Source organism: Cornus florida, unplaced genomic scaffold (assembly GCF_030987335.1).
Source record: "Cornus florida cultivar Cherokee Brave unplaced genomic scaffold, ASM3098733v1 CherokeeBrave_3.0.0_Hap2_Chr01, whole genome shotgun sequence".
In the NCBI taxonomy this organism is placed as follows: Eukaryota; Viridiplantae; Streptophyta; class Magnoliopsida; order Cornales; family Cornaceae; genus Cornus; species Cornus florida.
In genome coordinates, this window is record NW_026775571.1 from 82,890,677 (window position 1) to 83,034,855 (window position 144,179).

The 144,179-nt window shown below is 35.8% G+C and overlaps 11 protein-coding genes and 2 long non-coding RNA genes across 16 annotated transcripts in view; 4 read left to right on the top strand and 9 right to left on the bottom strand.

Annotated features, from left to right (window-relative positions):
* Positions 1–274: 274 nt before the first annotated feature.
* LOC132304022 (uncharacterized) lies at positions 275–1,491 on the top strand. The gene is made up of 4 exons (XM_059801549.1): positions 275–424; positions 528–620; positions 709–882; positions 1,278–1,491. Exons 1-4 carry the CDS (start codon positions 290–292, stop codon positions 1,314–1,316), a joined length of 441 nt encoding a protein of 146 aa, XP_059657532.1. The 5' UTR covers positions 275–289; the 3' UTR covers positions 1,317–1,491.
* Positions 1,492–30,491: 29,000 nt separating this feature from the next.
* On the top strand, positions 30,492–34,547 carry LOC132303262 (uncharacterized). Of its 4 annotated transcripts, none has more exons than XR_009481158.1 (5): positions 30,492–30,863; positions 31,584–31,772; positions 32,102–32,156; positions 33,793–33,865; positions 33,951–34,547. XR_009481158.1 is itself a non-coding variant. In XM_059800453.1 (4 exons), the coding sequence occupies exons 2-4, from the start codon at positions 31,754–31,756 to the stop codon at positions 34,386–34,388; spliced, it is 438 nt and encodes a 145-aa protein (XP_059656436.1). In that variant the 5' UTR covers positions 30,492–30,863; positions 31,584–31,753; the 3' UTR covers positions 34,389–34,547. The 4 variants fall into 4 exon arrangements, 1 of the variants encoding a protein (XP_059656436.1); XR_009481159.1 differs by having other exon boundaries at positions 34,043–34,547; XR_009481160.1 differs by lacking the exon at positions 32,102–32,156.
* Positions 34,548–41,229: 6,682 nt separating this feature from the next.
* On the bottom strand, positions 41,230–53,185 carry LOC132276269 (uncharacterized). The gene is made up of 4 exons (XM_059777625.1): positions 52,825–53,185; positions 52,410–52,665; positions 52,000–52,310; positions 41,230–42,335 (listed from the first exon to the last, which is right to left on the bottom strand). The coding sequence occupies exons 1-4, from the start codon at positions 53,183–53,185 to the stop codon at positions 41,230–41,232; spliced, it is 2,034 nt and encodes a 677-aa protein (XP_059633608.1).
* Positions 53,186–53,689: 504 nt separating this feature from the next.
* On the bottom strand, positions 53,690–54,451 carry LOC132276277 (uncharacterized). The gene has a single exon (XM_059777634.1). It carries the CDS (start codon positions 54,449–54,451, stop codon positions 53,690–53,692), a length of 762 nt encoding a protein of 253 aa, XP_059633617.1.
* Positions 54,452–54,562: 111 nt separating this feature from the next.
* Positions 54,563–55,810, bottom strand: LOC132276286 (uncharacterized). Its single transcript, XM_059777646.1, has one exon. It carries the CDS (start codon positions 55,808–55,810, stop codon positions 54,563–54,565), a length of 1,248 nt encoding a protein of 415 aa, XP_059633629.1.
* A 6,971-nt stretch (positions 55,811–62,781) lies between these two features.
* On the top strand, positions 62,782–73,401 carry LOC132303276 (ycf3-interacting protein 1, chloroplastic). Its single transcript, XM_059800490.1, has 6 exons — positions 62,782–63,269; positions 63,429–63,473; positions 64,134–64,247; positions 70,858–70,938; positions 72,416–72,580; positions 73,188–73,401. Exons 1-6 carry the CDS (start codon positions 62,958–62,960, stop codon positions 73,275–73,277), a joined length of 807 nt encoding a protein of 268 aa, XP_059656473.1. The 5' UTR covers positions 62,782–62,957; the 3' UTR covers positions 73,278–73,401.
* Positions 73,402–73,533: 132 nt separating this feature from the next.
* On the top strand, positions 73,534–75,448 carry LOC132303272 (uncharacterized). The gene is made up of 2 exons (XM_059800480.1): positions 73,534–73,860; positions 73,957–75,448. Exon 2 carries the CDS (start codon positions 74,070–74,072, stop codon positions 75,204–75,206), a length of 1,137 nt encoding a protein of 378 aa, XP_059656463.1. The 5' UTR covers positions 73,534–73,860; positions 73,957–74,069; the 3' UTR covers positions 75,207–75,448.
* Positions 75,449–78,636: 3,188 nt separating this feature from the next.
* LOC132304094 (uncharacterized) lies at positions 78,637–80,250 on the bottom strand. The gene is made up of 2 exons (XR_009481509.1): positions 79,832–80,250; positions 78,637–78,888 (listed from the first exon to the last, which is right to left on the bottom strand). It is a non-coding gene; the product is annotated as an uncharacterized LOC132304094 (long non-coding RNA).
* Positions 80,251–85,520: 5,270 nt separating this feature from the next.
* LOC132304139 (uncharacterized) lies at positions 85,521–87,131 on the bottom strand. The gene is made up of 2 exons (XR_009481518.1): positions 86,716–87,131; positions 85,521–85,772 (listed from the first exon to the last, which is right to left on the bottom strand). It is a non-coding gene; the product is annotated as an uncharacterized LOC132304139 (long non-coding RNA).
* Positions 87,132–88,671: 1,540 nt separating this feature from the next.
* On the bottom strand, positions 88,672–89,785 carry LOC132276298 (F-box/kelch-repeat protein At3g06240-like). Its single transcript, XM_059777670.1, has 2 exons — positions 89,285–89,785; positions 88,672–89,064 (listed from the first exon to the last, which is right to left on the bottom strand). The coding sequence occupies exons 1-2, from the start codon at positions 89,783–89,785 to the stop codon at positions 88,672–88,674; spliced, it is 894 nt and encodes a 297-aa protein (XP_059633653.1).
* Positions 89,786–96,739: 6,954 nt separating this feature from the next.
* On the bottom strand, positions 96,740–112,228 carry LOC132276306 (uncharacterized). The gene is made up of 7 exons (XM_059777680.1): positions 111,912–112,228; positions 107,644–107,752; positions 106,338–106,539; positions 106,025–106,262; positions 105,761–105,843; positions 96,849–96,908; positions 96,740–96,750 (listed from the first exon to the last, which is right to left on the bottom strand). Exons 1-7 carry the CDS (start codon positions 112,226–112,228, stop codon positions 96,740–96,742), a joined length of 1,020 nt encoding a protein of 339 aa, XP_059633663.1.
* Positions 112,229–125,543: 13,315 nt separating this feature from the next.
* On the bottom strand, positions 125,544–128,703 carry LOC132303286 (uncharacterized). Its single transcript, XM_059800499.1, has 5 exons — positions 127,866–128,703; positions 127,712–127,769; positions 127,516–127,599; positions 126,971–127,106; positions 125,544–126,683 (listed from the first exon to the last, which is right to left on the bottom strand). Exons 1-5 carry the CDS (start codon positions 128,533–128,535, stop codon positions 126,396–126,398), a joined length of 1,236 nt encoding a protein of 411 aa, XP_059656482.1. The 5' UTR covers positions 128,536–128,703; the 3' UTR covers positions 125,544–126,395.
* Positions 128,704–140,844: 12,141 nt separating this feature from the next.
* LOC132303293 (uncharacterized) overlaps positions 140,845–144,179 on the bottom strand; it is a 6,990-nt gene continuing 3,655 nt past the window's right edge. The window contains exons 3-7 of the mRNA XM_059800512.1: positions 143,215–144,179; positions 142,170–142,611; positions 141,927–142,080; positions 141,389–141,479; positions 140,845–141,274 (exon numbers count right to left, since the gene is read on the bottom strand). The exon at positions 143,215–144,179 is cut by the window's right edge and continues 565 nt beyond it. Coding sequence (XP_059656495.1) covers positions 141,166–141,274; positions 141,389–141,479; positions 141,927–142,080; positions 142,170–142,611; positions 143,215–144,179 — 1,761 coding nt within the window. The 3' untranslated portion in view covers positions 140,845–141,165. The remainder of the gene's footprint in view (positions 141,275–141,388; positions 141,480–141,926; positions 142,081–142,169; positions 142,612–143,214) is intronic.

Below are 144,179 nucleotides of genomic sequence, written 5' to 3' on the forward strand. Positions count from 1 at the left end.
GAGCTCTTAATTAGAGGCATCAAACATTGAATTTACCCCATGTTTCTAAAATCGCAAAACCCAACCCAATTTATGTACGGCCCGCGCAGAGGAGCCGAGAAGGAGGGTTCTCTTTAATTACCCATGTTTCTAAAAGAGCAAAACCCAACCCAATTATATGTACGGCCCACGCAGAGGAGCCCAGAAGGAGAATATATATATATCGAGAGAGAGGATCCATATCCATATTACAAGTATATCTCATTCTCATCTAATCGTAAGGTAAGGGTTTTTTCTATTGTGCAATCGTATGGCTTCTTCCGTCTCCCATGTCACTTCTGAACAACCACAAAAGTCTTATGGACAACCAGGAAAGGGGCTGAACATCCGTGACGTGTTGACCGATGAACAGATAGCCTTGTACCGTGAAGCGGTTCTCGTAAGAGTGTGTCTCTTCTCCTCAACCCCATTGTTATATTTAAACATAACATAGTGTCTATATATATCTATATAGTGCTAATTAATTTAATATGGTGTTTTTATTATAGGGGTTTGATTTTCCAAAATTTCAACTCCACAAGAATTCAGATTCGGTCATTGGTTATTGTCGTTCATCAATTCAGGAGTACAATAAAATGAATGTATGCAAGTTTTTTTCTTTCTTTTAATTAATATATGTTAAATTCACATTACCCTTCTTTTCATGTTGGAAAATTTCTTTGGTACTAGGGGACAAATTACAAGTTTGTGAGAACTATTGGGGCAAACGTTAAGGGTGTTAATTTCATCTTGTGCCTTGCTTTTGAGGCCAAGGATAAGGATGATGCTGATGGTCAGTCTACTTTTTTTTCTGCTAATGTGTTCGAGGGAAACCGACCAATCAACGTGATGAAGACTCATGAGGTAAAATTAATTTATTAGTTACATAGCAGTTTTGAGATTTAATTATCTCAGGAAAATAAATAAATAAATAAATAGAAGAAGAAGAAGAAGTTTGTGGGTCTAACAGTTTCGCTATATGCCCCTATCTTAGGTGGACTCAGTACTTGTATCAGATGTTGTATGTGACTTAGAGTGTAAGATATCCAGTCTTCCAACTTAAGAAAACTGCAACAAGGCTAAAAATTCACCCATATTGAATTATCTTCTTCATTGTAGAATCAGGACAAAATGAAGTTTTTGTTATTGATATACTTGTGTTGGACAAATGTCTCATATTTCCATGTTGGATTATCGTGTCTGATCTTCATGTATTTTTGTGAATCTCACATTCATATATTTTTGGGTGTTATTCACAGTATTATTCGGAAGCGATGCTTGAAGATATATACAAGTAGTAGTGCGAGGTGGTATTTATTTCCGCTTGGATGAAGGGGCGGTAAACTTCATAATTGTGGATTTAGAACATTGGATACTTGTTTGGCCATGTACCAGAGGTGGTTTGTAAATTTACTGAAAACTATGTGTTGACAACGAATAATGGTACTTATGTCTCCCTTGTGAGATTATGCATATTACTTGGAATTTGTATTTTTTTTGTAACAATGTGGCAGAAGTTACGGGTGCATGTAAATTGAATATGATCAAGTGCTGGACATTAAGTGAATTCACAGCTTGGTTCTTGTGCTTTTGTGCCTGAAATCTTTGGAGATTCACAGCAATTGGTAATTCTTCTGACCAACTTAACAAAGTCGATCAAACCTAATTTTCTTGATATATATTCACACAAGATTGTGACTTTGTAAGAAAATAATAATAATAATAAAATTGTTTGATTTGAGCCCTATCAGGATATGTTTTGAAAGAATAATTAACATAATTAGTAGTAAAGACCTTCTTCATTCAGTTTATTCCACTGCCAGTGTTGATGACCTTCATTCAGTTTATTAGACACAAACAATCATTGGAAGATGACTTTATTTATTTTATTCTTTTTGGGTAATATGATCCTTGTTGATATACGTGTCACGATGTTTGCTTGAGTGGCACCATCTCTGAAAATAAGCACACCTAGCCAGTACTTATCTGACATGCTCCTGAAAGGACAGTATCCTCGAGCTACTTATCTGGCATGCTCCTGAAAGGACAGTATCCTCGAGCTACTCGTCCTATAACTGAATTACTGTCTGAGAAAGGGGTCGCTACCCTTCCTCTTCTGTGGACGTGCCCCGCTCCAGTCGGATGGGCCCCTCCTTCCCTTTTTTCCGAGGTTGCTTCCTGCAGGCGTAACCTCAGGCATTTTTCTCTCGAGCTCCCTTTAACTGTAAGGATCTCGAAACACAGAGTTAGGATAGAGTCCGCGGGGCCGAGAAGGCAGAACCCTGAGGAAGGCTCTTTCCCTATCTTCAGTTGCAGGAATCTGAATATCATTGGTTAGGTGGCTGAGTTCTAAGGAATCATCTCACTTTGAGATCTGCACAAGGGGGAGAGAATGTTTAACACCCAATAGCTGAGCTCGAGTAATAAAGACCACATAATACATTAAATATATATCTCATAGAATGACCATTGGATAAAGAGAAAGTTAGCTCTCATAACCAAGGGTCCTTACCTAAGTAAAACGACCATTGGATAAAGAGAAAGTTAGCTCTCATGACCAATGGTCCTTACCCAAATGAAGTAGTATAAATAGGGTTTAACCTTCACCATTTAAGGGGGCTGAAAATATATATACACCACCCTAACTATAACCATAAGTAATGGTCTCTTAGGACTTGCGCTACCATGGGTGTTAAGCAAATCTGTCTTCTCTCTCTTAATCTCTTTTATGGAGAATCCCTGTGCTAGTTTGGAGTTCCACTCAGTCTTTGATCTCAGCATCCCCGACAGATGTGGAATGATCTCTTCATCATATTCACAAACTACCATCAATATTTTGGCGACTCTGCTGGGGAGGAGCATTCCATTAATGTTGAGTTTGCAAGAGAATCTACTACTTCAAAACGGTGATTTCGTTCCCAACTCAATTTCTTATTGCTTGCTCTAGTTTCAAACTGACATGTTCATCTTTAGATTTTTGTCTTATCTCTGTTGATAGAGCATGCCATGTTATTTAGTCATGAATCTTATACTCTGTCTATCTGAAAATCATTATCTTCTTCGCTATTTTTGGTCGATCCCTCGTGGGTCTCATGTGTGCTAGTTCAGAAAAAAAAATGGTCAATTCTCTCAAGGCAGCATCTCTTCCCTTCAAAGCATGACACCTCAAGCAACCCACTACCCTTAGTCCGGCCTCGACTTAAAACGGGTTTTGACACCTCGAGGGCCCCAGTATATATACCAATGTTCCTTTACCCATAATGATGATAAAGAAAGGTTATACCTAATCTCTTCACATATAAAAAAATAGAATGCGTATATATATATCTCTATTGTTCATATATATATATATATATATATATATATATATACTGTATATTTTATTTGATTAATCTTTTCATACACAATTTTTTGATAAAAGATGTATGACACCTGCCACCACCTACTTTGTAACTTTTCACTAGTCTGTCCACTCACCATGGTATTAAAAACAAAGAGGGGGAATCAATAAATCACTACACACATTTGACAGCCCATTCAAGTGTAAAGAGTTCCACAAGAATCTCATTTGTCACTCACCCTGCTAACTTTTATCCGGTGGCTATTTAAATTGTCCTGCAGCACAAAACCTTAAAGGTCTTTATTCATGTAAAGACTCACTCATTTGAGGTCATCGAAGTCCCATTTTCATCTCTCTAATTATAATAAGTATTTTCTCCTATTATTTTAATTGTTACATTACATTACCCATCTGTAACTTCTTTCTTGCACATGTATTAGACATACCTCTGACACATGTTAGACACTTTCTACATTGTAGCTTGTACAACCTTGTTGGTCTACCCATTACCCTATGCACACAGTTTTGCATGTGCTAAAATGACAATTGCTACTTTGGCCAAGTCACGCCATGAACTGACCAAGACAAGCTATTACACCGTATAGTATAAACCTCAGCTTTGCTTCAAAGCTTATGTAATTATAGCCAACTACAACTCCATAAAGCTACAGCAAAAATAATTAAAGAAAAATTAAAACTAATAGTAGGAGTGAAAATTAAATGTCTTTCTTTTATCATTGTTGCATAAGCTTTGGATGGTTGATAAATCACTTATTTTAACTTTCATTATTTATACACTTGACTTTGCTTGTTTTCAATTTAAACATTCTGTTATTGTTAAGTCTAATTAGCTCCTTGAACTGAATTCATTGTTACTAGTAAAATATATAAATACAAGTAAATATAAAAGAGTAAACCTGACTCTATATCTTGCATATGTAGCACAACAGTTGTACGTGCCAGTTTTTGGAAAAGTTAATGTTGACAATTCTTAATTTATTTATTTATTTTTGTGTCATCTTCCCATCAAATCCTCTTTCTCTTTACTGTTTTTACAGTACCATCAATTTTGTCAGCTATTATTATATTATTGAGTTGTCACACATCTTCTCACAGCTTTTTCACTGACATTGTTTAGTCTGAGACTTCATCTTTAAGTCTACCAAAGTGCGATAATATATATATATATATATATATATATATATATTATCCCATTTAAATAATAACTATAACTCAAGTGCTCGCTCTAATACTCGAGCAACTTTTCGGATTAGTGTCCCTCGCAGCTCAAAGTAGCAGTTTTACACGATAGCTCGAGCCTGCTTCGGGCTAGCATTTTGTCATGGCTTAAACACGTCCCGCGCGCCAGACCAGCCCATTCCTTTGTTACGTCCTCGACATAACCAAGTTTTGTTATGCTAAAGTGGGATTGTGTATTTTATTGATGAATATTTTTATCATATATATGTATCTCCCTTTGATGCTTGAGCAAGGCTCTGGGTCCTCTGTAGCTCGAGCATTATTTCGAGGCTGCTACTTGAGATTCACTTTGGTCAGCACTTCCTCACAGTTTGAAACCTTTGAACACATGCTAACAAGCAAAATAAATAAATCGATAATAGTAGTGATGTTTTACAAAATAATCTTGCTAATGATGACAGTAGCTTCGAGGACTCTTCCTCAATTTATTTATTTATTTATGCTTGATTTATAGTTTCGATTTCATACTTTTTGGTCCATGGCTTGGCTTTATGTAAGATCAAGTGACCAAGAAGCGCCTCTAAACCTCAAAATCTGACCACGAGCAACCTTCACGATAGGGAATCTCGAACCTGTTTCTCACTCTTAACTACCACTCGCGCCAAAGCGTTCCTCGTGCTATGCTCTTCCCTATTCTCACGTAGGTCCTCGTGCGATCTCAATCTCTCTTCGAGCACTATTTCGACCTTGCTTCTCTTGCTGCTCGAGTTCCTTTTTTAGCCAACGCTCGCCCAGCAGATTGAGCACAATGCCAACAACTGTTTGAACAAAAATATAGTAGTAATGATGTTTTACACAAAAATAACCTGGTCATCAATTCGAGGACTAGCTCTTTTAGTCTTTCTCACTTTTATCTTTCTTTTCCGCTGAATTTATAACTTTAGTTTCTTTCCCTCCTGGTTCCTTGCTTGGCTCTATGAAACATGATCAAGAAACCCATTTGAACCAACAAAGCAACTTTGTTTTTTTATTTTTATTTTTCTTGCTTGTGTTACAAATAATAGCGAACCTCGCCAAACTCTAACTGTCACCTCGACCACCCTTCAGAAAGTGAGATATTGCACCTCACATCCAACTAAACTCTAGCCTAGAACTTGGCACGTCTTCGAGCACTCGACACGCACCGTCGATTCCCTTTGAACTCAACATTGGTATCTCTTCGAACACTCAAAGAACTCTGGTCAAACTCTTTCAAACACAAACTTCGTACCTCTTCGTACCATCAAACATCACCTATTAGTAACTTCTCTTTTGCACATAAATTACACCATCTTGTCTGTTTCTAGGGTTTATACTTCTGTTAATCTCCAAAGCCTTCAAGTTTGAGTCATTTATTTATTATTATTGTTTTTTTTTTTTTTTTTTTTTTATTGATTTGTGAAATCAAAGTATTAATCTTTTCTATTTCTGAGTATTTTGAAATCTATGATTTTAGTGAAATCCAGCGATTTTCTAGGTTCTCTGTGAAATCTGTGAAAATAGTATAAATTCCTTACAATATCTGATTTTCATAGGTTTGTTGACGTGGGTTGGATCTATTGTAGAGCGAGTTCAATTCCCCTACAGATGTAGTTGTTCTTCGACTTTCCCCATTTCCAGAGCATTTGTAACTCCCCAACTCTCTTTCACACGCACACAATGACTCTCGTAGTCCAACTCCTTTGGATCTCGAGTTTATTACCTCTTTGAATCCTCGAAGAGCACCGCCCGAGTCCTTCCGAACTCGAGCCTGAAGCCTTGATACTTCCCTAACAGGAGCACCATCCTCTTATCTCTCTATCGAACAAGATTTATGTCAATGTATTATTTCATAAATCATACTTCTAAGTACTACTGGAACTCATGCTTTCACCGGTTAACCCCTAGAACCGTTGATTTCTCAAGAATTCTACAACCTCCTCGAGGTCACCTGTCTTTGCCTCTAATGCTCAAGCAATGCTTCGGATTAGCATTTTGTCGCAGCTCGATCGTTGTTTCAGGTCAGCTCCTACTGCTCGAGCACCGCTTTGGCAAACACTTCCTCATGGCTTTAACACAGCACTAGTAGTTTTTTTTTTAAAAAAAATTAATATCTTTCTTTTATCCCGGGGGAGCGTTTAAGACTTTTCTAAAGTGTGTGTGTGTATATATATAAATATAGCAGCCCACTCATTAAGTCCAATCACTTGCCAAAATTTCTCTTGTACAATCTCATCAAAAACAACTTTATTTTATTTATTTTTATTTTTATTTGTTTTGGGTCACTTGAGATATGGATATTCCCTTTGAAATAGCCAGTCCTTTTGCTTCATGGTCCTCTCATCGCGCTTGGGATCTCTCCCTCATTCAAGCTCGTCCATCCCTTGTACCTAGGATTTTATTTTATTTTATTTTATTTTATTTTTGTGGATAGTTCACTTCACTACGATTAGAGCATCCATTAAGGACTCGGAGTCTTCTGCGGCTTAAAACTTTCTTGCGAGATTGGGTTTCTTACTGGCATTCAAGTCCTTTCATGAGCACAACCCTCATCATGCACTCTAAAAGTTCCCTGTAGTACCAACCAAACCTATACTATTTTGGTTTGTTAAAAGGAGGGAGAGATTATTACTTTATTGACACGGGGCCAAGTATTTTTCCTTTCGCATGGGGTGTTTGATTACTCTTATTTTCTTTCCTCTAGATTTTAACTATCTTGCCAAAGTTTTGATCAAGACTAGTGTACATCTCGTAATCTATTTTACGGTCTATTTTACGAGATAGTATTAATTATTATATTCCATTATAACCTGTTTTCTAACAATATGATTTTGTTGTGTGAGGAACATCTCAACTTAGATAAAATGTACTTAATTAGTACATTGACTCGGGGTGCACCTATATAATAAAGGCCAAAGCTCCATGGGATCCCTATGCCATCCAGAGGGAACTTTAAGCACACAGACACTTGCATGTATACATAATAATAATAATTGACAGCTGAGCACTGATAAGTCTTGGTTCTGGCTAAAAGAAAAAAGAATGAGGAGTTCCTCTTTACAGATAAACCTCAATGAGTTAATTGAGATCCTCTCTACAAATATTTTTCGTTTACCTACAGTCTTTTGCTCGAGCTCCCTCTTTGCGACCTCGAGTAGGGGGCAAAATGTTGATATACATGTCACGGCGTCTGCTTAAGTGACATCATCTCTGAAAATAAGCACACCTGGCCAGTACTTATCTGGCGTGCTCCTGAAAGGACAGTATCCTCGAGCTACTCATCCTATAACTGAACTCACTGGTTGAGGAAGGGGTTGCTACCCTTCTTCTTCTGTGGACGCGCCCCGCTCCAGTCGGATGGGCCCCTCCTCCCCTCTTATACGAGGTTGCTTCCTGCAGGCGTAACCTCGGGCATTTTTCTCTCGAGCTTCCTTTAACTGTAAGGACCTCGAGAAGCAGAGCTCGGCTAGCTCACATTTATCAAACTGACTTTTCTATTGAGTTCCCCTTTGATAGTCCACATTTATTAAGCTGATCTTTTTACTGAGCTCCCCTCTGATAGCTTACATTTATGAAGCTGACCTTTTTACCGAACTTCTCTCTGATAGCTCACATTTATCAAACTGACTTTTCTATTGAGCTCCCCTCGGCTAGCTCAAATTTATGAAATTGTCTTTTCTACTGAACTCCCCTCGGTTGACTCATATTTACAAAATTAGCTCTCTGAGGAGCTCCTTTCGATTAACCCATTCTTCATAAAGCTAACCACTCTATCGAGTTCCATTCGTTTTACCTCATTTACAAAAACTGACTTTTTTACGAATTCCTTTCAGTAAGTTCATTTATTCGCAAAGTTGAGTTCTCTAGCAAGCTTATTTTCATAAAGTTAATTTAGAGTGTTTCTCTCGATCAGCTCTCCCTTTGTGTAAATCTCCTCACTTTTATATGACTCGCTTTTGTAAAACGCCCGTCTCTGATGAGCTCTCCTCAAGAAAGCTCATCTCCTCAAATTTGACTTCTTTGGCAAATTCATTTCTGTTAGACAAACTTGTCCCTCTAATGAGCTTTCCTTGAGGAGTTCATTTCCATACTTCTTTAAAGAGTTCATTTAGCTTACCTTTGTAAACTCATCTATTTTATAAGCTTTCCTTGAGGAGTTCATTCTCATACTCTTATAGGGAACTCAGTTAGTTCACTTATATCTTTAAAGAATTCCCTTCTCTACCTCAGTCTTTTGCTCGAGCTCCCTCCTCGCAGCTTTGAGCTCTCTCCTCGAGACCTTGAACAGGGGGGCAAAATGTTGATATACGTGCCACGACGTCTGCTTGAGTGGTACCATCTCTAAAAATAAGCACACCTGGCCAGTACTTATCTGGCATGCTCCTGAAAGGACAGTATCCTCGAGCTACTCGTCCTATAACTGAATTACTGGCCGAGGAAGGGGTCTCTACCCTTCCTCTTCTGTGGACGTGCCCCGCTCCAATCGGATAGGCCCCTCCTCCCCTTTTTTCCGAGGTTGCTTCTTGCAGGCGTAACCTCAGGCATTTTTCTCTCAGGCGGGAATCTGAGTATCAGTGGTTAGGTGGCTGAGTTCCAAGGAATCGCCTCACTTCGAGGTCTACACAAGGGGGAGAGAATGTTTAACACCCAATAGCTGAGCTCGAGTAATAAAGACCACATAATACATTAAATATATATCTCATAGAATGACCATTGGATAAAGAGGAAGTTAGCTCTCATAACCAAGGGTCCTTATCTAGGTAAAACGACCATTGGATAAAAAAGAAGTTAGCTCTCATGACCAATGGTCTTTACCCAAATGAAGTAGTATAAATAAGGCTTAACCCTCTCCATTTAAGGGGGTTGAAAATATATATACACCACCCTAACTATAACCATAAGTAATGGTCTCCTAGGACTCGCGCTACCATGGGTGTTAAGCAAATCTGCCTTCTCTTTCTTAATCTCCTCTATGGAGAATCCCTTGTGCTATCTTGCAGCTCCACTTAGTCTCTGATCTCAACATCATCGACAGACGTGGAATGATCTCCTCATCCTATTCACGAACTACCATCAACAATCCTTTATTGATCTACTAGCAACACTATTTGAATCTACTAATAACATACATGACACAATTAATGAGATGGAGTAGAGAGTTCACCATTTAAATCCTAGTAGTCACTATGTATCTCCCGCTAGAGCCGTACTCTAGCATTCTTACTGTAATAAAAGTACATAAAATCATCATCCAAATCGACAGCATATCAATATAATCAATACTCATATAAAATAATTTTTAGACAAAGCAAAAAAAAGAACCAGATATAAAATAATAGGAATATGTAGGACCTGTAGCAAATAAATAAAACACGACCAATGCAGGAGTGAATGGGTTGTGAATTAACGAACCCTCTCAAGCGTCTCTCAAGTTTCACATACACACACAGTGAAGGTGTGGGAGTGACTGTTTGGGTTGTGAATCAACGAAGCCTCTCAAGCTTCGCATATACACATAGTGAACACATGGGTTGTGTGTGAATCTACTTTGATAAGGTGTGGGTTGGACCAGCTACACCTAGACACATATTATACATGTAACGATTTTGATTAAATCTTTCTTGTATACTACCCTACCCAAGAACATTTATTTTTTTAAATATTCCCCAAGGCAACACTCAAATGAAGAAGTAGGTGTCTCATCATTTGGGAGTGGATGTGTGTGTGTGTGTGTTTATTTATAAATGAAGTAATTAAGAGAGAGAGAGAGAGAGAGAGAGTAGAGTATAAACGGGACTTTTATTGAATGGGTAAAACGTTTAAAATAAATAAATTAATTAACATCGTTTTGACGTGGTATATTAGCAAATCCACGTAGCTCCTAGTGGGGCATTTCAAGCGTTGGTCCACGTGACCGTATATTGGGTATTCATTTGCTTCATTGTGTGAGTTTTTCAAATAACTCACACAATGTTGATTGGAATCGAAGTCCAAACCATTCATTTTAAAAGAAGATGTGATACCACGTGGCTATCTGCCTTATTCAAAATTTAGTATTTAATCTCTAAAATATTTGCTTATATTTTCGTACATGTAAATATTAATTAGTATTGATTTTTTGAAAAGTGCCTTTAATTAAACAAACAAAAGTAACACAATTTATGCTACAAAATAATAATAATAATAATAATAATAATAATAATTAAAAACATTATATTTTTCTCAATCTCTAAAACGAACATGATATCTCAAATTTAATATGATTCCAATATCAAGTTGTGCTATGAGTGAGAATCCTTTGGGCTTATTATTTTCTTAGTTACAATGAATTAATAATTGGCTTGATTCATGGACCCAATTCAATTAATTCATAAATTAATTTCTACTCAACTAAAAGAAATTAATTGAACTCCAATTAAATAATAAATAACCTCTAAGTCAATATTACACTTTAGCCCCTCTATGCATAATTAGTTATCGAATAAATAAAGCCATCAGTCCGACTACTAAATTAATATATTTATTTTGCTACCTTTGATTATTTTCAGTTTGATCAGAATAAAACATTTGTTTGACAAAAATAATAATTGAAATAAATAAATATATAAAAAATCATTTTGTTTAAAAATACACAAAGGCCTTCGAATTTACTTTGTGATCAACCATAATCAATACAAAATAAATACAAGTAGAAATGATACAAATATTGAAAATATAACCTTCTAACTATTAATTATATAATTACCCAAAGTGTCGGTCTATATATGGATTCCGAAGATTTCGCTGAACAAATCAAAGTAATTACTAATTAATAAAAGAGTCTATACTTCTCTCATGCTTAAGAGTCAAATGCCATGACGGTGATAGGGAGTAATTACATACGACGGCTCTCGCAATATATCTCAACCTAACGCAAATCCAGTTCAAGTCTTAGTTAATAATGAGTTCATTCATAATTACCGATTATAAACTATTTATGATTATTATTATATTCATGTATTGTGTAATTAAATAGACACTATTAATTTTATAATGAATCGAAATATAATATATTAAATTCACCAATTATATAAAGTATAAATATTTTATATATGTTAGGAATATATGTCATTTTAATTCAAATAAAAATTTGCTATGCCAAACATATAAATTCTAACAGTGTAGGTGGTCTTGTAGATAGAGAGAGAGAAATGTTTTGTGGGTGTATGTGATTGATAAATGTTTGTGAGAAAAAGTAAAAAATTTGTTCAGTTGGAAGAGAAGGAAGATATAAAAGTGATTGGGGAGAACGGGATCTAATGCTTTAGAGATAGAGAGAGAAGTTTTGTGGGTATCTTAGAGGTTAAGTGACGTCCAGGCAATTTTGGAATTGTTGATATTAATATGTGTACGAAAGGTGACGTGTGAGTGAGATCAAGGTGGGATTGAGTGAGTTGTAGTGTATTGTATGTATATATGTGTGCAGAAGGTGACGTGTAAGTGAGTTTTGTATGCCGGTGCACTAATGGGTTATGTCATTGTGTGTGGGTGCATTTGTTATTTTTTTCGAAGTTAGTACTCATATACACATGTTTTTACTGAGACTTAAACTGTTGACTTTTATTTAAGAAGTAAGGGTCTGATATTGCTCGGCCACCGACCCGTTGGTTGTTACTTTCTTTCTTATTTCTTTTCTCATTGTTTTATTATTTTCTTTTCTTTTAATTAAATTTTTCTTTATTTTTTTTTTTATTCGGGTAAGTAAGAGTGTGATTCTATACTTTATTTTTCTTTGTAGTCATCTTTTATTTGTTTACAACTACAACGATTTGTTAATAAAATCAGTGCTAGAAGTGAGTATCAAGCTTCTATCTTTTACTGGTAAGATTCAGCCTATTATAAATACACTATTGTCAGGGGCGGATCCATGTATATCTGGGGCACACGCCCCCTGACCTGATCCGCCTACTACTATGTATAGTTATTTTATAGTTTTATATATATATATATATATATATATATATATATATATATATATATGAAATTTTCAATATAATGCCACCCCTAAAACTTTTAATTTTTAAAATCATTTCTTCGTTTTTTCTTTCTTTTCAAATTTCTTTGATTTTCTTCAAAAAGGTTAAGTTTCTCGACTTCAATCAAATTCTATTTTTTTTTTTCTTTTTAAAGTTCTCATTTTTCTTCTCTTTTTACTTACTTATTTTTTTTTTTTTTTTTTTTTTTTGTATATAGTATGTAATTTTTTTAATAAAAATATTGCGAAACAATAACTTTAATTAGATTACGATGTTTCACACCTTTTGAGATCATTTTTCTTTTGAAAAATAAAGTAGTCTTCTATTTAAAATGTGTAATCAACACCATGCATATTTTACTTTAATTTACAGTATGTATGATTTTCGTCAAACTTATTCTTAATTAATAACATATCACTAGTCACCTTATCATATTTTTCTTTGATTGCTTTAAAATTGAAGGAAATTCATTTTCATTTTCAATCTCTTATGCTATGTTTGGTTGGAGGGATGGCTTATGCTATGTTTGGTTGGAGGGATGGATTGAGGAGGGATGGACGAGGCATTTCATGTTTGGTTGGAGGGAAGGGAAGAGAGGGAGGAAGCAAGGAGGGATGCTTCATCCCTCCTTTCTTCATGTTTTTCTATCTACCCAATTTTGGGAGAAGGGAGGAGAGAGAAAATGAATAACTACCAACAATATGCAATTTTCAATTTTAACCTTTTCAAAAAAATTCAAATGGATATCTACTTTTTATTATTTTATACAGTGAGGATATATTGGTAAAAAAAGTATAAAAAACCTCTTTCTCTTCCTTCCAACCAAACAAAAAAAAGTATCACCCCATCCATCATTTCTACTATCCATTCCATTCAACCAAACAAAAAATGGAGGAGACACCTTCCGTTCCCTAAGGATGCCTCATCCATCCTTTCCCCTATCTCTTCCATCTATTTTTTCATTTCTCCAACCAAACGAAGCATTACTGATAATAACTTGTTATCAAAAACCTCTTTCATTTCAAAATCAGTTTCAAGAATGAATTTATTCACCAGGCCCAAATGAGAGCCCAGATGGGCCCGTCTAAGCTCGAATTCCATCACCTTTCGTATGTATATATCTATCTCTATTTATAAATTGTTCCAGTTCCAATTTTTCTCATAAGACTTTGTTAGCAAAATCTAGAAGTGGTTAAGGTCAAAAAGGTTAAATTTCTCTTCCTCAATCAATTGTTTGTTTTCTGAACAAAATATCATTGCCGTAAAAGAAAAAGAAAAAAACAACTTATCTCTCCTCCTTTTTTTTCTTTTTTTTTTTTTTTCCAGATAATAATATACAAAAATGTTATTTTATTAGTTTAATTTATTCGTACCTACTTGTGAAGAATTCAATTTGAAATTAATTTCAACATCATTTCATATCTAATCAATCGACTCACTATGAATTTCAAAATGGAATAGAATATCATTCCTACCTCATTTCATATTAAAAAAAGGGCAAGTTTTTGTAAACCCCCAATACTTCCAAAAAGTGATCATAAAACCCCAACCAATTTTTAAAACCCCCAACAATATAATAACGTTATCATTTTACTCCAACTCTGTCAATTGGGGCCGTTAACCCAGCGCATTTTTAACAATTGCTTTGACAATTTGACTTTTGTGACGAAAATACCCCTATTGCCACATGTGCCAAACAAGTGATGTGTATTTTAATATGTTATACCGAAAATACCCACAAGCTTGTAATAATAAAAACTCACCAAAGTTACTTCACGACAATCTTTAAATCTAGAAAGAAAAAAAAAAAAAAAAATGTAAAATTATGATTTAGTCATCACTTTTAAACTCACTATCATCACTAATTGATTTTTCGGGCTGCCACCAATGTAAGTAAACATGTCACTAACAGTCGCCCTCATTCAAAAAAAAAAAAAAGCAGAAAAGTTTTTCTTAAAGCAAAGTTATCCAGCACATAGATTTGCTTGACAATGTGTTAATTGTAGAAGGAGAAAAATGATATCTTCGGGGATAAATTTGGTGATGACAGTGATTGGATTCGTTGTGAGTGCGATGTTCATTGTATTCGTCTGCACCAGGCTCATTTGTGCTCAAATTCAATTGAGTGCGTTCAGACATTCCTTTCCTATGGCCGGCCTCTAGATCTGATCTGAGCACAGTAAGCTCTTGTTCACTTTTGATTTATCAATAAATTTGAGATTCTTTTGTGAATTATTGAACCATTTTCTCTTTCTTTATCTGGGTGTGTTTTTTTTTTTTTTTTGGGTAAATCTTAATCTGGGCATGTTTATTTGGTGCGGACTGAACCAGAGGGAGGAACAGGTCGCCGGTGATGATGCATGACTGGTACGGCGGTGAGGCGGCAGGATTGAACCGGAATTTGGCAGAGAGGACAGGTCACCGGCGACTATGGCAGATTCCGGTGAGTTTGACGGCGAGATGATAACCAAAACGGCAGTCTTCAAGGAACCGCGGTGAAGACGCACCGAGGCCGGTGACCAGGGATTGGCCCAGCGGTGATGGCAACAGCGTCAATGGAAGCGGAGCAGAGAGATAAAGGACCGGTGACTTGGTTCGAGACTTGTGTGGATTGCGGGCGCACCAAGATCCGGAGTGTGTGTAGCCTAACTGCATTTCAAACTGTTAAAGAGAGGCAATTCTAAATTAATAACCCAATGTAATCCAAACTTCATTGAATAAACTTCTAACAGTGCATTGATTACAAGACTCAAGAGAGTGGTACCTGAGGATTGGCCAAGATTTCGAGAAATTTTTGAGACTTCAATGAAGAAGTAACAAGGAAATATTTGTAAAAAGCAACTAAGATTTAACTATGGTAGCTTCAGCTAAGTTAAAATTTGAAGTTATAGTTATTTATATTGAATTAAAATTGTGTGGTGATAGAGATGGTGTGTTAGGCGTGAATAGTATGGTTGAATTGAAACCGTTTAGTGTAAAAACATGTCTGTTATGCTCTGTTATCCACTATCTTTGTGATCTAAATCTATAGCACTCTAATGTGGAAACATGTTTTGAAGAAATTGTGAGTGATCAATGATCATGCTTACGTGACAATGAGTGAGAGTTTATTGTGCGCGCCCTTTGATGTACGTGTATAAAATTTGTAAGATTTTCTGGCCACGCAATCATACCCTATTACTCTTTCTCTCGATATTTCTTCCACTTCCAGCAACAACCACCTAAGAGTTGGATTTGCCCACACATTTCTCTCTCCCTCTATACAAAACAAACTAGTATCTGTCATAGCAGCATCACTAGATCTATGTGTAGAAAAATCATTTGAACAATAATAACGACCATCATATACAGTCTATATATATATATCTTATCTTCACATATAAGATACTAAGAGGGCGAGCAAAAATAACATCAGTTGAGGTTGTTGAAAACGATTTTAAAAAGTTAAAAGACAGTATATTGAAGTGGCTTGTAATAGAAAAGTTTAGAGCAAGAAAATTCATGTGATCGACCCCATTCCATAGTTGTCAGGCGCGCGCCTGAGGCGCAAGGCGCCTCCAGGCGCCATCACATCGCCTCTATTGACTTAAGGCGTTTGGGTTAATGAAGGCGTGCGCCTTTACTTCAAAGGTGCCAGGCAAAAGGCTCTCTAAAGGCGCGCCTAATTGGTTTTGTATTATTTTGTTTGTTTATTCTTTGTTTATTTGTTATATTGTTATTGTTTTTATTATATTATTATTTTATTAGTTAAAACATGATAGTTACAAGTTACAACATAAGAAAAAACAAAAAAGCGAACAAAAAAGAAAACAAAGAAGACAGAGGCAGTCAGCGACGAGGACGACTTGGTCTCGGAAGTCGGATCTGCGTTGGATTTGCCGGATCTGCGTCGGCGACTCTGCCGGTAAGTTCTCCAACTTCTCTCCTCCTCCTCTCCTCCTCCTTCTCTTCTTCTTCTCTCCTCCTAGGCTCCTTTTCTTCTCGGATCTCGGAAGCCGGATCAGTTTTTTTTTTTTTTTTTCCCTCTATTCTTCTTCTTTTCTTCTCTCGGCCGAGTCGAGTTTGGCATATTTTTTTTTTTCTTCTTCTTTTTATTATTTATTTATTTTTATTTATTTATTTTTTCTCGAGTCCGGAGACTCTGGAGCATAGTTGTTGCATTGTTGCTATTTTTTATCTTGATCTTGTGCTATTTTATTTTAATCTTAAAATAACAATTGCTATTTTTTTTTTTTTAGTGAACTTTTATTTTATTTATTTATTTATTTTTATTTTATTTATTGAGTTTATCAGTGAACTTTTCCCTTGAAACTTGCAGCATCAAAGTCTTTTTTTTTTTTTCTTGGGTTTCATAACATGATCAATAGATTTTCTATTATTCAATAGAGGATGAATACTGAAAATTTTAAAGAGCTAAATTTTATACGATGGTGCAAATGGTGAAATTTGCATTAGTGAAGTTACTGTGATTTAAAATCTTACAAAATTTAAAGTGATACATGATTTTCGTCATATTTAAAATACATTATAAAATGCACTGAAGCATGGATTTAAAATACATTATCAAATACACTTTTTTTATTATTCACTGTTGAACTTAAGTACTTGATTTAGTTGGCTTTGACATCTTTGTGTTGAATATTGAACTTAAGTAATTCATTTAGTTGACTTTTGCATCTTTATATATACTATTGCATCTTTAATTCTTTATTAGGTGGGTTTTGTTTTTTTTTTTTTCAACGTGCACCTTGTTTCAGTCGGGCGCGTGCCTCGCCTTGCGCCTTAGGCTCCAGGAGGCATTTGCGCTTTTGTGCGCCTTGAGCCTTTAACAACTATGCCCCATTCATATGGGATTAAGGTAAAAGATGATGATGATGAATCACGTGAAGTGCTTAATGCTTGAGGATGAGGAGGGTAGCAATGCTTTACACATTTATGTTGATTCAGTGACAATCCATACTTTTGATTCGTCTCTTTAATTTTAATCATTGTGTATATTTCTTTTGGATAATATTGGATGTTTATGTATGCCCTTCGTGTTTTTTTTTTTTTTCGCATCTTCTCATACACAAGGAATCCTATAAAATGGAATTCTAGGTATGTTGATAACCAAAAGAAATGTTCTGGATTTAGATTTCCGTCTTGACAAAGTTATCAAAGATACCAAGGGTTAAGCAATCCAATTAAGTTTATGGGTCTAACAATTCTATACGCCCCTATCTTAGGTGGACTCGGTACATGTATCGGATTTGGTATGTGACCGTGTGTAGGATATCAAATATTCCAACCTAAGAAAGCTACATTAAGGCTAAAAATTCACATGTATTGAATTATCTTCTTTATAGTAAAATCAGTTGTTTGAGACAATGATGTAGACAAAAAAGAACACGAGGGAGTTTCATGTACAAATACTTTAAATTTTAATTATTGATATACTTGTTTGGTGCATCTCTGGCAACAAGTGTTGGACAAATGTCCCCTATTTCCATGTTTGATTGTCGTGTCTGATTACTGCATGCATTTTTGTGAATCTCACATACATGTTTTTGGGTGTTATTTGCAGGCCATTGAAGATGTTTGTAAGAAGTAGTGCGAGGTTGTCTTATTTTCCATTTGGATTAAGGGGCTGTAAGCTTCATAATTGTGGCTTTAGAACATTGGATATTTGTTTGGCCATGTACTAGAGGTGGTTTGTAAATTTACTAAAAACTATGTGTTGAGATTGTGCATATTACTTGGAATTTGTCTTTTTTTTTCTTTAAACTTTTTTCCTACAAGGTTGGATTGTGAAATATGAAGGATTAGCGGATTCATACTTATCATTTGATGTGCTATATATATATATTGATTAGTATAATTTGATGTGCTATTTAGGTGAGTCTAGACTTCAGTAATTCCTATTTAAATTAGGACGAGAATGAGGAATGGGTCGATTATTGGATTGAAAGATATTGAGGAAATTCATGTCTACATGTTGACTGTACATTGAAAAAGACAATATCAAACAATCTCAAGTGATAATGGTGGAAAGACGTATGAAATGGAACAATTTTGAAGTGGGGAAAACTCATTACTTTGTTTGCTTGCGTCCAAAAGACGCCCATTATATCTCTATTTCACTTCTCATTCGAATTCAATGTAAACAAATCTCTAGGGGACATTATATCCATTTCATTTCTCATTCGGATCTAATGTGAGCAAACCTCTAGGGGACAGCTATTATATCCATTTCACTTCTCATTTGGATCCAATGTGAAACTAACCTCTAGGCTCTAACACTTAACCACTAAGCTTGCTCGGATTCTTCCCTAGAAGAACTTAGCATGAAAATTTTCAGACTCCCCATCAACATCATTCTTCTCCTTCTCCTTGGACTCAAAAGTAAGGCACAAGAAGAAAACAACACCACCCACAATGTTTGCCGTCAAAACTTTTACACACTCGCAGTTTGTCCCTTACCACAAAAGAAATTTTTCAATATGAAAGAAGGGTAATGTGAATTTAACATATTCTTCTTTTTTTTTTTTGGTAAATAATTTAAGGAAAAATTATAAGCAAGTGGATTTTGGGAGGTTTTATTTTCTAAAGATGGAGTCAAAGTCAACACTTTTCAAATTTATGGACTGATCAAAATCTGATATGGATATGAAAAAACATTGTTCATTTTCCCAAACTATCTTTAATATCTTCGGACATTACTTTTGTACGTGTAATTACTACTTTTACACGAGATGTACTACTTTTGTGCACATAGGTGTCATTTTTGTGCAAACCAAGTAATCAAAATGTTATGCACAAAAAGTGATACCTTTGTGCACAAAAGTGATACTTACATGCACAAATATGGTACTTCTGTTCAAAAATGGTACTTGGCTATGTAAAAGTGATACTTCGCTTGAAGATGTGGCATTGTGAAAGAGGTTTGTAGAGTAAGAGATGTGAGCTGTTTATAGAATGATAATTTTGGTATTACAACTCAAATCCCTTGTTGCATAGAATTTTAGAATTGATTAAAGTAATTTAAAAAATTCAATTAAAATCTTAACCAATTCTAATTCTAATACTCTAATTTCATGCCACTGAATATAGCCTCAAGTCGTATCAACTTATTTTGGACTTGTTAGCGTTACAAAATTTCTAGTGGAATCCCTCCAAATCTCATTATTTTTTAAAATTCCATCATTCCAACAAGTGAAATTCTGTTAAAAATCCAAGTCTTAGTGGTTTTAATGTCCTTAGATTTACAAACCACTTTCTCATCTTTAACCGGTAGAAAATTTATTTTCTTTCAAATTTCATTTTACATATTTTAGTCTAATTCTTTGGATGGCTCGGGTTAACCAAAGTCTCATTATGCAGATAGATGCTGATATTGAAGCTTTGCTTCTTAAGCAAACTTCGTTTCGTCTTACTCATGTAATAGGTAGACATGATCCAAAGTTTTATTAGGCCGATAATTGTCGATTATATTAAAGCTTCAAAAAATTAGTTATGTAGGTATACATGACAATGTGGTTGCCCATGCTGTGAAGAAGCAATGTTATTGAAGATGACATTTTAAAATATATTTTGATTGAGATCCTCAATATTGTTGAGTGTGATATGCGTGCTTTAGTGTGACAAGACCCATCAACCATCACACCAACAACTATTTTTTCTGACAAGACCCATTAACCTGCACGTGAGCTCATTTCAGGTCAGTCAACTCTTGGCACTTCATAGGCAGACCACTGCACCATACCATCCCACCAACAACTATTTTTTCTGATATAACCCATCAACATGCACGCGAGCAACCAAACCAACTATACCCACAATCCCAAACCACTTCCCCAATTACACACCTTCACACCCACACCTACAGCCCCAAACCACTACCCTAATGATACTATCACAGCGCATCCCCCCCTGTGTGAACCATCACATGTGAATAAGAAGAAATCATGGGCTGAGGTTGCCAACAACCCACTGAACAATATGCAATTTGAATACCTCTACCTGCCACAAAATTCCACAGACTTCATTGATAAACTTGAGGACATTTTGAATGAAGGCATCCTTTTTTTTGGGGATAATCACCATCTCATTGGATTCTTGTCCCTCAAGAACTTCCCATGCAAGATGATCAGTTCCATAACAAACAACCTTTGGTCGAAACAGGGCCTTATATATTCCTATTTAACACGAAAGAAAATACTAACTGGGTGCTCTCCAATGGACCATGGTTCATAGCTGGGAAGCCATTAATCTTGAAAAAAATGGGATCCCTCACTAGCAAGTGACACTAAGCGCACATCAGTCATACCTAGATGGGTCAATTTTCACAACATTCCTGTACAGCTCTTGACAGCGAAGGGATTGAGCCTCATTGCAAGCTCTGTTGGGATCCCACTCAACGCTGATCATGCCAATGAGAGTGGCAGAATGATCAAATTTGCTTGTATCTGCATGGATATTGACATGAATAAACCATTAGCGAACATTATCAAAGTTAAAACTGGTCCTGATTCTTATTAGGAAGTCAGAGTGGAATACCTTTAGCTACCTATGTTCTGTAGCAAATGCAAAAGTTTTAGACACGTTACAACCACCTGCCCACAAATCACACCTGTTTCAAATAATGATAGCGCTCATCACTCTGTGGAAGGTTAGAGAAGAGTTTCTAAAAGATGGAAAGGTAATGGGAAACTGATAAATCCCTCTACTCTCAGCATCTCTCAGGATCAACCCACCCCCCACAATCCTCATGCCAACACTTTACTCCCATCCACTTCTTACAAACCACCAACCCAGACCACCTCCTCAAATGAAAAGCAAACAACCCATATTCCTTATATTTCTAACACCTTATCCCCATCCACTTCCCAGACCACTTCCTCAAATGAAATACAAACAGGTCATATCCCCTCCTCGATCTTCACACTTGTAATACCCCTAATTTTCAAAAGGATAGTCTCGGTAATTTTGTTTAATTGTTTTCTGTTCATTAATTATTTTTGGTTCATTAATTGTTTTGAATTATGTTTTAATTGACTTTTTAATGATTTGATTTACTTGACTTATTTGTGTTATTTGAATTAATTAGTTAGTTTATTTGTTTTCTTTGGTTTAATTAATTATTTGAATTATTTACATTAATTGTGATAATTGTGATTATTTAAGTTAATTGTTTTAATTATTTATTTGGCTTTAATTCTCTGTAAATTGTATGTTATTTTCTGTTTTACGGTTAACTTGGAATTTTTATTGTTTCTTTAATTGAATTAGTAGTTAACTTGGATTTTTTATTGTTGAATTAGTAATTACATGTTTTAATTTGTGACTAGGTATAAAAGTGTGGTTAGGGTTTTAGTTCTGTTTAGGTTTAATTTAATGAGCCGACAGGGTTTATAAACTAGGTTGTGTTTATGGGCCGCGTTTCAGACTTTAGATATAATTGGACTTAGGGTTTTGGTTGCCTATAAATATATAAGATAAGTCTGCTTAGGGACAAAATAATACAACCAAAACACGTCTGTGGAATTAGAAACAAGGAACAGAGGAAGTTGCAGTGGGAATCGCCGGAGATTGTAGAAGACAACGTAGAGATTTTAACAAAAATCTCAAAAGGCAAGTTCTAACCTTACTCTCTCCCTTATACTCGTGTTCTTTGCATACTCAATGGTTCCAGGATGAATTACATGTTTAAAAATAAAAACGCTATCTGTTTCATGTTTAGAGTGTAACTGAAACTGAAATTGTTTAAAATTGTAAACTATTTAAACTTTGAACTTTCTTGTTTAAATTCTTGATTTAATCCATATTAGCAGCATAATAAGGACTGAATTAAGGCTTGGAATCTTCTGGGATTAAGTTAAACTCGCTGAAAACCCTTACTGTGAAGTATCGGAGGCGTAAACGGCGACCGGAGAAGAGAACACGAAGAAGAGTAGGGAGAGAGCCGGCTCCTATTGGATTGGAGCCGGCTCTCCTTGGACTGGAGGTGGCTCCAATGGTCTAGGAGCCGGCTCCAGGGCCATTGGAGGCGGCTCCAATATTCTGGAGCTGGCTCCAGGTTGGTTATGCGTGGGTTTTTGATTCTGTTGGTTGTTTTTCCAATTTTTCAGTGATTAGGCTTCCTAGTGATTGTTTTAATATGTTTTAGTGGAGAATGAATACTGTAATGGATAGTTTAGGAGGGGTCTAGGGTAAACGTAAATATGCAAAGACCAGATTAACATAGAATTGGACACAAAGCATTAATCATTAGGATTACATGGAGTTAATTACGAATGTCTTGTAGACTGTGTGGATTTGGAGTTTCTAATTTCTTAATTATATTAGAAATTTTCTGTGAGAGCTTGTCCACTCGAATTATATGTTTATGGAAATAGAAATTTTGCTAAGAATTTATATTTCACTGAAAATTAGTTGATGATTAAATTTAACGGTTAGTGCGGCAAGTTGTTGGACAGGAAACTATAAGTATAATAGATTACTTATATTTATTTTGCATGCTATAGATTTGAGTGGGAAAATATCTATTTAGGCTCTGTTAATTCTATGGAAACTGGGAATAGGTCATCATTATAAATAAAGCCCTGTATGATCAAATTATGGATTCTGAATGGCTTACTTAAGCATGTTTGTTAATCTGTTCTAACATGTTTAGTTTGGAACTGTTGGTATTGACATTTATATGGTCATTATTTTGTCAACTGTGAATGTAAATAAGCAGGTTGATTATCTATGTCAATATGCATAGTAAGGAGTAGTTGACATTGATATTTATATTTTCAATGTGAATCAATTATTGGTATTTTTAAGAATGGTTGCTAATGCATTCTCTTATGTTTAGTATGGAATTGTTGATATTGCTGTTATAATTATCGATGCTTTATCAACTATTGGACGGATTGGATTGTATGTACCGGTATGGGACGGTGACATACTGGGTTTGGATTAGCTCAAATTGCTAAGTCCTACCTATTTTGGAGTAAGGGCACGGGTTATAAAATACAATCCTCCTTATATATATATAAGTCGGTACGGTTGAATACGCCGAGTGACTTACTGGATTTCTTGTGGATGGATAGAAACGGAGTTTAGATTTATTTTTATGTTACCGTGTCATGACCTTGAGTCTCAGTGTCGACGGTTAGGGTGCGTATATGCAGTTGGATGTGTAGCTGGCTGTGAAGGTTGAGGTATACCCTGTTTAGGTTTAGGTACTCATACCCACTCAGGTGCGTATTGTGTGATGCCTTCTATCCAGGTTGAGACCCCCTTCATGGCCTAGCAAGAGTCCAGTAGTGTGGATATATTTATGTACGGATTATTAGTTATTGTTGAACTATTTAGTATGTACATGCGTATCGAGTCTCTACTTGGATTGTAGTAGGTTAGAACTTGTTCGTGGGCCTGACCCACTCCTATTTTTCAGGTGTACGTCAGTTCCAGGCTTGAGCTTGTTCGTGCTGAGTAGAGACGATCTTCCATTCTACCGACGATGTAGGATTTCTTTCCAGATCTTGGATTTGGGTTTTATCTTTTATTTTACTTTCATTTAGTGTGAGATTTTTATTAGGGGTCCACTAGAGATGGATTCCCGAGTTGTTCAAATTATGGATATTTGGTTTATCAAATTTAAGTATTTAATTATTGAAGGATTATCTTTTAGTTTCTTTTCAGCTTTAAACTTTCATTTCTTAATTCATTTTGTATTCTGTGTTCGTTATAAATATTAATTGTTTGATATTCCCTCGGGTTTGGGCCTGGGCCTGATCAACCCGTGTCTCGGATCCGAGGGGTATCACAACACTCATTAACAACAACAAACTGGTGGTAGACTTCTCACATTCCAACCTGCAGATCAACCTAAATAAGGACAGCAATCAAGCACTTACTCACCTTAATCCAACAAGTCCTACTAATTCGACTTTGAGGTACTTGCATAACCTCTTTAGTCCATTTGACATTGATGCTGATCTTGATTCAAGTGACCCTGAATCCCCTCATAGTGATACATTGGATACTAGTTTCTGCTTTGAAACTCCCAAGAGAATTAACAAAGTGAACACAAGGAAATCCAAAATTTTCAGCTCTAAGAAAGTTTTTGGTTTGGTGCATGTTAGCTCCACTAGCTTAAGGTATCTGAAAGGCATTGCCAAACCATCCTCCCAATGTCGTCCATCTTAGTATGGAACATTCGAGGCCTAAATGGCCTTGAAAAGCAAGCAAAAATCAAGAAGATGATTGATGAGCTTAAACCTGCTATATTTGTTATTGTTGAGACCAGGGTCTCGAGTGTTAACATGGAAGCCATATGTAGACATGCTGCTGATACCTGGATGCTAGTTTATAACTACAGCCATTCCCTTATGGGAAGGATATGGATTTTTTGGAATCCCTCAATTCTTCATCTCACTTTCAACGACACTTTTAAGTATGTTATCCATTGTCACATCTCTGTTACTGGTTATGCCTCTCCCTTTATGTTATCAATTGTTTATGGATCGAATGATGCTGAAGAAAGGAGGTTGTTATGGGATGACCTTATCCACGAGTCATCACTTTTTAGCTCACAGCCTTGAATAGTAATGTGATTTTAATGCAATCACAAGCTTCTCAAAGAAGCATGGCGAACTTTTAGAAAAAAAAAAAAGAAGCATGGCGGATCTAATAGATGGGATCCTACTATCACAGATTTCAAAGATTATCTTCATATTGCACATCCTCAAGAGGAGTCCTCCCATTCAGGTATTTTAATTCACGGTGCACTCACCCTCTTTTTTTTTTTTCCAACTATTAACAGAGTTTGGAGGACCCATGTCACATGTTTCAGCTTGTTCAAAAGCTAAAAATGTTAAAGGGCCCTCTCAAGGAGGCATGCAAGAGCTCTTGCTCAGAGCTCATTTCCAAAATTCAGCTTGTCAAGCAAGAATTATTCAAGTGTCAGGAGGATTTTGATCTTTCACCAAATTATACCCTTCTCAGAACAATGGAGAAATCACTCACAGCCAATTACCTTCACTTGCTATCATCTGAGGAAAATATGAAACGACAAAAATCAAGAGTAATGTGGCTCAAATTGTGGACTGCAATTCAGCTTATTTCCATAAAGCCTTCATGGCTAGATCAAACAAGAACAAAACTTTCAGCATCACTTCACCTGAGGGCTTAACTGTTAGTACTGAAGCAGAGGTCAAATATCTTCCTCTCCCACTTTAAATCACTTCTTGGTGAGAACCTCCACCCCCTTGTGGTATTGTAACACTTTAACCATATATTACCAAGTCAATTCCTTCTTCTTTTCTGACTGAACTTGAAGCCATCCCCACTGAGCAAGAAATCTACAATTGCATATTTTCCCTCAAAGATTATTAGGTTCCAGGCCTGGATGGGTACAATGCCCATTTTTTTCATCAATCATGGCCTATATTAGGCAGTGTTATCACTAAGGCAGTCACTGAATTCTTCATGAATGGCAAACTCCTTCGGGAATGTAACAATTCATATATTTCCCTTGTGCCTAACTGTCCAAACCCATCCACAGTGCATGACTATTGGCCCATCTCTTGCTGTAATGTCATCTACAAATGTCTTGCCAAGCTATTGGCCAATAAAAATCAGCTCACTCTGCCACATATTATTGAACCAACGCAAACTGCCTTTGTGAAAGGAAGGAGGATCACAGACTCAATCCTTCTTGCCCAAGAACTGCTAAAATGTTACCAAAGACATTCTTCTTCCCCAAGGTGTACTATTACAATTGATATTAGGAAAGCATTCGACTCCGTTAACTGGTTATTCATCACCAATTCAATGACACTTCTGGGTTACCCTCATCATATCATTAAGTAGGTCAATTCATGTATCACGTCACCTTCCTTCACCATCTCTATTAATGGACAATTCCATGTCCACTTCAAAGGTGTAGGGTTAAGGCAGGGTGACCCGCTCCCCCCATTCCTTTTTGTCATTGCCACAGAGGTGCTAACTGGCATCATCAACAGGTTCATTTGGCAAGCACCAACCGTCAAATTCCATTGGAGATGCAAAGAAGCAAAGATTACCCACCTATCATTTGCTGATGATTTAATTCTCTTTTTGCCACGGAGACATCACTTCAGTTTCTACTCTCAAGTCAGCTCTTGATCTCTTTGGAGTATTCTCTGGCCTCATAATCGACCTCCCAAAGAGCACTGTTTTCTTCTCTGGCATGGATTGCTATACGGAACAGCTTATTACCAACCTCCTTGGCATTAAAAAAAAGATCTCTCCCCATCCAACACCTTGGTGTTCCATTAATTTCCACTTGTTTAAAAGCAGCAGATTACAAATGCCTCATTGACAAGATTACTCCGCGAATTGGTCATTGGACCTAACAAAGTCTTTCATATGCCGGCAGACTTCAGCTTATTCGTTCTGTCCTTATCTCAACACATCTGTACTGGGCAAGTATTTTTATACTTCCTCAAGCAATCATTAAAGACCTCCACTCCACCCTCAAGAAATTCTTTTGGTTGGGCACTGAGATGAAACAATCTGGATCCAAAATGGCATGGTATTTAGTATGCAGACTGAAACGTGCTGGTGGGTTGGGTATCCCTGACTTGGCCACCCTTAATCGAGCTTTTATAATGAAGTATATTTGGGAGATTGTTAATGTAATGAGCAAAGGATCTGGATAAAATGGATTAACCTTTACCTTATTAAGCACTCTAATTTTTGGGATTTGCGGATTCCGCAGTCTTGCTCTTGGAGTTGGAGGAAGATTCTGCAACTTCAACCACTTGCAAAGAAATTCATAGGCATATCATTGGGAATAGCTTAGCTACACGATATTGGAGTGATAATTGGTTGTCATGTGAGCCTCTTGTGTGCAGATTTGGGAAGGTGACGTGTAAGTGAGTTTTGTATGTCGGTGCACTAATGGGTTATGCCATTGTGTGTGGGTGCATTTGTTATTATTATTATTATTTTAATTGGTATTCATACACATATGTTTTTACTTAAACTTAAACTATTGATCTTTATTTAGAAAGTAAGGCCTGATATCGATCGGCCACTGACCCGTTGGTTGTTACTTACTTTCTTATTTCTTTTCTCATTGTTTTATTATTTTCTTTTCTTTTAATTAAATTTTTCTTTATTTTTTTTTTATTCGGGTAAGTTAGAGTGTGATTTTATACCTTTTTTTTTTTTTTTTTTTTTCCTTTGTAGTCATCATTTACTTGTTTATAACCACAACGATTTGTTAATAAAATCAGTGCTAGAAGTGAGTATCAGGCTTCTATCTTTTACTCGCAAGATTCAGCTTATTATAAATACACTATTGTCGGCGAATCCATGCGTGTCTGGGGCACCGTTTGAGATCATTTTTCTTTTGAAAAATGAAGTAGTCTTCAATTTAAAATGTGTAATCAACAACATGCATATTTTACTTTAATTTACAATATGTATGATTTTCGTCAAACTTATTCTTAATTAATAACATAGTACTAGTCACCTTCTCATATTTTTCTTTGATTGCTTTAAAATTGAAAGAAATTCATTTTCATTTTCATACTCTTACTGATGACAACTTGTTACCAAAAACCTCTCACTTCAAAATCAGTTTCAAGAATGAATTTATCCACCAGATATCCCAAGACCTTAATGGGCCCAAATGAGAGCCCAGATGGGCCCGTCTAAGCTCGACTTCCATCTCTTTTCGTATGCATATATCTATCTCCATTTATTAATTGTTCCAGCTCCAATTTCTCTCATGAGACTTTGTTAACAAAATCTAGAAGTGGTTAAGGTCAAAAAGGTTAAATTTCTCTTCCTCAATCAATTGTTTGTTTTCTGAACTAAATATCACTACCGTAAAAAAATAAATAAATAAATAAAAACTTATCTCTCCTTTTTTTTTTCTTCTTTTTTTTTTTTTCTTTTTTTTTATTTATAGATAATAATATAAAAAAAATGTTATTTTATTAGTTTAATTTATTCGTACCTACTTGTGAAGAATTCAATTTGAAATTAATTTCAACATCATTTCATATCTAATCAATCTACTCACTATGAATTTCAAAATGGAATAGAATATCATTCTTGCCTCATTTCATGTTTGCCGATAAAAAAAAATAGTAATAATCATTTCATTCTTCCTACCAAAGGTAGTCTAATATTATTGAAAGCTGACAATATTAAACCTAATTAAGAATGCAAGTGAACCGAGTTATTAATTAACAACTAGTTAAAAGTTCGGTTTGAGACTGTTGGTTAAGTAAATAAGTCAAATTTAAACAAAATTTTGAAGGGACATTTAATAAAATAGTCCATCCGCTTAGGTGTGTTAAGCTCGTAAAGAATCACAACTACTTACAAACCCACACAATGCTTTAAATTCTTAATTTAAATTTTAGGCCATTGGTATAATTTTATTCGAAGTTCACACGTGTTCCATTCGACCAGTCATTTACTTAAAATATTGACCCATTAATTCTATCCCATGAGCCATACATAATTGATCTCAGCCCTTGGATATGCAATCCAATCCAATCCTCCTTTACTTCTTCCATTTAGGCTATGTTTGATACAGTGGGAAAGAAAAAAAAGAAAAAAAAAAAAAAAGAATAACATTTAGTTATGAGGAAAAAGAAAGGGAAGGAAATGGAAGGATAATTTTAACCACCTATCATGTTTGGTTGATTAATGAAAAAACAAGAAAGGAAAAAATAATAATCACGTTTGGAAAAAGAAAGAAAAGAAAACTATTTTAATAAATTTACTATTATACCTCTTTATATTTAAAAAAATAAATTTATAGGTTTAACTATGTAATATAAAAAAAATATTTTTAGGGCAAATAATTTATTATACCTGGCCAAACCAAAATGAATGTGTTTTGTTGTTTGACTTTTATTTCAGTTTTGAAAATGAAAAAGAGGGAAAAATATATATATATATATATATATATATATATATATACTTTTGCAACATGTTACATGCTGAGTGCGCACGACATTTCAACAAGTAAGGCCTTTAGGGGTACTCACTCTCCCTCAGTTCTTTAGTTTGAGTTTCATTGAAAGTAAAGTCTAAATTTAAATGATGCACATACTTTGTAAACAATTGTGCCGAAGTTTGTAAATCATTCTATAGTTGAAAGTGACTGGTAAGTAAAATTAACTTGATCCGTTCATTAGAGTTTACATGTATGTGAAAATCTAGTCCCAACTCAAATGTATAGTTTCTCATGTGTTCATATGAAATTCTGTTGTCTATGCTATTATACTCTATTCAAATAATGTCACTAGATTTTTTTTTTTTTTTTTTTTTTTTCTTTCTTTCAAGAAACTTTCAAGAAAGTGTGTCAATACATGTTAAGCAACCGTGCTTCATCAATATATTTTCAATTCCATTTCAACATACCAGAAGTGATAGTATTAGTAACAACAATGAATTAGTGCAAGGTCTCATTTAAACCCTAATTTGGAATAAAATGGTAAAATTACCTTATCATTAGGCAAGGTTGATGTGTAGTCTTGAAAAATACTCCTTTGTATATCTCTCTTCCCTAATAGCTTTTACTTTCTCTTTCCTAACTTCTTGGTTTGTTCTTTACCCACCAAAATGGAAAGTTGAAGGTCCAAGTTCTCTTGGGACAAAGTAGAGTCAATATTTTTACGAGGATAAAAAAAGAGAGAGATTTTTTTTAAAAAAAGGAATTTAAATAAGAACCCAAAGCACCAAAGTTGATTAATTAGACTTACTTGAAGCCCAATTATCACCACAAGTTTGGCCTGGCAAAAGCAGACTTGCAGTGTCACAAAACCCATTGGGCTCACTAGCCCATGTAGGTTGATGCCAGCCCACGGTTGACTGATGATTCCGGAAGGCATAGAAATCCCCGCATGTTTAGGTTGAATCAAACGAATAGCAGCAACTCATTTCAGCTTCCCCAATTTAGGGCAAATCATTTCAGCCTCCCCAATCGCCTCCATCTCGATTCTCGTTCTCAACTCTGAACTTGCCCTCTCTCTCTCTCTCTCTCTCTCTGCAACTGCAAACTACAAAATCTACAAGAATCAGAAGTTCAAAACCCATATATTTCATTTTATCTATCTGTCTCCAAGAATCAAAAGTTCAAAACCCATATCGGCATATCATTTCAGATTGTTCAAAACCCGTATCTCTCAGTTTCCATCGCCCGCCGTTCCACTTCGGGTTCGCCGTTCGCAAGCTTCAGCCGCTGTCTCTCAACTCTCAAGCTTGCCCCCCTCTCTCTCTGCAACTGCTAACTTGTATGTATGGGTTTTGTTTTAATTTTTTTTTTTTAAAATCAACTAATCAAGCTCTGTAATTCTTGTTTTGCAAACTAAATCCTGAAATCAAGTGTAATCTTGATTTTGTGTAAGGGTAAATTTGGCATTTCTGGGTGTGTGTTGTTTTTGGTGCAGATCTGAATACGCAATGTGGTTTTGACCGGTATCCATGTGAATCGATCTATCTGGTGCTTAGATTAGATTTGGTGTTTCTATGCTTTTTGGTGTTTGGATTTTGGGATTTCAGCTTCTTCTTTTGTCATGTGTGGTTGAAATTTGGGGATCACTCAACTCCATCTTTATGCAACATTGGGTTTTTCTAATTTTGCTAATTTGTTCGGTGTGAGGCCCTTAAAAATGAGGGCTTTGTCCAATTTTCTGAGCTATTTGATATATGGGTTTGTGGGTGTGGCTTCTTTTCTTATATGCTTTTGATTATGCAGCTTCTCTTGATTTTTGGTGTTTTGAATGAGCCTTTTTGTTCTCAGTTTGATTGTTCCTTATATCATATACTATTATTGTTACTTGCTTATGGATCTTGCTTCTTTCATTTTCCTAGTTTTTTTTAGTTTTAATATCATCAGTTATATACTAGTCGGTCATTGGAACTTTTTTCTTTATTTTTTTTTTTTTTCTATAGTATTTATTTAAAATCAAACTTTGACGTTTATCTGAAATTTAAGTTTGCTGAAATTTAAGGTGAAGCAGTAAGGAAGGAACGCAGTTCACGGAAAAGGAAAACCCTAACCTCAATCCTCGTGTAAGGTGAAGAAAGAAGGAAGAGAACGCAGGTGCAAGGAGAAGAGAATCTCACTTCACTGTCTCACTGTTACGGTTAGGGTGGTGGCGGTTCTGAGCCTCTAAGAGGCATGTCTCCTCAATCATCAGGTAGCTAACTCCTCCTATTCTTCTTCTTTTTAGTAGATTCCTGATTGAAATCTGTAAGTCTTTGCTGATATGTAATACTTCCTTTAGTCATTTCGAACTTGATTCAAGTTTATTGGTTTCATATTGCTAATATGTTATTAATACTTTCTTTAATTTCTTTAATCATTTCGAAATTGATTCAAGTTTATTGATTTCATATTCTTATACTTTCTGTTATTATTATTGCTATTATCTTTTTATGAAAGAAAAACTTCTGATTGTTATTAAAGTCCAGTTTCCATATCTCTCCGAAGTTTCTGAGGTGTTTGAATTCTGTCCCTTTAACATAGGTTTACTTCATGTAAAGGGAAAAGAGCTCAGTGAAATGAGTGGAATCGGAAAATAGTAAGTGTGTTGTTTGTGACCATATTCTTCTTGTTTGATGTGATGTTACATTTTATTAATTGATAATTATACAAATTGTTTTTCTGATGTATTAGAAAAATATCATATTGCTTTGGTTCAATATTTGCTTTTTCTTTTTTACTTCTATTGAATAGATAGGACAGTCATTTGCAACACTCCTAATTGAATTAATTTTTAAATTTTTTTTTTTTACGAGTCTCTTACTATGAGATGTCTTTAATACTTATTATGATTTATTTTCAATACTGATAAAATGGATTATTTTTGTTTTTTTGATGTCTATTACTATGGATTATATTTAATGTTGTGGTATTATATATAATTAATATTATGAATCGAATTGTTGTTCACAAGTGTCACACATTCATCAGGCGGTTTCCCATGACTAGAGGACTGCATTTCCTTTTTTCCAAACATAGAGCGTTTAATTGCATAAATGATTCGATACCTCTTAGATTCAAACTTATATACCAAGCAATGACCTCAGTTGGTTAATATGATATAGGCGGCATTTGATAAAACTGAGAATCTAAGCATTTGGGGCTTTCTCAAAGCTGAATTACTAAGATATATAGATGGTGTTTGATAAAACTGAGAATCAATTTTTGGAATTTCTAAGAGCTGAATTTTTAAGTATTAAAAGTTACAAGTGCTTACTTTTCCATTTATAGGCACTTAATTGTTCTCGGTAAGCAAATTTTCATTTTTCTAATGTATGGTATTGGAAAGTAGTGTGGCAATGTGGCTTCTCTTAAAAATGTTTATTGAAGATGTAGATTTGTCTCCTTTTTTTTTTTTTTTTTTTGCTGAATGCAGATTACAAAAGTTAAGGTTCATTAAATTTGTTGTAACATGGAGATAGTCCTATTCCATGCTATCAGTCAAAAGCTTTTGTAGACCGTTATTACAGATAAACAGTTAAAAATGTTTTACGATAATCTGATATACTCTTCTATTTTTTTATTATTATTTTTTTCCGGGTGAGTTAAGCTCCTTTTTCTTGGAATTGTCACATCGACGATCGGAAAATAACTTACAAACTTTAAAATCATAAACTATTTTGGTAAAAATGATGAACAACAAAAATTATTTTACTCAAATTTTCTTTCCCCAAAATAAAGTTGCTGGACATCACCAAGTATCAGTACATGTAGCCTATATAGGCTTTGATATATTTTTTTTGGTAAGTAAAATAATTTGATTCTTGAAACGTTTAATGTATACTAATTAATAATATTTTATTATCATTCAAAGGAAGGTATTACATGTAGAAATAGCCTACTCATCGGTAGGAGAAATAAATATAACGCAAAAGAAGTTAATTATAAGTAGATCGACCTTCACATCCGATAATAAAACTGCCCATATTTGACTTATCAAAAAAAATAAAACTGCCCATATTTGTATTGTTTTTCTTTTTCCTTTAACTGTCTCTCTATTATAAATTGGCTGCATTAAATATAATTTTAAACTTGGTATGAGCTTGGTTTCGTGATGCCTGCAAGCGTGCAAGAGTTATAGACGGTTTTTATGTTGTTTACCGATTCCAGATTGACTCAAAATTTTGTAGATCCTCATTGTTGTCAACTGATTTTATATCATCTTGCTTTTTTAGTCATTATGGAGTCCATTATGCAGCTGATTACCCGTATATATAGGAGGGAGGGGTATATCGCATCATACCACAGGTACCATTTCTTAGAATTAATAGCTCTAAGTTGAATAAGTTTAGATTATTAATATCTCTATTTAATTATTTATTTTATTTAATAGGTTCATAAAGTCAAAATATTAGACTTCATTGAGCATTTATTGAGCATTTAACTGACGTAGAGCTGACATATCATTTGGAGGGTCATCCACAGTACTGAGAATTTTGAAAGAATGTACCATATCAGTAGTGCCTTCGTACAAAGAGCTGTATTGGGGCCGTGCTTTTACCTCGTTCTTCTATACCAGATCTTATCATACCCGGAGCTGGAGATGACGGAGGGCAAGGAATTTTTCAAGGTATCAAGGATATACCATGCAGTATTAGTGGTAAGATGTGACATAGACAAGCTCACTGCAGATTTCATTTTCCGGATTCAAAATTCTTGGGGGACTGAGTGGAGCGAAGATGGATTTACCTTCGTACGAGGAACTGTATTGGACCATGCTTCTACCTTGTTCTTCCATATCGGATCTTCTCGTACCCAGAGCTGGACATGACGGAGGCTTGGGTTTTGTCAGGTGTATAGATCCATATATATATATCTTTTAGATTCTGGTACATTTGAGTTTGTTATTGCTTCTTCATTGGATTAGTTATAGCCTGAAAATCTATGGAAATTAGCTATGAATCTATTATATAATCTTCTTGTGGTGCAAGCAATGGGATGTTCGCTGGATTCATGCTAGTCATCTCTTTCAATTTATTCTAGATTCAAAGCTGGAATTGTCTTTGTGACATAAACACCATCAGGCAGGGCCTTGAAACAAGGGTAGCAACCCAAAATCAACAAGAACGCATCAAGACAAAGGGCAATGCAACATGGGGTGGCAATTGGTGGGTTTGGGCTGATCATGAATGGGGAGTGAATAATCCAAATGCAACATGGGGTGGCAATTGGTGGGTTTGGGCCGATCATGAGTGGGGAGTGAATAATCCATTATCAATCTATTTATGATGGGTAATAAAAGAGTTGGGTGTTAAAACTTAAATATGATGGGTAATAAAAGAGTTGGGTATTAAAACTTAAATGGGTTAATTAATACACATCCAACTCAATTATCTAAATGTTTTTAAATACAATTTATCAAATTATTTTAATTGTAGAATATTAAAAAAAAAAAAAATTATAATATATATATATATATATATATATATATATATATATATATTGAAAAAAGTTATCTTATTGCTTTTGTTCAATATTTTGTTTTCCTTTTTTACTTCTATTGAATAGATAGGACAATCATTTGCACCATTTTACCACTCTATTTGGTTCTCTATCTTAATTGAATTAATTATTTTTTATTTTTTATTTTTTATTTTACGAGTCTCTTACTTTGAGATGGTCTTTAATGCTTATGACATATTATGATTTATTTTCAGTAGTGATAAAATGGATTATTTTCGTTTTTTTGATGCTGCTGGAATCCAGTCCCTTCGAGCACCCTATAGCCTACCACCCGTTTACATGAACCAGACAAGTAATAGAAAATTATGTGGGTAAGCGGTTTTAAACTCCTTTTTTTTTTTTTTGTACCAATTCAATTTTCTCCATTTTTATTTCCTCTTTTGGGCTTTCACTTCTCTCTACAATCTTGACCCTAATTCTTCTAATGTCAAATCGACATCCAATATGGTGACTTTATTTCGATGTCGAATTATCATGAACACGAAGCACTGTTGAACTTGAGATTTTTGTGATCCACCCATTTAATTTTTTTGCCTGATTGTGTTTAATTGTAACTATTATGTAGTATATTTGATTTAACATGTAAAGATGTTATGAATTTGCATTGGTCATTTTTTTTTGTCAACACATGTAGTATTATATATAATTAATATTATGAATTGAATTGTTGTTCACAAGTCACACATTCATCAGGCGGTTTTCCGTGACTAGAGGACTGTATTTGCTTTTTTTCAAACATAGAGCGTTTAATTGCATAAAGGACTCGGTACCTCTAAGATTCAAACTTATATACCAAGCAATAACCTTAGGCCTTATTGGTACGTCACGTGCCATGTTTTATTTGAATTATTTTTATTTGGTTAATATGATATAGGTGGCATTTGATAAAACTGAGAATCAAGCATTTGGGGCTTTCTCAAAGTTGAATTAGTAAGATATATAGATGGTGTTTGATAAAACTGAGAATCAAGTATTGGAATCAAGTATTAAATGTTACAAGTGTTAATTGTAAATTGGTAACTTCTTTGATACTTAGTATTTAAACTGGAAGTGTTCGTTGTGTAGTGATAAGTGGAATATGCGACTTGAAATTTAACTATTTCACATTTAACTTGGTTCTTATAAGTGAAATCCAATTGGGCTGTGAAACACACTTAATTAGACAATCACTTACTTTATTCAAAATTAATTATTGAATTTAGCTAGTTTGGAAATACTGTAACATTTCCATTGGCGGATGAATGGCATTTGACGGTCCCTTCTTTGGGTGCTTTCTCAATGAGCTAATTGGGAGGAATGAAGAAGTTGAACTTTGCATCACTTACTGGTCCCATATAGAAACTGGAGATTTTTACACAGGCCATCTTTTTCTTAGAATGATGGTTTTGATTTGTTGTCACGGTGTAAGTGCAAAATTCTACTCAACCAATAACAATTGAGAAAAATAATACAACACACTCAAGAACAGTAAAAAATAAATAAGAGCAGTATCTAGAATAGCGTAGAATTGCTTGATACTTTTATTCGAGTTTTGGGTCTCTATTTATACACAAAAGATTGGTTAAATTATGGTAGGACTCGCATTGCTTGTCCTCTAATTCTTTCCCTATAGAAATTCTTTACAAATAGAACTCCTTCCTTTGTATAATTTTCTTTCTGTAGTAGTTTCTTTCTTTGCTGTATCCTTCTTCTAATAGGACTAATTTCCTTTCAATGAATTTGGGCCATAAGTAACCTGATCCATGTGACATTGATTACGGGCTAGATCTCTTGTTTCGGGCTTGAGCAATGTTACAGAGATCAATTAGCTGCGACCTTGGGCTAATGTCTTATGATTTTGGGCTGTCAACGAGCTTGGATTGGGCTTTGAGCAAGATGGACCTCTGACATTTGTGATGGGTATTTGTATTGCAATGACGTGTACAATTCTTACTGGAGGGAGATTTTTCCCTCCACACTTTGCCCCCAATTCCCTCTTTAATTGGATTGCGGCTCCTATTAAAAAGGGAATTGAAGTTGCACGGTTGTCTTTTTTACCAAAAAAAATGTTTCGAGGATTGCCCATTGCCATTCTGCCTTAAGAGATTCTATAAGGGTTACTTTTGCTCTCATTACGTTTCTTGCATTCTTCACTCCGTCGTCTTATCAGGTTAGTTCTCCATCTTTTTCTCTTCGATCTTGCATTATGAGTACTTCAACTACTCCTGAACGTATAGATATGATAGATTCTTAGTCCACTCCCTCGTCTTCCCCTAATCTCATTAGGGTTCCCCTACCTAGGGTTTCAAACTTTCCTAAACCCGTAAGTGACTCGGCTAATCAGCCAGGTGCTTCTCCGATCCAGGTTGAAACATCCATTTCTGGGTCGAACAATATCCTCACTAAGGAAGAGAGGAGTGCAATTCTATCTATTCGTCGCATCCCGTTCTCCGTTGAATCCGTAATGGAAGAATTTGAGATTCCCGAGGGAGTAGAAATCGCAGAGTACCCCAAAGGTGCTGATTTTTGCGCCGGCGAAGGCGTCGGGGAGGATGAGTTGCTCCTCTCTGTTGGGCATCTCCACTCTCTTAGGTTCCCCTTTCATCCCTTCTATCATTTAGTCTTTAACAAATTGGGGATTGCACCCCTGTAAGTAAACCCTAACTTTCTTCGAGTAATCTCAGCACTCCTCATTCGCCGGTGGTAGGAGAGTCTTGACTTGACTCTGGCTGACTTGCTGATTACTTATTCTATTTCTAAGCATGGAACCGAGCCTTGTCGTTTCTTTTTCACTTCCCCCTTGCACCAAAGGATATGCACAGACCTTCCTACTTCTGAGAAGAAGTGGAAAGAAAGGATGATAGTTGTTAGAGGGAAATGGGCCATGCCCCAATCGAGCAAACTCCCAATCCCTCGCAAGTTCGGAAAATTAGGTATAGAACATCCCCTTTTTCTTCATGAAGAGTGCTCGGGCTGTTTCCCATGTCGAGTCTTACTATTTCGATATATTTACGAGTTTCTTGGTGTTTTTTCAGCAACATTTCCTTCTTTGGCTGCTAAGAAGAGGCTTTCCTTCCTGGAAAAACGGGTCTGGAGCAACCCTCTCTCGATCGAGAGCTTACTCACTTCTGCGAGTCTTAAAGCAATTGCTTCCAGAGCTGTAGCCACTGATCTCATGGACCTCTCACTTCCATCTTTTGACAGCTTCCCCATGACTGAGGAAGAAAAACAGAGGGCTGAAGCCTTGAAGAGAAAAGCTGCAGAGAATGCTCCGTTGACTATACTGCACACAAATGAGTAGGAAAAGGAGATTGACGAAGTCCCTTTGAACAAAAGGGTAAGGCTGAACTCCTCTTCAGCCGTGAAAAACAAGGGTGCTTCCAACCCAAAAAGCAAAGGGAAGAAAGTCGAAGAGGTTAACCCTGAGGATGAAGTCAACGCTTACGTTCTTGCCGAGGCTGGAGCACCTTGGACTCCTTCCTTCTCGAGGGCTAACAAGTCCATCCTCCATGTTGGTGATTCAATGATCACTGACCCATCTGCAACACTGGCCGTTGCTCGGGGAATGTGGCTCCCCAAGGATGAAGAAATTATCGGCAGAATGGGTCTGGAACAGCTACTCCCATCTGCCCCTGTTCGAGCCATAGAGGTTTGCCTCGTCTTTTATTTCCATTGTCATAATTGCCTTACACACTTTCTTACATTGTTATTATCTTACAATGCAGGGCTTGTATCATACAATGGCCCTCTGTGCTACTGCTAAGGCCCAGTCTCTTTCCCTTAAGAAGCTGGAGAAGGACCTCAGTAATTCTGAGAAGAAGGCATCCCATGCCATTGCTAATGCACAAATTGCATACGAGGCTCGGGATGTTTACAAGAAGCGTTTGGCTGCCTCTGATGCCAAAGTTGAGTCGCTAGAGGCCGAAGTCCAGCGTTTGAGTGACGCCCTTAGTACCTGCATCATTGCAGGGAGGCAAATGCAGGGTCGTTACACCAGTTTGGTGCGCTTATCTAGCGCCAAGGCATTCAGGTCCGGCTTCAATCAAGGTTCTGGGGGAAAGACAACAAATCCCGAGGCTTTTGATGCCCAAATGGGAGTGTCGTTCCCTTATGGTGAGGGTCCAAAAGCTCAAGAAGTTGAAGTTCTTTTTGCCGAGATGGTGAAAGCTCATCCTGAGGTCCCTTCAGCTCCAAGTGTCTCTACTCTTGCATCTGGCCCATCAAATCCTCCACCTGCAAGTCCAGCTGTGGTAGATGCTTTTGAATCTACCCTGTTTGATCCGAAGAGGAAGTAGGATCGAGTAATATATATATATATATATATATAGTATTATTATTATTATTATTATTATTATTATTTTCTTTGTAATGAAACAACATTGGGAATGAATGATATATCCATGTTTCTTTAAGCTGTGTCATTTTTATTCTGCTTTGACTAAGTATGCTTGTATGCTTTTTGTATTGCACATACTTTGTCAGATGAGGTTATTTCTAAGGAAAGTACTCTACCTGAGAGTTCCTTACCTGTTCCATTCCGAAGCAAAATAAATAAGATGTGAAGAAGAGTTCTCCTCTACTGGTTTATCTGGTAATAGAGGATTTTTTTTTCCTTTTGGTGATTTAACTGTTAAGAGAACTCTTCTTGAAACGGATTTGTGTGAAGCAAGTATGTTTATACTTGTTTCTTCTTGCAGTTTTTCAATGTGGGACATTCTCGTGGCTTACATTACCGAACTTAGAATCAGTGAATACGAGCATAAGAGTTAGGTTTGCCAAGCCGGACGCTTAGGGTCCGAGGTGAGTGAATTACTCCCCGGCGCTGAGCCTGAGGGGAGGTTTGCTTGCCGAGCCGGACGCTCAGGGTCCGAAGCGAGTGAATTACTCCCCGGCGCTGAGCCTAAGGGGAGGTTTGCCGAGCCGAGTTGGACGCTTAGGGTCCAAGGCTAATGAATTACTCCCCGGCGCTGAGCCTGAGGGGAGGTTTGCTGAGCTGGGCCGGACGCTTAGGGTCCGAGGCTAATGAATTACTCCCCGGCGCTGAGCCTGAGGGGAGGTTTGCTGAGCTGGACGCTTAGGGTCCGAGGCGAGTGAATTACTTCCCGGCGCTGAGCCTGAGGGGAGGTTTGTTTATATTTTTTTCTCGAACAACTTATCATGAGGCCGAGGATTCAAAAGTGATAATAGGCCAAGAAAGCGAATAACAGTGGCTGTGAAGTTTCCTATTTGTTGAGTTTGGAAACTTTCCTCCTCCATTGATACTCCCTTCTTGTCTACCAAATGTAGTGGACTACGCATATATTAATCGCATTTCTTGTCTATTTCTATCTGATGTGGGACATAGACTAAATTTTGTTAAAAAAGTCGGTGTAAGGAATGCCTCTGGTATTGAGCTTAACAGCCTTAAGTACTAGTGGGCCCTCCTTACACCGCAATTAACTATTTGAATATTCCCATATATAACAGAATGTAGCACATATTTTTTTGTCGATGTGGGATAGAAAGTTTTAAACATAGGCCATAACTCATGTTTTGTTTTAAAACTCATTGTGACGGATGCCTTTTTTAAAAGCCTGCTTCTAACATTATTTTGCATAAAAATTGCATAGTGTGACTTGTCATGCATAAAAGTGGCAAAATCATAGAGTAGTATGGCCCCCATTTTTATGGAAAGAAATAAATAGAGTAGAATTGTACTGAATATGATAGAAGTAAAAATAAAGAAAAGTTTGGCTGACTGTGGACATACTCAGCCTTATTTGTGAAGAATTTGTAGCAAAATTGACAAACTTATCTAATGGAAATACCATTTAAGGTGTATTGCGTTCCAAGGACGCGCAATGGGGCGCCCGTCAGCTTCGGCCAAACGATATGCTCCTTTCCCCACTGCTTCGGTAACCCTATAAGGTCCGGTCCAATTAGGTTCCAATTTCTTTACATGAGCTGTTTCTTGCTTCAAAATCCAATCGCCCACCACAAAGCTCCTGAATCTAACGCGTTTGTTATAACTGTTGCGCAGCTGTTGCTGATATGAAGCAAGCTTAATTGCTGCAGCATCCCTTTTTTCGTCCAGGAGATCGAGACTATGTTCGAGCTGCTGACTATTATTTCCTTCAAGCAATAAGAATGTCCGAAGGGTCGGAACTGCCGCTTCGGTTGGGATCACAGCTTCAGATCCATAAGCCATGGTAAAGGGACTCTCTCCCGTAGGCCGCCGCGGTGTGGTTCGGTACGCCCAAAGCACCTGAGGGAGATTCTCGTACCATTTCGTTTTGAGTTTCTCCAATTTCTTCTTTAAACAACTGAAAAATTGTCCGATTAGTTATTTCAGCCTGTCCATTCCCTTGTGGATGACTAACCGCAGCTAACTTTTGTACAATTCCATGCTCAGCAAAGAATTTTCTTGTACTTCTATTATCGAGGTTCTTACCATTGTCCATCATAATGACTTTTGGGACCCCAAACCGGTAAATAATGTTGTTCCAAAGGAAACTTTTTACCTGCTCATGGGTCACACTTGAGTAGGCCTCGGCTTCTACCCATTTAGTGAAATAATCTGTAGCCAGTAGCACGCACTCCTTTTGTTCCACAGTCTTGGGTAACGGGCCCACCATATCAATCCCCCATTGCGCGAATGGCCATGGATTCACCATTGCGTGCAAATCTTCGGCAAGTTGATGCTTCAGAGGACCGTGACGTTGACATTTGTCACACCTTCGTGTATACTCTTCTACATTCCGGGACAAGTACGGCCAGAAGTAACCTTGAGTCAGGACTTTATGCGCGAGGGATCTGCCCCCGGAATGGTTACCACAATCTCCGTCATAGATTTGTCTCAACACCGCAAGAGCCTCAGTAGGGCTTAAACATTTCAGGTAAAGACCTGAAAATGACTTTCGGTATAACTGATTGTTAATGATGGCATATTTAGCTGCGATGATACGGAGCTTCCGTGCTTCGGACTTCTGGTCTGGAAGAACCCCATGCTTGAGGTAGGCTTCCAATGGATCAATCCAGCATGGTTCCCGAGGAATAACTGGAATTACCATCACTTCCTGCGGAGGATTAATGCTGGGCTCGTCCAGAACGTCAATCGGCACAATCCGAATCAAATCCTCATTTGAAGATGACGCTGATGTGGCCAATTGATCTGCTTCGGCATTCTCAACACGAGGTACTTGATAAAATTCGATCTGATCGAATCCCCGTGCAACGTTCTCTACAACTTCTTTATATGCTTTCATTCTTTCCTCTTTTGGGTGGTACTGACATGTCACTTGATTTATAACAAGTTGTGAGTCACTAAAAACCTTTAAGTAACGTACCTGGAGACTGCTAGCCAACCGAAGACCAGCAAGTAAAGCCTCGTACTCGGCCTCATTGTGATACCCCCAGATTCTCGAATGCGGGTTGGCCAGGCCCACGCCCGAATACCCGAGGATATCAAAACAAATTGATAATAAACGAACACAGAGTACAAAAGAATAAAGAAAAATAAATAAAATGCTGACAAGAAACTAAAATGATAATCTAATAATAAACCTCATAATATATTTTCATTAATTAATAAACTCTTCTGATACAATTGATCCTCCAAAATATAACTCGGGAATCCATATTGTGTGAACCCCTAGAAAATCCAAACTAAACAAATGACAGCAATAACTGTCTAAATCAAGAAACTGAACCATAAAGGAACTCTTATGTAACATCGGAAGAATGAAATAGATTGATCCCCGCTCAGCACAAACAACCTCTACTCCTGACGAACACCTGAAAAATAATGGTGGGTCAGGCTCACAAACAAGTTCTACTCTACTACAGTCCAAGTAGAGGTCCGATACACGTATACATCCTAATCAATCCAACAGTAACTAGTAGTCCGTATATATATATATACACACTAAAGGAACCTCACTAGACTATAGGGTCGTCTCAACCTGAATAGTAGGCAACATGCAAAACGCACATATAGTGGGCACGAGTACCTAGACCTACCAGGGTACACAACTATACTATATCTAGCTACACATTCCTGGCGATATACGCACCCTAACCACTGATCCTGAGACTCAAGCTCATATCATGGCACCATACTTATATATATAAAATCTAGTAACCATCCTATTCAGTATAAATTAATCCTCCATAAGTTATTCAACTTGTTCATCTGACCTGACTTGAATATAAGTAGGACTTAACATTTTAGTTAATCCATTTCCTTATATAATAAATTAAACCTCCATAAGTCATTCAACTTGTTCAGCTGACCTGACTTGAATATAAGTAGGACTTAACATTTTAGATAATCTATTCCCTTATATAAAATAGGTAGGACTTAACTGATAAGTTAATCCGGCCCTAGAATGCCACCGTCCCATACCGGTGCATTAAACCACACAATCCAACAATTAATGTAACGATTAAGGAAATACATCAAATAATCCAGAAATAACTATGATAATATGATATCAAGTTATCACAAAATAGGAATGACTTATTATTTATTTAAACTTCCTATATCATATGTCCTACATAAACTGATTCTTATACATATGATGATATTTTATTATACCGTTAAATAAGCATTCTCCATATCCAATTCATCATACACATTTAATCTCAATTGCTAAAACATATTAAAAGATTAAATTCATTTGTTTGTTTAAAACATTCAAATAGCAAGCATCATTATGATTGAGTCTATTTAAATTTATTTAAACCCAAACCTAGTTCCTATTTAATGTTCAGGAATCCTAGGCATGTTTCTACGTTCCATCATTCCACATATATGAAAAATCCATAATTTAAACATGTAAAAATTCACACCGAAAATCAAATCAAAATCATACATTTATTAATTCATAACACAAGAACAGATATGAACAAAATTCATAAAACCTATATTCTAATCCAATTAAACATGCATAATTATTTAATTTTATGTGTTTAATAAATCCTGGAATTTCCTAGACATGTACAAAAACACGAATCAAAGGAAAAAATACAGAAGAAGAACTTGCCTTAAACTTTCAGATCGAAAGTTACACTTCTTCTTCCTTGATCTTCTCTTTACATGGTTTTTCTCCTCATTCCTTCCTTAATTTTCCTCCTTCCCTCTCTAACTCTCTCTCTCTCTAGAATATATCATGTGAATATTTCTAACCCCCTTTTACAACCTATAGCTATATATTTATAGGCTAAATAAAATAACCTTAACCCTTTTCTAAATCCAAGTCAACTTAAAAAAAATAAATATTAAAAAGGTAAGTAAAATATGTTACGTATATAATTTATGTATATCTTTATTAAATAAATAAATTATACACATCCCATTATTTATTAATGAATTATCTAATAATACTTAAGTTACCATAATATTATAAAGTAACTTAAAACATAACACGTATCAAATCTATGTATTTTTATTATTTAAATATAAAACATATACATCAGATTGAATATTACTACCTAAGTTACCATAAAAGTAATTAATAAATTACTTTCCCTTTTATATATATTAAAAAGGTAAGTAAAATATGTTACATATATAATTTATGTATATGTTTATTAAATAAATAAATTATACACATTCCATTATTTATCAATGGATTATCCAATAATACTTAAGTTACCATAATATTATAAAGTAACTTAAAACATAACATGTATCAAATCTATGTATATTTTTATTATTTAAATATAAAACATATACATCAGATTAAATATTACTACCCAAGTTAGCATAAAAGTAATTAATATTTTACTTTCCTTTTTATATATGTATATAATATATATCTATATATATACATACACAACTATCCATGGGTAATAATCCATACACATTCAACCTCCTATCCAAGTAATTCATGGGACCCAATTGGTTGGCCCATTACTACTAACCATAACCATAAAAGATAAAATAAAATAAAATAATAAAAGAAAAGAAAACATTTAATTTATAATTAATCAAAACACCATTTAAGCACATAATCTAATTAAACAATTAACACATAGACAAATACAAATAATACATAGACACATAATCAAATAATCAAGTAATACCTAATTCAATTAAACACATAAGCAATTAGTTAAATAATCAATTAAATAATTAAAAATACAATTAAAACAAATAAATAAATACCGAGACTATTCTTTTAAAATTAGGGGTATTACATTCTTCCCCCCTAACAAAAGGAATTCCGTCCTCGGAATTCGCCCTTACTTTCTTCCATTGTGCTTGGAAATTGTGAGCGAAAAACATCCTCCTATTCCCAAGTAGACGCAACCTCACTATAAGGGCTCCACTTAACTCCAATATATCAAGTGGTATACAGGGTTCCTATATTTTAAGAAACACAATAATCATAGAATGCGTAGGTTGTATTAAATAACAACGTAATCCTCCCATGTCGACAAGGGAATGATCTACATACCTTCAAGTGCCATAGAATATACGCATAAACTCCTATGCACCCAGCGCTAATAATTTAGTAACGCCAATTCAAAGGCGACTGCCACAATTACGAAACACAATCCTCTAAAAGTCAATGTAATAAGTAAAATTGACCTTTCTCTAAAAATCGTCGTTCTTCCTACATGGAAAACAGAACGAGCAAACTACTCCCTGATAGAAAAACTCTAGTATACGAGTTCAACTATTTACAACATCCCACTGTTGCCTCCCAACCGCGCGTAGTTCAATACAAAGGGAAGTATCTCTTTTCGACATATTTTTAAATGAAGTCGAGGTCTGATTGTACAACTCTTACTTCCATTTCCAACCAACAAATAAGAGGTATGCATTGTGAAAGATACAAAACCTCCAAAGTTATCACACTAACCTCCTTGTGCAAACAATATCACAAACAAAATTCCGACAAGTGAAGTAAACACTTCCAACTGTCCATAAAAATCTAGGATATACGCTTCAAACATATCCTTTATGGTCTAATTTAATCTCTCAATTAATTCCTCCGTCTATAGATATGAAGTAGAGCTGCTGCTCCAAAATCTTCATAAAGCTTATTCGAAATAGCACTTTGCATCTACTAATATGGACATCCACATGCTATAACACCACTATCACTGTACTATAGAACTACTATGAAGTTCTAAAATAAGCATCACTCAAATTTATGTCCTCAAGTGATCTTTCTCAATCCACCACTCGGATTCCATATGAAAAATTGAAATTCTAAATCAATGTCGATCCTTCCCACGGGCCGTCACTCCTATTTAATTCAACTTCCATATTTGTTATAGGAAGTGGCTAAAGATTCCGATGATCAACTTTCCATCTTTGTAACAGGTTTTACACTTAGGGCAATTATATATGCATTCTTATCCGTATCTGTTCACCAAAACCGACATTTGATGTCATGATGTACCTTCTAACCGTCTGAGCACACCGAGAAAATTATAAACTTTCCAGCTCAGTCGCCCGATCATCATATCACTATTTACGGAAACTACTAAATCCTCATCGAGTACCTTAAACTCCATCTGAGTAAGGTAACACCGTCTCCAAGGTCAGCTCCAATATTCAAAGTTGACCTTCTCAACTACCGTAGTAATAACAAGTGTTATTATTACACTTGCTATAAATACATCTGATAACTCAACAACTAACCGAAAGATTTAAATATTCTATCATTTGTTGAGAGCATCCATTTACATCATTGCTTCTACCAGACAGAACTTGATATAAAGTGTGAATCACCACTGTAATCCATCTAAACCGTCTCGTGATCCATTCTATTCGTATAAACTAAAGTCCTACCAGTTCGAAATAGAGAAGAACTAAGCTAACCTAACTCATCAGTCAACCAATATCCCATCCAGAATCATGACCCTTGTGCGAAGTCAGCAATCCCTCAACTAAATCCGTGGAAAATGCTCTCTCATTTCCACTTCAATATAAGGAATAGTTGTAAATAATCTAGTGATCTCTGATGGTCTATCTCGACTATCTAATAAAAATTACAATGGGAGACAAAATCACTATGTCCCTCCTCCTACCTGTCCTCCAAACATCTGCTTCATACCCTGAAGCATCATGTTTCCACTAGGATAAATAAAGAACTAAGAGTTGTGAAACTCAGTCCTTGCATCCTCCATCCAATTTGTCTGCAGAAAGTACCGTTAATCCAGTACCACCAGCTTTCGTGTATACCCATTGTTTAAATTGGAGCATCTTCAAAAGCGTATTCTGCAACTAAATCTATCCACCACTGATCTGTGATAAACTTACCGATATTGAAAATCAATCGGTAATTCCATTTATCAATAGTCAACTATGACTTTAACTCAACAAAAGTCAATAAATTACGACCTTTCCATGCATACCATGCACCTCATCTTTATATAAGTGTTTGGTTTCACCATCTTGTCTTTGACACACCCTGCTTCTTTAAGACAAGTTAATGACAATCCAACTTCTTTGTCTAACTTCAAAAGAATATAAAATTTTTCCATCCTCTACATAAGTCATCAATTTCCTTGCAAAAGCTAATTGTTACAAATTATGACTAAAAAAAATAATTCCATATTATTTATGGAAATGAAGAGACTTAGTTTCCTCTTCCATGTGCAACACCAGCAAATTCCTCCTAATGACACACCCTCTTGAATAAATTCTTGATTAAGAATTTACTGATGAATATTTATTCAGTCTCTTATCCGCACTCGGTGTCATTCCAATAAGTACTTAATCCAGTACTAAATCATCTTTCCGACTTGGTAACAACTTCTGAAATTTTCAAGAAAATGTTCAGCAAATCCAGCACCTCTGATATATCATCATGGCGTTACAGTGATCTTTATTTACCACTACCTCACGCATACCGAAACATTAACAACCACCAATATGATGGCGTTATAATATGATATGAATCCATACCTAACGTAAAGTATATCAAACTAATCGTTTTAGATTTTTTGACTCGTAGTGATGGTTTAATTATCCCATCCCAAAGCACACCATAATGATACATGTCCAGGTCCAATAGATTGGCTAGATTTATATGTATCTACCAAATCCTACGACCGTATGCTCACAGATCTAGCGTAAATAGCGCTATTAGTCCATGTTATTAAAACAATAGCTAGCTGATCACACACTTGTGTCCCCAACTAAACCACATACCAAATCCCGAGTAATTAACAAAAAAAAATAAATTAAAACACGTATGATAAACACAATAAAACAAGATATACTCCTACTTAGGATATCATTTTTTTCTATAAAAAAAAAAAAAAAAAAAAAAAAAAAAAAAAAAAATCTCCTTTGAAATCAACCTTACTAGATTTTTTCAAAATTTCCTTTTATAGTTTCATAAATAATCATCCAATCTCGAAACATATCCTTTAAAACATAGCTTAAAAACACAAATATTTGCCTAAGCAAATACCAAGGGCTTAACCCTCATCCTTCTTATATGCGGAATGTAAACTGTCTAACTTGGCTTTTTAAAGCGAATTAGAACGTCACAATATAATACCAATGCCCTCTTGTATGTGATTTAAAAATTATGTATTTCATTCTGATAAGAACACATCCGATCCCCAAACTCCTGAACAATACTTCTTATATACCTCTTTTATAGATGATAAGAAAGCGTAATTATTTGTAGATTGATCAACCCCAATTCTACTAATAACATTCGCTATACTACTAGCAATTCAGATCACCTCGCGCGATCATTCATTTTCAAGATTTAGTACCCTCTTTATTGGATGCACATAAATATCCTCCATTAGGATCCTCTTCAGCTCCTACTCCTCGCTTGTCTCCTTTTTGAGATCAACTGAAGTCGTGTTGGCCCTGATATGCGGGGACCTATCACGTACACCTAAATCCTTCCTTGGCTTATACTTTTAAAGTAATGCCAAATGAACCTAAACCATCGATCCTTAACTCTGCCTTCTGGTAACGAAATCGATAACGTACTCCTTTGGGTCTTTATCGCTTTCGCCTTGAACCCATCCTTTTCCTAGTGCCAACCATTCTATGACTATAGAATATAATTGACATCAGCTCCTTCCTAACAAATCGTAAATAGAGTACAACGAATCCTAATACGGGCTCTAAGTTTTAAGAGACACAACGCAGAAGTCACATAAAGAAAGACACTCCTAAGGACACTGGAACCTGGAATGCTCTGATACCAACTGTGATACCCCCAGATTCTCGAATGCGGGTTGGCCAGGCCAACGCCCGAATACCCGAGGATATCAAAACAAATTGATAATAAACGAACATAGAGTACAAAAGAATAAAGAAGAATAAATAAAATGCTGATAAGAAACTAAAATGATAATCTAATAATAAACCTCATAATATATTTTCATTAATTAATAAACTCTTCTGATACAATTGTGTGAACCCCTAGAAAATCCAAACTAAACAAATGACAGCAATAACTGTCTAAATCAGGAAACTGAACCATAAAGGAACTCTTATGTAACATCGGAAGAATGAAGTAGATTGATCCCCGCTCAGCACGAACAACCTCTACTCCTGACGAACACCTGAAAAATAATGGTGGGTCAGGCTCACAAACAAGTTCTACTCTACTACAGTCCAAGTAGAGATCCGATACACGTATACATCCTAATCAATCTAACAGTAACTAGTAGTCCGTATATATATATATACACACTAAAGGAACCTCACTAGATTATAGGGTTGTCTCAACCTGAATAGTAGGCAACATGCAAAACGTACATATAATGGGCATGAGTACCTAGACCTACCAGGGTACACAACTATACTATATCTAGCTACACATTCCTGGCGATATACGCACCCTAACCACTGATCCTAAGACTCAAGTTCATATCACGGTACCATACTTATATATATAAAATCTAGTAACCATCCTATTCAGTATGAATTAATCCTCCATAAGTCATTCAACTTGTTCATCTGAACTGACTTGAATATAAGTAGGACTTAACATTTTAGTTAATCCATTTCCTTATATAATAAATTAATCCTCCATAAGTCATTCAACTTGTTCAGCTGACCTGACTTGAATATAAGTAAGACTTAACATTTTAGTTAATCCATTCCCTTATATAAAATAGGTAGGACTTAACTGATAAGTTAATCCGTCCCTAGAATGCCACCGTCCCATACCGGTACATTAAACCACACAATCCAACAATTAATGTAACGATTAAGGAAATATATCAAACAATCCAGAAATAACTATGATAATATGATATCAAGTTATCACAAAATAGGAATGACTTATTATTTATTTAAGCTTCCTATATCATATATCCTACATAAACTGATTCTTATACATATGATGATATTTTATTATAACGTCAAATAAGCATTCTCCATATCCAATTCATCCTACACATTTAATCTCAATTGCTAAAACATATTAAAAGATTAAATTCATTCGTTTGTTTAAAACATTCAAATAGCAAGCATCATTATGATTGAGTCTATTTAAATTTATTTAAACCCAAACCTAGTTCCTATTTAATGTTCAGGAATCCTAGGCATGTTTCTACGTTCCATCATTCCACAAATATGAAAAATACATAATTTAAACATGTAAAAATTCACACCGAAAATCAAATCAAAATCATGTATTTATCAATTCATAACACAAGAACAGATATGAACAAAATTCATAAAACCTATGTTCTAATCCAATTAAACATGCATAATTATTTAATTTTATGTGTTTAATAAATCCTGGAATTTTCTAGGCATGTACAAAAACACGAATCAAAGGAAAAGAAATAGAAGATGAACTTGCCTTAAACTTTCGGATCGAAAGTTACACTTCTTCTTCCTTGATCTTCTCTTTATATGATTTTTCTCCTCATTCCTTCCTTAATTTTCCTCCGTCCCACTCTAACTCTCTCCCTTTCTAGAATATATCACGTAAATATTTCTAACCCCTTTTTACAACCTATAGTTATATATTTATATGCTAAATAAAATAACCCTAACCCTTTTTTAAATCCAAGTCAACTTAAAAAAAATAAATATTAAAAAGGTAAGTAAAATATGTTACGTATATAATTTATGTATATCTTTATTAAATAAATAAATTATATACATCCCATTATTTATTAATGAATTATCTAATAATACTTAAGTTACCATAATATTATAAAGTAACTTAAAACATAATACGTATCAAATCTATGTATTTTTATTATTTAAATATAAAACATATACATCAGATTGAATATTACTACCTAAGTTACCATAAAAGTAATTAATAAATTACTTTCCCTTTTATATATATTAAAAAGGTAAGTAAAATATGTTACGTATATAATTTATGTATATCTTTATTAAATAAATAAATTATACACATTCCATTATTTATTAATGGATTATCCAATAATACTTAAGTTACCATAATATTATAAAGTAACTTAAAACATAACACGTATCAAATCTATGTATATTTTTATTATTTAAATATAAAACATATACATCAGATTAAATATTACTACCCAAGTTATCATAAAAGTAATTAATAAATTACTTTCTTTTTTATATATGTATATAATATATATCTATATATATACATACACAACTATCATTGGGTAATAATCCATACACATTCAACCTCCTATCCAAGTAATTCATGGGACCCAATTGGTTGGCCCATTACTACTAACCAAACCATAAAAGAAAAAATAAAATAAAATAATAAAATAAAAGAAAACATTTAATTTACAATTAGTCAAAACACCATTTAAGCACATAATCTAATTAAACAATTAACACATAGACAAATACAAATAATACATAGACACATAATCAAATAATCAAGTAATATATAATTCAATTAAACACATAAGCAATTAGTTAAATAATCAATTAAATAATTAAAAATACAATTAAAACAAATAAATAAATACCGAGACTATCCTTTTAAAATTAGGGGTATTACATTCATTGTTCGTAGCTGGGAACTTCAAACAGATAGATTGTTGCAGCTTGGTGCCTTCAGGAGTTGACATTACAACGCCTACTCCTGCACTTGCTTGATTCGAGGAACCATCGACTCGAAGTTCCCACTGTGGTTCTGGGTGTGCCGGTTCTTCAGGAGTATCTTCATACTCAAGAAGGAAATCCGCTACGGCTTGTCCTTTATGCGACACCTTTGGCTCATAGGTTATGTCGACGGAACTTAGCTCGATAGCCCACTTGGTAATTCTCCCAGATAAATTAGGCTTAGAGAGTATACCCCGTATAGGATAGCTGGTGAGTACCACAATGCTATGAGATTCAAAATAATGGAGAAGCTTCCTCTTGGCGTAGATCAAAGCTAAAATAACTTTTTCTGCTTTACTATATCACGTCTCCGCATCTGTCATAGTCTTACTTGTGTAGAAGATTGGATATTGCCTCTTTCTTTCGTTTCTAATCAATGTTGCACTTGTCGATGTATTAAAAATTGCCAAGTACATAATAAGAACCTCCCCGGGTTTTGGAGCGGATAGAATGGGTGGTTCAGCCATGTAACCTTTCAACCGACTGAGGGCCTCCTTCTGCTGAGGTCCCCATATATCTTTATTCTTGGATCGTATAGCATCGAAGAATGGTTTGCACTTATCTGACAATCGGGATATAAATCAGCTGAGTGCTGTGATCCGATCAGTAAGTACCTGCACTTCCTTGCGATTTTTTGGTTCCTGATTCTGGATGAGGGCTTTAGCCTGAGCCGGACTTACCTCTATCCCTTTTTTATTCACTATGTGACCGAGGAATTGACCTGATGATACCGCGAAGGAGCACTTTGATGGATTCAACTTCATGTTGTACTTCTTTAAAGTGTTGAAAACTTCCTGTAGATGCTTCGGATGATCTTCTTTCTTCACACTTTTAACCACCATGTCATCTATATATGCTTCAACTGTCTTTCCCAGCAGATTATCGAATATCTTATTGACAAGGCGTTGATAAGTAGCTCCAGCATTCTTCAGTCTTAAGGGCATGACCCTGTAACAATAAGTTCCCTTTTCTGTAATAAAAGCCGTTTTTTCTTCATCTTCGGGGTCCATAGGAATCTGATTGTACCCCGAGTATGCATCTAGGAATGTCAACCTCTCGTAGCCGGTGGTAGCATCAACCATCTGGTCTATCTTGGGCAGAGGGTAGCTATCTTTAGGGCAGGCTTTGTTGAGGTTGGTATAATCTACACAAACCCTCCACTTTCCATTTTTCTTTTATACGACTACCACGTTCGACAACCACTGCGGATATTGTACTTCTCGAATGAAACCTGCTTGCAATAATTTGTTTACTTCTTCAGCTATAATGCGATTGGGTTCAGGGGCAAACCTTCGGTGTTTCTGTTTGACCGGTTTGAAATCCGGATCCACCTTCAGGTTATGGCAGGAAACTGTGGGATCGATCCCTACCATGTCCGAGTGATCCCATGCGAAGGCATTTGTATTGCTCCGGATGACATCAATTAACGGCTCCTTTTCTTCTGACGTGGAAGAAGAGCCTAGATAAGTGACCTTCTGAGGGTCGCCGAAGATAACTTCCATAGCTTCGAGGGTCTCCTCGGTGGGTTTCGTAATTTCCTCTTCCTCTTTTCCCTCAAGATACTTGGGCAGTGGGTTCTGTAATTGCTATTTGGGTCCAGTTTTGGAAGCCTCACTTGGTTGCTGTTGAATCGACATCTTCTTCGCCTCAACCTGTGTCAGCATATAGCATTCCTTCGCTGCGACTTGATTGCCCCACAGATTAATTACTTCTTTCCCGTCTGGAGATAAGCACCGCATCACCTGGTGGAGGGTGGACGGAACTCCTTTCATCCGATGTATCCAACCTCTTCCCATGATGAGATTGTAAGAATGATGGATCTCTGTTAAAACAAAGTTCTCCTTCAGAGTCCTCTTCGCTGCGGTTACAGACAAGTTTATTACTCCAAGGGGATCTACTCTTGTGCCATCGAATCCCATCAACGGGCTAGAGGTGGGTCGAATAGATGATGACGCGATCTCTAACTGATCAAAGACCGTCTTTGTGATTATGTTAGTGCTACTTCCTGGATCTACCAAAACCCTCCTGATCATACAATTGGCCACTAAAAGATTGATGACCAATGGATCCTCATGGGGGAGTTGCACTCTGGATAGGTCGCTATCTCCGAATCCAATATTAATGCTACCAGAATTGATAGCATTGACCGAGGATATCTTTCTGAGCTTGTGGGTCGCCCTTAATCTGGACCTGTACACCTCCTCGGACTCTTGATTATCTTCAGACCTACCATGTATCGCATGGATGACTTTTACTTGCGTACCTTCTACCTTGCGGGGATAGACCTCTCGGGCCTTTACATGCTCCTTTGTCATGAGGTAATCTGTCAACTCACATTTGGCGATCATATTCTCCACCTGTCGTCTGAGGGATCGGCAATCGTTGGTTGAATGTCCATAATCTCGATGATGAGCGCAATGTTTGCTTTTGTCCCTTTGCTCCAGGGGTTGCTTTATTGGCTACGAAGTTGTGAACTTCGTCTTATTCTCTTGGAAGAGCCGAGCCAAGGTAGTTCGGAGAGGTGTAAATCCTTCCTCTACCCTTTGCCTTTTTTCAGGTGCCTGGGTGACTGGCTTTGAGGAACGTTGGCTTTTTTGAATCTTTGGAGTTGGGATTCTTTCTCGAGGCTTGTTTTCCACTGTCACGAGGGTAGCATGCTGCGCTCGGTGGGCTATATTTTCCTCAAGCCGAATGTAGATCTGGGCTCTGGCATTTAGAGTCTGCATGTCGGGAGGAGAATACTTGACTAAGGAAGTGTGGAACTTCATCCCCTGAATCATTGCAAGTTTAAATATCTTTATAGCAGTTGCGGGATGACAATCCGCTATTTCTGATGCCTCCATGTTGAATCTTGATAAGAAATCCTGTAATGTTTCCCCTCTTTTCTGCCTTACGGTGAAAAGGCTGGCAATGTTTTTCTTTTGCTTTTTATTTCCACAATACTGTGCCAGGAACATGGTGCATAGAGTTACGTAATCCGGGATGGATTTATGCGGTCTATTCCTGAACCACTCTAGTGCTGCTCCTGTCAAACTGGTAGGAAAAACTCTGCACATCCAAGGGTCATTACGATCATCCAAAGCCATTTTTTGAGCATAATGATCTAGGTACCGAGAAGGATCCCATGTTCCATCAAACTGGGTGTAAGAGGGCATGGTGAATTTCTTGGGCCTCTCTACCAGATACACATCATCAGTGAAAGGAGTTTTGATCAAAGAATTTTTGTGTTCTCTAGCCATCTCGGCAGGTGTTTGAATCTTCAGGAGTTTCTTCTCGTCAAAGGCATCCTGAACACCTGCACCATCTGAGATTCCATTGGACCACACCGTAAGCTTATGGCTGGATTCGACTTGCTCATCCTGCGTGCGACGAGGGACATTATCTGAAGCCGCAGCCTCGGATCTTGCCTTCCGTTGCTGCTGAACCTCATTGGGTCGTGCCCTATTAGGTAGAACCCCATCAGGCGGAAGTCCAGTAATCGGAGGAATATTCTGACTAGGGGGTGCTGCTGTGTCACCCACTGGTGGCGGTGGTGCCAACTGGGCCAGCGTCGTTTGCAGAGCGTTATTCTGCTGTTGAAGCAAGGCGATTTGAGTTACGCTTGCTTCGTTTGCCAGACGAAGTACGTCAAATTGGTGCAGAAACTCTTCACGCATCTTTTGCATCAACTCCGTCTGTTGATCTGTTGAAGATCCTCCGTTCGACATTCTGGACGGTTAGTTGCAAGATTCACTTGTGAAACAAAAACAAGAATGGGAATATATTTGCACACGCTTCCCACAGACGACGCCAAAGTGTAAGTGCAAAATTCTACTCAACCAATAACAATTGAAAAAAATAATACAACACACTCAAGAACAGTAAAAAATAAATAAGAGCAGTATCTAGAAAAGCGTAGAATAACTTGATACTTTTATTCGAGGTCTGGGCCTCTACTTATACACAAAAGATTGGTTGAATTATGGTAGGACTAGCATTGCTTGTCCTCTAATTCTTTCCCTATAGAAATTCTTTACAAATAGAACTCCTTCCTTTGTATAATTTTCCTTCTGTAGTAGTTTCTTTCTTTACTGTATCCTTCTTCTAATAGGACTAATTTCCTTTCAATGAATTTGGGCCATAAGTAACCTGATCCATGTGACATTGATAACGGGCTGGATCTCTTGTTTCGGGCTTGAGCAATGCTACAGAGATCAATTAGCTGTGACCTTGGGCTAGTGTCTTATGATTTTGGGCTGTCAACGAGCTTGGATTGGGCTTTGAGCAAGATGGACCTCTGACATTTGTGATGGGTATTTATATTGCGATGACGTGTACAATTCTTACTGGAGGGAGATTTTTCCCTCCACACATGGGTTTTTGCCTTTATATCTTACAACCATTTTATTTAGAAATAGCAGAGCTTTAAAAGTGGCTAAAAGTTCAACTGGTTGTCTTTTCTTGCTTTTGGAAGAAAACTAATTTATTTATTTTTTAAGATTTGGCCTAGTTTGGTAAGCATGAATGCAATGTCCATTTCAATCATTTTTTTGTTTGGTATGAGATTTAAAGTTAGAAAGAGTGATTGACTATTTTTTTAGAATGAAAATTCATTCCACGTCTAAACATGTGGAATGATCTTCTATTTTCAAGAAAATTTTGAAAAAGTTCAAATTTCTAAAAACCATCATGTTCCAAGTCATAACGACCACGACCACGGTCTTCCGCCCTCGCCTTCCGCTGCTTTCACCTTCCACCACTGCCGCCACCTTCATCCGCCGCCTCTGCCTTCTACAATGGCAGTTTGGGATCAGATTGGTGTTATGAAAGAAGAGGGAGGGTTTGGGAATCAAAGACATATGCAATTGGAACCAAGCTGCTGCCATGGTTAAACGCATATGGAACCGGAAAGTGAAGACGGTGGTTTAACACATAATTGACCACATCTTAAAAGATTTCCCTGACAAAAAAAAAAGAAAAAAAGGAAAGCTGTTTGGATTGAGTAGATTCAGAAAAGAAAACACAAGTGTATATGTCTTGCATTTTACCTTCTATTAGTGCCACATCTTACTTATCAAAAAAAAAAAATTAGTGCCACATATTAATACTTGTTTTCTCCTGTATTGAAAAATCACATTATATTGTTTTCAATCACTTAATTGTTGCTTTCAATTAAATATATAGATAAATATTTGCACCATTCTAGCAAGTTACTTTAAGCTCTTGTTACTTGCATCAATATTTGCACCAATGAGCTCCTTCAGTAGAAAAATTAAACAATTGCATCAAAAATTTCCCTCGTTTGAAATTTAAATTACAAACATCTTTCTAATGTGTGTATATGTAGTAATTTCTATGTCAATATAACATTCTTGCTGCTAGTAGTTCCTATTCAACATTTTTTTAATTTTATTTTTCTCCGAGAGAAAGGTTAAGTGAAAGAATGTCGGGTATTAGATTGGAATTCAGCCAACATATGGGACATAAGTTTTCTCCTTACCAAAAACCTAGAGGCATTTCAACCCCAAAGACTACACCTAGCTTTCTCTTTCACATTACAGGCTAAATACTAAGGAAACAAGGGTGGTTTACAGGGTGTTACAGTGTTTTTGTTTTTTTGGTTCCAATTATGTAAACATGTATGTTGTTTGAGGTGCATAATTCTTCTAATTCGGATCAAAGTCTTAGTTAAATGCTTAGGTGGTTGAGATAGCTTATAGCCTTGCCAATTCCGCTACCTCCACTTAGGAGCAACCTTTTATTCCTTAGATTTACAGAGATTGCACTGGAGAGACAAAAATTTATGGCACAAATTCAATACAACAAAAACAGTTGTATTTGGAACGGTGGCTTATAAATTTAGATTCAGATAGAAAAGAGTGCAATAAATTAAGTTGCCAATTGGAATGACAAAAGAGAGAAATAATGATTGATGAGAGTCTAGAGAGCGAGACTCCTAAACGAAGAGAGAGAGAGAGAGAGAGAGGAGAAATCGTTTTAGCCTCTCTCCTATTACGTGGCATAGTCACATTAGATTCGGTGATTTTTTTGGATAGTTATGTTTGGTAAATGCATCACTACTCTTTTTTTATATAACAATAATAAACATTAATTATCCGCTTTCGACATTTTTCTTGATTCCACGGTGAGTTGAATGAGAGAGAGCGAGGGAGAAAAGAGAGTGCAGAGAGGGGCGAGAGTGTAGCCTGTACGTGGCGGTTGTGCCTGTGGTTTCTCTTTGTGCCCCAAAAATGGGTCTGCACATAGAGGGGCGAGAGAGAAGAGAGAGGGAAAGGATCCAGTGTCGGAACCAAAAAAACACAAAAATGTCAGCACCTAATAGACTGCTTACACGTGTGCGAGTGTGGAGCAACAGTCGCACCCGAACTGTCCCTAGCACTCCTCAAAATATATTTAAAGAAAAAAAAAAAAACAATACAAATATGGTTCCTTTGAATGATAATAAAGTATTATTAATTAGTATACATTAAGTGTTGCAAGAACCAAATTATTTTACTTACCAAAAAAAAAATCAAAGCCTATATAGGCTTCATGGACCGATCGTTTGTGATGTCCGTCCAGTAACTTTATTTTGGCGACAGAAAATTTGAGTAAAATAATTTTCCACTAAAGCGTTTTTCATCATTTTTACCAAAACAATTTACGATTTTAAAATTCTTAAAAATTTAAAATTACTACATCATCACACCTCAAATCTTACGCACCTAATTTGATGCCCACCGAATCATTACATCCCCACAATTTAGAGTTAAACCAATTGAAAGATACGTATCAATAATAAAATAATTATTTGTTAACATACAATCATAAATATCAAAAGTAAAAAGATAATAAAACTTTCATGGTTGTAAATTGTACATTGTTCTTAAAAAAAAAAATAAACACAGATAACCATCTTTATTTTAAATTTCTTCTCCCACATTCTATTTTGTCATCTGCTGCTAAGAATTGAGACAAATATAAAATTTTCTTATTAAGTAAGAAAAGCATCTTTAAATCTCACCCACCTAATTTAGTGCCCACCAAACCAACTGTCAAGCACTTCATAAGTTAGGCAAAATTTGAAAGATGAATTAGGTAAAAATAATAAAACAATTATCACAGAGTTAAACCAGTTGAATTAGGTAACAATAATAAAACAATTATGACAAATCACAGACCCACAATTCAGAATTAAACCAGTTGAAAGATGCATCACGTAATAATAATAAAACAATTATTTCATAAATATCAAGCAAAAAATAATAAAAGGTCCATGGGTGTAAATTGTACATTGTTCTAAAAAAAAAAAAAACACCCAAATAACCAACCTTATCTTAAATTTTTTCTTCCACATCCTATTTTGTCATCTAGTGGTAAGAATGCGACCAATGTATAATTTTCTTGTTCTCTGAGAAAAGCATCTTTAATTTGCTAATATGTTGACTAAGCTAATATGTTGACTAAGGATCCGTTTGGTTAGCATGAAGTAAATAGAAAGCAAAAGAAACAGAAATTTTTTAAATTTGTTAACAATTTGGTTAGCGTAAAAGAGAAAATTTTTAGGAAAGTAAATTCTTGTAACCCCTTAATTTTTTTCAAAATATTTCTCGCAAAAAATGCAAGGAAATTTTACTTTCCCGTAAAAGTGATGTTTTTTATATCTTAATTTCGCATTATGCCCATGCCACTTTCCCCAAAACTTCATTAATAAGTCAGTTCCCTTCTATTGTAAATTACTTATATGTTAATATAATATTAATTTAATTATATGTGTGAATAAAATTAAAATGTTATTATATTTTTTTCCAATCATAATTAATAATGATTTAGAGTGATATATATATATATATATATATCTGAATATTTATGAATAGAGTGTAAGGTGAAAAATTAGGTGTTATTATTTACAATTTAATTCATACATAGACTTCTCTTAACTTTAGGACTCTAAGTAAATTAGATGGACCAAATTAATTTAGTTTTAATTCTATATATACTAGATACATCAAACTAATTTAGTTGAAGCATTATATTTCGTTTAGATTCAAACTTTTTTTTCTTTCTAACTTGTACCTATAATCACATATATTAAATTATTAAATATCATATTCATTGTTTCATTTTGAACTTAAAATTTTAATTTTGTTCATAATTCAAAAGATAGAGTAATGTCTCAAAAGAGTACAAAGTAATCTTGTAACTAAAAGGGTAGATTTGGTAATTACAATCACTTTCTTTTCACTTTCATGCTTTCTAAATTCACAAAATAATATTTTCTCACAACTTTCTTGAAAAAAATTCTTGCTAACCAAATGCACGATAGAAACTTAATTTCCTTTTCCTTTCTTTTACATTCTTTTACTTTCACTTTTCATTATAATTTCCGTCTAACCAAATGGACCCTAAGTGAATTTTTGAAAAAAACTCATGATTTTAAAGAAATCTTGTACAAATCGGCCGTGTGTGATCATAACGGAGTCCGAGAAAGTCCCGATTAATAAAAAAAACAGTTAGAAATACAATTATGGATCGAACCCGACCATTTCCGGAGTGAAACAACCCTAACGGATCTTTTCCAACCCATTTGGGCTTGCTGCCAACGAATTGGATCGAGTCTGGATCAAACCGGGCTTACCCCATTGAGAATACACATGGCCGCATCAGATCACCCGCTCAGACATTATCTTCTTCAACTTGTCTTCTCTTGCTCTATCTACCTAGGCATAGGTTTTGTTCCTTTTTTTTTTTTTTTTTATTTTTTATTTCTACATTAAGTATAGCTTTCAAGGCAAGACATGTTTCTATGAAACATATATCATCTGCAAAACCTTCAAAGATTTGCTTACCAGTCACTGAAATTCTTTCTTCTCCCTCGCTTAGATATTTTGGAGACAATTAGCTGCTTGTATCCATTGTTTAATTTTAAGCACCAATTCTTCCTTAAAAATAAAAAAATAAAAAATAAAAACACTTTTTTAACAATTCAATGCCAAGCCGTTAAAAACTGTGTCCAAGAAAAGACTTTCAAATACCTACAGAAATCAGACAGGGAGGAGAAATAATGGATGAATGAAAGGAAATTTAGACGAAAGAGCAAGTGAGTCCCTAACGCAGAGGATGAAAGAGAAGATAAACCGTTTTAGCTTTCCAGGAATTTTTAGTCTCCTGCTTGAATGGGTTAATGAATTACGTGATTATGCCACGTAGGATTCGACTATTATTTGGGCTGTTTGGTTTGCTAAATATATCATTATTTATAAACAAAATGTATGACAAAATTCATTTGATTTTTATTAACAGAAGCATGTTGTGCTATTGTGTGCACAAAACTTGTAGGTTCAATTCTACAGACATCTTAAGTGCGTAAGAGTTGATAGATCGTTTATACGAAGTTTATACAATTTCAATAGAATTTCGATTGACTGAAAGTTTTGTAGAGGATCATGCTTGCCAACTGATGTCGTATCAGCATACTTTTACCTACATTATGCACCATGGAGTTCATTACGTCGCTGACTATCCATACTGCTGACAATTTTTTTTGGATAACTCATTATGTTTACAGGGATGATTTGTATAAATCAACACTACAAATTTCATTATACAAGTCTCAAGTCTCACTCATGAGTTGTAGCATCCAAATCAGACTACTGTTTTATAGTGATCGTCGTTTTAATGGACCATTCAATTTTTTTGGACTAACTGTGAGTATTACTTTAAAATCTTCTACGCTATATATAAATTTTAAGCTCTATATTCTAAAACCTTTCTCATCATACTTCTTTTAGAACTCAAAGTTGAGAGTGACAATTCATGTTTGCGAATCATAATCGTGTCACGTCGATTTAAGATTATTCTAGTAAATAGTTCAACGCAAACATGACTAATTTAATAGTTATATAAAAAATTCTTTACACTAACCCGTTCATTGACATATTTACTAAAATAAAATATTATATTACTTAAATTATTAATAATATTCAATCAAACAATAAATATTACTGTAAAATAAAATATAAGTTTCAATCCCAACAAAATTACTAAATATTCTCTAATCTACAAAAGAGTAAATTATAAGACACAAGTTTATATAGTTATTTTAGAACTTAAATATAAATTTGTCTATGACAAATACACTTAAACATGTATAAATGAATTATACGGGTTGAATCCCTTAATCCAAATCTGTTTAACTCAGTTTACTGTTCAAATCGTGTTGACAGATTATGCCTACCACCAAACAACAAAAGTAGGCATGGCAATTAACACTTAATTAATCACATTTAGAGAAAAAAAATAATTAATGGACTTACCACTATACCCTTTTACATTTAACAGAAAAATATATAGTTAAGAAATAGTAAGACAAATATAATTTTTTTTTATATGTATCATTCAAACTAAAGTGACAGTTTGAGCATAACAAAGTTAAAAGAATAAAAATAACGAGTACAAAAACATACTTTAGGAATTTCTTTTATAAAAACCACCATTTTTATCTTTTATAAAAGCACAAACTTTTCAGTATATTTGGAAGAAAAAAAAAAGACCCATTAAAATTTATACCACCAGACTAAAGTGATAAATGAAAAAAAAAAAAAAAAAAAAATTAAGAACAAGTGATTAGTAATTTTTAGTACAGCGAAAAAAGAAAAAAACGAAGTGATAAGTGAAAGTCAGTGTTAAAAGCCACCATCAATTATAACCAGGAAATGAGTAACATCAGCGACTGATCCGAACCAAATCTCAACCAGAAGATCGGAAGACCCTTCATAACGGGGTTCTCTTCTCCGAATTGTTTGAAATGGGGAAGCATTCTCAACTATAATCTGCAAATATATATATATATATATATATATAGAAGAGATAAGGATGGCTTCTCAGTTAGTGCAACCGCCTCTTTCAGCTCTCTCACTGTTCACCTCTTCCTCTTCATCTTCTCTCCAAACCCTTTCCTTCTTCTACCACCACCGCCGCCGCCATTTGGGGTTGCCAAGCGCTGGAGTTGCTGTCAACCGCCACCGCCAAAGGAGGAGGAGCACTGCTGGTCTTGTCTTCGTTGGAGCGGAAGATACCGAACTGCGTGTTCCATCCGCCGAAATTGACTCTGAAGACGACGACGACGACGACGACGACGACGACCCTAATCCCGAAGACCTTGAATATGTTGGCCAAATCAAAAGAGTAACAACCCATCTCTCTGTCTCTCTATCTATCTATTTGAGCGCTGTATATATATATATATACGCATATACCACATGTATATATTACTGTAGTGGTAGTTTTTCCATTTTCATGAGTTTCTTCCACTAATTTTTAGAGCAAATCCAAAACTTTGTTTAGGTTTTGGAGCTTCTCAAGAAAAACAGAGACATGCTTTTCAGCGAGGTAATTCCTTTTCATTTTAGCCGTGTGCTTTAGATTATTTTTCTAATTCCTTTTTCTTATGTTTTATACATAGCTGTTTTTGAGTTTGTTGTTTCAATTCCTAACTGCTATGAGTTCTTTATTGTTAATTTGACATCATTGGATTTCAAAGCCATGCATGATTGAGTAGAATTTTGGATAATCAAATGAGAAATAAAATAATTGAGATGATGGAATTAATCATTCTTCTTACTTGGATAAGTGTCAATTCCTCATTTTGTATGAGGAAAATCAGTGGAGAGAAAGGAAAGAAGCAAAAAAGGGCTTCATTTGTTTTATATGAAATAGGGATGGCATTGGTAATGACTAACAAACTTATTCTTCCCTTCCATTTTCTCCCACTAATTGGGGGTTAAGATCCCGCAATTCCCTTCCATTTTGATTTCCTTTCTTTCGTTGCAACTCAATGAATGAAGTGTTAAAGAATTCAAATGTGGTTGCCGCTAAACCTCTTGCTATGGAGATTTGTACCGAATTTCCAAATTAGGGCTGGTTTGAATTCGACATTTGAATTTCTGTTAATTGTCAATTCTTTCTTTTGCTAAAAATTGGTTCCATAAAACGGCTGTGCCAAATCATGATCACCCTATTGATATAACTTAATTGTTTCGATATTTGTAGGTAAAGTTGACTATAATGATTGAGGACCCAAGAGAAGTTGAGCGGAAGAGGCTCCTTGGCATTGACGATTCTGATGGTCCAACAAGGGAAGAGTTAGCTGATGTTTTAGAGGAAGTAAGTCTTCTTTTTTATGCCATTACCATGCCTTGCCTCATCTCCTGCATTGTGCATATAAGATGTTGAAATTATGCTCCAGTCCATATTTCTATTCTGTGGTGCTCCAGAATATGGTACATCCCGACTCGTGTTTACTAAGGTGAACCTCAATATTGTGAAAAAATAGTATTCATAGTATTACAATATAAGTTAGTTTGACCTTTGTTCTGTGCTTGTACAGCTCATGGGATTTCCATACATACACAAGGAATGGTGTATGAAAAAACATAGACATATTTCTTAAGATGTAAATACCTGATATATGATGCATCATAAAACAAATAAATTGGTAGTATGCAAAATGAGAGACAATAAACAATACTGTTCTTCAAAAAAAGTAGAAAGTAAATAATAAATAAAAAGAATAAAACAATACTCTTGTTGCTATAAATTGCCTCCCGTTTCTCCTCTCTCTCTCTCTCTCTATATATATATATATATATATATCTATAGTAATAGTGTTTTTTTTTTTTTTTTTTTCCTTTCTAAATGGTAAATGCTAAGTAAGCGTTGTTGCTCAAATATTATATGTTTTATAACACACTAAATAAAAAAACAAAATATGATTTTTTTTTTTTTCACTATTTTTTGTGTTTTATACTTTCAAACTGCACAATTATTTGAAGCTTTTAAAAGGCCATGCTTTTGGCAAGCCTGACAACCTTTTTAGAAACGTACGCAATCTCTCTCCATCTTTGGCCAATAATAGCCGTACCTTCTTAAGAGCCACTTCATTTTTGTACCTCCCCGATGAGAACCACAAATGCCATCATGAACCTCATGCACAGCTGATAGAGATTCTGGTTTTAACAAACACAGCTCTTTATGAAGCATATTAAAGTTATATTAATACAGTTGTTAGTTGGAATTGGAATTATATCTACCTCTTAGATTTACTTGTGCTTGTGATCAGTTCATTGTCTGCAATTATAAATTTAATTACAATTTGGAAATGTAAATATCTTGATTTGTGCACACACCTGTAGTTTTTTCCCCCTGGAACTAAGCTGCAGTTTTATTGTAATGTCTCTTTTAAAAATTACTCTCTTTTCATTAAATAACACGAAAACACTAGACATATATAACTTAATATAAAATGATCACATTAAGAGACATTAGTGATAAGTATAATATCAATCTTTTGAGTTATGACTTACTACTTTACATGTTTTTCTACTTCATTCTTTTAAAATTGCTTTACCAGTTAAGACTTTATATTTTGTTACATATATGACTCGTCCATATATACAAGTACATAAAAAAGTAGAGAATTTTTGCTTGCCTTTTCATTTAAAAAAAAATTGAAAGAATTTATAGATACACACACACACACACACACTTTTTTTTTTGATAAGTAAAATTGTATTAGAAGGCGTTCAAAAGGGGAATGCGTCCTAAGAATTTTACAAAGACGAAAAAAGAGAAAAAAATGAGATCTATGAATCCAACGACCCCAAAAAGTCCATAATCTCATCCAAAGAAATACAATTTCGCCCCATACCCCAACTAAAAAGGGAGCAAAGAATAGTGAACTTCAAAGCCCCAATGGAGGTCCCCTCCCCATCAAAAGATCTACGATTGCGTTATTTCCAAAGACTCCACCAAATACAAAGGGGAATCACCCTCCAGAAATTACGAGCGCGCGCTCCCACCCTTTGACCCCTCCACTCATCAATCAGATCCCTTGAGGTCTGGGGCATAACCCATTGGACACCAAAGAGACCCAACAAAAGGCTCCAGCAGTTGTGAGCTACGGGACAGTGCAAGAGAAGATGATCCATAGACTCTCCATCATTCATGCACATACAACATCGGTTAACGATAACATGTCGTCTCTTCCTCAAATTGTCCAGAGTCAAAATCTTGTCCCAAACAGCAGTCCACACATAAAAAGCCACCCTAAGAGGAGCCATCGAGCGCAAAACCGTTTTCCACGGGAAGGTGGGTCCACGAAAATCTGAAAACTGGTGAAAATAGGACCGGACTTGGAGCTTAATTAGAGTGTTGACTCCTTTACTTTGAATAATTAAAAATCAAAATGTACACAATCATACCCAGTGCATAATACCACTCTTAATGCTGTCCGTCAAGCTGGAGTATAGATATCTACCATGCCAAGCTTGTTACGCAGTCTAGAAAAGCAGTCTTTTTGGTGTAAGCCGGCAGTCTAATTTTATTTTCTGGTTCTCTCAAGTCTTATAAAAATCTGAACTGATAAGTAATACACACAGTAGCTTGATTGTTGCGAGAATTTTTATTTTTTGTTGTTTAAAATCCCATCTTCTACAAAGTTGACCTTATCTTAAAACATCTCACATATGTATGCTCTGTTGCTCATAGTCAGTTTCTGCATCCGGTCTCGCCACCAAGCTACAAATAGAAAATGTGCAGTATCCAGAAACTAATCTCCTGTCCAAATTATCTCCAATAATTTGTCTTGTTCCTGCCGCTATATTGTGTTTTTGTTCTCGCCACTATACTCTGCTTCATAATATTCTAGACTAGGCTCTTTGCAACCTTTTCCAATTTCTCAAAAACTAGGGCTGTAATTGAGCTGAGTTTAGCATTTACTTTTTAAGCTTGCTTGATCAAATCAAACAGTTTTTCAAGTTCTAGTTTGGCGGTGCATAAATTTAATCGTTTGAGCTTGGATTCGTTTATGTGTGGAAAGCATGAGCTTGTCTCGTTTAGCCAAAGTGTCACAACTCAGGGTAAAACTCAAGTTTGATAAGAAAAAAACTAGAACAGCCTACAAGCTCAAAGGAGCCTTGGTAAACAAGTAGTGCTTATGAGCCTAGACATGCCTATTCATGAACAACTGTCCTGAGTGTGCTCAGGAGCCGGGTGGGTTGAGTCAAAGATTGTTCATTATTTAATAAGTTGACAATTTCTTTTGAAGTTGGCTTGCTTGCTTAACAAAAATACACGGGCGGAGTTCTTATTTAAGTAAACTTGAGTTATTCATAAATAGCTAGTTCATTTTTCACACCTGATTACTAAAGAGGCTGGCATTAAGAAATGAAATATAAAATAATGATGCAAGCTGTATTTCTTGAATTGCTCTGTAATTGAATCCAAAACCGCAATCTCTCTCAAAGATGATCAAGGGTAGCCCTAAGTAGGTTTCTGTAGATCTCTCACCATATCCTACGACACATGTCAGCCTATCCACCACACAACATTTTATCTTCATGCTTGATTCTGCCCTATGTTATATATGAATTCGGGTACATGTGTCAGGTGCCAATATGTATCCGAGCGTTGGGTTTGTCAAATTCCCAAACAGAAAAACACAGACACTTTTAAATATTTGTATTTTATTTGATTTTTTAGAGTAAGATATTGTCTTTATGTAACATATTGATTAATACAGGAATTTCACTAATTTTGAAGAAAAAATATAATAAAATTGAATTATTGTCTATGCTTTTTATGTGCATATCGAGCCAAAAGTGTCGGACACAGTCCATACCCATGCTCGAGCATTGTGTGTCCAACACAGGTACTTCATGTACTTTTGAAGAGTCCATGTAACATAAAGTTCTGAGGAACACACCTTGAGTACTTTAATTTGTTTGCATATGCTCTAGAAAAATGGATGTTTCCTCGGCAACAAGTGAGGAACTTTTGAACTTTCAAAAGGTTTCCTCTACTACCACAATATGAAACTGATGCAGAAGTGGGTGGAAGGGGCTTCGATATCACAATTTCAAAGGGAACAAGAAGAGAATGAGATAGAAGAGAAGAAGAAGGGAGAAAAAATCACAATAATCTCTGAATATTCAATATAATCAATCATAAAAGGACCTTTCACAATGTATCAAACCACATATTTATAGGATGCAAGAAAACCCCAATCAAACCTATTACCATAAATAAAACCCTACAATACTAGAAAATGGAAATATCCTAAATTAAAACATTAATAACACAATAATAATAATAAATAAACAAAAACCCCTAGTTTTATCTATCTTTCCCACGTCTCCAATAGTAGGTTTGGGCCATGTGTACCTCAAGCTCTCGGGCCAGGCTCGATTCTTCATCATTCCCTCCCGGTTGAGAAGAACTCTCCTCCGGAGAGTAAAGGCATATGTACATTTCCGAAAAGTATGAGTCAGCACAACAAAGCTCATCTCTAGACTCCACATAATATCTGAAGTTGTAAGGTAATTCTGGATATCCCAAATATGAGAAGCATAACTCTGAAAATCAAAAGTATCCTCAATCCAATCCAAATAATACGGCTGAAAGGATGGAGGAACTAATGTTGGTGCTGAGGAAAATATACATCCACCTGTAGGAACACATGCCAATAAAATAGGAGGCTCAAAGGTGCTAGGTAACAAATGCTCCACATCAAAAATTGAATTAGTACTCAAATCCAATGACCAATCAAAGAATTATGCATTAGGCCCCGATTTATGAATGTTGTGGAAAAGTTTAAGCATTTTGGCATGTTTTATCTTGAAGAAATTTGTAGGATATTGTTGAGGTAGCGCACAAATTATAGCATAATCTCCTTCAATTAATTCATGAGTCCTATGATGAGCGTATGTGGTAAGTTCATAATTCTTTTTACCAACTACCAGTAAATTGATTTGTCAAACTAGTATAAGCATACTCCATTATAGGCAATAACAACTTCCAAGTGTCACAGTGCACTCTAACAAGAAAACTAACCAACTTTCCTAGATCTTGCTTCACTACTTTAATCTTCCTATCAGTCAGAGGACAAACTACTAAAGAGATTTTTAAATTTGTTCCTAAAAGTGCCCAAAGTGTCTTCCAAAAATTACCGCGGTGCTTGATATCTCTGCGACACAATGGAATTAGATGACTCATGCTGTTTAAAAATCTCTTCAACGTTATCGGGAATAAACTCTTTTGGTTTACACTCATTCCTTGGATGAGTTAGTGCAACACGTTCCCTAGGATGTGTGAGTTTATGTGTGGCATCAGATGAATGTGATCCTAGCGCTAAGGCAATAATGTTTTGCATAACATTCATTTGTGACAATATAGTTGGGTGTTTCTTAATTGCCATATTTTCAATCCCATTTAAGTTAGTGCAGTTAGGTAGTGGAGAATCCAACATTTCAGTTGTGACATGGGGAACTTCCTTAATTACTACTTTTTCTTCTTTTGACAACACCTTTTTGACATCATTAGGTAGGGAAGATGATAACTTTAGTGTTTTAGAATCCTTTTCTGGTCGCTTTGCAGGCCTTAACAAAAGAGTTTTGCCATTATATTTGAAGCGGTAATTATTCTCCTTGCTATGGTGAGTCACATTTAAGTCATTGATTCAAGGGCGACCAAGTAACACGCGTGCTAAGTCAAGGGTAAAACATCACACGAAATGTTATCAAAGTAATCACCTATTTGAATAGGGACTAAACACCATTCTGTAACAGTCAAGAAAGTTCCATCAACCCAGGCCATCCTATATGGCTATGGGTGAGGTTTGGGTTGAAGCTCTTTATAACACCTGATTTTGACACTGCATTTATTGAACTTTCTCCATGTATAATTACTTTATAGACCCTGTCTCCAAATCTGAGATATGTATGAAATATGTTGGTGCGCGTCCAATCATCTTTTCCCATAAGGATAGATGGTCTGCACATCATGTCATTATTACAGGTCTCATCTTCCATATGATCTTCCCTAGGTCTGGAAACGGTTCACTATCATCTAGGTCATGTAGATACTCAGGTGAATATCTACATTCTGAGACTTGCGAGGGTTTGACAACTAGAGGTCTTCTATCCTTATCACGTGGCTGAAAGCCTCCATCATCATGAAGAGAGAAAGAGTGTGTGGATCTCCCATCCAAGCCCTCTTGAACTGCTGAATTTTTTTTATCAGGGCTCACTGATGGAAACAAAAAATTGAACCTTGGCACATATAGTTCATGCTTTTGGTGTGGGTGGTACGCAGGTCTATATTTGTCATGCCTATAAAGCTTCTTAGGTCCCTTTTCTATCATATTAAAAAAGGGCATTTTTTTTAAAAAAATAAAAAATGGGACAACAACAAATGTTAAAAGTAACAAATAACAGATATATTTGCTTCTAACTAGGAAAGGGCATTATTTTAATTAAAGACAACAAAAATTAACTTCAATCAATCAGTCAACCAATTAGTCAGTAATTGGAACCTCAACTTCAGCTGTGTCAATGCTTGGAATCTCACCATCAGCAGGTGTGGAATGCAGATAATTTTGCCATCACAATTGCTTGTTAATCTCCATGAGATTGAATATATTGTGGGCTAGCTTGTATTGCTTAACAAAAATGGAAATTGGCTTATTTGTCTCATTTGGATTCATTAACTTTGTTTATTGATAATAGGTAATCAATACCCATTCAGTTCGGAAAGGCAAACTTGTTAATTGAGTCCATGACCAAACTCAAATAGGGATAAGATCAACAGTTCAACACATATAATTAGTAGCAAATTGTCCATGGTTCTTTTTGTTACAACTGGAAAACAGTTTATCGTGCAGTGTAATTTATCCTTCAGGGGAAAAGAAAATCCTTATCTATGATTCTAATTTGTGTAGGTAAATGAAGGAAAAATTCCAAAAAACAGTGTTGCTCTTCAGATGCTGGCTGAAGAGATGATTCAATGGCCTAATTTAGAGGTATTGTTGGTACTCTTTGCACACTAAAATTCCCAAAGTATGGAGGTGATATTTTGGACACTTTTTTTTTTTGGTTGATAAATAGTGTATATATTAATGTGAATTGTTTAGAATTCTTTTTTTTTTTTTTTTTTTTTTTTTTTTTTGACATTTTCTTTGAACTCTAATATTGCATCATATGTTAGGATTACTTCTGCTGATTACAAGGTAAAATACATCCATTTTGAAATTAGATAGAAAACTCAAATCTGTTGACATAATCCAAATGTTGTGCTACCAGCTTTCTCGGTATGGTCTGAAAGTTGACTGGACAAACACAACATACCTGTCCTGCTAATCACATAACTGAAAAATAATAATTTCTTCGTGTCAGCCCCATTGACAATGAAAACACACGCATACAAATAAATAAATAAATAAAAAAGTAGTACTAGTAGAAGTAAAAGAACAGCTATTATTTGATGACTTGTGCATTATCCGTAGTTATCCGCTGTGTTTGTAAGAAATTTTGAAAGAAAAACAAAGTGATACTAATATAAATGTTATCTTTAATCTCTTTATTGGTAATAAATTTATTTCTTCAAGTAATTCAATAGCAAAATTTACGCTTTGTGGTCGTTACAAATTTTTGTATATTCTTGCAAATCATTTTTTTCTTTTTCTTCTTTCTATAAAACATGGTATATGAAAGACGAAAGAAGATTTTTGTTTGTGACGTTGGCAGTTATCTGGTAAAATTTTACTTTTTTACGTTGTAATAATTATTATATTATTTTTTAAATGTCATTAAATATATATATATATATAGGGTGAATACAGAAATCAGAAATATATGATATATCTATATACACAATGTATTTTTATGTGTTTTTTACAACTGTTAAGAGTTGAACCTTCAAAACTGCCGCCCCCCTTTAGATGCATGCTTCCACTGTTATGCTACGATAGCCTTGGTTGGGATGAATTTTATCTGGCAGTAAGTCATTATTACATATAAACTAGACATGATGGTTACATATAAATTTCTGGGACACAGATTTTCGGAATCTTTTCTAGCATCTCTATAGTTTCATTTAGAATTTTGGCATCTCTGAAAACCTTTCAAAATTTCATTTCTGATTTCAATGTTGAAAGTAATACCTATATATCCATCCACATATCTAGATTTTTGGATCTTGACGTATAGGTTGACATTGATATACTGAACCTTCAGAATGTATAATACCTACGTGGTTTACCCTGTTTCTTAGTTGCTGGTAAATTTTTTATTATTGTAACTGATGCTTTTGAGATCAGCTTATCTATGTCACATGGATAAAACCTACACTCTATAATGGTACTGAATTCCTCTTCTATTTGATCAGTTGAATCATATTGAATTAGGACTCTTTTGTTTCATATGGATTAAATTGACACCCAGTAAAGGTATTGATTTCCTCATAGGAATTTGTTCATCCTTGCTGCATTTGTTGAATAGGTTGAAGCATCAAAGAAGAAGCCTAAGAAATCCCTATATGCAAAAGCCACAGACACTGGTATTGATCCTCAAGTAGCTGCTAAGAGACTCAACATTGATTGGGATTCAGCTGCTGAGATTGATGATGCTGATGACAGTGATGATACTGAAGTTCCTTCAGCTGTGGTTAGTTACTATTCCCCTATAATATTTAGCTAGTCTTATATTAGTAATTGGCATTGTGTTTCGAATTAATGCCATATGATTTAAGTGGTTGGTTGTAATGACGTTGCTTCAGTCTGTGCTTCCAAGTCTTGCTGCAGCATTCATACTTGATCAACATCTTATATGATATTATTGATGCTAAATTCGAAAGTAATATTTGTTTTTCAATAAAATAAAATAGAATAAAATAATTAAAGTAATCTTGTGAGTCTGTGACAGATACTAATTTTAAAATTTTGAGGGATTTGCTTGATTGTTCAAACAATATACAACAAAAAAATACAGAATGTCATAATGCCATTAGAACGATCTTAACAATAAATAACGGTTGACTCATCATTATCTCCTCTAGTAACCAAAAATTAAACCTCCACACTATTGTAACCATTAATCCTAGCTGTATTACAAAGCTCAATGCTACTTATTAACCTGCATTCTGGGATATGAAAGCTGACCGAAATTAGGTGCATATTAAAATGACAAACAAAAATCTGCTGATCTAGTACTATTCCACGAGTTGTCTCTTTATTTGTTTATTTATCGACTCTGAGAACACATTCTCTTTCAGGGATATGGAGCTCTGTACTTGGTCACGGCATTTCCAGTCATCATTGGTATCTCCGTGGTGTTGATTCTATTTTACAATTCTCTCCAGTAAAAATTTTGCAATGCCATTAATGTATATTCCCTATCCTTGCGGAAAAAGATCAAATGTCACTGGCTTTAATTCCTTGAACTTTGTATGTCAAATTTAGAAAATAAAATGATAATTGTTTCCGTTATATGATTCTATGTGCTGCAGTGGGATATTTTCATTAGATCAACTTGTATGACTTATCTTAGCCTACTGAATTTTTTTTTCATTATTCTCTTCTTTTTGAATGGAAAATACACATATAGGTTCACCTTTTCTTTTCTCAATTTTTTGTTTTCTCATGCTGTCCATTGGCTATGAATTAATACGATTTCACAATAATTTCTTATATACATACATGTGGGATTGCATATTAATCTGCTAATGCATACACATCAATCCCTATACCTTGTATAAACTTGTCAGATGTATGTTCGTGCATCATGTGGCCAACTCCTTCCATATGGAATAGCGGCAAAAATGACGAAGATGAGATGTATGCTCGTGCATGCATTGTTTCTTAGTTTGTTGGGGAGAATTAGGTTATGATTGATGAAAAATAGGCCGTCACCAGATTATATTATGAAGGTCAACTCTTTCATGGATGGTTAGTTGACACCCTTCTTATTAATGTTCTTTCTTACATTTTTATAACAATCACATTATATTATATTGACATGTCCCTCTTTATGTGTGGAGAAAGAGGTGGGAATCACGATGAGACATGTCATGCACGTTCTAGCTTCTATACATTTTCCCTTCTTCATCCTTTAAATTGTTCAATTCACCATCTGATCATCAAGTCTCTCAGAAGTCATGATACTTCCAGCTTCAGATTTAGTGCTTCCTTGTGTAGACAATGCTCAGGAACCAGATGAAATTTACAATAGAGCTACAGATGTCTGCTTGACTGCTGAAAATCTCGATGACACCGAGTTCTTGTACCTCGAGAATCCGAAGATGTTGGTCAAGAAGGCGAGTCTGCAGAAGGAGAAGCAGATTTCAGTAGATCCCATATCATTGAGAGACTATGTGAATCCACGTTTAGTCTTGCCGCCAGTTGTTACAACCAGGAAACTTGATGGTGCCTCTGTTCTGCCTCCCTTACTTCCTGCAAAACCGAAGTTCTTAAGCACCAGCCTTCCGGGTTCTGCCACTTCATCGCCTCGGTTTGGCTCGGGTACGTTGAAGAAGAAATGGAAGAACAGCAGCCAAGTATCTTCTCTCTCGATCAATCCTCTGTTCCGGCAACATTCTGGGTCCCTCTATCATCTTGCTCAGCTCCCGGAGAGTGACTTTCGAAGGTGCAAGTCTCATGGTGAAGGGAGAGCCAGCGCCCCGTCTGATGAGTTTGATATGTGGCTGACTAAAGTGAATGGTACCGGACATGATGAGGACCGGCATTGCAGCAGTATGTGCAGAACTGAAGTTAAAACGGATGGACCCAAGCGTGGTGAGGACATGGATTGTAACGAAGAGAAGTTCAAATGTGGAGCTCTATGCTTGTTCCTGCCAGGCTTTGGTAAGGGAAAACCAGTGAGAGCAAGAAAAGAGGGTGCTGAAATGGCGCATGTGATCTCCCGGACAGTTTCACTCGAAAAATTCGAATGTGGATCGTGGACATCATCGGCCATAATGAACGGTCACAACGAAGATGACAGAGATTCCATGAATCACTACTTTGATCTGCCATTGGAGCTGATCAGAAGTGGTGTCAATGAAGCGCATTCGCCAGTGAGAACAGCATTTGTGTTCGATAAGGATCTGAAAGGAGTTCTCAAGAAAGGTAGGTCAAGAGCAACGCCGAGAAAGTCCCACGAATCGCCTCGCCGTGTTCGTTTTTCTACTTCATCGCCCGCGTCTCACCCTGCCTCGCCGGCTGCTTGCATTACACCACGCCTGCGCAAGGCAAGGGATGATTTTAATGCCTTCTTAGAAGCACAGGGTGCATAACAGTTTTCACATTTTACACAAGTGTCCTCTTAAATTTTGATCAACTTTATTTCCAGATAATAAATTTAAGAACACACTCAATTAAATGAGTTCCAAAGTTGTTTCTTGTTTTTGTTTTAATCCTTTGGGAACATAAAACCATTTTGGAAAATATAAACTAAGCAGTCCCTGTGTTTTTGTGTGCATTGTACTGCTTTCTTTTGTCTTTATGAAAGAAAGAATGGGCCCAAATTCGTAAGATTATGACCCCTTTTTTATATATTTATTTATTTCTTCTCCTGTGGCCAAATGGTAAACAAGACCTTGTCAATCAGATGAATAAATAATGAAAATATATATAATAACAAGGTCTATTCAGCATCACCTTGTAGCCTAGTAGTAGTAACTTCTTAGTGCACACGTAAGGTTTCAAAATATTGATTTTTTTAATAATAATTATTTTCTTTCAAAAATTCAAAAATAAAAGTAATATATATAAGGCTTAACATGGACTGTCTTTAAATATTACCAAATTAACGACCTAAATATATTTAAACTTAAACAACAGCTACAAAATAATAATAATAATAATAATAATAAATAAACAATAAATAAATGGTAGGTAAATTTGTATAAATAATTTATTTTTTTATCTCAGAGTGGTAAGGGTCAAGTCTCCATAGTGTCAATAGGTGCATGAGTTTCTTGCAAAAAAAAATTTCAAAAATTCAAAGATGGAAGTAATATATACAAGGGCACAAGCCATAAATATTATAAAACCAACAACTGCTAAAAAAAAAAAAAAACAATGCTATCACTCCCTGTTTTAACACGACATATCATAATCAAATTTATTAATGCATACTATTATTGTATTTTGTCTTTAAAAACTGTAATCTATAATTGTTTTTTTTTTTTTTTGTCTTGCAAACTAAAAAATCGAGAATCCATCCCTGAACAAAATAAATGGGCAGGTGTTTTTATCTATTTATTTATTAAAACTTAGGTTCGTCTTTCAAAATAAAAATTCAGACTTTAAATCCGTCCCAGGGACAAAAATAAATGGGCGTGTGTATGTTTTTCTTCTTTTGGCATTAAAATTTAAGTTTGACCAGTAGTTTATTTGCTCTTGGTAAGTTTGACTGGACTGTGTGTTTGTTAGGGTGCTTGTAAAAATAAAATAATAATATTGATGTTACAAGCACCCTAGATTGTGTATTTTCTGTTTCATTTTCTTCTTTTTCAATTTGAAATTCTGTGTATTGTGTGTGTTTGACTCTTCAGTGCTTTACTTTTTTTTAAAAAAAATTGTATTTTTTTTTTTAAATTTCATAGTTATTTGTTTGTTCATAAACCCAAAACTTTCATGGGTTATTATCATAATGCGTAAATGAGAGAGAAAGAAGAGGAGGTTGTCAAATTACTTGTAAAAGAAAGGTTTGGAACGAGAATTTATGTGGTTGACCCCTATCATATGTGATTTAAGATAAGAATAATGATGATGATGTAACAATTCGAATCTGAGGGTCTGAATCGCTAACCGGGTCCTTACCCGAACCCGAGATCAACTAAAAACGTTACCGTCTTTTCCTATATCAATACATAATATACGTGTCATCCCAAGGTTTATAAATAATAATAATAATAAAATGAGATCATAGCTACAAAATATGTCAAACAGTCCACTAACCCATCAAAACCTGTGGAGGAACGTCGTCCGCCACTTCCTTCTTATGACCTGAAAAATGTTAAAATGATGGGGTGAGCTAACGCTCAGTAGAAAGTGTCTAAGACACGCCTCTTATGACTTCGTGAATCCACATAGAGAATAGAAAGTAAGAGAACGGGATCATATCTCAAGAATCAAGTAAAACCACTGTATCATCAACAAACATACATATCTCAATCAATTACCAAATGCACCACGTATGTCAATGATGTGCCATGCCATGCAATGTCACTTCCCGTTTCCGAAATCATACCGTTTCAACTTCCAAACCGTTAGTGTAATCCGACTTAAGGCACCTCCAAGGCGTCACGAAAGGGGGATTGGCTAACCATCCACGACCATAAGGCACCTCCAAGGCATCGCATCCGGCCTGGTTAGCTCAACCACACTAAAGTCTCTCCCTAGTTCCCACTCTAGACCACACTAACACCACGGACCACTAGGAGCCTCCTAGGCGTCTGAGTTTTCACAAACACTTTTCAAAAACTTTTTCCCAAAACAATTTCATTGGTTTTTTTTAAAAAATATATTTTTCCCTTTTTTCTTTCCCAATAGATGCATTAATGCTTCATGATTCCAAATGCTAAATTCAACAACTATGTTCCATACATTTTACAGATATCATAATCACAACTTGTAAAAGAATATTAAAATTTTTTTTTTCTACAATTATGACATCAAATTTCCATGGCAATTGAAATACATAAAGTAAACAACTTGTCATTTATAAGCATGCTTCTTCACTACAAGGATGTAACTAAATTTACAAACTCATTTATCACATAGCATACATCCACCACTTTAGATATAATCAACCACAATCACATAGTCAAAATAATTGAAATTAAACATGCTTATAGTCAATTTAAGAAGAAAAATTCACATAGAACCTAAGAAATTGTGAATTAGAACACCCCTACCTCAAAAGTAATCAAAATACATCCCCGGCTGGAAAAGTCAACGCGGTCAGTGTCGGTCAATAAAAGTCAATGCTGGTCAATGGCTGCGGAATAGAAAACTGTTCAGTGGGAACGTAACCGTCAACGAGGAGATTCTACTGTTCCAAAGGCTCAGCTCCGAAATCTGACTCTAAGTGGTCCAAAACCCCCTTCGAAGCCTTAGATAAAAAAATTTTAAAAATTCGTAAAATAAACCCTTTGACTATGTGATAAAGAATGATGAGAGGAACGTTTTCCGTTAAGGAACCAAGATCGAAAACTCGATCGATTGGCCGGAAAATGAAAGAGAAAGATGAGGCATAAAAGAAAATGAAAAAAAATAAATAAAAGGGAGAGAGAGAGATTCACGCAGTGAGAGAGAGAGAGAAAGAGAGAGAGAGAGAGAGAGCTGATCTGACTAATGGCCTTAAGGCCTTTAAAATGAATAAAAATGGTGGTCCCACAAGCTTTATAAATATCTTACTTTATTTTATATATATATATATATATATAATATACACCAATTACTTAACTACCACATACTAATCATTTAACCAAATAAATGTGTATAATAAAACAATGCATGAAATATAATGGACCCATGGCAAAACTCTCGTGCATATAACGATTCCAAAACTGATACTTTTTAAACAAAAAAAAAAAAAAAATTCGGCATGACCTCCCCTAAAAATAGGCCTATCACAACCTGTTTAAATTCATCTTTAACCTATCATGGCTCAAATTCCGAATTCACGGCAATAGTAGATGATAATATACAATCAAATGACCTCAATAATACTTCAAACTAGTATTACTCTCCCCATTCATCAATAAGGTTTACATGTTATCAAATTCACATCCAAAATATCATCTAATAACATAATTATATTACCTAACCATGGTTTTGAAAAATAAATACACATTACTACACTTTTGGGGCCTTACAAAAATGGGAGATTTACAAAAGATACAAAATGAGCTCCAAGTCATCCTTAAGCTTGTGGAAGATCGGCATCCACTACCTCCTTACCGGTTCCTGGAAAATGTTAAATAAAATGGGGTGAGCATAAAACTCAGTAGAGAGTGCCTAAGACGCACCTCTTGTAGCCCCGTGAATCCAAACAAAGCATAGGCCAATAGGAAGAGGGGTCATGCAAAATGAGGGAAACACATATTAAATTCCAATTACAAACAATCATATGTAAAATGCCATAAATGCTATGATATGCGTGTCACTCCCCATTTCTCAGAAAACAACCATACTTTTCAAACTGTTAATATAACCTGCCCTTTGGTGACCCCGCAGCGACACGAGAGGAGGATTGGCTAGTGTCCCTGACTCTTGGTAACCCCGCGGCGTCATTATGGGGCCCAGCTAGCTCAACCACGCTAGGGCGACTCCCTAGTCCCCTCTAGGCTATATTAACCTCCGGCCCTTTGGTACCCCCGCGGCGACCGGGTTTCTCAAAAAAAAACTTTTTCAACAAAGCTTTCCCAAAAATCCCCATTCTTTCATTTTTCAAAAGTCATTTCCATACATGCAATCCCCAATGATGAATTCATGAATGCCACATACTTTCAATGTTGTAATATAAGGGATTTCTAACATTTGTCATACCGTGACAATATCATAAAATGGGGAATTTAATACCACAATTTACCACACATGCTCACAACAATCAACTAGATATTTAGCATTATAACAAGCATGATAAATCAACCATTTATCACAATTTCCATACAATCGAACAAATACACATAGATACATGTTTCACATACACGATTAAATCATTTAAGGAGTAATCCATCTAAACTAAGCATGCTTATCACATAAGTCAACAAACACACATATATAAAATCTTTATATGCACCATTAAATCATTTTTAAAGCAATCAACCTTAAATCAAGCATGTTTGGCCAAAATTTTAGAGGAATAACTCACTAAGGTACAAGAAAAGTGTGAATTAGACACCTTTACCTCTAATTGAGCAAAAACCCTAATTTTCTTCACAAACCCTAGAAATGGGTCCTAAGATTCAAACTCCAAGGAGTGCACTAAATCTGAAATCGCTTGTATGGATGTGTAGAGCTTGACACGAGCTTCGTTTTGCCTCAAACGACACTCAATTTCGATAAGAAATGAGATCAAGATCTTGTTTCAAAGTTTTGGAAATTAAAATGAAAAGAAAAACAGAGAGGAAGAGGGGAAGAGAGAGGCGCACGGGAGAGAAGCAGAGAAATGAGACTATTTGTGGTCTCTTGGCCCTTAGTTGGTTTAATGGTAGGTCCCACCACCTTTTATTTTCTTTTTCCTTTAACTTTTTGCTTAAATTTGAGCCATAACACAACATAATACACATATTATATATACACCTATGCACATAAATACACAGACATTACATTCTCCCCAACTTAAAAGGATTTCGTCCTCGAAATCAAGACATACCTGAGGAAGAAAACAACGCTGGGTACTTGGACCGAACCTCCTGTTCGAGCTCCTAAGTAGCTTCCTCGACTCCGTGGTGTCTCCAAAGGACTTTCACCATTGGTATCGTCTTGTTTCTCAACACCTTCTGTTGTGTGTCAAGGATCTGAACTGGTCCTTCCTCGTAGGAAACATCCTCATCAATGTCCACATCTACCCAACTCAAAATGTGAGATGGATCCGGTTCGTACTTCCGTAACATCGATACATGGAAAACATTGTGGACCCTATCCAACTGTGGTGGCAAAGCAAGCCTGTAGGCAACCTCTCCTACTCAGTCCAAAATCTCGAATGGTCCAATAAATCGTGACGATAACTTGCCACTCTTTCCAAATCTCATCAATCCCTTCCGTGGAGAAACCGGTAGAAAAATGTGGTCTCCCACCTCAAAGGATAACGGTCGTCTCCGCTTATCCGCATAGCTCTTCTGTCGGCTCTGAGCTGTAAGTAACCTCTGTCTTATCAACTTAATCTTCTCAGTAGTCTCGAGTACAATGTCGGGTCCTAAGGCGGCTGTCTCGCCTACCTCAGTCCAACAAACAGGAGACCTACAAGGTCTACCATACAATACTTCAAATGGAGCCATCTGGATGCTCGCCTGATAACTGTTGTTGTAGGCAAACTCAATAAGTGGAAGGTGATCCTCCCAACTACCTCCCAAATCAAGTACACATGCCCGAAACATATCCTCCAAAATCTGGATAGTACGTTCCGACTGACCGTCTGTCTGTGGATGGAATGCCGTACTAAGATGCAACGCTGAACCAAACGCTGCTTGAAGTCCTTCCCAGAACTTCGAAGTGAACTTGGCATCCCTATCTGACACAATGGTTACAGGGACTCCATGTAACCTTACAATCTCTTTCACATAAAGAACACCAAGCTTCTCTGCATCATCTGTTGCCTTAATAGGCAAAAAGTGAGCCGTCTTGGTCAATCTGTCAATGATGACCCATACGGCCTCATTGCCCCTCCTTGACCTTGGAAAACCTGTCACAAAATCCATAGCAATATGCTCCCATTTCCATTGCGCTACAGGTAACGGTTGCAACAAACCTGCTGGCCTCTGATGCTCGGCCTTCACCTGCTGACAGGTAAGGCATCTAGCCACAAACTGTGCAACATCATTCTTCATCCCGCTCCACCAATACTGACGCCTCAAATTGTGATACATTTTAGTATCACCTGGATGAACTGCAAAGCGGGAAGTGTGAAACTCCCGTAGGACATCCTCACGACAAACTGTGGGAACCACCAACAAGCCCCTGAACCGTAGACCCCCATCTGCATGCCAAGCCCAATCTTTCACTGTTTCACCACTAGAGATCAAAGCGTGGATGGCATCTAAGTCCAGGTCCTGTCTCTGTGACTCAATCACTCGTACAACAAGAGTAGGCTGAGCCACAAGACTAAATAAGAATGCCGACTCACTGCAAGCATCATCATCACAACACTGTAATCCCATTTCTGCCAGATCTTCAAGCATCTTCCACTTCCGAATAGCTAAACTGGCCAAAGTTCCACGAGATTTCCGGCTTAAGGCATCCGCTACCACATTCGCCTTGCCCGGATGATATTGCAAGTCAAAATTGTAGTCCTCCAAGAATTCGACCCATCGCCTCTGTCTGTTGTTCAAGTCCTTTTGGGAGAAAAGGTATTTGAGACTTTTGTGATCTAAAAATACCTCGAATCTCTCACCATACAAGTAATGTCTCCAACACTTCAAGGCAAATACAACTGCCGCTAACTCCAGGTCAGGAGTAGGGTAGTTGTACTCATGAGTCTTCAACTGTCGAGACCCATAAGCCACTACTCTACCATCCTACATCAACACACATCCCAACCCGTTACGTGAAGCATCACAATAGATCACATAACCTAAGCCACGCTCAGGTATCACCAACACTGGAGCTATAGTCAATCTCGTCTTCAACTCCTGAAAAGATGAATCACAGGCCTCATTCCAGACAAACTTGACCCCTTTCCGGGTTAAACGAGTCATAGGAGCTGCCAAACGGGAGAAATCCTTCACAAATCTCCGATAGTAACCCGCTAAACCAAGGAAACTGCGGATCTCAAACACATTCTTGGGTCGCTCCCAAGTCAAAACTGCTTCAACCTTTGATGGATCAACTGATACTCCACCTTCTGAAACAACATGCCCCAAAAACTTCACCTTCTGTAGCCAAAACTCACATTTCTCGTATTTGGCATATAATCGGTGTTCCCGCAAAATCTGTAAAACAATACTCAAATGGACCTCGTGATCTTCCCGAGTCCGTGAGTACACAAGAATGTCATCCACGAAAACTACCACAAACTGGTCCAAGTAATCATGAAAGACGCGATTCATCAAGTCCATGAATGCCGCTGGCGCATTGGTCAAGCCAAAAGGCATAACAAAGAACTCATAGTGTCCATACCGTGTACGGAATGCTGTCTTCGGGATATCCTCATCCCTAACCCGCAACTGATAATAGCCAGACCTCAAGTCAATCTTCGAGAAACAACTGGCTCCCCTCAACTGATCAAATAAATCATCTATCATTGGCAAAGGATACTTATTCTTGATGGTGGCACGATTCAACTTCCTGTAATCAATGCACAACCTCAAAGAACCATCTTTCTTCTTAGCAAACAAGACCGGTGCGCCCCACGGTGACACACTCGGTCGGATGAAACCTTTCATCCTCAAATCATCAAGTTGTCTTTTTAATTCCTCCAATTCAACTGGTGCCATACGATACGGTGCCATAGAAATCGGCGCGGTACCTGGCATTAAATTAATAGAGAACTCCACTCCTCGGTGTGGAGGCAACTCTGTCAAATCCTCCGGAAATATGTCCAGAAAATCACAAACAACCGCAGGATAATCCTCTTTCCCAACATCATCTTCTTCGGCTATAAGGCTAGCCAAGAAGTAATCACCATGACTTCGTCCACGAACTCCATAAAACGATGAAATGTGGGAATCGCTCCGATCTCCCACGAAAAAGAAACAGTCTCCCTCGGGAGTGCAAACTGTAACGCTTCCTCTGTAACAGTCGATCGTGGCATGAAATGAAGCCAACCAATCCATCCCGAGAATGACATCAAAGCTAGTCATCTCCAGGAGGATAAGGTCAAACACGAAAGTCCGCCCGACTATCACAATGGGACACTCCCGCACAATTCGGCTCAAAGACACTAAAACCCCAACTGGCGTATCAACACTCAACGCCCGTTCCAAGAAACTAACTTCCAACCCCGATGCAAGTGCAAATGATGATGAAGTGAAAGAATGAGATGCACTAGAGTCAAACAAAACACGGGCCCAACAACTAAATACTGGAACTATTCCTCGAAGAACTGACGGTCCAGAAGATGCATCGGTCTGTGCCAGTGCAAAAACACGTCCCTGTGGTACCTGTGCCTGAGGACTGCCAACCTGAACACCTGACTGCTGCACTGACATAGTAGGAGTATCCCTCCTAACTGACCGTGAACCCTGTGAAGACATGGCAGGCTGTGGTGGTGGCGGTCTGAAACCTGACTGAACTGTAGCCGACTGAGATGGCCTCTGTCGTGACCCCCTGCCACTACCTGTGCCTGCTCCCTGGCCTGGATAATCACGAATCAAGTGACCCTGCTGGCCACACCCATAACAAGCCTTCGGAGCTGACGAAACTGAAGACGATCTCATCGGACAACTGGACTTGTAATGTCCGGGCTGTTGACATTGAAAGCAAACAATTGCATTCCTATCAAACCCAGCTGGCAACGGAGTGGTAGGAGCAGATCGTACAGACTGCTGTCCCTGAAACTGAGATGGACTGCCCCTGTTCCTTTTCCAAGAAAATCCCTCTGAGGATGGCCCTGCACCCCTCTTTTGCTTCAATTGCTCTCTTCTTGCATCCTTCTCTCTATTGTCAGCCTCCAGCATCAAAGCCCTTTCCACTGCTTCAGAGTAAACCTTAATAAACTGTGTCGTGATCAACGGCCTCATTCGATCATTAAGACCCGAGACAAACTTCCGAGTCTTGTTAGCTTCATCTCTCACCACTTCTGGAGCAAAACGGGATAGTGAGGTGAACTTGTTCTCATACTCCGCCACTGACATGTTCCCTTGAATAAGATTATGAAACTGGTCTTGTAACTTCCATCTTTTGGAAAGCGGAAATACTTCTCATAAAACAGTTCCTTGAACCTGTCCCAGCTCATCTCTTCAATCTTGTACTGGTTGGTGACTGACTTCCACCAAACCTTAGCATCCTTAGCAAACTTATACGTAGCTAGGATGATCTTTAGATGATCCTCTGTCACATCCATTGAAGTTAGTTGGGTTTCAACTTGATCCAAGTAGCCATCTGCTACCATTGGATCCGCACTGCCCTCAAACATAACCGGCATCAGCTGAGAAAACCCCTTAATGATCTTGAGACGCTTCTGAGCTGGAGTCTCCTCAACTTGAACTGTAGGTTGTGGTACCAACTGCGGCTGAGCAACAATAGTTGCTCTCACGACATTTTGCAACAAACGATTAAACTCCAGTGCCACAGAACCTTCACCCACTTCTACGGGTACGGGTGTTTCAACATTCTCTCTTCTTGGGGGAACAGCTCTTGGGGGAACCAAATCCCTAAGAAGCATGTTCTCATCAACTGGCTCCGCCGGATTAGAGCTAGATCTCTCACCAACATCGCCCCTTGTTGGCCTAGGGCCAACTTCTCTAGGTTCCTCACGCCGTGACATCGTGCTATAAAATAAGAAAACGATTCAGAAACATGACACTAAGGTCCATTGTGGACGACTCAACAAGAATTAATACCGTACAACACTTAGCATGCAAGACTATGCAAGAAACGTTTTAACATAAACAAGTAAGCAAGTAAGCACATAGGCAGTTAAGCATGCTCATTTAAATAAGATACCACGTAGCAAGTAGTCAAGTAAACAATATAAACAACATCCCATGCGACTCTATGCAGGCCTCTACCCGTCGTCCTAAAGGTTTTCGAACCTTTGCTCTGATACCACATTTGTAACGATTCCAAAACTGATACTTTTTAAACAAAAAAAAAAAAAAATTCGGCATGACCTCCCCTAAAAATAGGCCTATCACAACCTGTTTAAATTCATTTTTAACCTATCATGACTCAAATTCCGAATTCACAGTAATAGTAGATGATAATATACAATCAAATGACCTCAATAATACTTCAAACTAGTATTACTCTCCCCATTCATCAATAAGGTTTACATGTTATCAAATTCACATCCAAAATATCATCTAATAACATAATTATATTACCTAACCATGGTTTTGAAAAATATATACACATTACTACACTTTTGGGGCCTTACAAAAATGGGAGATATACAAAAGATACAAAATGAGCTCCAAGTCATCTTTAAGCTTGTGGAAGATCGGCATCCACTACCTCCTTACCGGTTCCTGGAAAATGTTAAATAAAATGGGGTGAGCATAAAGCTCAGTAGAGAGTGCCTAAGATGCACCTCTTGTAGCCCCGTGAATCCAAACAAAGCATAGGCCAATAGGAAGAGGGGTCATGCAAAATGAGGGAAACACATATTAAATTCCAATTCCAAACAATCATATGTAAAATGCCATAAATGCTATGATATGCGTGTCACTCCCCATTTCTCAGAAAACAACCATACTTTTCAAACTGTTAATATAACCTGCCCTTTGGTGACCCCGCAGCGACACGAAAGAAGGATTGGCTAGTGTCCCTGACCCTTGGTAACCCCGCGGCGTCATTATGGGGCCCAGCTAGCTCAACCACGCTAGGGCGACTCCCTAGTCCCCTCTAGGCTATATTAACCTCCGGCCCTTTGGTACTCCCGCGGTGACCGGGTTTCTCAAAACAAAACTTTTTCAACAAAGCTTTCTCGAAAATCCCCATTCTTTCATTTTTCAAAAGTCATTTCCATACGTGCAATCCCCAATGATGAATTCATGAATGCCACATACTTTCAATGTTGTAATATAAGGGATTTCTAACATTTGTCATGCCATGACAATATCATAAAATGGGGAATTTAATACCACAATTTACCACACATGCTCACAACAATCAACTAGATATTTAGCATTATAATAAGCATGATAAATCAACCATTTATCACAATTTCCATACAATCCAACAAATACACATAGATACATGTTTCACATACACGATTAAATCATTTAAGGAGTAATCCATCTAAACTAAGCATGCTTATCACATAAGTCAACAAACACACATATATAAAATCTTTATATGCACCATTAAATCATTTTTAAAGCAATCAACCTTAAATCAAGCATGTTTGGCCAAAATTCTAGAGGAATAACTCACTAAGGTACAAGAAAAGTGTGAATTAGACACTTTTACCTCTAATTGAGCAAAAACCCCAATTTTCTTCACAAACCCTAGAAATGGGTCCTAAGATTCGAACTCCAAGGAGTGCACTAAATCTGAAATCGCTTGTATGGATGTGTAGAGCTTGACACGAGCTTCGTTTTGCCTCAAACGGCACTCAATTTCGATAAGAAATGAGATCAAGATCTTGTTTCAAAGTTTTGGAAATTAAAATGAAAAGAAAAACAGAGAGGAAGAGGGGAAGAGAGAGGCGCACGGGAGAGAAGGAGAGAAATGAGACCATTTGTGGTCTCTTGGCCCTTAGTTGGTTTAATGGTAAGTCCCACCACCTTTTATTTTCTTTTTCCTTTAACTTTTTGCTTAAATTTGAGCCATAACACAACATAATACACATATTATATATACACCTATGCACATAAATACACAGACATTACAGTGCACAACAATTTTGGTAGCGGGTTCCACTCGGGACCTTTCGGTCTGAAAAACAGAAAAATGTCGAAATGACAATCAATATATTTTCAAGAGTCTTGAATTCAAAGAAATATCCCAATCAATACTTAAACATACACGGCACACCCCACGGTGTCCGGGCCGCAAAACGAGATAAAACGAAATTAATCCCGAAAAAATAAAAAAAAATCCCAAAAAATAAAAAATGACAAAAATCAAAAACATTACAGATTATCAGTCCGGTGAAGTGAAGTGATGAATATTTGTTAATGAATTTATGTTACTTAAGTGACAATCGTGACTTTTGATTTGTCTCTCTAATTTTAACTATTATGTTGATATTTATTTATTTATTTTTATATAATATTGGATGTTTGATACTTTGATATATGCCACCATTTTAGTCCATTGGTCAGGACAAAATTGAAGTATTGTTGTATTGGACAATTATCTGTTTACTTAATAATTCCTTTACTTTATGTAATTTCTAATTTTTCTAGTATATTTTTGTTGTTATTCTTTCATAAAATTTATGCCTTTTGCATGTCTTCTGTGTTTATGTGCACCTTCTCGTACACAAGGAAATCTATAAAATGTAATATTTCTAGGTATTCTGGATTTAGATTGCCAACTTGACAAAGTAATCAATGCTCGTACGAAGGGTTAATCAATCCAATTAAGTTTATGGGTCTAACAATTTCTCTATATGCCCCTCTTAAGTGGACTCGGGAATATGTGTCGAATGTGGTACTGTGACACAGAGTGTAGAATATCAAATCTTCCAACTTAAGAAAACCGCACTAAGGCTAGAAATTCATATCTATTGAATTATATTATTTAGAGTAAAATCAGCTGATTGAGATAATGATGTTAAAAAAAAAAAAAAAAAAACATCCTTGAAAACAATTAAAGCATCTAGCGTCAAGCTGTATTCTTCTTCTTTGTAAATTCACCATTCCAAGTACCATCACACATAATACTGCTTAGCTTTGAATTTCTCGGCAATGACAAGCTTCTAGCAATCCCGTGGCCAAATTTCTGGACCATTACACCAGGGCTTTAGTTCAACTCTTCGTGAAGGCTAATGTTGTGATTTTGAGTGGATTGTCTATCATGTATGACTGTTAGACGCTCTCTGTCCCAAGTGTATTTTTTTTATCGTGTGAAAAATAAATAAATAATAATAATAATAATGAGAAAGCTAAGCTATAATTAACACCAAATTTTGAAGCATGGTATTACTTACTCATCTCCTAAAATAAAGGGTTAAACATAAATTATTGTTGAGGTAAAAAAAAAAAAAAAAAAAAAAAAAATTATAATTGGCATTCAATGACAAGAAACAGATGTGCACAAATTTCCATCAAAATAATCACAGCAGTAACGAACATAGATTCATCATCCATTGCCAAAAAAGAATTAGTAGAAGAAAATGAAAATCGGCCACATCAACATAATCATAAATAATGTTATTGCAATTCACCTCACCCCAGCAGCACAAACAGTAGCTTGTATTCACGTCAAAGCTGTTGGGTTAACCAGACTCTCCGCATACAAATCCGCTTGATTAGAACGGGAACAACTAGAAATTCTCGTAAATCCTTTGTTTTTAGTATTGTACGATCCTAACTTTATTTGATCATTGAAGCGTTGATCATTCGCCACCAGAAGTTCACCGTTCCTCAAGAAACATAGCGGTTTCAAGCAAGTATTGGTCACATCACAAGGGATGGTGATAAACTTAGCCCAAAATGCCTTCCCGCCATATTCTTTCATCAACCACATCTCAACAGAGGTTCCATTAGCCGTAAATGAGGGAGACAGTGCATACAAACATTCATCAAAACCTCCCAACATGTAAAATTTCAAATCCGTTTGCCCCTCAATAATCATCTCACTAAATACCTCCTTTGACAAATCAAAAGAAACAATATTTCGGAACCAATGCCTCTGGGTTTCATTAAGCTCCATTCAAGAATATTCCATTACCACGCCATGCGAACTTCCCTAAATAAGTACATCCCCAACAGGGTTGTATTCTTCTCCAACTCAGGTCTTGTATTCTTCTCCAATAATTATGTCCAAGACAAAACATATGGAATATGATCCTTTTTGAGCTATCACCAACAGTCTCCTCCATAGCCAAAACTACCTTGTAATCGTTGTCGGAGGAGTCAAAACCAAACCCATAATAAGCAATTATAACAGAGAGTGGATTGGGTGGTTTTGGCAATTCCTTGGAGACTCTAGTGGAAGGGTTGTATATGATGACCTTGGATTGACCATATACACGGTGGTCTACATAACAAATCAAACCATTGCAAGAACCAATTACAGAGACGTACGAATACGATGGACAATCCAACTCCACTAGTGCATTCTTGTTGTTGTGGTTGTCAAGAAATGATTCATAGTCTATTGATTGGGGAGGGAAACTACTGAGAAATACTTTCTGATAATTTTTGGAGAGAAGTGACCGATTGAGATGAAATTTGACGAAATAGGGATCAGAAATTAATGAGCGAAATTGTTTTGAAACGCACCTGAATCGCAGAAGAGATTTAACCGGAAGACATGAGAGTATGTTCATTTGGATTTCTGCAGGTAGGTTCTGGTTCAGGACCTCCATTGCGTCCCCAGTTCTTCAATTTCTGTATTCCAGAAAGCGTGCACACAGTTGAGACCAGAGTGTCTGAGTTTAAGCTTTTGTTTGGAACCATATCCTATGGGAATTGAAATTAGAATTGGAAAAGGAATTAGAATGGAAAAAAGATTTGAAAGGAAACAAATTTTGTACGGAGTAATATTAGCAAGAAACCTTATGAAGAAAAAAGTTGATATAAAATTCTATTAACTATCAAATTTGTTAACTATCAAATTTGTTGTAAATTGATGTTATAATGACAAAAATACCCCTTAATATAAAATTAAAAAAAAAAAAAAAAATTATTCTAGGTTCTTATTCCTTTTTATTTAAAAAAAAAAATATATGAACTCTAAGAAAATTTAGAAAATTACGCACCATTAAAATGATGTTATAATGATAAAAAAATTTCCCAATGACGAAAGTTTTGAAAATTACACACCATTTTTTTATTTTAGGTTTTCTTTTCTATTTTTCTTTTTTAAAAATAAAAATTTAAGAAAAAATTGAAAAATTATGATTTTCAGGAATTTTCCTAAAGAAAAAACATTTAAATAATAATAATAATAATAATAATATGCCAAATGAGTTATTTTTTTTAACTTTAATTTAAGGGGCACCATTTTATTAATTTTGTATTAAGGGATATTTTAATCATTATAACACCAATTTGTAACAAATTAAATAGTTAGGGAGTTTTATGTCAAAAAAATTTCTTCAAGAAAGGTTAAAAGTAAAAGGGGATTTTATACAATTTCTCATTATTATTATTATTATTATTATTATTATTATTATTATTACACACGTGAGAATTTGAAAGTCTAGACGAGGAGGAGGAGGAGGAGGAGAGAAGAAACTCCAGACACCTAAGAATAGAAGAAGAAGAACGAGAACGCACAAGTGAACAAACCTGAATTACAATCACTGAGAACAAGTTCCAAAGAGTTGAACAAACCTGAATTACAATCACCTCCACAGCCTAGGGTTAGGGTTTTCAGTCACTAGCTAGAAAAGGAGACTAACCACCATATATCATAACAAGGGGTTTGAATCCTCTGCGTAGGCCTTTCTGCTGTAGCCTCTGCAGTAGTAAAAATAGCCTTTTAACAGCAACGTTTAGGAACATGCTTGGGTTTAAAAAAAGTCCAGCTAAGCGAACCCAAGTTTCAGATAGTTATTGAATTTAGATTTTGATCTCTCCCTCTATCTCTACTTATATATTATTTTGATAACGGCTACCGGCGCCAGGTCTTCTGACCTTTGCGTTCACTTTCTCCTTTATTAAAACCCAAGTTTCAGATAGTTATTGAATTTAGAGTTAGATTCTCGTAGTTATTGAATAAAAACTTCCCCAAAAGAAAATGACAAGAAACAGATGTACAAACTTCCATCAAAATAATCAAAGCAAGCACTCTTAGCACAAGGAAACGGTTAAACAGTTTAATAGTCTTTTTTAGGACAAAAAACTAAAAACACAAACAAGAATTCACAAATAAAGCCCTTCTCACCGAGGAGGGAATATCAACCCAAACTCAAATTGAAGAGCAATTCTGTTAATCTCATGAGCCACGTCATTACTCCATCTCAGAGATAGAGACGCATTTCGGACACCAGGCAAAACGGTAACTAGACTCCTCACAAGCTTGAAGAGCCATAATTGGGTTGCAATCCCCTTCTACAATGACAGCAATGGAACATATGACTTATGACTTTTGTAATTGGCAAATTTGGATATGTGTCCTATTGTGTTGTAATTTTTATTTAATCTTTGAGTTTCGATGTCGAAAGCGGAACTACAATGTGCAAGCATACTCTAATTCCATAAGAATATCAGTTAGACAAGGTAGGTAAGTGAGGACATATCGCACATTTATATATTTTAAGTTGGTCAAGAGTGCGTTGGTTTTTTCAGGGTATCATAAAGTCTTTATTCCTTAATTTTAACACTCGGTTCAAGTCCAACCGGTTCAATTTGGAATCCATTGGGTTAAACTTGCGCAGAGAAAAGAATGCACTTTGTAAAGGTCCAACGAGTTGAGATTCAAGTCCAACTACTTATCCAATACTGAAAAACGAAATTGTTTTTCCAATCCAGTTCCAACTTCCTTTCTTAGTCACATTTTAGAGAGAAGCTTTTGGCTTTAGATTGTCAACTTGACAAAATAATCAAAGGGTCTAACAATTTCTCTATACGCCCCTCTTAAGTGGATTCAGGGACATGTGTAGGATGTGGTATGCTGAGTGTAGGATATCAAATCTTCCAACCTAAAAAACAGCAATAAGGCTAGAAATTCATATATATTGACTTATATTCATTAGGGTAAAATCAGTTGATTGAGACGATAGATGTAGGGAAAAAAAAAAAAAAAAAAATACATAACGAGGAGGCTTTTTGCACATATACTTTAAACTTTAGTTATTGATGGTATACTTGTTTAGTGCGTCTCTAACCACAAGTGTAGAATGAATGTCCCATATTTCCATGTTTGATTATTGTGTCCGATTCCGATACTTCATGCATTTTTGTGAATGCCACATACATATTTTTGGGTGTTATTTTCAGGTGATTCGAGATTTTATGAAGTAGTGTGAGGTTGAATTCATTTCCATTTGGATGAAGGGGCTGTAAACTTCATAATAATCGCTTTATGGGCATTTAGATTATTTTAACATTATGAAACAATCCATGTATGAACTATGTGAGATAGGTCGAGAATTACAAAAATTGAGTATGGAGAGAAGTTATTGTTGAGAGTTTGTGCGCAGCGGAATGGTTGTGGAATATAATATGGACAAATAACCTAGAGGATGGTGAATAGATTTAATTTGCTCTTTTATCCAATTTTTACTTATTTTTAATTTTACTGAAATAAAATTAAAATCAAACCACGAAGCAAAAATAAAGTGCAAGTAAAGTAAATAGAGTTTGAGAGATGACACTAGGGTTTTATCAAGGAAACCCCAATTGGTAGAATAGACCAATTGTAACACCAATTGTAACAGGAAAAACTTCGTTGGACTTTGCAGTTCTAAAATAAACGATCCACTATGTTTTAAGTAAAGTATGCCAAACTTTGACTGAGTCTCACACCATATCGTTCTACTAAAAATCAATTGCTGACAACCCCTGACATTGTGACTCCCTTGTCTAATAGCTCTCGACCTCAGGCTCACTCTCGATCTCTATAGAAGAGTTACAGGTAGATCAAACAACACTCCACGAATACTCTGACCCCTTCAAAGTGTGACCGCTTTACCCCTTTTCTTCTAAATCTGAATTTGACGAAGAACGATTGAATTCTGCTTTTCCGGAATTTCTGATTCTTTGATTATGCTCCAATTCCGATGAGATAGAGAACAACACTACTAAATCACTCTTGTGTTTATGTGTGTGCTCTCAAAAATAAAATAAAAAAAAATAGATTGATTTTCTGAATAAAAATATCTCTCAAAGATGGCTTTCAATAAATCTAAATTTTGTATGCAAAAGCCGTGTCTCTAAAAATATATCTCTAAAGGCTTTCTCAAAATATATAATTGATGTTCTTTAAAGTCATGAATAAACCTAGATGACTAACAAGGTTTATATAGAGTTTAGAATGTCCTAATGCCTCTGAAAATATATAAAATTTCGTGAATAGGACTTGGAAAGAAATCTAGTCCAAAAAGGAATCAAACAAAATAAGGAAACTGAAGTTCTAAGGCTATCAAGACTTCTTGAACCGGTTCAGGAATTTGGGAACGGTTCAAGATGGTCAGAAGGTATTTTGAAGGCTTCCTTTGACTCTTGAACTGGTTCAGGAATTTGGGAACCGGTTCAAGATTTCTAGTTTTGAATTTTTCTAATTCTGCTGATGTTGAACCAGTTTAGGAATATGAGAACCAGTTTAAGATGGACAGAATGTAAAATCTTCCTTAAAAACTTCCAAACTCTTCCAAAATGTTCTCACTTCCTCTCCAAACTTCCTAAAGCATTGTTCTCATCATCCCGGAGTGTAGTTGTAACGACCCTAAAATGATACTAATTATATATATATATATATATATATATATATATATATATATATATATATATAATCGGCATGACATCTGCTAAAAAGGGTCTTACAATAACCTGCTTAGATGCATAAAATTGCAATGGCCTCTCTTGGATCTTAAAAATATATCTAGCCTGTCCCAACACACAATGCAAACAATACATTTCAACATTCCTTTCATCTATTCATTATGCTTCAACATAATTCAGCTCATAGTGGAACAACCACATTCCATCTAATCCAAATATCACAATTACAGTCCAAAAAATATATGGTTAAGATCTAAAGTCCATATCTTACAACGTTTAGACAACTTATACTAAAATTACAGCCTATAAATATAATTACAATAACAAAAGTCCACAAATGTCTATTCCAAATATAACAAACTAAGGTTTTACAAAAAAATATGGGACTTAATACAAAAATAGCAAAATGGTTTTCTAATCTAAATTAGGCCTGTGGTGAAACGTAATCTGCCACTTCTTTCCCGTTTTCTGAAAAAAAATGTTAAATAATGGGGTAAGCATAAAACGCAGTAGGAGGTGCCTAAGGCACACCTCTTGAGACCCCATAAATCCAAGCAATGAATAAAAACAAAGTAATTGGGGACATTGTATGCTGGGGAAAATAGCCACAATATCACATTTATAAACCAAGTTATGAATGGATATGCTATGCAATGGGTGCAATGTCATGCAATGTAGCTCCCCATTTTCCAAAACCATTTCCATCATTATTTCCAAACCGTTAGTGAAACCCATCCCATGGTGACCCCATGGTGGCACGAGAGGAGGATTGGCTACTGTTCATGACCCATGGTAACCCCATTGCGTCATTTAGGGCCCAGATAACTCAACCACGCTAAGGAAATCTCTCTAATCCCCTCTAGGCCTCACTAACACCACGGCCATTAGGTAACCCCTAAGCGACCGGGTTTTCGTAACAAAAAAAAAAAAAATCCTCTTCAAAATCTCTTTCCAAAAATCCATTTCATTTCTTTCAAATCAATTTTTTTCCATTCTTTCCCAATGAATGCATATATGTCTTATGCATTTCAATACCATGCCAGTAAAGAAATTTTTATTCCTTACAAGTCAAATATTTACAATATACATGCCTCATAGAAATATTCTAGAAATTTACATCATACTTCAAAATCATAAAATTCAGCATTTTAAAGCACAATAGGCATGAAATTTAACATCACTTTACATGGTTCTTTATCACATAACAACTAACATATATATACACATCTCATATACAACACATAACAAATATTGCATGAAGTATACACCAATTGAGCATATTATAACACAAATTATGAAAAATAATTCGCCAAAATTTTAAAAGATTGTGAATTAAACACTCCTACCTCACTTAGATGCAAAACCCCCAATTTTGTGCTATAAATTTCGAAATCCAAGGATGCTCCAAATTGAAATCAGCTCCAATCAAAATGAAGGCCTCAACTAGCTTATCAAATTTGCCTTAAGTAGCAAATCAAATTCACAAAGTGGAAGAGAGATCAAGCTTAATTGATGTGGAAAAGAAAAAAAAAAAAAAGAAAAAAAAGAAAAAAAAAAAAAAGAGGACCATGAGAGAGAGAGAGCTGTCGCGTACAGAGAGAGAAACTAAATGAAAAAAATGTGTCTTGGTCACTTATGATAAGGGTGGGCACCACCAAATTTTCCATTTAATACATATATATATATATATATATAAAATAAAGCATAACATTACATTTTCCCCAACTCTAAAAGATTTCGTCCCCAAAATCAAGCCATACCTGAGGGAGAAAATAATTCTGGATACTTGGAGCGAACCTCCTATTTAAGCTCCCAAGTAGCCTCCTTCACGCCGTGATGCCTCCATAGAACCTTTACCAATGATATCTTCTTGTTCCTCAACACCTTCTGCTGTGTGTCAAGGATCTAAACTGGTCCCTCCTCATAAGAAACATCCTCATCAAAGTCCACATCAACCCAACTCAAAATGTGAGATGGATTCGGCTTGTACTTCCGTAGCATCGATATATGAAAGACATTATGGACTCTGTCAATCTGCGGTGGCAAAGCAAATCTGTAGGCAACCTCTCTTACCCAGTCCAAGATCTCAAAAGGTCCAATGAATCGTGGCGATAACTTGCCATTCTTTCCGAATCTCATTAACCCCTTCCGTGGAGAAACTAGAAGAAAAATGTGGTCTCCCACCTCAAAGGATAGCGGCCATCTCCGCCTATCCACATAACTCTTTTGTCGGCTCTGATTTGTAAGCAATCTCTGCCTGATCAACTTAATCTTCGCGGTAGTCTCGAGTACAATGTTGAGTCCTGAGGCGGCTGTCTTGCCCACCTCAGTCTAACAAAATGGAGACTTACAAGGTCTGCCATACAATGCCTCAAATGGAGCCATCTGAATATTTGCCTGATAACTGTTGTTGCAGGCAAACTCAATAAGTGGAAGGTGATCCTCCTAACTGCCCCCCCAAATCAAGTACACATGCCCGAAGCAAATCCTCTAAGATTTGGATAATGCGCTCCGACTGGCCGTCCGTCTGTGGATGAAATGCGGTACTCAGATGCAATGCTGAACCAAACACTGCTTGAAGTCCTTCTCAGAACTTTGAAATGAACTTGGCATCCCTGTCCGAAACAATAGTTACTGGAACTCCATGCAACCTTACAATCTCCTTTACATAAAAAGCACCAAGTGCCTCCACATCATCTGTTGCCTTAATAGGCAAAAAGTGAGCCGTCTTGGTTAATTTATCAATAATGATCCACACGGCTTCATTTCCCCTTCGTGATCTAGGAAGACTTGTCACGAAATCCATAGTAATCTACTCCCATTTCCACTGCGCTATAGGTAATGGTTGCAACAAACCGGTTAGTCTCTGATGCTCAACGTTCACCTATTGACAGGTAAGGCATCTAGTTACAAACTATGCAACATTTTTCTTCATTCCATTCCACCAATACTGACGTCTCAGATTGTGATACATTTTAGTACCACCTGGATGAACTGCAAAGCGAGAAGTGTGGAACTCTCGTAAGATGTCCTCATGACATCCTGTGGAAACAACCAAGAAACCCTTGAACAGTAGACCTCTATCGGTATGCAAAGTCCAATCCTTCACGGTCTCGCCACTAGTGATCAAAGTGTGAATGGTATCTAAATCTGAACCCTGTCTCTGTGACTCAATCACTCGTCCAACAAGAGTAGGCTGAGCCACGAGACTAAACAAGAATGCCGACTCACTGCCATCGTCATCATAGCAACACAATCCTATCTCTGCTAAGTCTTCAAGCATCTTCTACTTCCGAATGGCTAAACTAGCCAAAGTCCCATGAGATTTCCAGCTTAAAGCGTTAGCTACTACATTTACCTTACCCGGATGATACTACAAATCAAAGTTATAATCTTCCAAGAACTCAACCCATCGCCTCTGTCTGTTGTTCAAGTTCTTTTGGGAGAAAAGGTACTTGAGACTTTTATGATCCGAGTACACCTCAAATCTCTCACCATACAAGTAATGTCTCCAACACTTCAAGACAAATATAACTGCCGCTAACTTTAAATCATGAGTAGGGTAGTTAAGCTCGTGAGTCTTCAACTGTCGAGACCCATAAGCCACCACTCTACCATCCTGCATCAACACATATTCTAAACCATCACATGAAGCGTCGCAATAAATCACGTAATCTAAGCCATGCTTAAGTATTACCAACACTGGAACCGTAGTCAACCTTGTCTTCAATTCTTGAAAGAATGACTCACAGGCTTCATTCCATGCAAACTTAATCCCTTTTCGGGTCAAACGGGTCATAAGCGCTGCCAAGCGAGAAAAATCCTTCACAAATCTTCGGTAGTAACTCGCTAAACCAAGAAAACTGCGGATTTTAAACATATTCTTGGGTTGCTCCCAATTCAGAATTGCCTCTATCTTTGATGGATCAACCGATACTATACCTTCTAAAACAATATGCCCCCAAAACTTCACCTTTTGTATCCAAAACTCACACTTCTCATATTTGGCATACAATCAGTGCTTCCATAAAATCTACAATACAATACTTAAATGGATCTCGTGCTCCTCTCGAGATCGTGAATACACAAGAATATCATCCATGAAAATTACCACAAACTGGTCCAAGTAATCGTGAAAGACGCGGTTCATCAAGTCCATGAATGTTGCTAGAGCATTAGTCAAGCCAAAAGGCATAACAATGAATTCATAATGTCTATACCGTATACGGACGCTGTCTTTGGGATATCCTCATCCCTAATCCGCAACTGATAATATCCTGACCTCAAGTCAATCTTTGAAAAATAACTGGCTCCCCTCAACTAATCAAACAAATCATCTATCCTTGGCAAAGGATACTTGTCCTTGATGGTGGCATGATTCAACTTCCGGTAATCAATGCATAACCTCAAAGAACCGTTTTTCTTCTTAGTAAATAAGATCGGTGCGCCCCACGGTGACACACTTGGTCAGATGAAACTTTTCATCCTTAAATCATCAAGCTGCCTCTTTAATTCTTCCAATTCAACTAGTGCCATACGATACGGTGCCATAGAAATCGGCGCGGTACCAGACATCAAATCAATAGTGAACTTCATTTTTCAGTGTGGAGGCAACTCTGTCAAATCCTCTGGAAACACATCCAGAAAATCACAAACAACTGCAGGATAATCTTCTTTCACAACATCATCTTCTTCTGCTAGAAGACTAGCCAAGAAGTAATCACCACGACTCCGTCGACGAATTCCATATAATGATGAAGGTTGGGAATTGCTTTGATCTCCCATGAAAAAGAAACAGTCTCCTTCAGGAATGTAAACTATGACTCTACCTCTAAAACAGTAGATCGTGGCACGAAAGGAAGCTAACCAATCCATCCCGAGAATGACATCAAAGTTAGTCATCTCTAGGAGGATAAGGTCAAACACAAAAGTTCGCCCGGCTATCACAATGGAACAATCCCTCACAACTCGGCTCAAGGACGCTGAAACCCCAACTGACGTATCAACACATAACGCCCGATCCATGAAACTGACCTCTAACCCTGATGCAAGTGCAAATGATGATGAAATGAAGGAATGAGATGCACTAGAGTTAAATAAAACATAGGCCCAGAAGATGCATCGGCCTGTGCAAGTGCAAAAACACGTCCATGTGGTGTCTGTGCCTGAGAACTGCTAACCTGAACACCTGACTGCTACATTGACATAGTAGGAGTATCCCTCCTAATTGGCCGTGAACCCTAAGAAGACATGACAGGCTGTGGTGGTAGTGGTCTAAAACCTGACTGAACTGTAGCCGACTGTGACGGCCTCTGTTGTGACCTTCTGCCACTACCGGTGCTTACTTCCCGACTAGGACAATCCCGAATCAGATGGCCCTACTGGCCACACCCACAACAAGCTCTAGACGAGTTCATAGGACATTTGGACTTATAATATCCAGGCTGCTGACACTGATAACAAACAACCCCACTCTTATCTGACCCAGCTGGCTTAGGAATAGTAGAATTTGGTCGTGCTGACTGTTCCTCTTCTGTGATACCCCCTAATTTTGGAACACGGGTTGATCAGGTCCGCGCATAAAACCAGGGGATATCAGCCAATCAATAATAAACAAGCACAGAATACAAGAGGAATAAAAATTAAATAAATAACGCTGAAAGAGAAATCTAAATTAATAATTAAATAATAAATCCTCTAATACATTAATCTCCAATAAATTTTCATTATAAGAATAAAACCTCCAGAGTACAACTTGGGAATCCATACAAGGTGGACCCTTAATAAAAATCCGAACTAAAAACGAAATATATAAATGTCCAACTTAGAAATAATAAATAGTAATAAAAACATAGTGGAGGTCCTACGTCTATGACACCGGAAGAGTGATGAAGTCTGGCCTTTGTTCTGCACGAACTAACTTTACCCTTGGAACTGACGAGGACCTGAAAAGATAACAACAAAGGTGGTTCAAAACCCACGAACAAGCCCTTTCTACTACATCCCAAATAGAGACTCGATAAACGATCCATCCTAGTTTAACTCATGCAATAGCTATGTAGGTCAATATACATAAGTGTACACACTATAGACTCTCACTAAATCATAAGACAGCCTCTACCAGATAGTAGGTCTCATGCAAGTGCACACAAGGTGGTCACGAGTACCTCTTCTACTAGGGCACACACATCTCTAGATCCAGCTACCCATCTCATCTAGCAATATACGCCAATCCTACCCATCGATCACGAGATCTCAAACTCGTATCATGGTACCTAATAAAAATATATTTATGTAAGTAAATGTAGCCATATCCTGATAATGGTACAATTTAAGGTCACTACTATATCCTAACAATAGTATGACCAAAACATATGGGTCTAGACTTATTAGTCAGCCCGTATGTATCAGCAAACCATATCCTGACAATGGTGCTTCTAAGACCATATCCTGACAATGGTCCTCTATCATACACGTATACACAAGTATACATAAGTTCTTACATCCATTGTCTCATTCATGATTATTGTCATTTTAAATTCTGTAGCAATTGCTATAACAAACTAATCACAAATATTATGCGAGTAACTTGCAACTCAAGTAAAACCTTAACTACCAGCATATATACATGATAATTAACATACATTCCTCTGAAAATCATAGACATAACTTGTAAACTTCTAACAGCGATATACGAACAAATAATTGGTAGTGCAAGAAAGGTTATATTCCCTAACACATGCAAGATTAATACCACATAATAATCTCTACAATAAATAATGCATCCTTATAGTATTTGATAGATGATTATCTACATAATTTGCAACTTTAGTAGGATTCCATTAAACTGTCATACTATTATCTGTAATAAATGTTACGACGAAAATCAAAACTAGCAACTTACATACCAAGTAAAGCTTATCCTATATCCCACCCTAGCATATAACAATTTAATGAGATCTATCAACTTATTTCCCCAAAGTTAAATGCTGTAAGTCCAAATCCCACGAAAAAATATAATAATAATTATAATCATAAATAAATAAAATAACCAACCAACATATAATAATTTAATACATCCAAAAACTTAAATAAACACCCACTATTAAATGCCTAAAGGAAATACTACCTAACATCACTAAGTCGGCAAAACCGACTTGAAGGCCTGTACATCCCTATTAGCTTCTTCACCAACATCTGGTTCTACACACTCTTAAAACTCCATAGCTAAGGTCTCTAAGACTTGTAACCAAGTCACAGTGACCCAACAATTTATGAATATACCAACTAAAATTCAAGAATCTTGCAAGAACAACAACTAAAGTCATAGAAGTAATTAAGTAGAAGAAAATTATGCCGTAATGACCCGATTAATTCTTGCAATCAAAAAAATTTCTTTTATTATTATTATTTTTTTTAACACTAGAATCATTCTAGAGATGGTCCGAACATGAAGCCAAAGAGAGTGAATAGAATAAGGACTTGCCTTAGAGTTTCGGGTCGAAACTCTTCACCGTTCGTCTCTGATTTCCTTTGACACCGGCGGCCTTCGGGTCGCCGTTAACCATCCTTGCTACTCCAGTTATCGCTTACAACAACCTCCCTCCTACGCCTCTTGTTTTGGCCTCACAAGTTCCTTCTCTTCTTCTCTTTCTTTTTTCTCTTTTCTCCCTTTCTTTTCTCTCTTGTTCGCCACTGTCTCTGTAATATCCTCTCTGTTTCGTGACTTCCTCAATGCCCAGATTTATATTACTTTACCTTATATATATAAATAGAATATAATACTAACCTATTTTAATGTACCCACAGCTATCTGACTCCAAAAACCTATAACAATTAAAAACCTATACTAATACCTATCTGCCATCTAAAGCTAATAGTTTAATAATTGCAAAAAATACAAATAACAAATGTTAAATAATACTATTAAAGATACCTTTATTTACCTTAATAGTACTTGGTGCTTATATACCTAATATATATACACATGCATCCGTATATATATTATGACGTTTCCGATTTTTGTCATTTTTCTTTTTTTTTGAAAAAAAAAAAAAAAATTGTCGCCGCAAGGGCATTTTCATCTTTTCACGTTTGCGTATGGGATTGTGGTTGGGTCCAATTGCATATTGTACATTTTTATTTATGTGGATCAAGTGGTATTTGTATGTGGTGCATTAATGTGTATGAAGTGTAAAATGGAGACATAAAGAAAAAGAGATAATAAAAGAAAATTTTGTGGGGCCCGCCACTAATCCCACATGTGGCTAGAGACCATTTTTTTTAGTCTTTCATTTCTCTCCTCCCGTCCATTTCTCTCTCTTTCTCATTTCTTTTTCATTTTCTTCTCTTTTGGCTTCAAATTTTGATCTTTGATTTCTCACTCCACACTTAGTGATTTTGAGTGCCGTTTGAGGCGAAATGGAGAGCACGGCGAGCTCTACGCTTTGATATCAACAATTTCAACTTTGAGCCTCCCCTTGGCCTTCAAAAATTTGAACCCATTTTAAGGATTTTGCTCTAAATCAAGGTAGGGGTTCTTAATCCACGAAGTTCTTGCGCTTTAGTGAATTAATCTACTTGAATTGTGCCTTAGCATGCTTAATTACTTTGATTTTAGTTTAAAATGACTTAATTAAGAATATGTGAATTTATGTGAATGTGTATTAAATTGATTGAATAAAAGCATGCTATATGTTGAGTTTTGTGTTCATTGTGTTGCCAATATACTATGAATGATGTATGAAGGACATGCCTAAGTGTTGAATTTATAATTCCGTTATGCTATATTTCTATTGTGTTAAAGCATGTTGTATACTCTTTGGGGAATTCTTGTGAATGTATGCTTTGATGACTAAATTTGAGCTAGTTGTGAGATAATGATTATGCACATGACATTAGTGCATTTATGCATACCATTGGGTTTGCATGAAATGGGAGAAATTGCTTTTGAAACGAAATGGGAAGTTTTGGGAAAGAATGTATTGATACAAGTATTTTGATAAAACCCGGTCGCTGCGGAGTCACCAACGGGCCGGTAGGCTAATGTAACCTAGAGGGAATTAGGGAGATTGCCCTAGCGTAGTTGAGCTATCTGGGCCTCATAATGACGCTGCGGAGTCACCAATGGTCAGGGACAGTAGCCAATCTTTCTCTCGGCGCTACGGAGTCACCAAAGGGGGTTACATTAACAGTTTGGAAAGTGATGGATGAATGGTTTTGAAAATGGGGAGTGACATTGACATGCATTGCATTCCATTGCATTATATTGTTAATGTTGAGCTTGGATACGATGTTGTATTTTCCCGACTTTGTATGACCCTGATTCCTATCACTCTATTCTTTACTTGGATTCACGGGGACACAAAAGACGTGTCTTGAGTGTCACCTACTGAGCATATTGCTCACGCCATCATATTTTACATTTTTCAGGTCATGGAAAAGAAGTAGCCGATGGTAATCCCACTCAGCCTTAGCTTGGAGTAGGAAATGTCTTTTTGCTAGCTTTTGTAATTGGACTTAATTTTGTAAAGATGTAGACTCAAAATGCATCATTTTTGCAACATGTAAAATATTTGGATTTATTGTGTATATGGCCATTGGGCAATGTAATTAAGTTTTACTCACTCAAAATCAATTGGTGTATTTTTAAGTAACGTGGGGCAAATTACGTTATTTCGTTGTTGTTATTATTATATTAGATGTTGGAAGGTATTGAAAATGACACGTAAGTGTAGTGGCGTGGGTAGTTGAATTACCAAAAGTTGGTGTTTATGGGTTACACAGGACAGTGGGAAGTGGAAGTGAAAATTTCCCAGAACCGGTCGACGTGTGGCTTCCTAAACGTCGACCGGTATCTTCATAGTGAGTGGTTGTTGCACATAACCCAAACCAATTGACGTATGGCTTCCCATACGTCGACCGGCATCACGTCCCAAACCAGTTGACGTATGCCTCCCCATACGTCGACTAGTATCTCGGCAGTGGGTATTTCCACTGTTCATAACCCAAACCAGTCGACGTATAGTGTACATACGTTGACTGGTTTCTGCCTTTTAATTAAACTAAATTTTAGTTTTCCAAATTACACTTTGGTACCCAATAAATGTTGCACGTATTTATTTTATGGCCCAATAAAGTGCAATAATTATATTTTAACCACCGAAAGGACTATATTGCCCCGAACTTTATTTTATTTATTATGTGATCTAAATTAATGACCATTATACCCTTTGAGTCTCAAATTATTGAATCGTGGCAAATTACCATTTTGTCCTTTTTGGACCATGATATTTAAATTTAAGGTGAAATTACCGTATTACCCTCGGATAATTTTGGGTCAGGAAAGGACCCGTTTAATGATCCGGATCCATGAGGAGCAGGGTCGTTACATATGTCTTATATATATATATATATATATATATATATATATATATATATATATAACACATTAATGTAGTTTATATATTTATTTATATATATCTATATATAACTACCCATCCATACAACTAACTAAAAATAAATAAAATAACATCAAAAGAAAATTTACAATTAACTAAAACATCTATACTAAATAATTAATAATTAATTAAAAAAATAACAAATAACTACACACTCCAAAAACAATTCAAATAGCCAAGAAAATAAAAATAAAATAAAATAACACTAAATACTTAACATATAAATGACAAATAAATTAAAACCCTAAAACAAATAATTAACAATTCAAATAGCCACGTAGATAAATAAAATGAAATAAAATAAATAAATTACACCTTTAAAATTAGGGGTATTACATTCTTCTCCCCTAACAAAAGGAATTCCGTCCTCAGAATTCACCTTTTTCCTTATTTCGGTAATTCTGGAAATTTTGAACGGATAACATCTTCCCGTTCCTAAGTGGACTCGGCCTCATTAGGATGGCTCCACTGTACACGCACAAGAGGAATAGTCTTCTTGTGAAGCACCGATCACAACGATCAAGAATACGACACGGTGGCTCATCATACGTCGCATCCGGCTACGACTTAATCTCGCCAACATCTATATGCTAATAGCGATCCTCATCTCGCAGAAATTTTCGCAACATGGATACATGGAAGACATTATGGACCTAATGTAGATGATCCGGAAGTGCTAACCGTAAGCTAAAGGTCCCACTTGATCCGTAATCATAAAAGGACCGATAAAATGCGGTGACAACTTCCCCTTCTTCCCAAAGCGCATTACGCCTTTCATGGGAGACACTTTGAGCAACACCTGATCCCCCACCTGAAACTCTAAACTGCAAGTACGAGAATCTGCATAACTCTTCTGCCTACTCTGGGCAGTGCGCATACGGTCACGAATAAGAGCAATCTTCTCAGAGGTATCCTTAATAAATTTAAGACCTAGAAATTTGCTCTCACCGACCTCTAACCAACAAATAGGAGATCGACATGGTCAGCCGTACAATGCCTCAAACGGTGCCATACCAATAGTCTTCTGAGAACTATTGTTGTAGGCAAACTCTGCAAGTGGCAAATAATTTTCCTAGGTGCCCTTAAAATCAAGGACACAGGAACGAACCATATCCTCCATGATTTGATTGACCCTCTTGGTCTGCCCATCAGTCTGAGGATAATAATCAGTACTAAGATGGGTACCTAAAGCTTACTGGAAACTCCCCCAAAATCCCGATACAAAGCTCGGATCCCTGTCTGATATAATAGACATCGGTATACCATGCAACTTCATAATCTCTGCAATATAAAGCCTCGCCAACTATTCTAAAGTGAAATCAGTGCGTATAGGCAAGAAATGAGCTGATTTGGTCAACCTATCAACAATGAACCAAATAGAATTGTGATTCCTGTTGGAATTGGGTAATCCCTTAATAAAATCCATAGAGATACTCTCCCATTTCCACTCCGGTATAGGAAGTGGCTGCAAAGAACCAGGCGGTCTCTGATGATCAATCTTAACCATCTGACAGGTACTACATTTGGAGACAAAGATGGCTATGTCCCTCTTCATACCTGCCCACCAAAACTATCACTTCATATCTTGATACATCTTATCTCTACCGGGGTTGGATAGAGAACTTAGATTTATGAACCTCCGTTATCACATCTTTTCTTAAATCATCAGCAGAAGGTACTACTAGGTGTCCTTTATACCTTAAGCCTCTATCTGCCCTGACAGAGTAAAATGGAACATCACCAGAAGCTAACTCCGTAACTCTATCAATGCACTGCTGATCCATAAGTTGTGCCTTTAGTACTTTATGGATGATAGTAGGTGTAATTGCTATCCATGACACAAAAGCATCAGACAACTCATCTACAGTCTTCAAAGCATTCCATTCTGTAGCAAACATTGCAGAAAAACTGGCATTAGGTCGGCGACTGAGTGCATCTGCCACTACATTCGCTTTCCCTAGGTGATACTGTATAGAGAAGTGGTAATCTTTCATAAACTCCAACCACCTACATTGTCTCATATTCAACTCCTTCTGCGTGAAGAGGTACTGCAAACTCTTATGGTCACTGAATAGTCTGAAAGACTCCCCCAACAGATAATGCCTCCAAATGCAAAAGGCAAAGACTACAGCTGCTAACTCTAAATCGTGCGTCGGATAGTTAAGCTCATGAGACATAAGCTTATGAGACCCATAAGAAACCAGTCGCTCCTCCTGCATTAAAACACATCCCAGACCCTGCAAAGAAGCATCTGTGTAGATAAGATACTCTATCCCACTCTGGGGAGTAACTAGAACAAGTGCAGAAGTCAACTTACTCTTCAATATGTCAAATGCAGTCTGACAATGCTTATCCCAGATAAACAGTACCCCCTTCTTAGTCAGATGGGTGAGTGGTCCTGCTATCTTGGAAAACCCCTAGATGAATCTACGATAATATCCGGCCAGTCCCAGAAAACAGCAAATCTCAATGGGTGAGGTAGGTTATCCCCACACTAAAACAGCTGAGACCTTGGCTAGATCCACCGTTATTCCCTTTTTTTACACCACGTGACCCAAAAATTTTACTTCTTATTGCCAAAAGTCACACTTTTCAAACTTGGCATACAACTGATGCTCACGAAGTGTTTGTAACACTATGCGAAGATGTCTAGCATGGTCCTCCTCTGACTTAGAATAAACCAAAATATCATCAATGAAAATAATGACGAACTGATCTAAGTAAGCCCTGAAGACCCTGTTCATCAAATCCATAAAGACAGCTCGCGCATTAGTCAACCCAAAAGGCATAACCCAAATTTCATAAGATCCATATCTAGTTAGAAATGTTGTCTTAGGAACATCATGCTCCCTAACTCGAAGCTGATGATAGCCAGATCGCAAATCAATCTTGGAGAAGTATGTAGCTCCCTTCAACTGATCAAATAAGTCATCGATCCTGGGTAAAGGATACTTGTTACGAATAGTAACCTTGTTCAATTCCCTGTAATCTACTGTAATGACCCACTCCACAACATGGTATGATATTGTCCGCTTTGGCTGGGTTGTTACATCTACTGCTCCAAATCAGCCTCATTTTACTCCAGATTCTCTCCAAGACTTAGTTTGACTCCAAAAAGGTATTAAGAAACCATTTTTAGCACGTTTTAACATTATTGACCTAAAAAGGGAAATAACACGAAATTAGTATAAAACGGGAAAATAAGATAGATAAAAGTTCTAGAATACTCGAGCTTAAGGGGTTTAAAAGTGCACTTTTCAGTTCTCATCATCTATACACAGGCGAAATGAGCCATCCTTCTTCTTCACAAACAACACTGGTGCTCCCCAAGGTAAAGTACTTCTACGAATGAAACCCTGGCTAAGAAGTTGCTGAATCTGATCCTTCAGCTCCCGCATTTCCATTGGTGCCATCCTGTATAGTGCCCTGACAATAAGTGTAGTACCTGGAGCTAAATCAATCATGAAGTCTATCTCTCGACTCGGTGGCAACCCTAGAATCTCTTGAAATATATCTGAAAATTCCTGTACAATCGGTATACTATCCAGTGCTACAGTAATTTCCTCTGCAGACTCTTCCTCAATATACAATAAATGAGTGCTCGATCTCCCGTTAGAATGTGGCATAGCAAAAATATATATATCCTGACACGGTATAACAAATACAATAGACTTATCGTGACAATTAACCTGAGCATGGTAATGAGATAACCAATCCATCACAAGTATCACATCATAAGAATGCATGTCCAAGACCAATAGGTTGACTAGAAATCTAAGTTTACCAATATCTAGTGTCACAAGCCCATCACTTTCATGCAAAATAGAAGTAACACCTTATAGGTGTACCAATGCTACGTGATCAATCACATAACTGTGTAGTTATCCTAGATAAGGCAACAAATATACTGGGTACAAATGAATGTGCAGTATCTGTACCAAACAAAATATGCCCATATCTACCGTGTACAGGAAACATACCCTCAATAGCCTAAAGAGTCTGAACGTCCTGTGGCATATGGTTATACACCCTGCCAAAATGCAACTATTGTGGTGCCTGTCCCCGAGCCAGGAATTCCTATCCTTGATGAGCCATTGCCACATCGGTGGAGCCTGAGAACTCAGGTGGGCTTCCCTTTGTGAAAAAAACTCTTAACCTTTTCCCAAGAATTAGCCTGAATTACCGGTACTGGTACAGGTGTCTGCTGAACATGTGGTTAATTTTGAAGTACAGCTACTACGCCTGTTACTACAGTCTGAACAATGATGTTAACTAGTTGAGGAGGATACTCTAGACCTTTGCCCTGATGTTGGTCTTGATCCTGAGACTCCTGAATCTATTGCTCCTCCTCCAGAATTATAGGAACATGTTCCTCTTTCTCTTGAAACAAAGGCAATTGTTGCTCCTCTGCAATCCGCTGACGTCGTAGGAGATTCTACTGCCTACGTGGCGTTCTCCTTTGTTGCCTTATTCTCCAGACCTGCTCTCTTTCCCGTTTTCTTCCAACGTTAATCATTCAGTTAACATTGAAAGATAGATGTCAATACGTATCTAACAGACCATAAAGGAATACAATGAACCCTAAAACTTAGGCTCTAATCAAAAGACTACACTACGCGGAAGTCTTATTACGAACGAAACCCTAGATACACTTGAACCTGGAATGCTCTGATACCAACTGTGATACTCCCTAATTTTGGAACACGGGTTGATCAGGTCCGAGCACAAAACCAGGGGATATTAGCCAATCAATAATAAACAAGCACAGAATACAAGAGTAATAAAAATAAATAAATAAATAAATAACGCAAAAAGGGAAATCTAAATTAATAATTAAATAATAAATCCTCTAATACATTAATCCTCAATAAAACCTCCAGAGTACAACTTGGGAATCCATACAAGGTGGACCCCTAATAAAAATCCCAACTACTCAGAAATAATAAATAATAATAAAAACATAGTGGAGGTCCTACGTCTATGACACCGGAAGAGTGATGAAGTCTGGCCTCTATTCTGCACGAACTGAATTTACGCCTGGAACTGACGAGGACCTGAAAAGATAACAACAAAGGTGGGTCAAAACCCACGAATAAGCCCTTTCTACATCCCAAACAGAGACCCGATAAACGATCCATCTTAGTCCGACTCATGCAATAGCTATGTAGGTCAATGTATATAAGTATACACACTATAGACTCTCACTGGATCATAAGACAACCTTTACCAGATAATAGGTCTCACACAAGCACACACAAGGTGGTTACGAGTACCTCTTCTACCAGGGCACACATATCCCTAGATCCAGCTACCCATCTCATCTAGCAATATATGCCAATCCTACCCATCAATTACGAGATCTCAAGCTCGTATCATGGTACCTAATAAAAATATATTTATGTAAGTAATTGTAGCTATATCCTGACAATGGTACAATTTAAGATCAATACTATATCCTGACAATAGTATGACCAAAATGTATGGGTCTAGATTTATTAGTCAGCCCGTATGTATCAGCAAACCATATCCTGACAATGGTGCTGCTAAGATCATATCTTGACAATGGTCCTCTATCATACACGTGTACACAAGTATACATAAGTTCTTACATCCACTGTCTCATTTATGATTATTGTCATTTTAAATTCTGTAGCAATTGTTATAACAAACTAATCACAAATATTATGCAAGTAACTTGCAACTTAAGTAAAACCTTAACTACCAGCATATATACATGATAATTAACATATATTCCTCCAAAAATCATAGACATAACTTGTAAACTTCTAACAGTGATATACGAACAAATAATTGGTAGTGCAAGAAAGGTTATATTCCTTAACGCATGCAACAGTAATACCACATAATAATCTCTACAATAAATAATACATCCTTATAGTATTTGATAGATGATTATCTACATAATTTGCAACTTAAGTAGGATTCCATTAAACTATCATACTATTATTTGTAATAAATGCTACGACGAAAATCAAAACTAGCAACTTACATACCAAGTAAAGCTTATCCTACATCCCACCCCAGCGTATAACAATTTAATGAGATCTATCAACTTATTTCCCCAAAGTTAAATGTTGTAAGTCCAAATCCCACGAAAAAAATATAATAATAATAATAATCATAAATAAATAAAACAACCAACCAACATATAATAATTTAATACATCCAAAAACTTAAATAAACACCCACTGTTAAATGCCTAAAGGAAATACTACCCGACATCACTAAGTCGGCGAAGCCGACTTGAAGGCCTGTACATCCCTGTTAGCTTCTTCACCAACATCCGGTTCTACACTCCCTTAAAACCCCATAGCTAAGGTCCCTAAGACTTATAACCAAGTCATAGTGACCCAACAATTCATGAATAAACCAACTAAAATTCAAGAATCTTGCAAGAAGAACAACTAAATTCATAAAAGTAATTAAGTAAAAGAAAATTATGCCGTAATGACCTAATTAATTCTTGCAGTCAAACAAATTTCTTTTATTATTATTATTATTTTTTAACCTTAGAATCATTCTAGAGATGGACCGAACATGAAGCCAAAGAAAATGAATAGAACAAGGACTTGCCTTAGAGTTTCGAGTTGAAACTCTTCACTATTCGTCTCTGATCTCCCTTGACACTGGCGGCCTTCGGGTCGCCATTAACTATCCTTGCTACTCCGGTTATCACCTACAACAACCTCACTCCTACGCCTCTTGTTTCGGCCTCACAAGTTCTTTCTCTTATTCTCTTACTTTTTTCTCTTTTCTCTATTTCTTTTCTCTCTTGCTCGCTGTCGTCTCTGTAATATCCTCTCTGTTACGTGATTTCCTCAATGCCCAGATTTATATTACTTTACCTTATATATATAAATAGAATATAATACTAACCTACTTTAATGTACCCACAACTATCAGACTCCAAAAACCTATAATAATTAAAAACCTATACTAATACCCATCTGCCATCTAAAGCTAATAGTTTAAGAATTGAAAAAAAATACAAATAACAAATGTTAAATAATACTATTAAAGATACCTTTATTTACCTTAACATTACTTGGTGCATATATACCTAATATATATATACACATGCATTCGTTTATATATCTTTTATATATATATATATATATATATATATATATATATATATATATATAACACATTAATGCAGTTTATATATTTATTTATATATATCTATATATAACTACCCATCCATACAACTAACTAAAAATAAATAAAATTACATAAAAAGAAAATTTACAATTAACTAAAACATCTCTACTAAATAATTAATAATTAATTAAAAAAAATAACAAATAACTACACACTCCAAAAACAATTCAAATAGCCAAGTAAATAAAAATAAAATAAAATAAAATAACACTAAATACTTAACATATAAATGACAAATAAATTAAAACCCTAAAATAAATAATTAACAATTCAAATAGCCATGTAGATAAATAAAATGAAATAAAATATATAAATTACTCCTTTAAAAATTTAGGGGTATTACATCTTCCATGAAGGTCCCTCCGAAGATGATCATGCATTCCTCTTTTACTTCCACTATTACCTTCTTGCATCTTTATCTTTGGCCTCCGCCTCTAGCATCAATGCTCTTTCCACTGCCTTAGAATAAACCTTGATGCACTGTGCCGTTATCAGCGGCCTCATTTTGTAATCAAGCCCGGAAACAAATTTCCTAGTCTTTTCAACTTTATTGCTCACCATCTCTAGAGCAAAGCAAAAGAGAGAGGTGAACTTATTCTTGTACTCTATCACTGACATATTGCCTTGGATAATGCCATTAAACTGGTCCCTTAGTTCCCACCTCTTGGGAGCAGGGAAATACTTCTCATAGAACAACTCTTTGAACCTATCACAACCCATCTCTTCAATCTTATACTGATTTGTGATCGACTTCTACCAAAACTTGGCATCCTTTGAAAATTTGTAAGTGGCTAGGATGATTTTGAAATGATCATCCGTCACATCCATAGAAGTCAAATGGGTTTCCACTTGGTCCATGTAGTCGTCCGCTACTATTGGATCTGCACCACCCTCAAACATCTTTGGTACCGGCTGCGGATGAGTAGCAATTGTAGCCCTCAAGGCTCTCTGCAACAAACGGTTTAGTGCCAAATCAGCCAAACCTTCGCCTTCTTTAATGGGCATCTCAACATCATTCCTTCTAGTGGAAACACCTCTTGGGGTAATCAAATCCCTAAGAATTGTATTTTCTTCATTTTGCTCCGCCGGATTGGAGCTAGAGCTTTCTCTAACATCGCCTCTTGTCGGCAAAAAGTCAACACCTCTAGGTTCCGTTCACGGCGGCATCGTACTATAAAACAAAAAAAACAGTTCAATAACGATAACACTAAGGTCTAACCGTGAACAACTCAACATAAAAGGATACCGCACAAACACTTAGCATGCAAAACTATGCAATAAGCACATTAGTATAAACATATAAATACGTAAGCAAGTAAACAAGTAAACAGTTAAGCATGCTTTTCAAATAACAAAACACCTTAGGAAATAGTCACATAACAAGTAAATGACTCCTTGAACCATTGCTCTGATAACGACCCTAAAATGATACTAATTATATATATATATATAAAAATTTCGGCATGACCTCTGCTAAAAAGGGTCCTACAACAACCTACTTAGATGCATAAAAATGCAATAGCCTCTCTTGGACCTTAAAAATATATCTAACATGTCCCAATACACAATGCAAATAATACATTTTAACATTCCTTTCATCTATTCATTATGCTTCAACATAGTTCAGCTCATGGTGGAACAACTATATGCCATCTAATCCAAATATCACAATTACAGTCCCAAAAATATATGGTTAAGATCTAAAGTCCATGTCTTACAACGTTTAGACAACTTATACTAAATTTACAGCCCATAAATATAATTACAATAATAAGAGTCCACAAATCTCTATACCGAATATAACAAACTAAGGTTTTACAAAAAAATATGGGACTTAATACAAAAATAGCAAAATGGTCTTCTAATCCAAATTAGGCCTGTGGTGGAACGTCATCCACCACTTCTTTCCCATTTCCTGAAAAAAAATGTTAAATATTAGGGTGAACATAAAGCTCAGTAAGAGTTGCCTAAAGCACACCTCTTGAGACCTCGTGAATCCAAACAATGAATAGAAACAAAGTAATTGGGGATATTGTATGCCAGGGAAAAATAACCACAATATCACATTTATAAACCAAGTCATGAATGGATATGCCATGCAATGGGTGCAATGTCATGCAATGTCGCTCCCAATTTTTCAAAACCATTTCCATCATTATTTCCAAACCGTTAGTGAAACCCATCCCATGGTGACCCCATGGCTGCACGAAAGGAGGATTGGCTACTGTCCCTGACCCATGGTAACCCCGTGGCGTCATTTGGGGCCCAAATAACTCAACCACGTTAAGGAAATCTCCCTAGTCCCCTCTAGGCCTCACTAACACCACGGCCCTTAGGTAAGCTCTAGGTGACTGGGTTTTCGCAAAAAAAAAAAAAAAAAAAAAAAAAAAAAAAAAAAAATCCTCTTCAAAACCTTTTTCCAAAAATCCATTTCATTTCTTTCAAATCAATTTTTTTCTATTCTTACCCAATGAATGCATATATGTCTTATGCATCTTAATGCCATGCCAATAAAGAAATTTTTATTCCTTACAAGTCAAATATTTACAATATACATGCCTCATAGAAATATTCTAAAAATTTACATCATGCTTCAAAATCATAAAATTCGGCATTTTAAAACACAATAGACATTAAATTTAATATCACTTTAACATGGTTCTTTATCACATAACAACTAACATATATATACACATCTCATATACAACACATAACAAATATTGCATGAAGTATACACCAATTGAGCATATTATAACACAAATTATGAAAAATAATTCACCAAAATCTAAGAGATTGTGGATTAAATGCTCCTACCTCACTCAGATGCCAAACCCCCAATTTTCTGCTCTAAATTTCAAAATCCAAGGATGCTCCAAATTGAAATCAGCTCCAATCAAAATGAAGGCCTCAACTAGCTTATCAAATTTGCCTTAAGTGGCAAATCAAATTCCCAAAATGGAAGAGAGATCAAGCTTAATTGATGTGGAAAAGAAAAAGAAAAAAAAAAAAAAAAAAAAAAAAAAACCAGTGATAGAGAGAGAGAGAGCTGTCGCGTATAGAGAGAGACTGAATGAAAAAAATGGGTCTTGGTCACTTATGATAAGGGTGGGCTCCACCAGCTTTTTCATTTAATATATATATATATATATAATAAAGCATAACATTACAGTAGTATACCATGAACACTTGAACTTCTTCAAATCCGCATTTGATCTTCAAGCTTGAAATTGTAAACTGGAAAATTACAACTCGATCGGACTTGTTTTGATAACAAAATTAACCAATATACAATATATATATTTTTCACAATCTCATCAAAATATATATATTTCACAATCTCTCCCTTTGGCAATTTCGTGACAAAACCGTAAAAGCATGTAATCTACCCAAGCAGAAAAGGCAAATTACAATGATTGTCAAAGAAATAAAACGCAACTTTTCTTGAACCTCATGAAGCTTCAACACATGTAGTGTCTAATAACCTAAAAAATAAATCATGGGTTAGACCCACGAGCAAGTTTCCTCTACCAAACCTCTGAAAACCGATAAATAAAACACCTCTAACTAAAATCATCCTAATTAAAATTTTAACCTTTAATATAAGATGATACATATATATATTATATATAAATACATAAAGAATAAGGTCATTAATATATTCCTTGAAATCTAAGACTATAAATAATGATAAAACTACCTCCATATTTAAACTAACAATCAAATACATTTCCCTTTTAAGAGAAAATTCCTTTAAACTTAAACTCTATTTTTAAACAGTTATTTAACCATTTAAATAATAAATAATAATTTAAGAAATATTTTCCTTCAATCCAAATCCCAATATCCACCAATGTATGATTTTATTTATAAAGATTATAACGAACAGGTCATTTGCCTTCCTTTCCTCTTTCCTGAAATTTTACGAATGAATTTTTTTCGTTTAATTTTCTTTTCTGAGCTCTGTTTCGTGTCGCTAAGTGTCATCTCGAGTGCTCGAAATTGGTTCCTGAGACTCTTTTTCTTGGATTGACAACTTCCTTTGAGGACCGAGTCATTTTCACATTTTTCGTTTTTCGGACATTATGCACCATTTCGTCTTTTCCCTATTCTATCATTTTCCCTATTTCGTCTTATCTCCGTTTGTCAGTTTTTGGCACAACCTCACTTTTTTTGCTCGGAGTTAGTTTTTGACTTCACGTGTCTTCATCTTGAGTGGTTTCCTCGAAATACGTATCTTCACTTTTGCAAGAAAGTATTCTGGTTGCTCTCGGTGTCCATAGAGGCATGGATGTACAATTCTTTAGAATCTTTTTCATTTCTTGGGGTATTTTTCGTAAATATATTTTGAAGATATTTTATTTCAGGGGCATCTAAGAAAATACCTTTTGGAAGATATTTTCATTCCGGGACAATTTCGCAGTTAACCCTTTTTGTAGGAGCCATTGTGCAATTAACGAAAGTTATTGCAAAATGTCTTGTCTGGAGCCTGAATCCTCGTACGGGATTCATTTTCACTTTTTGTTGACTTGTAAATTCATAGAATTCCGTTCTAGTTGTTTTTCTCCAGTTTTAGAGTTTCTGGACCCGGTAGCCGCTGAACTTATTCGGGGCATAACTTTCTGCTCGGGACTCAGTTTTTGACGCCGTTTCTTCCGTTGTTCATATTTTCTTATTTTGAATCTTTTTTGTTCACAAAGTTTTGCCGTTTGAGCTCGTTTGCTCAAAATCTACTTTTCCGAACCTGGCGGGGCCCTTTTGGGGCACTTTTTGAGATTTCTATAAATTGGTTGCCCTAATTTTTAAAATCAGATTTTCAGGCCTTCTTCCTCCTCTTGGCTGGCAGCCATGGGAGCCCAAGGGGCTGCCTTCACTCTTTCTTCTCCTCCACTTGATTTCCTTGGTAGAAATCCTTCGGCCTTAGCATTTATTGCTTCCCTCGACGTGCTTTATCTTTTGCCCTTATTAGAATCCATTTTTGACGATTTTTCGAGTTCGGGCTTGGAGTCAAGTTAAGATTTTCATGGGGCTTCTTACGGATTCTTGTTCATGATGTTGTCCCCGACAAAACCTCTCGGTATCGTCGAATTCGGAGCACTTTTATTTTGGTGGGCCTTTGGGATTTTCATCTCAAATTGAGGTAGGAGATGTTCTAGGTTTAAATTCTTGTTATATAGCATGCTTGTGATGCTTATACTACTTGTTTGCATGATTAAATATAAAATCTAGAGATTTTATTATTTATTTTTCTTGTACGGGATCTAATTTTTCCGGTTGCTCATGACTTGGTTTAAACATGTAGCATGATTTTATATTGCCCCTTGATATGCTCATTGTCATGTATTAAAATTGGAACATTTGAATAAGTATTAAAGATTTTATTTAATATTTATCTTAGGTGAAAAATTAATTCACATAGCCTTAACTAGCTTGAAATCGATATGTGTTAGCATGTTAAATTAGGCCTTAGCATGCTCTCTAACATAGTTGAATTTAAAAGCAATTGGAGGCGTTTTGAAAATTAGTAATTATTAATTAATTTAATTAATTGATTTGCCCCGAGTATACTATTCACTCTATTTGAATTCTGACTTGATATTTGTATTGGCCATGACTTGATTACTAGTATATATTAATTGTGGACCATTTGAAGTTGCTTTAGAACCTTGGTAATTAAATTAGCATGATTTAATTAGAGTTCTACTTGTTGTTCCAATAACCTAATTGAGTTTTAGAATGGATATAGGTGATGACTATGCCATGCTCCTTAATATGTATTAATTTGAGGTTATTTGGAATTGAATTAGAATCTAGGGAATTTAATTATTTTTATTTAATTAAATTATATCGAATTGAGCCATGGATTTAATTGTGTTTGAAAGTCGTTTCTATATCAAAATCCTGGACATGGACTTGTTGTATATTCATTTGGTTATGTTTTGAGCATTGGATGACATAGTTACTATGCTTATACTCATGAGAATATGTTTTCCTTATTGAATATATTGTTGCCTTGTGTAATGATTTGCACACTTCGTATTTAACATCTTTCATGCATAGCGTGTAACGAATCGCACATTGAAGATTCGACATTCATCATATCATATTAGTTGTAAATTTAGAGCATGTATTGTATAGGTTTCCAAATTTGGTTGTGCTTAGTAGATAGTTGATCATCTTACATATTCCTGTTGATATATGCGTTGTTGCACAACTTGTTGATTTTGAAAACTTGGGGATGTCGTTGTTTGACTATGGCTAGGACGTGGTTTTAGTACGGGGGATAGTCCCTCTATATAGTCTAGTGCACACATAGGGAGGTTACCCATGGGTTAGTAACCCTAAAGTAACTATGTTGTCGGTCTGATCCGGTGTGACGTTTGAGTATCCACTTTGTTTGACTTCGCATTTCATTTTTAAGTTGATAACTAGATGATGTTGTAACTTGTTGTTTCTTATCTGTCGTTTCATTTTAAGTTACAGGATGTTAACTTTGCGAAATTGTGCTTTATGCGCTGTATTGGAAGTTCCAATGTTAGTTAAATTGCATCAATATTGAAAATCGTGTTTTGACGTTCTAATAAAGCTTAGGATTGATCCTATTGATTCATTTATAACATAGACGTTAGGTGGCATGAACCACTACTGTTATTTTGTGCTTTAGATTCTAAGTTGATGGCTTTGAGAACTTAAACCTTGTTGCATTGTATAACATGCTCTTTTGTTGTTGAATTGCATGGATAATGTGATTCTTGTTAACTTGTATTCAAATATGCTTTTGTCATGTTGTATGGATCATTCTAGACCTAATTCAATTGTATTGAAAATGCAATTCATGTTAATCTATGCTCAAGCATTCTTCTTGTCGTGTTCTTTGGATTATTCCAACCATGATTCGTTTCATACACGTATGTATATCATGATTCTTGTTGCTTAGACTCTAAGGTAGCTTAGGATGCTCCCCGAGTCTCACTTGGACATAGACATTAGGTGGCATGAGCCCCTTTAACATGTTTCACCTTAAGGTGATAAATTTGTAAAATGCTAGGTTGATGCATGCTCATCTCCTACAAGTAGCTTTATGTTACTCACCCCTACGATACTGGGACATATTTCAGGTACGAAAACTTGGTTCGTGACGCCTAACATTCTTTGGATGTCGTGTAGCTTTCAAGTTTCCATTTCATGCAAATGTTAGCATGAAATGTCATTTTGTAGACTTATATGTCAAAATATGTATATTTGATTCCATGTATGTAATGTATACTTAAGTAAACTCCTTTCAATGTAATTGATATGTATGAGATGAGGCCGGGGGCCAATGACATGTGTATTGTATTCTATGCAACTTTTTAATTGCATGAAATGTTATGAAAACCTTGAAAAATCGCAAGTCATTGCTTCACCATGGTTGCATCGGGTGTGGGAATTCCATTTTGATTCTTTTATAGGGACTTATAAATCTTGTATGAAGTGTGGCCAAGGGTCAAATGGTCATTTGACTCCATTTTACATTTTTGGATTCCATGTTTTCCATTCCAAGTCCATTTTTGCCTTTTTGCCCATTGGGGGGTCGGATTTTGTATCGGCTATATTTTTAAGCCATGAACCATTGTAGCGCGTCTAAATAGGTAAGTTACGTTTGCGTGCATAGTCGTTTCCGGGCAAAACCTCATCGTTTGTGTTTTGAGCCTCCTACGATTTCATTTTGCGTTTTTGTTACATATTCTGATCTAGGGGCATTCTAGACTTTTCCATTCAGTTTTATTTCCTTCTTTCAACATGGTTGAATAGAAAACATGATTTTAGTGGGGGTTTCTTTTTTGTATTTTTCCAGAAAATGTCGTCTTAGTATCGTAAATCGCTTATGAAGTTCAGCTCTCAGTTTTTCAATTTAGCAGCTTTTTCGATCCTCTGGACCAGATTTCTTGGGAGGGCATTTTGGGCATTTTAAATTGAGTTTTTCCTGAATTCTCTCACGTGTCACGTAGAAAACTCAATTTTGAGGGGGGTTTTTTCTTTGTGTTTTTGCAAAAGAGTTCATCTAGGCCTCCAAATTCAGCCTCTGTTCCAGATTTTTCTGAAAAAAAAACCCACACAGCAGCTTTATGGGCTGCTGCCAGCCATGTGTGCACCCGGCGCGCGCGCGGCGTGCGTGGGCGCACACATGGGCATGCGCATGGGGCTGTCATAGCCCCTTGTCGGGCCGCCGCGACGTCAATTCTTCTTTTGGGCTTTTCTCCTTCGTCCGGACTCCGATTTAAGTGAATTTTTTTTTTAACTTGATTAATTTTTCGTCGTCTATCCAACGGTGTGCTCGATTACACTCGGATATTTCTGGATAATTACTAGTTTGCCCTTAAAGCTTTAAGTGTCCGTTTTTTGTCGTCATGCCGTTTCTCCTTCGTCCGGACTCCGAATCATGCGATTCTTGAGTCCATCTTGATTAGTTTTTCGTTGTCCTTCCAGCGGTGTACTCGGTGGCACCCGAATCTACAGTTTTCAGAAATGACTATTTTGCCCCTGGGGGCTTATTTGTCATATTTTCAATCTTTTGCTTCCGCATCAGTTCTTGTTAAGTTCCACGACCTCATGGAAGGTCACTTTGATTTCTTAGAGTCTTGTTTTCCGTTTTCGCTTCTGCATTCGGATCCGTTATCGGATCATCCTTACGGTTCATCACAGGACATGCTAGCCTAAAAAACAGGGTCGTCACAAAGATCACATAGCAAAGATCTATGTTTTGACAAATCATCCATACCTTCACTAATATTATTTTATTGATAATATAAAATAATATATTATCCTTTAAACATCACTTTATTCTAATATAAGAATATTTATCACCTCCAGCTTGTAAACACAATAGCCATAGATATATATTTAATCATCTAACTTATTTAGCAATTTATTTATACTTTGACAATTCATACATGCCTCCATAAATATTTATTTATGTTTTGGCAAATCAACCATGCCTCTAGAAGTATGTTTATTTATACTATAACAATTCAACCATGCCTCTACAACTAATTTATTTATATTTTGGCAAATTAACCATATCTATTAAATGACAATCTGTTTATGTCTTGGCAACTCATCCATGCCTCCCAAAAGTATATTTTTATCCATACTATTAATTAGCAATTCATCCATACTCTCCATGTATGAATTTTATTCATACAATTAATAAGGCAATTTATTTATACCTTTAGCAACTCATTCATGCCCCCAATTTAACAATGTATCAAACTTTACAATTAAATATTAAATAAATCATACATAGGCACTACATGCAAGTTATAAGCATATAATTAATTTAAATAAATATCCTACTACATACATAAATAGGATAAATATCAATGAACAACTCATTAATTGATTAGGTTATATTTATTTATTTATGTGTGGTAATATATAACACTATATTCAATTTCCACCAAATGATAAAACCAATCAACCACTACCATTTATACTAATAAATAACATGTATATTACACCATACACTTTAATAATAATATTTTTATCCTCTATTAAAGTGGTAAAATCGACCACCCATTGACCTTTCTAATTTTTTTTTACAAATTTAACTTTGTTATAAAAGTGCAAATACAATTATAATTTAATTACAATTCAATTACTTTTCTAATTATAATATTCAATCCCATCACACCTAATATTTACTGGAGCATGAGACGTACCAAATAAAGACTAGATAAGGCGTGGCCTTGTATATATGTTTACAATTGGCATTAATATTGGGAACTTATATTTTTGCCACACACCCACTTTTATGACCCCAAATTTCTTGAATAAATTATTTACCCATACCCATCCAACTCTGCAAACGACTCCACGGGCTGAGGTACATCTGAGCCACTGGTCTCAATAGGTATGTCCTCATAGACATCAAACCACCAGTGCCATCAACAATACCCAGATAACACGTTACATGAATTATTTGGTCAATACTCAATTAATACAACATTATTTAAACTGGCTAAAATAATTATGAAATACAATATGTATACAATACCATAAAGATTAACCTGAACTTGTCTGTTCCACGACACGTCTTAATGTCTAACTAACTAATTAAATAATTAATTAAATTCAGCATAATCATACATATATATGTATATATACACATTAATTTCTTCACATGCATTATATCTTATATCTAGGTGATATTAGTCTATGATTCTGAAATCCAAGGTATAGAATTTATGGATTCTGAAAGAAAAAATAGAAAAGAACTTGCATAAAGGTTTCGAAACGAAACCGACGTCACAAGCTTCCCAAATCTAATCGGCAACTCTGGCTCCTCGCGGTTGTCCTCCGCAAGTCTGGTCTCCCATATAGTTTAGCCTCCTTTCTTCCTTCTCTTTCTTCTTTTTTTCCTTTTCCCTTTCTTTTCTTAGTTTTCTTATTACTCTCGGCATCTCTCTCTCTCTATTACTCTCGCCATCCCTCTCTCTCTTCATATACACATTATATATATATAAACTAAAATACCATCACACCCAAATATAACTACATATACATAGTCAATAACTCAATCATATAGGATTCTAAATTAAAATAATATATGTAAGTCAAATATATATATATATACATATTTGTGCATATGTCCTATATATATACACTCACTATATATACAAATTTTATAAATTAAATATATATAATAATTAGTCCATACAATGCTACTATAAATATGTATATTTCCATATATATACTAACTCCCAACTCTATATAAAATATATAGTAAGATAATTTACAATATATATATATATATATATATATATATAATCAAACATTAATGGGAAATAAATCATCCCAAAATGTTTTAGGCTTTCCTTTTCAGGCTAAGACCAACTTCTTTGGTCCAAATCATTCCAACCCAGTCCATTAATCTTAAATAATAAAGTGAAATAATTAATTAAACAACTAAATACACGTAGCATAAACACAAACAAGAATCATACAACCAAGTCACACCATACAAATAAAAAACAACATGCTAACAAATTAATTAACAATCAAGCACATATCATACTAATAAATCAAATAAACAAGTAAACAAATAATTAATTTAAAATAAATAAATCCATTAAATTTATTTAAAGGTAATTAATTTAATTAAATAATTTTTAAAAATATAGGGATATTAGATGTAACAACCGTAATCTGCACATTAGCTCAACAAAACTACCCATAAAACTTAATCAAGAAAAATAAACAATCAACATATATCAATATATATATATATATATCTCTCTCCCTCAATTCTAGAAACTCTTTCCCTCAGATATGCGCAGTTATTGCAAATAGCCGTATAAGTTTGTAGTATATTAGATGAAGAAGCAATATACAGTATAATTATTCCTATTTACTTTTGTGGCAACAGTGTTCACCGCAATTTTGAGTTGTCTCTGCATATATAACACTAGAGTTGTGCTATGTAGGCCCGGCATCTCAGCCGCGGGATGCAATAGAGAGACTCTTGGCAGATTACTTCGGCCAACATTTTGGTTGAAATGCTCGGCTAAAAGTATCATTTCCCAAAACACTTCGTCCATTTTTTCGACGGTCCCATTAATAAAATCTAATTTGGTAAATAGAGTGCCCATTCCCATGTCAGGACATCATGTGGAATGATTGTCTCGCATTTATGTGTTTGGGAAAAAGAGAATGATGCGAGTTGTCAGGCAGGTGAAGATGTTATGGAGTTCAGTTGAAGTTGTCATGAGACAGATCTGAAGGGGGCGTACATGGAAGGCATTGATGTAAATTACTTGGGAGTGATGGGAGTGTCATGGGCAGTTGGGATCAGTGGCAGGAAAAACAGGAGGTTGTAACATGTTGTTTGGACAGAACTCAAAATAGAAAAAAGAAAATTTTCCGGGATTCTGCTCAGCAGTGTGTGTGTAGGAAAGAAAAATTATAATTTTCTACATACATTCTGATATAATTGATATAGGGGAATGGATGCAGAGAAAGGACAAAAAAAACAAAAACAAAAACAAAAATCCCAATAGCAAGGAAGTTCCATGGTTATAGGGATTGAGTCCCAAGATTAACATTTGGATTGAATGCAATATGTATATCATGCTAATATGTTTTGCCGTATCGTTGATATCGTTAAATACCTAAATGAATGGGCCGATTCGACCGGTTTACACAAATATTCGCCCGAATCCGTTACACCGCTACCAGGGCGGAGCCATGATTGCAAAGTAGGGAGGGCTAAAAATAATTAAACCCATAATTGCTTAGTTTGTCATCCATGCTTCGACCGGTTTACACGAATATTCGTCGGAATCCGTTACACCGCTACCAGGGGCGGAGCCAGGATTGCAAAGTAGGGAGGGCTAAAAATAATTAAACTCATGATTGCTTAGTGTGTCATCCATACTTTAAATACATAATTATCATGCATCAGTTATTCAATTAAACCCAATAATCTACAACCTTCTAACACATTTATACTTCCAAACTCTAACATATTTTCATAGTCAAAAATCCATTGAAGTTTGTTTCATACAAGTATTAAAACAAACAACTACAAGAATGAAAGATATATATGTTCCTTATCAATAAATTCACATTAGAAAGTAAGACCTGTGTGCTCCACCCCTGACTAGTTATTAATCCATTATATAGTAAATTACCAAATTTAACAAAAAATTATCAAGTCATCAACAAAGCCCCTTTTTTATTATTTTTTTTTTTACAAAAAAAAAAAAAAAAAAAAAAAAAAAAAAAAAAAAAAAAAATTTCAATATTTCACTGGATTAACAATAATAATTCATGATATCCATCCACCTATGCCTTAGTGCCTTACACACGGAGAGTTTAGGTCTTCTTCGAAAGACTAACAATGTGTTTGATTTTCTGGGCTGGGTCCTATTATATTTTATTATGATTTATTTTGTGATTGGGTATGTTTATGGTTTGTGGGCTTGATCATATTTAAGATTTGAGCTTTGTAAATTTTATAACTCTTTTTATTTATAGAAATACTATAGATTGGGCTGGGCTGATAGGAAGAGGAAGAGCAGTACATGGGCTTATAGGAACAATAATACTAATTTTTTTTTTTTTTTCAATTGGACCTGGGCTTTAACCCAGGTTAGCCCATTAGTAGTTCCTCCCTTGACCGCTACCATGAACGATATCGAAACTGTGAACCATGGTCATGATACACTTTAAAGCCTACAATGAGCTTGATGATCTACTTTTGTTTCCATGACTTGTTCATCTTTTGTGCCACGGGTTTTAACATTGTATTTGCTATACCAGTTACTTATGAACGAAACCCTTTTGCGTGTAAATGTGACATTTTCTTTTCTTCTTTTTCGTCAGTCTTTTTTCTTTTTTTTTGGTGAATTATGTGAAGAAATAAGAGAAAGGACATCTATCCATGGCTGATCCAGATGCAATGTGTTGTTGAAAACAGAACAGAGAGATACAAAAGCTTTCTTTGAACTAAATATTTCTTTGTACTCATATTTCGTAGGATTATGTTTAGAATAACTGCCAGTTCGATGAGTTCTCGGATTATTTAATTTTTTTTTTAATTATTTGAGTATAAAAACTACTCTTAGAAAACTAACTCAAATATATCCCTAGCTTCTGACATTATTTTACACAAATTGACTGCTCGTACATCCTCTTTGCCAACTTGAACTTTTATAATCGCATAACCCTGATAAAAAAGGAAATTGAAAAAAAAAAAAAAAAAAAAGACACAGCTCATGTGAATGTGAATGAAACTACAGACGGAATCATGTATTCTTCCTTGCAAAGACAATGACATGTTGAGGCCAGTTAGGTCAACAATAATAAATAACAAGTTATAATTAACAGCTTTGTACCCTGAGCCAATGGATAAGCCTAAGATTCCTCTCTTTTCAGAGGGTACATTTTGAAGCATAACCATCTGTCATCATATATATAGTATTTATGCCATCTGCAGGACACAAGAAAAAGGAAGACAAAGTGTGTAAAGTAAACTTAGAGCACATGGAGAGAAAGATGCTTAACTGATGCTCCATACATTCATAAATAAAAGATCTTGAAAAAAGTATACATATAGTGATCAAACAGTACATACTCATACAATCCAACCCAAAAAAAAAAAAGGCACTCAAAAACCCTCACACTAACTTATGTTACACACACAAGACATCGTATACACATTCCCACTAAATTAAAGGTCAGAATATAGAAAATCAGTATAGGATTTTTGTCACGATCTGTCCTAACTCGTGTAGATATTGTCTGTCCTGCACGCTCTCCTTTGGGACAGATTTCTTGTGGCACATGGCACTATTTGACCCGAGGAGAATGGAAGCTAGACCTTGAGTCACCATCAAGCATGTGAGTCATTTTCTCCTCTTGATGATCAATCAATAGATATAGGGTCATATGTATAGGAATTATTATCCAATTCTGAAGGCAATAACGGTGATGGTAGGGCTGGCCTAATGACCCCTCTTCTTCTGATGTGTTAGGATCCTTTCACAGCCTGTTTAAAGCAATGCAAATAATGGAGGAGGATGTGGTCACAACTCACAAGAAAATGAAAATCATAGGCACCAACCACATGCCATTGCCTGCCTATCCCCAACCCTGCACATGCTCTCTGTCCCTCCACACAAACACTCCCTTTCTTTATTCCTCTCATATTCCTAATCATCAATAAAAAAACCTTACAATAATTAAATATCATACATCACTGCACACAACTAAATCATTAAAAAAAAGGTACTATGTGTAGTTAGAGGATCAGCTAAACTAATTTATGAAACTTAGGTCACACTATATTATGGCTTATTATATGATTAATTCATTGGTCCTCTCTTCCATCTCATGTCATGTTACTATTCTATAGAGCTGGGGCTGCAGTCGAGCCCTGAGATGCCAACGCCACGCACTGAAGGTGTCGCGGGCAGGTGGTCAGGTGGTCGTTGGTGAGGCCGGCTGCCTGCATGAACGAGTGCACGACGGTGGGGCCCACAAACCGGAAGCCTCTCCTCACCATGTCCTTGCTTATGGCCTCTGATTTTGAGGTCTTCACTGGGATCTTGTAGCATGACTTGTATTGGGTGGCAATGGGCTTGTGGTTCACAAATCCCCACAGATACTTGTCAAATGATCCAAAAAGCCTCTTAATCTGTACATGAGTTAAAAAAAATATTCCACATTAGTGACCACACAATTGTATCTTATATATGTGACATTATAAAATGCAATTTCCTCAGAAATTAAATTGAGTTACAAGTGTGACATTTAATTCCAATCAGAGAATAATTAATGCAGACTAGTCTACAGTTTGCATTAAATATTGTTCCCCAAATTATTCAGAGTTTGCAATACTACACCACAGTGGAAAAATGAACAGGGTGTTAAAATGAGAGTTAAAAGAGGGTGGTGTGTTATTGAACAATAATGTTTAATTACCTCAAGAATCCGGTGAGCGTTGTCGACGACTCCTCGGACTTGGCTTAATTCTATGCCATAATCAGCACCGGTGGATGTCATCTTCTTTTCAGTAAATTTTGACACGGTTTCTGCATCAAAGCCTGAAAAAGCCTCCCTGTAAAGAAGAAACAAAAGGAAGAGTTAAAACATATGATTCATACTTTTTCTTTTTCTTTCAACATTTTTTAAAGAGGGAGTGTGAAAGAGCCTTGGAACCCCTGTTGGTTTCTAAACTTGTCTTTCTCCACTCCAGAGCTAGTTTCTTAGCCTTGGATCCTCTGCACTGGACGGTCTAGTTAACAGGGAGAGTGGGGCCCATCTTACATGTGGGGTCCACTCTCCCGTGGAGTAATACTTCCTCATCAGTGCACTGGAGGGATCCAAATTCGTAAAACCTTGTATATCCCTTCTTTTTTGCTAATATATATATATATATATATATATATATATATATATATATATTTTAGTTACCCAATAAAAATATAAAAGAACAGAGTTCTGGCTTTGAAATTTAGCACGCCCACCTGAACTCTTGCCTTTTCTTCAAGACTGTAGTCCAATTTGATCCGACTTGAGCACCAGTTAATACTAGCAATTCAAATAGTAGCCTGGACATAAGCACAAACATATATATCAATCTCATGATTTCTGAATAGTATCATATATATAAATACATGTGTTGGCATATATATATATATATAGAGAGAGAGAGAGCCTTACTTATCATCATGGGCAGGAACTCCCCATTCTTCATCATGGTATGCAACAGATATAGGATCTGCAAAAACACCACCATAAGCACAAAACTTTAGCTTGTATTTTTATTTTATTTTTCATAAAATGTGTTGATTAATTTGCCAAAATTTTTGCATACCTGAGCTAGAGGTGATAAAATTGCACTTCTTTTCCTCTTTAACAATTGTAGTAGCAGTAGCCAAAGGATCAACAACCTTCCCTTCATACTTGGCAGACTTTGTTCTTCCATAATGAGCAATTTTCATCTTTCTCTGCACTTGCATTATTGCAACTTGTTCTCTCCTTGCCGCGGCTATGCTTCCCGGTGCCTCAACAATCAAAGAAGAAGAGTACTTCAACGAAGAAGAGGTCTCTAGTGAAGGTGCAACTCCAACTCCATGATTATCGCCACCATTTTTCTTCGGCTTCTTGACCAAAGCCGCGGATTTGGTGGCGCTCCTTGGTGTCAACACCACCTTCTCCACACTAGAGTTCAGCCCATTTGGATCATTGGCCCTCTTAGTAGCCGGTGGTCGCGGTGATTTTAGCTTGGGAGAGATAGGGGGTGTTGAATTCACACTATGCTTAATTGGTGTAGCATTAGTAGTAGTAGTAGTAGTTGGTGATGATGACAAAGGTTGAATTGGTGGTGTTGGGATTTTTAGGGAGGTCTTTTTGAGCGAATCGCGGCGTTCTAAGAGAGGGACACGGTTGCAGGCCGGCTGCAGGACCGGGCGGCCATTGATATGAGAGATTGGAGAAGTGATGTGAGCACTTCTACCTTGGAGTTTAGACTTGGAGGAACACATATTTTTGGTGTTCTTTCTTTGTAGGGACTAAGGAGAGATTGGAATGTTTTTATAGTGCAACAAAGGTTAATTTATTGGGAGGAATGTGGAGAGAAAAACAGAGCTATTGGGATAGAGAGAAAGGCATGAGAGGAGGCAATGGAGGAAATGAAAGGACTTAAGGAGGGGTTTGAGAAAGATGTGGGGGTTTATAAAAGGGAAGGTGGGGACAGGTTTGGGGAAGTTGTAACATGGGGGGGTTGAGGTCTGCCATACACCCTCTTGTGAGGGGCGCTATCTTTTGTTAACGAGGCCACGAGGATGACAGTGACCCTCTCCGCCTTGGGAAAGGTTTATATACATATTAATGAGATCGGTTTTTGTTATCCACTAATATTTCACGCTAAGGTAAGGAGATTCTATTTATTACTGAGAGTTCTTGTTGGCCACTATTTATTGAAATGGCATAAAAAACTGATCGTTATTTGTAGCATTACTTGTGTGTAGATAATATATATATATATATATATATTTGAAAATGATGTAAACCTAATTGATTTTTGTTATAATGTATCAATCATTGATATAATCACGTTGTTGACAAAGAGTTTTTGTTGGCCACTATTTTTCTTTCTTAATTGATACTCACACACACATACATACCTCCATCAAGGATCAAACTCCTGTCCTCCATTTGAGAAGTAAGAGTTTGGTACCGTTAGGTCACTGGCAAGTTGTTGGCCACTATTTATTGGAAGGGTCATAAAAAAAAAGCCGATCGTGATTTGTAGTATTACTCATATGTGTATATATATGTGTATGGATGGATATATGTATGTATAGTGAAGGAGAAAAAAGGGGGGAAGTGTGGGGATGGTGGTGGTGCCACTGCCAGCCTTCCCGGACCCTTCTTTCCCTACTCTTTGTGCCTTTACTGCTCAAGAGTACATGCCAGCCCTCCCAAAGCCCAACTTGGAGTGGGGTTGAAGGTTAGGGGCCAGAAAAGAACAATCATTGCTCTATTCTTTAGAGCTGGCTTGGAATTCTCTCTCTCTCTCTCTCTAACTTTTTCCCAATATCCTAATCAGATAAGAATAACATGTTAGAATCTGAGGTTAGTTGAATAGTTTAGTTGTTAGAACTAATCAAATACAAAGTGATAAGAATTCAATAAAGGCCTTTATATATATGGTTATTTTAGGGTTTAGACTTGGTTGACATTCCATTTTTAATCTATTCACTCTTATTCACCTTGCTGGCTTAGAAGATCATGAGGGTTATGTACAATGATCCTAATTCTGCAAAAGATATTCCATTATTAAAAAATTAAGTAAAGGCATGCCGGCCGAGAATCGGAGAGATTAGGGCTTAATCATGCTCACAAGGGAATGAGATTAAGATGCTGTCTTTAGCATCAAAGAATAGGGCTTAGGCATGCATGGTCTCTAGTGGATTCAATTTGATGTTGATTTAGAATTTGATTAGAGGTCATGAATGCAATCTTTGCTTCCTTGTTTGAACATCAATTTTTCAATACTCAACTGTAGTTATAGAGGTCTAATCTATATAATGTCCAAAAAAATTAGTAGCCATGAATCTAATCTTTTTTCTGCCTTGTTTGGACATCAGTTTTTCAATTCTAACTGTGGTTATAGAGGTCTAATCCAATCCCCTCTTTTGGGGAGACATGTCTGATCTAAATTCTAAACCTTGAATCTAAAGCAATTTGTAACAAAGCACATGTCTAAGCGGTGGTGTGGGGTCATCAACAGTTGAGTTATAGCTTGTATGATGGGTTAGTTTATCATATCCTTATCAAGAGTTATTTAACCACTTCGTTGCAAAATTAGGATAAAATCCAAACATGGGGGTATCCATCAATTCAATAACAAAATTGAAGTAAAACTATTAGTATCAATGTCATTTACCTATTTCTAGTCCAACCTATAAGGATTGGTCTCTAAATCTAATTTTGGACGTTATTATTTTTGCCGCGAGACTCTCAAACTTAGGGTCTGTTTGATATGCGTTTTGTTTTTGGCGTTTTGCTTTTGCCAAAAACAGAAACAATGTTTTTGTTATAAAAGTGTTTTGTAAAGAAATCAGAAGCACGCTTGGGAATAATATTTTGTTGTGATAATATTAGAAACAGAAACATGCAAAACCCGTTTGGTCACTACAACTGTTGCAAAAAAAAAAAAAAAAAAAAAAAAGGAACAAAACAAAAAAGTCAGCCTTATCTCAAGACCTCAGCTAACATGAAGTTGTCAATCTCTTCGCCTCCATCGTGATCTTCGTGGTCGTCGTCATCGGAGGCAAAATGATTGGCGTCGTCGGCAGCGGAGGGAGGGGATTTGTGGCGGATTTTGATGAGGCGTTTGAGAGCTTGGTCGAGGCTGCGCTTGTGGATGTAGAAGGTAGAGAAAGCATTACCGACGCTCCGAACAAGGCCGCCAACGCGAGATGAAGACTCCATTGTTCTGGATTTGGGTTTGGTTTGTATCCAGATTAGATTTTACAGAAATTGGGGTTTTAATTTCAGTAAAAGGTTTCAAAAAATCTTCTAGCTTTGAAACTGGGGCTTTTATTTTCAGCAAATGGTTTCAAAATTTTGGCTTTGCCGAGAGTGGAATCTACCTGAGTTAGATTGCATATTCAACTTCAGTGACCAAGAATAATTCAGAATTTCCAATTATGAAAACATTGGCAGCCATGGTTTTATTTCAGAGCACTAAAGTAAAATATATCATGTGTCACTAGGGTTACTGGTTGAAAGGAAGAAGATGAAGACGATACTGATTTGTTTCTGTGTGATCTGTGTTGTATATGTTTCAAGTTTGAATCCAGCAAATCTAGCTTCCATAGGTGTTGTATTTGATCAAATCCAGTAAATTGAGGGCTCGACTTCGATCGATGATGATGAAATTTTCTGAAATCGCCCTTGAATCGCAGAAAGAGTATTGGGAGAGGAGAGAGAAAAATTTACCCAAAATGACCTAAATTGCTTATATACCTGAAGTAAGTATGTTTTAAGTTGGGCCGGCTGCTTCTTCCGCTACAGTGAAATCTTGGGCAAACAGGGCTGAAACAAGATAAAACACCATTTTGGCGTTTCAAGTTTTGAGGCTTTTTACTGAAATGTTTCACAACTGTGCAAAACAAAACATAATTAACCAAACATGTTTTGGGCTTCATTTGGGCTACTGTAGCGGACCTAAAACAAAAACAACAAAAACAAAGTAGATACCAAACAGGCCCTTATTGTTACACTCGTCAACTCAAATTTTTGCTTTTACACCAAGAAAAATGATTATTATATTAAAACACAAAATAGGAGACCGAGTTGCTAATAACAATTTGATATAGGACCCACATGGGTTCCACACGAAATGGCTACGGTATCTTATTTCGGCTCAATGAAAATAACATGATTTTTTATCATAGCTCAAATTAAAATATTGATAAAGAATGTAAAAAGTCAGAAGTACGAATCTAAGTGAGGTTATCCATCAATTCAATAACAAAATTGAAGTAAAACTACAAGTATTAATGTCATTTACCTATTTTTGGTCCAACCTATAAGGATTGGTCTCTAAATCTAATCTAGGACATTATTTTTGCAGAAGCGAGACTCGAGTACTTGTTACACTTGTCAACTCAAACTTTTGCTATTACGACAATAAAAATGATTATTATAATAAAATACGAAATAGGAGATCGAGTTGCTAATAGTCATTTGATGTGGGTGCCACACGAAATGGCTATGGTACCTTATTTCGGCTCAATGAAAATAACATGAGTTGTGACCATAGCTCAAATTAGAATATTGATAAAGTAGGTAAAAAGTTAGAAGCATCTAACTGGTTTATACTGAGAGTGGGGGATACCGTCATTAAATATGATAGTGTCATCATGCCATCATTCTCTATTTACATAAATTTAGTTATGTCCCACTCTATATCACAAGTTCACAACTCCTCAAATTAACCATTAAATGAATATATATATATATATATATATATATATATATAGTTCAGAAAAAGAAAAAAAAAAAAAAAATGCTTACCATCAAGCATTCATCACTTTTAAGAACTCCAATATATTGGACATCTTCCTTCTAGAAAGGCTTGGTTATATTTTTAGTTACCAAAGAAGCAACTCAATTTAAAATTCTGTCAAGTGCTTAATATTTGAAGAGTCCTTGAATTTTTTTAATTAGAATTAATCATATAAAATGGAAGACAACTTGTGAGAGCATACATCATCATATGTTATTAAACCAATTTATGTAAGTTGTATCATTCAGCTTCAACTAGAAGATAAACAAACCATGTGTTCCTCCAACATATTTGCATCAATAATGGGAGGCATTTCCAAGACAAAACCCCAGGCAAAACACATGCTTGACGTAATGACCTAATTCTGTCTTGTGAAGCCTCCTGGCCTTTCTCATCAATTGGACATTAAAGTCAAATCATCAATTATTATATCTTCATTCCTAATTAATTAGTTCGAGTTTAGAACTATTCATGAAAAAACAAAAAACAATTAGTCGGCAATAAATAGTCTAAGGAATAGGTATTGGGTACCGAGAATATAGTACTCTCACCTAATAAGAACTTATCAAGAGAAATGAATTGTTTTAATTGGATTTCGGTCCGTTACTATTTGTTTTCCATTGTTAATCATTTTCACTTTTTAAATAATTGTTTAGTAAAAATTTTAAACCATCGTCAGTCCTTAACCAGTGTCTGTTATTATCAAATGAAGTGCTGCAATGAGCAGTTGTTTTAAGAAGCAAGCTTCTTCAAATAAACTCTTTTAAGACTCGAGTCCTTAAAATAATAATAATAAAAAATAATAAATAATAAATAATAATAATAGCCAAACATTACTCAAAACAACTTCAAATCCAAAAAACCAAACATGCCATTTATAAAGCAATTCCGAATAGGCATGCCATTCAAATTATCTGATTCTCTCATGGAGGAACCACCTCTTCGTCTGCTTTCCTTTGATTTCAAATTAAATAGATGAACTTGATGGAAATTAATATATATATATATATATATATATATGCTTTACAAGAACTTACTACTGATTTATAAAATAAAAAAAATAAAAAAATTAGTTAAGAAATTTTCTTGGTGGTGTTTTTGCTTATCTATTTGCACTATATACTGTCATTTTTGGACCTTCCATCACAATATATGAAAGACATGAAACATTTTCTGACAATTTAACTCATGAAAATCAATGTCATGTTTGTTTTGGGAGGTGATGGCTACAACTTTAGCATCTTCTTGTAATAGAAGCCTTTCAAAATGCATTATTGCATGTACAAAAATCATATAGTGAAGTTGTCTTATTGTTATGAACAATTGAAACCACTCATATATATTTGTATCCATATAGATATACATATATATTTGTTCCAATGATATGTGGGGATGGTGTTGTCCTGATCACAGCTCATATGTTTAGATTGAAAACTTGGTTTGTCTGTTGGGATCTGATGCATATCAATCTATCTTGCTAGCAGGCCCTGGTTTTGGTTGATGCTGTTCTTTTTGTTGAGTTTATCTAAAACTTTGATAGTTTGGATGACTCATATATATGACTATTGAGCTGTAAATTCTTTTAAAATCACTCTCTCTCTCCCTCTTAACAATTTCATGCAAACCCTTAACCAAAAAAATAATTTCATGCAAGTTTACAATTTGAAATGTTTGATTTTGATCAGCGGTACAACCGATATGTTCTTTGACAAAAGCCAAGTCATCATAAACAGTTTAATTGATTATGGTGAATTTTTTTGAGAAAGTTGTACGAAAGTTAAACTAAATTTTCTCCAATTTTAAATTTTAGGGATTGATTCAATGCACAAACATTAGACAAAAGTCTATTAAATTAAGGCCATTTTTGTCATATAAAGCTAAATCTTGTCACATTTGAGTACCATAAGGATCAAATGTAACATTTATTGCTTCTTATATTAAACATATCCCTCGAGGTTTGTCATAATGATAGTCATTTACAACTTGGCCATTTTTTGAACAATGGTATCCCTAAATTTTGATAAAGTTGACAAAGACACACCCAATGAATTGACCAACTTGTCCTTTGACTTTTCAGTAGTCTTGATATTTTATAATAAAAAATGATTTAAATATTAAGGGGGCAACGTCATCTTTTTGAACCTTTTAAAGCCATGGTTGGATCACAATTTTGACAAGAGTGTCATTGTTCAAAAAGTGACCAACTTGTATATGATTAGATGGTATCTTGACACCGACGAGGTGTTGATGACTATGGCACCTTTTAGGTCGACGACGGCTCAAGCTTGACCACGTGTGGAGGTTCGTGGAACAGAAAAAGTTGGGCGAGCGATCACTAGAGAAGCATGAACCACTGCAAGGTGGACACCGTTGCTAAACTCTGTCAAAAATTTTGGAGGAGGCGTTTACCAAAAATACTAAAGATAAAAAAACCAAAAGCATCATTGAAGGAGTTGTGTGGTTGATGGAGACCTTTCCTACAATGGGTTTCAAGTGATTTTGAACACTGTGAATCGTGCGTCCAAAGCACAGTTTCTCTGCACACAAATTGGACAATTTTTTATTTTGTAGTGATGACATATCATTTTCATGAGTTTTGAAGATAGGTCCAATGGCTAGGTTAATGATGGGCATGAATGAATTTGGATTCATTGCACTTGTCATGGGCTTGGTGATAGCGTGGGCAAGATATAAAGAAAGAAGACCTGAGTACAGTAAGTGACAGTACTATTATTCTGTTATATATATATATATATATATATATATATATATATATATATATTACTGCTTAATTAGTGTTTTACCAAGTATAAGCTGTGTTTATTTGACCATGTTCTTTTATTATTATTATTATTATTATTATTATTATTATTTATCTTGAGAGTTATTGTCTGATTTAATGGTAGAAGACTTGAGGATTGGGACTACTAGTGTGAGTTCGAGATTTAGAATACTCAAATTTGTAAAATATTAAAGGTTAAATAAGTCATAAGTCTTTCTTCGCAGAGACCTTATATCAAAACTGAGTATTTCTTTATAATTATTAAAACGAAAAGCGAATTACATGTTAACTAAATATCTGGTAAAATTTTAGATGTATTGGCAATGCTGTATTTTGGATTTGGAATTGGAAGAAGTTTAGAACAATTTTTAAACTATATATCTTCCAATTCTAAATCCAAAATATTAATTTGGTACTCCCAAACATAACATTAAAAAAAATACAAACTCTGAAGCATATTTTCTAAAAGCTATTGAGGAGTCTTGTCTTAGAATGTAGCGAATTTCTCTAGCAATGTCCAATTTGGTCATTTTGAATTAGTATGGAAAGTTTGGGAAATTATCGAAAAAAATATTTTGTCTTGAACTTTAGGGTCCTTTTTCTTAATCTAATTATTCAATTTTGCTTAAAAATAATTTAGGGAAAAAAAAAAAATTCTTGAAAATATAATCAAGATTGTGAGTGAGTTCAAGGAAGCTAGTGGATGCTGGGGTTAATTTCAAGTTGAAAATTTTGAATTCAACTTTTATGATTTTATCTTATCCCATTGAATAAAAGTCTACTATTAAACAAATCCCAAATTGGTGGAACCATTTGTCAAAAACCCAACTTGAAAAGGCTAAAGTCCTACAAATAATTGTTCCCAATTGAAGCTAGCCTCACATTCATCCACTTGAATTAAAATTGATGGACATTGAATCCTGTCATGTGTCCAAATATAGTCACATATATCCAAGGTAGTGACAACTACTCTAGTAAAATAATAATAATAATAATTAAATAAATAAGTCTACCCTATGACAAACTTAAGAAAAATTAAGTCCCCAACCTTTTAAAAAAAAAAAAAATTAGAAGAAAAAAGAAAAGGAATATTTAAAGGGAGGTTTTTTTTTTTAGGTACTTTATTTAGAGATTTAGAAGAAATACTGAATAAAACAAAGGGTATCTTTTCTATAATGAATACTTTTTTAATAAAATAAAGGGTTACTTTTCTATAATGTAGAGGATGCGAGTCTTGTCGATTATTATTAAAACCATGCATGTTTATGATTAACTAAAGGGTTTGTATATAAACAACAGGACAAAAGATTCAAAACTATATAATAACAATACACTATTTTTCTGGATTTGAGATAATCTAATGTTTCTACAAGGTAGCCCAACCCAAACAAACATATACTGGATTAACTCGGGCCAAGCCCAACTCAATGTAATGTTCCTGACTTGCAGCCCATCACAGTTCTTTCTTTGACCTTTTTTTTTTTCTTTTTTTATTTATTAGTAAGAAACTTTACACTCTCATTTATGCTCCATTTAATGATATTTTAATATTTTAACTCGAAATAATATATTACATGAGTGTTACACCTTCGATGCAAGTGTGTTGAATAAGTGTTACTTCGTATAACATTGTTGCACGGGTGTTGTATTCGCGATGTAATGTGTTGCATTGTTGATTTAAAGTGTATTAAATAGTACTGAATCCCAGAATATCCAGATCCATGTAAAAAGATAATAGAGTAAGATTTTGCCGTGCCAAAATTAGTGTGAGTATGTTGATTGTTGCTAAGTCTCAAAATATAACATTACACGTATGCTTAAATTAAATTTTCAATACCTAGTTTGTTTGGATTCAATTTTAGTACTTGTTTGCATAAGTCTTTTCCACTTATTATTATTATTGATTTGTGTTTTGTAATCAAGTAAGAAAATTGTTTATCTGTGATGGACTATGGGTTGTTTCTTTTCAACTTAGCTATGTCAATTGGATTTTTTGGGAAATTCACCCATCAAGCTTAGGAATTGCTGTTCCTGTGTAGCTGAATGGATGTTAGAATAAACCTCTTCATCTCATTTCCAAAACTTTGCTCATCAATCTCAGCAATCTGAATTTCCTTTGCGGTTGACTTCAATTTGTTAAACCAGGTCAGTCAGACAAGGACAATCCACCAAAATGAATTGTTCATTACCAAGAAAACCATCATACTACACAGTCTGCATATAATGTTCTTTCGCCAACTTTGTCTTGCTAATTTCAGTTAAAAGTGGTTGCTCCAAGAAACAAGTTGTCTTTTTTACTTTGCTTACACAAAGAAAAATGATACCTAGGATTTCGGATGGGTGACGGGAGTAACTAGGCCAAGCCCAACCTAATGTAATGTTCCAGACTTGCAGCTCATCACTGTTCTTTCTTTGATTTTTTTTTTTTTTTTTCCCCTTTATTAGTAAGAAACTTACACTCTCATTTATCCTCGATTTAATGATTTTAACTCGAATTAATATATTACATGAGTTGTACTTTCGATGCAAGTGTGTTGTACAAGTGTTACTTCATATAACATTGTTGCATATGTGTTGTATTCGCGATGTAATGTGTTGCATTGTCAATTTAAAGTGTACCGAATAATACTGAATCATAGAATTTTCAGGTCAATGTAAAAAGACATTGGAGTAGGATTTTGCCGTGACACACTCACCGCCAAAATTAGTGTTTTCCACTTATTATTATTATTATTAATTTGTGTTTTGTAATCAAGTAAGAAAATTGTTTTTCTGTGATTGACTATGGGTTTGTTTCTTTTCAACTTAGCTATGTCAATTGGATTTTTTGGGAAATTCACCATCAAGTTTAAGAATTTTTCCTGTCTAGCTGACTAGATGTTAGAATAAACCTCTCTTCATCTCATTTCCAAAACTTTGCTCATCAATCTCAGCAATTTTGAATTTCCTTTACGGTTGACTTCAATTTGTTAACCCAGGTCAATCAGACAAGGACAATCCACCAAAATGAATTGTTTATTACCAAGAAAACCATCATACTACAAGTCTACATAGTCTGCATATGATGTTCTTTCGCCAACTTTGTCTTTTTTACTTCGCTTACACAAAGAAAAATGATACCACCTCTAAATTCCAAGGATTCGGATGCAGATGCGTGAATGGGTGGCGTGGACCCCACGCCCCCACTCACTCGGGGCGCAAATTCTCTGTTGTGAGTTTTTTTTATTCAGTCTTCTCTTGTGAGTTTTAAGTGGCCTATATTTTGCCACATCATTCTTCATTTAATAACTCTTAAGGCAGCATTTGAGTGGAATTGAGACAACGTTTAGATCCTTCTTCACCACCATTTATAAGTATCTTCACACACAAAATAAGTTATGCACATAATACAGACTAAGTAATGTCTCAATTCAACATATTGTGTTTGGCAATTACACCACCATTTATAGGTAACATTTCACCACCATTTATAAGTATCTTCACCTTTAAATTAAGGTATGCACATACATGATCATGTTACTTTTTAGATCCTATGATGTTACTTATAAATGGTGATGAAATATTACTTATAAATTACGGTGTATCTTTACTCTTAAATTAAGGTATGCACATAAATGGTGATGTTACTTTTAGACTCCTGTGATGTTTCTTTTTAGATCATGTAATGTTACTTATAAATGGTAGTGAAATGTTACTTATAAATAATGGTGTAATTGTCAAACGCGGACTTAGTGTCTGTTTTATGAAGAAATACGTGGCCAAACCAATGCCACAAGACAATGGACAGCAAAGGACTGCAGGAATAATTATAGCAGGTGATTCGCTCCCACTCACAATCCACTCAATGGGTATCTCCGAATTTGGATGATGTAGCATTGCTCTAATACAAAAATACCATAATTTTTATAAACCATTTGTTTGGACATAAATTATTTTTTATTTTTCAATGTTACCCATAATTAATTCTCTCTTTCTTTCTTCAGTGTTCCTCGCTAACTGGAAATAGTATCCTTATCTACCTTAAACCCTCCCTCTCTTTCTCCTTCTCGTTACTTTCTCTCACCACTCTCTCTTTACACCAGAACATGTTCTCGACCCAAATCTATTCCTCGAACAACCCAAATTTGTGTCCCTCTTTCTCTTTCATCTCTTTCTCTGTCCTCTCACTCTATGTAGAATTTTAGAATTTTAGATTGGGAGGACTAAAATAGATAGTTGTTAGAACATAGAGGTTCAAAAAGAATACACATGATTAGATGACCCAAGGTAACCTGTGAAAAATGATTTACACAAACTTTTTTGGTAAATCATTTTCAATCATTTGGGGCAAAATGATTTATATGGAAAATAATTTCTTACCCTTGAAGTCTACAAAACACCCAAAAAAATGAGGAAAATAATTTCCAAAAAAATATGTTACGATAAACCAAACATAGCCTAAATATGGACGGAAATGACTTAAACCTAATAATCTATAAAACCGATGTTTTAAAATATAATGTCAGACTATTTATTTTTGTAATGAATGGACCAACAATGTAGATCAAGCTCCCATCTAAATTGCTATTCGGTTTAATTACTTAATAGGACTTTTTGGTAACTCCAATGTAGTTAATAGGAGGACCTCATTTCAATTTTGCTTCGTGCTCTTTCTTTTAACATAGCAAGAAAGGTATCAAACCAAAAGTTGTTCTCAAAAAGCATAAATGTAGAGCCTTCATGGATCTTACTATAGTTACTGCAATTTCATGGCAATTCAAGATGTTAAAAGGTGAAGATTAGCGAAAGATTTAACATTTGTCTTTATCTTGGACAAAGTGATTAATCTAATCAGATGCTCGATTTATACTTGTCAACTCAAGCTTTTATCGAGACAGGCAAGACGTACAAATCTACTTGTTAGGACTAGTTGGGATTTAAAGACTCAACCTACTTTTTTGGACTAATTGGGCTTCCATTCTGTTGGTTCTTGGTTTGGAATTTGTCTGTTGCAAGTTATATATATATATATGTATATGTATGTATCATTTAAGCAACTTACTTGTTGTTTATTATCTGCAAAAGCAATCAAATACATCAACTAACATCCTTCAAACAAGTCTATGCATCATTTAAATGTCAATCCATGTGCCATAATAAATCTCCTTCTTTAAAGAACTACTTTAATTTATTACTTTCGGTGTCGAAATTTAATAAGACAGAGAGTGAACATGTTGAGATGCTCTTTCATGTTGCTTTTGCAAGTCTCGAAGCAGTCATAGTTGGTTCAATGTAGTTAAAAGAAGGGAGCGTTTGGAGTATTTATCACTCTCGTGATTTCTATTCATTTTCCTGCTTTTTGCCCATATTGAGTTTCTTTGAGATCCAGCATTATTATTGCTTTAGTTCTACTTTTCTCAACTTCTCCATTCATATAACCAGAGAGGCACAGAGAGAGAAAGATAGACACAGTGCTTTGTCCGCGAAGAAATTGTCTAGTCATTTGAACAATAAATATAAAGATCTGTTAGTATGATTCTTGATTCTGAAACATATACAAATGACAATCTGGAAGGAAAACAAATTCGTAATGACTTATCGTGTAAAAATGAGAAAGAAAGAAAGAAAGAAAGCTCAGACCAGTGGAGAACAAGCACATTTGTTAACCTGGCCTGGTATATATAATATTCCACAAGCATAAAACACAAAGAAAAAGAAAAAAGAAAAAGAAAAGGAAAAAGAATCCATCCTTCAACCCATGTTCCATGGAATAAAAGTTTGAAGACGATCCTCCTCACAAGCAAAGAACTCATTCACGTGTGCTCGAATGAATCAGTGAACTGGCACAACATCAAGTATTGGAGCTTGACATATCGGACATTTTCCGCTACTCCATTGCAACTCATGGGCACACTTGAGACAGGTGCACATGTGCCCACATCTGAAAGGAATGTGAAAAGATACTTGACAGGATGAGTACTACTTACTGGTGCTGAAATTCGGAAATCAATTCAAATTTGCAAAGTAAATAAAACTTGGCTTCAAAAGCAAGTACCTGTACAAAACAGAATCAACTTGCATTTTGTGGCAAACACGGCAACTTCCTTTTCCTGGAGGCCCATTGATCGTCTCCATCTCCCCTCGAACTGTAGACATAAAGGGAAGGTTCTTTCATTGATGAGGTAAGAAAAAGGAAAACCAGTTTAATAGATAAGCAGAGCATATGAAGCAGCTTGAAAACAATTACGCTGCATCTAGAAACTACTCAAGTTTAATCAAATGCTTTCTTGCATTCGTTTTAGAGTATTAAATCTGAGTATTCTTGAAGACCCTAGTGTAATCGAGTGCCATGTAAATATGTGATATTGGGCCTATCTTGTGATATTGTTACTAGTTCAGCACACTAGACAAACCCTATTATACAAGAGATGGACACAACATGACAAAGGCCTGATACAACAAATCCTAAAAAACATAGGACGTGGACACGGTGAGGAAACAAGATGCTGTAAATTTATATTAAAAAAACTAAAACAAAATTGCTTGCTGCCGCAATAATATAAGGAAATGAGCTCATCTTCTCTTAAACTCACCCGAGGGACTTGCAGCAGTTGTAGCCTCCTGCTTCATGAACCGCTGCATCTTCACCTGCATGCTCATGCAGCTCTTTATTGATCTTCGCAGCTCATATATCTCATGATGGAGTTGCTCCAGTTGTCCTCTCAAATCGTATATGAGTTCCATTTCCTGTCAGACGCACAGAATTATTGACCAGGAACTAAAAAACACATACTAAACCACAAATGAAAGAAAAGAAAAAAGAGAAAAGAACTCACAAATGAAGGATGGTAGAAAGATTGAGCAGATGAAGGTTGTGGCAAGGAAGGAGATATCACTTGATCAGAATAATCACTGACTTCATGATCACGATTACATGCCCTCTTTACAGTTTGTAAACGTGATTGAATTGGTGATGTAGCTTGATCAAAATACTCACAAACTTCGTCATATTGATGCCCAAATGGACTCTCTTCTTCTTCTTCCTCTTCTTCCTCCTCCTCCTCCTCTTCTTGTTCTTCATTGTCCTCCTCTTCTTGTTCATCTTCTTGCTGACTCCCCATTGGATGTGTCTGCCTTTGTAAATAAGACTTCTGCAAATCCTCTTCTTGTTCTTCTTCCTGATTGCTAATTGGATGTGGTGGTTGTTGTACACGAGATATCATCAATTGGTCCATTGTATCTCGTAAATTACTAGAAAGAAAAGACGACACACTTTTCCTGCACACACAAATTAGAAAGTCAACTTACTCCTAACCACACCCCCTGGGCTTGCAATTTATTATAAAAAATTGAATGTCGCAGGGATAAGGAAATATGGTTTTATTATGCCTAATAAGATCAGCAAAAGGTTATTTATTTATGGATTACTACTTCAGTATTCACAATAATCAAATCATTCATGTCATCATTTAACTCAGCTTCACATTCGGAGCTATTCATTCCTTCATTTTTCTTACTACTAAAAAGATGGGGAAAGTGTTGATCCGAACTTGATATAATAATCATTATTGCATAAAACAATGATGGCTGTTCATCCATTTTATGTGTCTCAACTATGGTCAATAATTCAAACCCACAAATCATTATCCATCCAGATTTTGGAATTTCTTCCCCATTCCATAATTTCACAGCAAAAACGTACTCCTCAGCCATGTATACAGTTACACAAACAAACACATACAGAGGAACATTTAATATTTGTGATTCTTCAACAAAAGATGTTGCACGTTTTTGGAGCTTATATATATTATCAGGAGAATGGAAAAGAGGAAATAGAGAAGAAACAGAACTATGAGTAAATCAGAGCAAAAGTTATTATACCTGTTGAGTAGTTGCCGTATGTCTTCATTGTTCGAGTAAGGATCTAGCATCTCCTCATACCTAGCTTGCCTGAGACCTTCCCAATCACTTCGTGGGCGGGAAATATCAGTAATCCAGTCACAATTAGTTTCTAGTAGCTGCTGGTGATCGGCATCTTCATTTTCCCAATCGTTCCATGTGCGAGAAATATCACTTATCCAGTCACAATTAGTTTCTACCAGCTGTTGGTGATTGGCCTCTTGTTTTCCCCAATTGTCCTCTTGCCATGAATCACCACCTATCCAGTTATGATTGCTGCCTACTTGCTGATGCTTAATGGCCTCTTGTTCTTCCCAATTACTTTGTTGAAAATTCTCTCTTACCCAGTCATGGTCAGTTCCCACTAGTTTCTGGTTATTGGCCTCTTGTTCTTCCCAATTTACATTGTCCTCCCAACCATTTGAGGATGTCACTGTCCCGGCAGATTCTGGCAAGTCAAGGTTGCTAACCTCATAGCTTGTCGCTGGCCATAAAGTATTTAAACATGGACTAGATTCTGCATGAAAATCTTCTATTCTGGATGATACAAAGTTCTGTACTTGGGTTGTACATTGCTTCTCAGTGTTGCTAAATTCCTGATGATGAATGTCTTCTCCGAGTAATTGATTGGAGGTAGAGGAATTTTCTACTTTAAGTACAAAGCTCTGTACTCGGGATGTACTCTGCTTCTCGGTCTTTTTAAATTCTTGATGATGAATGTCTTCTTTAACTAATTGATTGGAGGTAGAAGAATTTTCTACCTTTAGAACAAAGATCTGTACTTGGGATGTATTCTGCCTCCCAGTGTTAACTTCCTTATGATGGATGTTTTCTCCAAGTAATTGATTGGAGGTAGAAGAATTTTCCTCCTTTAGTGTGTTTTCTCCAAGTAATTGATTGGAGGTAGAAGAATTTTCCTCCTTTAGTGTGTTACTTACCACCTCTCC

Excerpts from the sequence above, each read along its gene's own strand:
- LOC132303286 (XM_059800499.1), bottom strand. The coding sequence starts at position 128,535 with ATGTGTTCCTCCAAGTCTAAACTCCAAGGTAGAAGTGCTCACATCACT. Across the intron at positions 127,600-127,711 it reads GTTCCTGCCCATGATGATAA|GCTACTATTTGAATTGCTAG; the intron begins GTAAGGCTCTCT and ends GCTTATGTCCAG. Across the intron at positions 126,684-126,970 it reads ACGCTCACCGGATTCTTGAG|ATTAAGAGGCTTTTTGGATC; the intron begins GTAATTAAACAT and ends ACTCATGTACAG.
- LOC132303272 (XM_059800480.1), top strand. The coding sequence starts at position 74,070 with ATGATACTTCCAGCTTCAGATTTAGTGCTTCCTTGTGTAGACAATGCT.
- LOC132303276 (XM_059800490.1), top strand. The coding sequence starts at position 62,958 with ATGGCTTCTCAGTTAGTGCAACCGCCTCTTTCAGCTCTCTCACTGTTC. Across the intron at positions 63,474-64,133 it reads GAGACATGCTTTTCAGCGAG|GTAAAGTTGACTATAATGAT; the intron begins GTAATTCCTTTT and ends CGATATTTGTAG. Across the intron at positions 64,248-70,857 it reads TAGCTGATGTTTTAGAGGAA|GTAAATGAAGGAAAAATTCC; the intron begins GTAAGTCTTCTT and ends TAATTTGTGTAG.
- LOC132303262 (XM_059800453.1), top strand. Across the intron at positions 33,866-34,042 it reads TATATCGCATCATACCACAG|TACTGAGAATTTTGAAAGAA; the intron begins GTACCATTTCTT and ends GGTCATCCACAG.
- LOC132304022 (XM_059801549.1), top strand. The coding sequence starts at position 290 with ATGGCTTCTTCCGTCTCCCATGTCACTTCTGAACAACCACAAAAGTCT. Across the intron at positions 425-527 it reads GTGAAGCGGTTCTCGTAAGA|GGGTTTGATTTTCCAAAATT; the intron begins GTGTGTCTCTTC and ends TTTTTATTATAG. Across the intron at positions 883-1,277 it reads ACGTGATGAAGACTCATGAG|TATTATTCGGAAGCGATGCT; the intron begins GTAAAATTAATT and ends TGTTATTCACAG.
- LOC132276277 (XM_059777634.1), bottom strand. The coding sequence starts at position 54,451 with ATGATCGCCAAATGTGAGTTGACAGATTACCTCATGACAAAGGAGCAT.
- LOC132276306 (XM_059777680.1), bottom strand. The coding sequence starts at position 112,228 with ATGGGTTGTGATAGGTTCAAAGAGTTGTTCTATGAGAAGTATTTCCCT. Across the intron at positions 107,753-111,911 it reads AAAGATAAAGATGCAAGAAG|GGCACTATACAGGATGGCAC; the intron begins GTAATAGTGGAA and ends ACTTATTGTCAG. Across the intron at positions 106,263-106,337 it reads GGAGTTGAATATGAGACAAT|ATGCACTCAGTCGCCGACCT; the intron begins GTAGGTGGTTGG and ends ATGTAGTGGCAG.
- LOC132276269 (XM_059777625.1), bottom strand. The coding sequence starts at position 53,185 with ATGGTTGATGCTACCACCGGCTACGAGAGGTTGACATTCCTAGATGCA. Across the intron at positions 52,666-52,824 it reads CTCCTTCGCGGTATCATCAG|ATAAGTGCAAACCATTCTTC; the intron begins GTCAATTCCTCG and ends CCCGATTGTCAG. Across the intron at positions 42,336-51,999 it reads CCCAGCTACGAACAATGAAT|TGACATGTCAGTACCACCCA; the intron begins GTAATACCCCTA and ends TTATAAATCAAG.
- LOC132276286 (XM_059777646.1), bottom strand. The coding sequence starts at position 55,810 with ATGTCGAACGGAGGATCTTCAACAGATCAACAGACGGAGTTGATGCAA.
- LOC132276298 (XM_059777670.1), bottom strand. The coding sequence starts at position 89,785 with ATGGAGGTCCTGAACCAGAACCTACCTGCAGAAATCCAAATGAACATA. Across the intron at positions 89,065-89,284 it reads TTTTGGCTATGGAGGAGACT|GAGGTATTTAGTGAGATGAT; the intron begins GTTGGTGATAGC and ends GATTTGTCAAAG.